Here is a 144,179-nt window from a genome sequence, read left to right as displayed (position 1 = left end):
ACAAGGGCCACATCTAACTCCCTCTTAAATATAGCCAATGAACTGGCCTCAACTACCTTCTGTGACAGAGAATTCCAGAGATTCACCACTCTCTGTGTGAAAAATGTGAAGAAGGATTCTAAGGGGAGTAGGAGGCAACCGTGGCTGACAAGAGACGTTAGGGATAGAATAAAACTAAAAGAAAAGATGTATAACACAGCAAAGAGTAGCCGGAAGCCAGAGGATTGGGAAACTTTCATTGGACAACAGAAGGAAACAAAACGGGCAATACGGGCTGAAAAGATGAAGTACGAGGGGAAGCTGGCCAGGAATATAAAGAAGGACAGTAAAAGCTTCTTTAGATATGTCAAGAGAAAAGGATTAGTAAAGGCAAATGTGGGTCCCTTGAAGGCAGAAACAGGTGAAATTATTATGGGTAACAAGGAAATGGCAGAAGAGTTGAATAGGTACTTCGGATCTGTCTTCACTAAGGAAGACACAAACAATTTCCCAGATGCATTAGTGATAATTTTTCAAAACTCTTTAGATTCAGGAGTAGTTCCTGAGGATTGGATGGTAGCTAATGTAACCCCACTTTTTAAAAAGGGAGAGAGAAAACGTGGAATTACAGACCAGTTAGTCTAACGTCGGTAGTGGGGAAACTGCTAGAATCAGTTATTAAAGATGGGATAGCAGCACATTTGGAAAGTGGTGAAATAATTGGACAAAGTCAGCATGGATTTATGAAAGGTAAATCATGTCTGACGAATCTTATAGAATTTTTCGAGGATGTAACTAGTAGAGTGGATAAGGGAGAACAAGTGGTTGTGTTATATCTGGACTTTCAGAAGGCTTTCGACAAGGTCCCACATAAGAGATTAATATACAAACTTAAAGCACACGGTATTGGGGGTTCAGTATTGATGTGGATAGAGAACTGGCTGGCAGACAGGAAGCAAAGAGTAGGAGTAAACGGGTCCTTTTCACAATGGCAGGCAGTGACTAGTGGGGTACCGCAAGGCTCAGTGCTGGGACCCCAGCTATTTACAATATATATTAATGATTTGGACGAGGGAATTGAATGCAATATCTCCAAGTTTGCAGATGACACAAAGCTGGGGGGCAGTGTTAGCTGTGAGGAGGATGCTAGGAGACTGCAAGGTGACTTGGATAGGCTGGGTGAGTGGGCAAATGTATGGCAGATGCAGTATAATGTGGATAAATGTGAGGTTATCCACTTTGGTGGCAAAAACAGGAAAGTAGACTATTATCTAAATGGTGGCCGATTAAGAAAAGAGGAGATGCAACGAGACCTGGGTGTCATGGTATACCAGTCATTGAAAGTAGGCATGCAGGTGCAGCAGGCAGTGAAGAAAGCAAATGGTATGTTAGCATTCATAGCAAAAGGATTTGAGTATAAGAGCAGGGAGGTTCTACTGCAGTTGTACAGGGTCTTGGTGAGACCACACCTGGAGTATTGCATACAGTTTTGGTCTCCTAATCTGAGGAAAGACATAGAGGGAGTACAGAGAAGGTTCACCAGACTGATTCCTGGGATGCCAGGACTTTCATATGAAGAAAGACTGGATAGACTTGGCTTGTACTCGCTAGAATTTAGAAGATTGAGGGGGGATCTTATAGAAACTTACAACATTCTTAAGGGGTTGGACAGGCTAGATGCAGGAAGATTGTTCCTGATGTTGGGGAAGTCCAGGACAAGAGGTCACAGTTTAAGGATAAGAGGGAAGTAGAGAAAACCACGTTTTCTCTCTCCCTTTTAGGACCGAGATGAGAAAATAATTTTTGCACAGTGGTGAATCTCTGGAATTCTCTGCCACAGAAGGTAGTTGAGGCCAGTTCATTGGATATATTTAAGAGGGAGTTAGATGTGGCCCTTGTGGCTAAAGGGATCAGGAGAGAAGGCAGGGATGGGATACTGAGTTGGATGATCAGCCATGATCATATCGAATGGCGGTGCAGGCTCGAAGGGCCGGATGGCCTACTCCTGCACCTATTTTCTATGTTTCTATGTTTCTATGTACTGGAGGACAGATGATCTTGGGAGACAGAGGAACTGAAAGAAATTTGCATTAGGCGAGAAATAGTATTGGGTAGACTGATGGGACTGAAGGCTGATTCTCAGGGCCTGATGGTCTGCATCTCAGGGTACTGAAGGAGGTGGCTCTAGAAATAGTGGATGCATTGGTGATAATTTTCCAACATTCTATAGATTCAAGATCAGTTCCTGTGGATTGGAAGGTGGCTAATGTTATCCCACTTTTAAGAAAGGCGGGAGAGAGAAAACGGGGAATTTTACTTCGGAGTCACGTGAGTGACTACGTGAAAAACCCGTCCAGCACGCATGCGCGACATAGCGTTCCCGCAGTGCAACAGCGATGAACGGGAGTACAGGCGCTCCCGCTACAGCTTTAAAAAGATGGACCGTCAGGCACGTACTTACTCTGAGGCCGTAATTGGAAAACTTAGTTCCGCTTCGTGCTCTCCAGGTTGAAAAAAAAATGGAAAAAATGAGCAAAGCACGACAAGGAAAAAAGACCGCCCCCCGTTCGACTCCAACAGAACAGGAGCGTTCCATGAGTGGGGGGCGAGAGGCGGCACCTGGACAGCACATGCTGCGGTCCACAATCAGTGATACCGAGCCGAGCCCAGTACCGCTAGCGCAGCCTGACCAACAGCAGTGGACTGGAGGCAAATCAAAACGGAAAACTAACCGGCCGGTAATCTCTGATGACTCCGACCAGGAAGACTCTCCACCCGAGAGCGGCAGAGGCAGCCGCCTGAGCCGCATGGAGCTGCTCATGGAGCAAATGCTCCAGCGAGACTTGCTTCGGGAGCTGGAGCAGTCTCGCCAAGGGAGTTCAGGCACTCCCACACCAGTGCCCTACAATGCACTGGCCATCGCTTCCCCCTCAGCAGAGGGGAAGGTTGGCGACCAGGACTGGGCTGGTCAAGAAGAGGGGTCACTGGCCGAAGATGTCGGGAGTACGCATGGGGTACAGGATCAGGAAGAGCTGCTGGGTGTGGTGAATCGCTACGTGGCTACACCACGAGCAGGGCGGCCATTAGAGCCAAAACTGGCAGCCAGCATTGACTACCTGTCCTTCAAACCCCTACAAGAGCAGGTAGTCAATGAGGCACCAGAACTGTATTTGCCTCCGGAGGACTGCATTTCGCTCAACGTACCGGCCGTCAACAGCCAAATCTGGGGGTACGTTGGGCAGAGTATCTGAAACCAGGAACTGAAATTGCAGCGTATCCTCAAGCTCCTGACGTCAGCCATCACATCCTATGCTCGTTCCGTGATGGGGTGGACATGACCACAAACCAGCAAGACACTCTAGCTCTGCTGTGTAACACCCAATACGAAATAAACAACCTCCGCAAGGACCTGCCCTCAACCGCAAATTTGCAGGACTGTGCAAAACACCGGACTCAGAGCCACAGATCCTGCTATTTGGAAAGGACTTGTCAAAACAAGTAAAAGACCTAGAGGCCTCATGAGGGCAGGCCCCGGAACGAGCAGACCCACACAACCCAGACGGCAGTACCCCACCGCGTCCACCAGTCGACGTCAACCTCATGGGACTGGTGAAAGCTCAGGGTCCGTATACCATCCCCGAAAGCCTTTTTTAGGCCAGGGCCCAGAGCGGACCCCATGGAAAATGCGCCACCCCCAACCAGCAGTACATCCAGCAGCACAACTACGGATGAAGAAACCGAAGAAAGGCACACACCCATAACTATGGAGGTAGGTGGGTCTGGTTCCTACCAGCATATGAAAAGTGGGGGAACTGTACTAACAGGGGGGAGATTACACCTGTTCATGGAAGCATGGAGGTCTATCACAAATGATAGTTATATACTTAACAGTATTCGTGGATACAAAATAGAATTCATCCAAGAAAACATGCCACCAGTTCAGCATGCACCCCAAAGGGTCTTTACCCTCTCAGTCAAAGAAAAACTAGAGGGTCAAGCAGAACTGGTGAGGTTACTTACAAAGGGTATCATTGAGAAATCCAAACATGAACCTTTGGAATTTGTCTCAAATATATTCACTAAAACCAAAAAAGATGGTGGGTGTCGCATCATCATTGACTTAACCTCACTAAATACCTTTGTTAAGTATATACATTTCAAAATGGAAACATTTGTAACTGCCAAACAACTGATTTCCAAAGGATACTTTATGGCAAGCATCGATTTAAAAGATGCCTACTATTCAGTACCCATTCAAAAGGATCATCGCAGATACCTGAAATTTACCTGGATGGGGCAACTATGGCAGTTTAAAGCGTTGCCTATAAATTAACATCAGCCCCAAGACTATTTACCAAGATATTAAAACCAGCCTTGGCAACATTAAGAAAACAGAGACATCTTGTCATGGCATATCTTGATGACATTCTAATAGTAGGCAAAACCATGGAATTGGCTAAATCAGCAGTATTAGCTACCAAACAATTGTTTGAAACCCTGGGATTTGTCTTACATCCAGATAAATCTAAGTTGACGCCATCCACAACCATGGACTATCTGGGATTCACTATTAACTCAGTCCACATGTCTGTAACGTTGCCAAAAGAGAAATCAGCAGAATTGGCACAAACGTGTAACAATTTAATGGTTAGCGATCAACCAACCATCCGACAAGTGGCAAGAGTAATTGGCAAAATAGTAGCAGCATTTCCAGCTACACAATTTGGACCTCTGCATTATCAAAACCTACAAAGAGTAAAAGTGCAGGCGTTAAAACGACATGTAGGTCACTTTGACCGAACCATGAAATTGCCCATTGAAGCAATATCAGAGTTACAATGGTGGATAGCGAACATTTGGCATAGTTCCAGTCCCATCATTATCAATAACCCAACGTTAACTATACAAACAGATGCCAGTGCTCAAAGCTGGGGAGCAACCAATACCATATCCAGCACAGGTGGTAGATGGACTAACCTAGAATCATCTTTACTACAGACACTGGGCATAAATTATTTGGAAATGTTGGGTGCGTTTTATGGTTTAAAAACATATTCTACGAATATGCACCATTTGCATGTTCGTTTACAGATTGATAATACCACGGTGGTGGCCTATATTAACCATATGGGCGGAATAAAATCGATATCATGTGACAATTTGGTCAACATAATCTGGCAATGGTGTGTCGACAAACATATTTGGCTATCAGCAACTTACCTACCAGGTAAACTAAATACAGTGGCAGACACCAGGTCACGCAAGTTTAATGATAACACCGAATGGATGTTAAATCCCAAAGCATTTGCTAAAATTAAAGCAATATGGCACGCCAGATATCGATCTATTTGCATCCAGCCTAAATCATCAGGTTCCAATGTATGTCGCTTGGGAACCAGACCCTGAGGCAGCAGCGATAGATGCGTTCGCGCTGGACTGGGGAAACTATTTATTTTATGCTTTTCCCCCCTTCTGCCTCATCAGTTGGGTACTACGCAAAATACAGATGGACTCTGCTTCAGGTATTTTGATAGTACCCGACTGGCCTACACAGCCATGGTTCCCAGTGGTCCTCGACATGGTCATCGAAACCCCAATGACCTTTCCCAGTAGCCCAGACCTATTGACTCACCCGGTATCAGGCATAAGTCGTCCATGCCATGACAGGATTAATCTACTGGGTTGCAGATTCTGTAAAGACCATTGCTGGGCCTGGGATTATGTGACAGGATCATCAACACGATGACAGCGTCCCACCGTATGTCCACCAGGAAACAATACCTATCGAGCAGCAGGAAGTGGGAAAGATACTGCTCGAATACTGGGACAACATACTCATCTACAACCATAACCAATGTACTGGAGTTCCTGGCAGGCCTTCACCATAATGAAGGACTGAGCTACAGTGCCATCAATAGCGCCAGAAGTGCTCTGTCAGCCTACTTAAAACAGGCACCAGGACAACAGGCCATAGGGTCTCACCCGCTGGTAATCAAACTTATGAGGGATATTCAACTCCAACCCCCCTAGACCTAGGTACACCCAAATCTGGGATGTCAGTGTGGCCCTGACATACCTAAGGGGATGGTCACCAGCCAGGTCTCTCACCCTGGAACAGCTAACCCTGAAAACGGTCATGCTGATGGCACTAGTCTCAGCACAAAGGGTCCAGTCCCTCCACTTACTGTGATTGGACAACATGGTTTTCACACCAGATAGTGTCTCATTCACCATTCATGAGCTGGTAAAGCCAGGAACATCAGACCTAGTTATGGATTTCCGGGCATACCCACCTGAACCACGGTTACGTGTCATGACCCACTTACTAAATTACATCAACACAACAAGAGATCCCCGAGGGAGAGAAAAAGCCTTATGGGTCAGCCACAAGAAACCTCATGGTCGGGTGTCGAGCCAAACTATCTCAAGATGGCTCAAGCAGGTACTGGGAGCTGCTGGAGTAAATACTGACGTATATACATCTCACTCCACCAGGGCAGCATCCACATCGGCGGCTAAGCACCCTGGCTACAGCGGGGTGGTCCATGGAGAAAACGTTCCAAACGTTCTACAATAAGCTGCTGGCAGAACCTGTATTGTTTGCAGAAAGAGTTTTAGAATCTGCAAATATATAATTTAAGCCTGGGGGAGCATTTTTATTTTTGTTATTGTTTTTGTTATTATACCATTATTATTTTACAAACAGATTCATGTTTGATTACGATAACATACTTCCTCCCTCGAATGACTTTGGCAGCGAGTGAAGTATGGACTGTTACACGGTTTGAAATCACAGAGCTTTAAAATCTTCACATAGTCACTCACGTGACTTCGAAGTAAAATAGTAAGATTAAACGAGAGCTTACCAGTTTGACGTTTGATCTGTATTTTACGAGGAGTTACGATGAGGGATTACGTGCCCTCCGCTCCCACCCTCAATTATAGAGATCTACTGGTATCTTAGTTCTCCTTGTCTTTACTATGTATATTTCAATTATTGTGTTTTCCTGTGATTCCACACCACTGCTTTGAAGTATGTTCACGTAACCCCTCATCGTAACTCCTCATAAAATACAGATCAAACTTCAAACTGGTAAGTTCTCGTTTAATCTTACTATTATAGATCAGTTAGCCTGACTTTGGTGGTGGGAAAGATGCTGGAGTCAATTATTAAAGAGGTAATAATGGGGCATTTGGATAGCAGTAAAAGGATTAGTCCAAGTCAGCATGGATTTATGAAAGGGAAATCATGCTTGACTAATCTTCTGGAATTTTTTGAGGATGTGACAAGTAAAATGGATGAAGGGGTGCCAGTGGATGTAGTGTATCTAGACTTTCAGAAAGCCTTTGATAAGGTCCCGCACGGGAGACTGGTGACTAAAATTAGAGCGCATGGTATTGGGGGTACGGTGTTGACATGGATAGAAAATTGGTTGGCAGACCGGAAACAAAGAGTATGAATAAACGGGTCCCTGTCAGAATGCAAATATTTACAATATATATTAATGATTTAGATGTAAAAGTAACATTAGCAAATTTGCAGATGACACAAAGCTGGGTGGCTGTGTGAACTGCGAAGAGGATGCTAGGAGGTTGCAGGGTGACCTGAGCAGGTTGGGTGAGTGGGCAGATGCGTGGCAGATGCAGTGTAATGCAGATAAATGTGAGGTTATCCACTTTGGTGGCAAGAACAGGGGGGCAGATTATTATCTCAATGGTGTCAGATTCGGAAAAAGGGAAGTCCAACGAGAACTGGGTGTCCTTGTACACCGGTCACTGAAAGTAAACATGCAGGTACAGCAGGCAGTGAAGAAAGCTGATGGCATGTTGGCTTTCATAACAATAGGATTTGAGTATAGGTGTAAAGAGGTCCTTCTGCAGTTGTACAGGACCCTGGTGAGACCACACCTGGAGTATTGTGTTCAAGAAGGAACTGCAGATGCTGGAAAATCGAAGGTACACAAAAATGCTGGAGAAACTTCGATTTTCCAGCATCTGCAGTTCCTTCGAGTTTCTCCAGCATTTTTGTGTACCCTGGAGTATTGTGTACAGTTTTGGTCTCCTAATTTGAGGAAGGACATCCTTGTGATCGAGGCAGTGCAGCGTAGGTTCACGAGATTGATCCCTGGGATGGCGGGACTGTCATATGAGGAAAGATTGAAAAGACAGGGCTTGTATATGGACGGATGAGTGGGATCTTATAGAAATGTATAAAATTATAAAAGGACGAGACAAGCTATATGCAGGAAAAAATGTTCCCAATGTTGGGGGAGTCCAGAACCAGGGGCCACAGTCTTAGAATAAAGGGGAGGTCATTTAAAGCCGAGATGAGAAAAAAACAGAGAATTTGTGAAATTCTCTGCCACAGATGACAGTAGAGGCCAATTCACTGGATGAATTTAAAAGAGAGTTAGATCGAGCTCTATGGGACTAGCAGAAGCAAGGGATATGGGGAGAAGGCAGGCACGGGGTTACTGATTGTGGATGATCACAATGAATAGCGGTGTTGGCTCGAAGGGCCGAATGGCTTCCTCCTGCACCTATTTTCTATGTCTATGTCTATACATGTTCTCCAGAGATGCTGCCTGACCCGCTGAGTTACTCCAACACTCCGTGAAACGTCACCTATCCATGTTCTCCACAGATGCTGCCTGACCCGCTGAGTTACTCCAGCACTCTGTGTTTATCCTTTGACACACTTGTTGGCCACAACAGGATGAGCTAGTGTCACAGAGTGAAGGCAAAATGTCGTGCAGAATCAAACTCTTGAACCCACTGTGTCTGCACTGGTCATCAGTCACGCATTTTACACTCATCCTATGTTAAGACCCCCTTTCCTTCTTCCCACATTCTCTTCACCTTCCCCCACATTTCACAACTCACTGATACAATCAGTTCAATTTTCTGTGACCAATTAACCTGCACAGGTCCTGCACAAGGAGGTGTGGGCGCTGCAAGTCGGCTGCCCTGCCAGCAGCATGTTCGTTATTTTGACTTTTCTTTGTTTTTTTGGTGTGGTTAATGTTAGTTTAGGTGTCTCTTGGTGTGTCTTGTGTGGAGGGTGGTGGGGGGGGGGGGGGGAGGGGGAAAGGGGGGAACCGCTTTCAGTCGCCTCCTCGATAGAGAGGCGACTTTTTCCATGTCACTTCCCTCGTGGCCGAACAGCTTGGATCGGAGCGGCCTTTCCCGGAGTCGGGCCCGGAGCTTCAGCAGCGGGCACAGCGTAGACTTTTCCATCGCGGAGCGGGGGTGAACCATTGCTGGAGGTTGCCAGAGAGGAGTGCTCCGATCGCTGGCCTGGTGACTTTGACATCGTGGGGCTGTGGTCTGTGGAGCTTCTAGCCACGGGCGTGGTATGGACTTACCATCCGGAGTCTGGGCTCCAACCGCTGGCCCACGGCCTATACCATCCTGAAGCTGCGGCCTCCGGTAGGAAAGTGCCGATTCAGGCGCTCCAAGCCGAAGAATGTGTTCGACCGTCCCAACATCGGAGTTTGGATCATCCCGACGAGAGGGCCTGTATATCGCCCGTCCGTAGCGGCGACTACAGAGGGTTTATGGCCCCGACCACGGGTGAACAAAGGAGGACTGACTGTACTTTGTGCCTTCCAGCACAGTGAAGAATGCTGGGGTGGGTGTTTGTGTTAAATTCTATTGTGTATTGTGTGTTGTTTTCAAGTGTATCGCTGCTGGCAAATTCATTTCACTGCACCTTCGGGTGTATGTGACGAATAAAACTGACTTGGGCTTTGAGTTTGGAGCACCATGAACAAGTCGGTGTATTCGCAGGGAGAATGTGGAATCCCATCCACACAACGCCCAAGGTCAGGATTGAACTGGGGCTCTGGTGAGAGTGGCCCTACTAGATGCACCAATGTGCCACCTGGTGGAACAGCAGGGTGTGCTGGAACCTGTGGTATTTTGACCAGGGTTTAAGAAAGAACTGCAGATGCTGGAAAAATCGAAGGTGGACAAAGATGCTGGAGTAATGCTGGAGGCAGCACCTATGATGCGAAGGAATAGGTGACGTTTCGGGTCGTGACCCTTCTTCAGACTGATGAAGGGTTTATACCTATTCCTATTTTGACTAGGGGTTGTGCATGGTGCCTGTAACTGTATTTCCTGCATCTATCATTCATCACATCCTTCATCTTACCAGAAGCTGCAGAACACAGAGTGGAAAGCACTGTCTTTGAAATTCAATCTTGTCATAAAATGGATGTCTTTGGGTTGCAGGAACCTGGTGGCTTAACTGTTCTGAGTAGGAAGTAAATATCCAGGCACACTGTTGGCCCCCCCTTCCAGAGGACGTGCCTTATATTTTAAAAGCTGACTTTACTATTGAATTTTGAATACTCTTAAGGGGTTGGACAGGCTAGATGCAGGAAGATTGTTCCAGATGTTGGGGAAGTCCAGAACAAGGGGTCACAGTTTAAGGATAAGGGGGAAATCTTTTAGGACCGAGATGAGGAAAACATTTTTCACACAGAGAGTGGTGAATCTGTGGACTTCTCTGCCACAGAAGGTAGTTGAGGCCGGTTCATTGGCTGTATTTAAGAGGGAGTTAGATGTGGCCCTTGTGGCTAAAGGGATCAGGGGGTATGGAGAGAAGGCAGGTACAGGATACTGAGTTGGATGATCAGCCATGATCATATTGAATGGCGGTGCAGGCTCGAAGGGCCGAATGGCCTACACCTGCACCTATTTCCTATGTTTCTATGAATTAATTTTCAATAATGGCGTGAATCAACTCCAGTCAGAGAAATGTCCTGGTCCTGCTTCAGTTTGCCCATCGCCATAACCGATCAACTACAGATGGCAGTGCACGTCATCTAACTTTCAGAAAGCCTTTGATAAGGTGCCACACGTGAGGCTGCCTAGGAAGATGAGAGCCCACGGTGTCAAAGGGCAGATACTAGCATGGATAGCAGGTTGGCTGGATGGCAGAAGGCAGAGTGGCAATAAAGGGGGCGTTTGCTGGTTGGCTGCCAGTGACTAATGGAGTTCCACAGGGGTCGGTGCTGGGGCCGCTACTCTTCATGTTGTATATTAATGATTTGGACGAGGGGATTGAAGGCTTGGTGGCCAAGTTTGTGGATGAATAAAACTAGGTGGAGGGGCAGGTAGTGTAGAGAACGCAGGGACTCTGCAGAAGGACTTGGACAGGTTGGGAGAGGGAGCAGAGAAGTGGCAGATGGAATATAGTGTAGCAAAGTGTGGAGTCATTTTGGCAGTAGGAATAAAGGCGTAGATTATTTTCTAAATGGGGAGAGATCTAGTGTCTTACAATCTTATAATAGGAAAGATTGTGAGATTTTACTGAATTGTGTGCAAAAAAGGTACACATGACAATAATGTACCATTGGACCATAGAGTCTAATGTGCCTATCTGCTGCTGGAAGCAAGATTTTCACTGTATTTTGACCCAAGTGCATATATAACAATAAACGGCCTGATCTGACCACCAGTCCTGTTTTGAAGACTGTCCTGGCATCCAACCTACAATGTGATTGACCCAGCAACTCGTGGAGCTAATACACATCTAAATAACCCTTTCGCAACCAGTGCCCACGCCGGCACATCGACATAGCCCAGCGGTTGTGCAGAGGAAGCAGACAACTCGACAACTTGGACACGATCGGCTCATGTCACCAACAACAAGCAAAGTTGCAGCACTTGAGGTGAACATTTCCATCACAAAAGTCAGTTGCAGTTTGACTTCGACAACTTGTGGGACAATGTGTGGGTCTGTCACTTGTTGTGGCCTCAGTGGACAATGCTGGGGCTCATGTTAACCCCAGTATTAACCCCCTGTGGCCACAACCTGCCCGAGGGTCCAGTCCCGACCCCGGCTCCAGTATTAACATTGAGGGTCGTCCTTATGCCCGCGGGTCGGGTCTGGACTCACCTGTGTCCGGGGCGCCGGGCAAGGGCGAGGGCGAGGGGGCAGCGGCGGCAGCAGCGGGTCGGGGTCCGGGCAGAGGCCGGCAGAGGACGAGCAGCAGCGGGACGACGAGGATCGGCAGCTCCATCGCGGCTCCGGGTCCGGGTCGAGCGGCGGCGGAGAACGAGTGAGGAGCCCGGAGTCCGTCCCAGACCCAGACCCAGACCCTCCCCCGGTCCCGGTCCCGGTCCCTCCCCAACCCGGGACCCTCCCCTCCCCGCCCTCGCAGTGAGGGAGGGAGCTGTGTGGCTGGGTGGGTGAGGTTCTGACCTGCCCCTTTGTCCCCCTCCCTCTCTCCTCTCCCCCCTCTCTCCTCTCCCTCCCCCCCCCCCCCCTCTCCCCTCTCTCTCTCCCCCTCCCTCTCATCTCCCCCTCTCTCCTCTCCCCCTCTCCCTCCCCCGTCTCCCTCCCCCCTCTCCTCTCCCCCCTCTCTCCTCTCCCCCTCTCCCCCCCCCTCTCCTCTCCCCCCTCTCTCTTCTCCTCCCCTCTCTCCTCTCCCCCTCTCCCTCCCCCCCTCTCCTCTCCCCCTCTCCCTCCCCCCCTCTCCTCTCCCCCTCTCTCCTCTCCCCCTCTCCCTCCCCCCTCTCTCTCTCCCCCTCCCTCTCATCTCCCCCTCTCTCAGCTCCCCCTAAAACTACAGGGACTATCCCATCGTTTAAGAAACAGGTACATGGATAGGACAGGTTTGGAGGAATATGGACCAAACGCAGGCAAAGGGGACAAGCATGGGCAATTTGGGCCGAATGGCCTGTGTGTGTGCTGTGTGTGCAATGAGACGGGATAAAAGCTGCTCATTAATACATTGTGTGTTGCAGTGAGGCTGATGCGATGGTGATGTCCAGTGTGGGACAACCACGGGGCTGGGAGCGGAGAGACTACGATGTGGGCACAGGGTTCAGAGATGTGGCTGGAGATGTCACAGCAGAGATTTACTGAGCTGTTCCAGAACAAACACAGCTGGCAAGAACGAACCACTGGGGGAGGAACCAACTGGAAAATAAAAGATGGTATCAAACTTGAAAACACATCAAAAGGGCCGGTCCCACTTTGCAATTTTTCCGGCGACTGCGAACGTTAGTGACTGATGCCCTAAAACACGTCACGTTGTACAACACTCCACGTCACTCACACGTCACCCACACGTCAAACTACAACACTCCACGTCACCCACAACACAAGGTTACACTGAAGTACAACAATCACATTGGAAATGAACTTATCCACAATAAATCTAAGGACCAATAGCTTTTGAATGGATACGTCTTTGGGTTGAAGGAACCAGGGAGGCAGCTTCTAAAACATGCAGCTTTAGTGTTTGTCTACATCTGTCCTCGCCTGCCGTGGGAGCTTGATATCCCCGCGTCACCGGGCATCACCCGCAGGGCAGCGTACGTCAGCGTATGTGTGACTGGGTGCACGACATGATGAGACACCCAGATGTCACCTGAAGATTTTGAACATTACAAAATCCAGGGGCGACAGGGAGACACTACATGCGTTACTACACGCGTCACGCCCCGCGTCACGCCCCGCGTCACGCCCCGCGTCACGCCCCGCGTCACGTCCCGCATCACGCCCCGCGTCACGCCCCGCGTCACGCCCCGCGTCACGCCCCGCGTCACGCCCCAACAACCTCTTTTCAGGCTGTTGCCGATAATGTTGCCCAAGTGGGATAGGCCCTTCATGCAGGTGAGGAAAGCTGGGAAGAATGTAGAAACAGCAACAGTATGGATTCAAGCATCGATATTTGAGCAGAGATGAGGCTGGCCAGAAATATGCCACACAGCAGGCGCCTCCTCAATGGACAATGCTGGGGCTGGTGTTAACCAGCGTATTACAGACATCTGGAAAGGAGTGAGAGTGAGACTGGGGATGAATGGTGGACCATCAGGGGGTGCGGGACTAAACCACGGCACCAGCTGTGAAGATTTATAAGGATGTTGCCGGAACCAGAGGGTGTGAGCTGTAGGGAGAGGTTGCTGGGTCTCTATTCCTTGGAGCGCAGGAGGATGAGTGGAGATCTTATAGAGCTGTATAAAATCATGAGAGGAATAGATTGGGTAGATGCACAGAGTCTCTTGCCCTGGAGGGAGGGGAAGGGGGGAGGCACTGAGGGTGGGGGAGGGGAACAGGGGCAGCACTGAGAGAGGGGGAAGGGAGGGGGGCACAAATGGTAGGGCTCAGTGTTCACCACTCACTGACAGTGACAGACAGGTGCGGTCCGCTGCTGGCCTATGGTTAATACAAACCCGTTGTCCCTGTGATACTGATCCAGAAGATGTGGCTACAAGCGATCGACGGTGACGCTCCTTAGGATTTGTGCTGATTGAACATATTGGACGTCATTGGGAATGGAGGGATATGGATCATGTCCACAGGAGATGAGTTTAACTTGGCATCATGTTCGGTCCAGACATGGTGGGCTGAAGGGCCTGTTTCTGTGCCGTACTCTGTAGTACATGATGGCATCAAGGATTGTCTGTGTTGGGGTGAGGAAGCTGGCCTGTGGTCCATGGCTCCCACAGCAGGCGAGGACAGATGTAGACCAACACAAAGCTGTTTGGTTTCAAACCCTTTCCCTGGTTCCTTGTTCCCCTCATGGAACTGAAGCAATTACATAGAGCTTGCCAGCAAGCAAAAACCCCCAGCCAAGAGGTTACTGTGTGAGCCAAGGCTTGTGGCTTCAGCTGCAGCCTATGGGATGATGCCTGGCTTCAATAACTCAGCTCCTGGCACCAAGCCCACAGATTGTTGTCCTGCAGTGTGTAGCAGTAGCCTGGGGCACCTCGCTCTGACATGGGGGGGTTCAGTTTTGGTCTCAACGATGAAGGAAAGATGCCATCAAGCTGCAAAGAATAACAAGGGTGTTGCCAGGATTCGACGGCCTGAGCTATAGGGAGACGTTGAGCAAGCTGGGTCTATTCCTTGGAGCACAGGAGGACGAGGAGTGATCTTATAGAGGTGTTCAGATCATGAGGGGAAATAGATTGGGTGAATGCAGTCTCCTCTGCAAAATCTGCACAGGGTGATATTGTGTGAGTAAAACGATAGAATATGGGAAGTGTGGGATTATTCCCTTGCACAGGAATAGAAGAAACAATTATTTAGATGGTGTCAGATTAAAGAATGGTAATGTACACGAAACAGGGAGTTAATAATCTTACCTGGGCATTTGAATTCCGTACACCACCTGACACCAGATTCAGAGCCCTACAGTATGGAAACAGGCTCTTCAGCCCAACATATTCATGCTGTACCTGTACTGTTCTACATTATCTGTTCATGGTCAGCTGCGATGCCTCATCTAAGCTAGTCATGGTCTAAGACAATAGGCAATAGGTGCAGGAGTAGAGGCCATTTGGCCATTCGGCCCTTCGAGCCAGCACCACCATTCAATGTGATCATGGCTGATCATCCCCAATCAGTACCCCGTTCCTCCCTTTTCCCCATATCCCCTGACTCCGCTATCTTTAAGAGCCCTATCTATCTCTCTCTTGAAAGCATCCAGAGAACCTGCCTCCACCGCCCTCTGAGGTAGAGAATTCCACAGACTCGCCACTCTCTGTGAGAAAAAGTGTTTCCTCGTCTCCGTTCTAAATGGCTTACTCCATGGCGGTGCTGGCTCGAAGGGCTGAATAGCCTACTCCTGCACCTATTGTCTATTGATATGATTGATGCAAGTACTTGATCTGTATGCTGATGAAATATGGAAATCAATGACAACTCAGGTATTTATTCCCCATTGTTCATAGTCCCTGCACTGAGGAGGCAACCTCCTTGCTTCACCACAAATCCGTTTGTCCAGACTGGGTCAGGAGTAAACCACAATCTGGTAGCTTCATGCTCCCCATGAATTGCACCTCACTCTATGACCACAGTTTACATTTCTCAGCTGCAATGATGGGATTGGGGAACTGAACTTCTGTCTGCAAATCAGTGGCTCAGGACCAATAAAGAGAAGGTTGCATGGACTAGGAAAGTTTTCTCCGAAACAGCATTTGAGCGTTTGTTGGCACTGGGCCTGTACTCACAGAAGTTTAGAAGGATGAGGGGTGAACTCTGGGAGGAGGTACCACAGCATGAAGAGCGGGACAACCAGGTTCTGCAACAGCTTCATCCCCCAGGCCATAAGATTACTGAACAATCAACAAAACCGAGGCTAGAACTTTTTAAATATCGACACTTTTTAAAAAACTTTTTATATATATTTATTTTACAGAACCATGCACATGAGGCATTTTTATGGACGCACCTAGCACTTTTACTTTTACTATTTACCTGATTGGAGAGTCAAATGCAACGAAATTTCGTTCAAGGTGCACTGTGTCTAGGTGTATATCTGAATGACAATAAAGTTTTCATTCATTCATTCATTCATTCATTCATTGAGGGGAGACCTGATTGAACTATATAAAATTAGGCGAGGTATAGATGGGATAGAGTCAGAACCTTTTTCCCAGGATGAAAATGCCAAAATTCCAAGGGCATAGCTATCAGCTGAGAGGGGCAACGTTTAAAGGTGTACATGGCAAGTATTTTCACACTAAGTGGTGGGGGCCAGGGGTGGTGGTGGAGGCAGGTACAATAATGGCATTGAAGGGGCTTTTGTTTAGGCACATGGATATGCAGGGAATGGAGGGATGTGAGTCGTGCAGGCAGAGATGAGTTTACATTCAGCACAGACATTGTGGGCTGAAGGGCCGCTTCTGGCATCTTACATGATTATACCACTATTGAACTGGGTCTAAGTATTGCAAAAAGACCTCTGTTGTTCAGTGTGTAAACTGTACAGGGCTTCGATGAGCACTTACTTGGGAGTATAAGTCTCTGGGCTCCGATGCTGACGGCCAATACTGTTATCTTGGAGGCAATATTGCAGAGGTTCACCAGATTTTTTGCTTGGATAAGGCGGTCACAGTGGCGCAGCGGTAGAATGCAGCGCCAGAGACCCGGGTTCCATCCCGACTACGGCTGCTGTTCTCCCCGTGACCTGCGTGGGTTTTCTCCGAGATCTTCGGTTTCCTCCCACACTCCAACGTACAGGTTTGTAGGTTAATTGGCTTGGGTAAATGTAAACATTGTCCCTAGTGTGTGTGTAGGATAGTGTTAATGTGCGGGGATCGCTGGTCGACCCGGACTCGGATTGCCGAGACGTCTATATCCATACTGTACCTCTAAACCAAACTAAACCATGTTCAGCAATACTTTTTCAACGTTCTGTTCCTGTAAAGGTGGCAATAGACAATAGGTGCAGGAGTAGGCCATTCGGCCCTTCGAGCCAGCACCGCCATTCAATGTGATCATGGCTGATCATCCCCAATCAGTACCCCGTTCCTGCCTTCTTCCCATATCCCCTGACTCCGCTATTTTTAAGAGCCCTATCTAGCTCTCTCTTGAAACCATCCAGAGAACCGGCCTCCACCGCCCTCTGAGGCAGAGAATTCCACAGACTCGCCACTCTCTTTGTGAAAAAGTGTTTCCTCGTCTCCGTTCTAAATGACTTACTCCTTATTCTTAAACTGTGGCCCCTGGTTCTGGACTCCCCCAACATCGGGAACATGTCCTGCCCCTCTCGTTTCCAAGCCCTTACCAATCTTATATGTTTCAATGAGATCCCTCTCATCCTTCTAAACTCCAGAGTGTACAAGCCCAGCTGCTCCATTCTCTCAGCATATGGCAGCGGCAATTTGGATACAAAGTATTCTCTTTTGGAAACTTGCGTAAGAAAATGCATCGTATTTACTTTTGGTCATGGGAAAAATATAGCAATCTTACTCATCACAACCAGCATTCTACATTTGTTGTGTGAAGTGGTTAAAAGTGTCCAGCCTGGCTGAGAGCAGATGCATGGACTCAGCATTACTGTGGTATGGGAATGACTGAGGAAATACTTCTCACTTTACTCTACCCTAGGCTTCTGCCAAATATAATCTTGCAATAATTCTGAATCAGCAACTCACGGTTCAAAGAGCAGTGCAGGATTTGTACAATCATTTGTTATCTGTGGAATGAAGCCAATGTCAGATTAGCAGTGCCTGATAATAATGTCTCGAGTGGACATAGGAGAGGTTGCTTTACAGAACAATGAAAGGTCCATTTTTGGCTTTCTTTGTGAACAGCAACAATAAAAATGAGCTTCATCAGGGAAATCTCATTTGCAACAATGTAGAAACAATGAATTACAGATACTGGTTTACAAAAGAAGCAGGTCAGGCTGCATCTCTGGAGATCACCGAAATGCTGCCTGACCCGCTGAGTTAGCACTTTATGCCACAGCATGGAATGACCCATACAACAGCACTGGAGCCTCTCCCCATTGTCCACAGCATAGAACAGTAAAGCACGGGAACAGGCCCTTCGGCCCACTATGTCCATGTTGAACATGATACTGAGTTAAACCAATCTCCACATTTAGCTTAGAGATACAGAGTGTAACACGCCCTTCAGCCCATTGAATCAGCGATCACCCTGTACACTAATCCTATCCTACACACAAGGGACAATTTACAGAAACCAATTAACCTGGGCGTCTTTGGAATGTGGGAGGAAACCTGAGCACCCGGAGAAAACCCACATGGTCATGGGGAGAACGTGCAAACTCCATGCAGACAGCAGCACTCATAGTCGGCATGGAAGCAGGGTTTCTGACGCAGTGAGGCAGCAACTCTAACGCTGCGCCTCCCTTGATGTTGTATTTGTAGGATCCGTTTTCTTTTGGGTTTGTATTTTGGAAATGGCACGGGCTGTGATCCCTGGTTTTGTTCATTCCAACCCCTACTCGTCTCAGGCAGTTGTTGACCGTAGCTGTACTATTAAAGCCAGATGAGCTGGAAGGGGAACAGACTTGTCGATTGCAGTTTTTTTGAATAACTGGTTAAGACTACCAACAAGAGTTCTTAACCCTTTATGGCCATAGTCATGCTCATTTCCCTAGAGTACTGTATGCAGTTTTGGTCCCCAGTTGCAGGAAGGATTGTCGTTGAGTTAGAAAGTGTGCAGAAGAGTAGACACAAGAATAGACATAAAATGCTGGAGTAACTCAGCGCGGACAGGCAGCATCTCTGGAGATAAAGAATGGGTGACGTTTCAGTCTGAAGAAGGGTCTCGACCCGAAACGTCACCCATTCCTTCTCCCCAGAGATGGTGCCTGTCCCGCTGAGTTACTCCAGCATTTTGTGTCCATCTTTAATTTAAACCAGCATCTGAAGTTCTTTACTACATGGAGACACAAGAAACTGTAGATGCTGCAATCTTGAGCAAAAAAAAGACAAAATACTGCAGGACATGTTCCCGAAGTTTGGGGAGTCCAGAACCAGGGGCCACAGTTTAAGAATAAGGAGTAAGCCATTTAGAACGGAGATGAGGAAACACTTTTCCACACAGAGAGCGGTGAGTCTGTGGAATTCCCTGCCTCAGAGGGCGGTGGAGGCCGGTTCTCTGGATACTTTCAAGAGAGAGAGCTAGATGGGGCTCTTGAAGATAGCGGAGTCAGGGGATATGGGGAGAAGGCAGGAACGGGGTACTGAATGTGGATGATCAGCCATGATCATATTGAATGGTGGTGCTGGCTTGAAGGTCCGCATGGCCTACTCCTGCACCTATTGTCTATTGACATGGATAGGCAACGTTTTGGGTCAACACCCTTCCTCAGACTGATGTCAGTAAGAGGTAGAATACTGAATGGTGCAGAAAGGATTTGCCTCAATGTTACCAGGGCTGGGTTACAGGGAGAGGTTATATAGGCTGGGACTGTTTTCTCTGGAGCTGGGGAGTCTGAGGGGTGAGCTTATTGAGGTGTACAAGATCATCAGGGGCACAGATAAAGTGAACGCTCACAGTCTTTTCCCCAGGGTAGAGGATTCTAAAACTGAGGGCCCAGGTTTAATGTGTGAGATCTAAGAGGGTCCTCAGAGGCAAGCTTTTCACTCAGAGAGATTTGTCACTCAGAGGGTAGTCTGTACCTGAAATGAGATGCTCGATGAAGCAATAGAAATGGATACAATTTCAACTTTTAAAAGACATTTGGACAGATACTTGGAAGATAAACACAAAATTCTGGAGTAACTCAGCAGAACAGGCAGCATCTCTCCGGAGAGAAGGAATGGATGACGTTTCGGGTCGGGACCCTTCTTCAGCCTGATACATGGATTGATTGATTGAAAGATACAGCAAGAAAATAGGCCCTTCGGCCCATAGATACCGACCATTTATTATCCATTTTCACCTAGTTGTGTTATCCCACTTTCTCATCCACTGGGGACAATTTACAGAGGTCAATTAACCCACAATCCATCTTTGGGATGTGGGAAGAAATGGGAACTCCCAGTGGAAACCCGTGTGGTCACAGCGAGAACGTGCAGAGTTCACATAGACAACACCCAAGGTCAGTTGTTATTGGGCAAGTCCACATCTTATACAAGGTGCTCACATAAAGGCCAATTGATCTCAGTTCAGGACTGGCATGTTCCAGTAAAGAGGAGGCATAGTGATGACCAAGTATGGGAACCTTGGATGACCAAAGAGATTGTAAATTTGGTTAAAAAGAAAGATTTAAGATGATGAATTCAGCAAATGCCTTGAAGAAACTAAGGAGAAAATCCTGTGGCTTTTTACACCTGCATGAAATACATGAGGGTTACCAGGGAGGTAGCACAAAGAGCAAACTTGGGCTTGGAATCAAGGGATGACAGGATGTAGGCAAGGTACTAAACAAGTACTTTGCATCTATTTTCACTAAGGAGGCCATGGAGAGTGGATCATACTGTCCCTTTGTTTAAGGGAAGTGGAGAGAATCCAGGGAATTGTAGGCCATTGAGCCTCACATCAGTGGGAGGGAAGCTATTGGAGAGGATTTCTTGGGATGGGATTTAAACCCATTTGGAAGAGAATGGTTAATTAGAGGCAGCATGGCTTTGTACACGGCAGGGCATGTCTTACTAACAATCGAGATGTTGAGGTGGCAAATGTGATCAATGAGGGTGGGGCAGTGGATGTTGTGCACATGGATTCTAGTAAAGCATTTCATAAAGACCACTTGATAAACTTATCCAGAAGACTGGGAACTATAGGCCAGTGAGCTTAACATCTGCAGTTGGAAAGTTACTGGAGGGTATTCTAAGGGATAGGATATACAGGCATTTAGATGGGCAAGATCTGATTAGGGACAGTCAGCATGGTTTTGTACGTGGGAGGTCGTGTCTCACAAATCTGATTGATTTTTTGAAGACGTTACCATAAGATTGATGAGGTGAGAGCTGTAGATGTTGTGTACATGGACTTCAGTAAGGCGTTCGACAAGGTGCCACATGATAGGCTGCTCGGAAGCTTAGATCGCATGGGATCCAAGGAGAGATGGCTGAAAGGATAGCAAATTGGCTCCATGGAAGGAAGCAGAGGGTGATGGTGGAAGGTTGCTTCTCGGACTGGAGGCCTGTGACTAGTGGTGTGCCTCAGGGTTCGGTGCTGGGACCGTTACTGTTTATCATCTACATCAATGATTTGGATGAGAATATACAGGGCAAGATTAGCAAGTTTGCTGATGATACAAAAGTGGGTGGTTTTGCAGTTAGTGAAGATGGTTGTGAACGATTGCAGCAGGATCTGGATCGATTGGCCAGGTGGGCGGAGGAATGGCGGATGGAATTTAATACAGAGAAGTGTGAGGTGTTGCATTTTGGGATGTCGAACAAGGGCAGGATCTACACAGTAAATGGTGGGCCTCTGGGTAGTGTTGTAGAGCAGAGGGATCTAGGAAAGTGGAGTCGCAGGTAGATTGGGTGGTCAAAAAGGCTTTTGGTACATTGGCCTTCATCAGTCAGTGTATTGAGTATTGAAGTTGGGAGATCATGTTGCAGTTGTAGAAGACGTTAGTGAGACCGCATTTAGAATATTGTGTTCAGTTCTGGGCATCGTGTTATAGGAAAGATGTGGTCAAGCTGGAAAGAGTACAGAGAAGATTTATGAGGATGTTGCCAGGACTAGAGGGTGTGAGCTATAGGCAAAGGTTGAGTCGGCTGGGACACTGGGAGTGCAGAGCATGAGGATTGATCTTATTGAGGTGTATAAGATCATGAGGACTAGATCAGGTAGATGCACAGAGTCTCTTGCCCAGGTGAATAGACCAGAGGACATAGGTTTAAGGTGAAGGGGAAAAGAGTAAATAGGAATCTGAGGGGTATCTTTTTCACACAAAGGGCGGTGTATGTATGGAAGAAGCTGCCAGAGGAGGTAGTTGATGCAAGGACTATCCTAACATTTAAGAAGCAGTTAAACAGGCATATGGATAGGACAGGTTTGGAGGGATAGGGACCAAATGCTGACAGGTGTAGCTGGGATGTTGGCCAGTATGGGCAAGTTGGGCCAAAGGGCCTCTTACCACACTGTATCACTCTATGACTCATCTTAAACCTCTGTCCACTGGTTCTTGATTCCTTAACCGTCATTCACTCTAACTTCCCCTCATGATTTTAAACACCTTGGACAGACGTGGCTTATTTTCTCTATAACACCAGAGGTTGAGAGGAGACCTGATAAAATATATACAATTACGAGAGGAATAGATTAGGTTGACATTAAGAATCTTTTTAACAGGATGGAAGGCCAGAAGCTTCAAAATGTAAACAGGGCCAAAATGTAAAGTAAACATGCAGGTACAGCAGGCAGTGAAGAAAGCGAATGGCATGTCGGCCTTGATAACAAGAGGAATCGAATATAGGAGCAAAGAGGTCCTTCTGCGGTTGTACAGAGCCCTAGTGAGACCACACCTGGAGTATCGTGCGCAGTTTTGGGTCCTTAATTTGAGGAAGGATATTCTTGCTATTGAGGGAGTGCAGCGTAGGTTTACAAGGTTAATTCCCGGGATAGCGGGACTGTCATATGCCGAGAGAATGGAGCAGCTGGGCTTGTACACTCTGGAGTTTAGAAGGATGAGAGGGTATCTCATTGAAACATATAAGATTGTTAAGGGCTTGGACACGCTAGAGGCAGGAAACATGTTCCCGATGTTGGGGGAGTCCAGAACCAGGGGCCACAGTTTAAGAATAAGGAGTAAGCCATTTAGAACGGACACGAGGAAACACAGAGTGGTGAGTGTGGAATTCTCTGCCTCAGAGGGCGGTGGAGGCAGATTATCTGGATGCTTTCAAGAGAGAGCTAGATAGGGCTCTTAAAAATAGCAGTCGGGGGATATGGGGATAAGGTAGGAACGGGGTACTGATTGGGGATGATCATGATCAGATTGAATGGCCGAATGGCCTACTCCTGCACCTATTGTCTATTGTAAAGGCCATGTGTGAGGCTTTTTTTTACACGGAGGATGGTGGGTGCCTGGATGGCGCTGCCAGGGGTGGTGGTCGAAGCAGATACGATAATGGCATTTAAGAGACTTGGATAGTTTATTATTATTGTTGTCACGTGTACCTAGGTACAGTGAAAAGCTTTTGTTTGCATGCCCTCCAGTCTAAGAAAAGACAAAAAGTGTAGGAAAGAACTGCATTTGCTGGTTTAAATCGAAGATAGGCACAAAATACTGGAGTATCTCAGCAGGATAGGCAGCATCTATGGGGAGAAGGAATGGGTGATGTTTGGGTCGAGACCCTTCAGACTGATGTCAGGGGAATGTGAGGTAGATAGATAAGGAAGTGTTAAGGTGTGAAAACAGGACAAAGGAAATGGAGTTCAAGGAAAATGTAGATAAGGATACCGTTCCCTCCGCAACTCCCTGGTCAACTCGTCCCTTCCCACCCAAACCACCCCCTCCCCAGGTACTTTCCCCTGCAACCACAGGGGATGCAACACCTGTCCCTATACCACCCCCCCCCCCTCGACTCCGTCCAAAGAGGTCACACTTTAAGGATAAGGGGGAAATCTTTTAGGACCAAGATGAGGAAAACATTTTTCACACAGAGAGTGGTGAATCTCTGGAATTCTCTGCCACAGAGGGTAGTTGAGGCCAGTTCATTGGCTATATTTAGGAGGGAGTTAGATGTGGCCCTTGTGTCTAAAGGGATCAGGGGGTATGGAGAGAAGGCAGGTACAGGATACTGAGTTGGATGATCAGCCATGATCATATTGAATGGCGGTGCAGGCTCGAAGGGCCGAATGGCCTACTCCTGCACCTATTTTCTATGTTTCTATGTAAGACTCCGACAGTCTTTCCAGGTGAGGCAGAGGTTCACTTGCACCTCCTCCAACCTCATCTACTGTATCCGTTGTTCCAGGTGTGGACTCCTGTACATCGGCGAGACCAAGCGCGGGCTCGGCGATCGTTTTGCTGAACACCTCCGCTCAGTCCGCCTAAACCTACCTGATCTCCTGGTTGGTCAGCACTTTAACTCCCCTCCCATTCCCACACTTTCTGTCCTGGGCCTCCTCCATTGTCAGACAGAGGCCCAGCGCAAATTGGAGGAACAGCATCTCATATTTCACTTGGGCAGCTTACACCCCAGCGGTATGAACATTGACTTCTCTAACTTCAAGTAGCCATTGTCTTCCCTCTCTCCATCCCCTCCCCTTCCCAGTTCTCCGAGCAGTCTTACTGTCTCCAACTACATTCTATCTGTTTGCTTTGTTGTCACCTTCTCCCAGCCAACAATGATCAAGAACCAATACATGGTCCTTGATCTCCATTCCCTTTGTCATGTTTTCACACCTTATAATTCCTTATCTCTATATATCCCTCTCCCTTGACATCAGACTGAAGGGTCTCGACACAAAACGTCACCCATTCCTTCTCTCCAGAGATGTTGCCCGTCCCGCAGAGTTACTCCAGCATTTTGTGTCTATCTTCGACTATAGAAGGATATGTATTCTGTTCAAGCAGATAAGAGGTTGTCTTGGCATCATGTAGAGCACAGACATTGAGTTGTAATGTTCTCCCTCCTCTCTGGTGCTCTGAGGCAGCAGTTCTATCAGCTGCTTCACTGTGTCACACATATAGGCTTAGAGGGACATGGGACAAAGGCAGACCAAAGTGTCTCACAGCTACCCTCTACTACTGGAGAATTCATAGATTTCAAGTGACTTTGTACGATAACTGCATTTACAAGTAAACCAGATTTTCTTTTCAAATGTTGAGTATATTACATTGAAGTTTGCAAGGGACAATACCCACCAAAGGTAGGCAGCAAATATTTATGGACAAACACAATGCATAGACTTGCACGGGATAAAACAACCGGAATGAATAGAATACAGATAGTAGCGGCATATCCGTTTCTGTGCCACACATGGGATATGCATGCAAAATTGACCTATTGTGTTTATGTATTGGTGAGAAGGAAAGATTTTATTCATTGTTATGAGAGCATTAATTCCATAGTTATAATGTGGTGCAAGATTTGTTAAGTAAATATCCACATGAAGTATGTTTTACCCAGATTCGTCTAAAATTGGTGGAAAAGGTTAAGCTAAAGCACTCTTTGGATGAGTTTACGACCTTTACATTGGATCCTTTGTGTGGGCTGATAATTTCAGGTTTTCCAGGTCACTGCTCAAAACAAGTTGCTAGCTGAAAATGCAAGCAGAGATCGCAGCCTCATCAATGCTCAAACCGCAGTTCAGCTCAAAACAATGCAATATATATAAACCCTTCAACAGTTATACAGTACAGTGTGCAGATTCTAATCATTCTGATGCAATAAGTAACTTCTAAGTACAGGAAATACTTGGCAAGGTCTTTTGGAAACGACAACATCCGAGTCCTAATGTGTATCTAAAAATGTACACATACATGTGCCACTTTCTTGGAAGCAGCATAAAGGCAAGAAATCTGTGCCCTACTATTTTGCATGGGAGCGGGAATATATCAGTAAGCAGCAACTTATTTTGTTCTTTCATACTTACCACATAGACCATTTGGCTGTCAAGTCTATGCTAGCTCTCAAGACATTCTCATTCCACCAGATTTCCCTGTAACCCCCCACCCCGTACCTCCCACATATACCCATTCATCCATCTGATCCTCCTCACGTCCACCTACACTGGGATCAAATTTACAGTGCTCCATTCATCTTCTAACACTTCAGTGTGATGTTGGAGCAAACTGGAGCACCCAGGGGAAACCCACAAGGTCACTGAGAAAAACATGCAAACACCACAGAAACAGCACTGAAGATCCTGTTTAAACACAGATCTCAGGACTATGAGGAAACTATGAGTTAACTGCAGGCAAAATCATGTTATTAAGATTAATGAAATACTAATGGCTACAGAGAGTGTATTTAAGCTTACAACCCTCAAGTAGTGGTTCCCAACCTGCAGTTCATTTAAGATTACAAAGGCATTAATAAGAAGTTTATTAGAAAATTCACGAGTGAAGTCCAAAGAAATAAAAAATATACTCATCATGCAGGCAGGCAGGCCCTGGATGGAATTCAAAGTTTTATATGAAGTAGCCTCAGCAGTTTGTGTTTGTGGGAGTGGGTGGATGTGGGGCCTTCATTCAAAAAGGATAGGAAACGGAAGCAAACTGCACAAAGAGTGAGATGTACAGTGACAAATCAGTGGCCATTTAAACAGACAGACAGCAGAGCACAGAGAATAAGAAAGGGTCAGGGATAGTGTTGTATTTGAGTGAAAGCTTACAGTTGATGAGAAGAACGTGCATGCACTAGTGCTGTGTACAAACAATTCAGCCTGCAGTGGAGACTGCAGCAGTTTCACACCTCTCTACTGGATCACATTGAAATCCAGGTGGAAGTAATCCCACTGTTTTAACAAAAGCAAACGATTGGAAACTGTGGAGGAGCAAACAATGTGCACGAGCGAGCGGACATACTGGTGATTTAAACTTATTCTGCGTATCAAAATGGAACATGGAGCCTTTACTCAACAGGTTGAGAAGCCCCAAGGCAGATGTAATGATCCAGGTGCACACACAGCCTGTCACAAGCAACGTGCTGCCTGCTTGCCATTGCCCTGCACCTAACTGCCCTGTGAAGGCAGTCATCGGCCTGCTGCCACTGCGGTTTCAGTGATGGACTGCAGATCATGGCTACCTGTTGCATGAGAAGATTTCTCTCCTCACACCACCCTTAGTTTAGCAACAAAATAGCCACATTTGTCAGGCCAGCAAAAATGGAATCAATGTCTTCAGAGTCAAAGTAGAACAAGTTCCAAGTGTGGAAGAAACAGGTGAATGGGAATAACTTGAATGAAGTACAAAACATGCACAGAGCAGGATGGCCAAATAACGCTTCTGTGGCGCACTCTGCTATAAAAGGCTGAACATGCTGAGGTGACATGAAGAATTACCCCGAAGCCACACGAACATTGTGGTATTCTCAGAGTAGTCCTGTGTTATATAAAAGGGAGGCTTTGAGGTTATTGTGGTTCCCAACATTGTTTAATGCACAGTGGATCCTACAGAGGGATAAATATCTTTTATTTCTGACCGTTAGTTTTGAAGTTGTTATAAATCAATTTATTTTACTTAACATGTCAGTTTATTTATTTACAAAATGTGAAAACCAGCAATGGGTCCATGAGGCACTGAAAGGGTTTAATTAAACAAGATCAATTCCAAAGTCTCCTCTAAAACCAGTTATTGTCATACATATTGGCCTTGCCTTTCAGGTTCTAGTGCAATGAGATACGGAAACATTAGTCTGCTATCGGTGGGAGAATGAGCAGAGCCCCGTTAAACCCAACACTCAGCTGCTGAATGCGTCAACAGCCTGCGGCACCTTTTTTAGTTGGATATACTGGAACTCGGCAATTTTCAATTTTACAGACTAGAATTTTGATAAGAAAGCCATTAATTATAAAATGTCCATCTTCCGATGGAAGTTAAAATTGGGATTTTCTATTTGAAAATAGAATCTGGGAGGGCCTTGCTGGGTGGAGGGAGGGAGTAGTGGGCCAAGTCTTGGGTCAACAGGAGACCATATCACAGGGAATAACGTTAAAAACTGGCTGGTGTCCAGTGATACCTGCATGGACTATACCTGCTGCCTCTTTGTTGAATACTGCTCCTCCATGGGATACTAAACATACATAAGATTCCTTATTCATATTTGTTTATCAGAACTAATGGTTTCACAGTGGTGGAATCTTTAGCAGTCTCTCCACACACTGGTTGGCTATTGTAATGCTAACTTTGTCCGCGTTGCGCTTATTTTATGCCCATGTAAAATTTGTAGGTCGAGTTTGTCTCTGATTAATACTTAGGGTTTAACCAGAACTATCAATTATTGAAATAATGAAATATTTAATCACATTGAATCCCTTGACACAGTATTTAACTTTTATACAGGATGACAGCTGCACAAACGTTAATATTGCTCAGCCATTATCAAAACAATAAGGGAAGACCAACCAGTAAAGGGGTGACTACCCTGCCCTTTGCCAGTGCTATCATTATACTGCTCCCACAAATAACCAGTTTGTACATACTGCTTATACATATTGGCTATGAGGTTAGTCCTCAGCTCCTGGTACAGTGTTGCTGCCATTTCTTGATATGGTCCAGTTTGGGTGGAATAGTAATATAGTGCTCGAACTACAAGGTAGTTCAAATTAATCCAAATGGGTCCCCGCCAGTAAGGCGGATCATATTCAGTGTTGCGTTTCAAGTAGAGAGGGCTAGATTTTGAGAGAGAGCGGAGGCCATAAGGGGTCCAGAGCTTTTCATCATCCTTCATATCCTTTAAGATATATTCAAGTTTTGGAGAATCAGGTTTGAGGATTTGAAGTATGAATGGGAATAGACTCACATAGCCAAATGCGTTGACATACTGAAGCTTTGGCTGTTTGCGAACCGAGCGGACAAGCCTGGCTGCTTGACCATGCTGGCGAGGCTGTCCCGGGGGAACATAGATCTTCTCTCGCTCCAGAAAGATGGACTGAGAGTGATTCCCATAATCGCTGAATGCTTTCTGATCTTCAGACCAGTGCAGTTCTCCAAGCAGAGAGTTGTCACTTAGCGTTTCATACATCTTCTGATAGTCTTGATGAGGTAACCCAAGGATTTTTGCGATATCTGTCATGACCTTGGATGCCAACGTCATCCAGCAGCGAAGGTCCACGTGACGTTCATCCTCAGAAGGGTGAGATGCTCGGGGGTAATCATCGAGTCCAGAGGTGAGAGTTTTTGGATTGAGGAACAGGTTGGTGTCAGTGTCGCGGCCTCGCCAACGATAAGTTGATGGCAGGGGTCCAGCCTGGGTCGAATTATACCAATCATACCAAGTCTTCAAACGCGGAAAGAGCTTCTTCAGGTAGGACTTGTCATCTTCAGTCAACTGCCCATGTAAATCTTCTATTAGTGTCTGTAGTGACAGGAAGAGTGTAGGAGGATTGGCATTTTTATTCCTCTGTACAATGAACTCTGCTGGCACTTTACTGCGTGCTTCATTGTCCAGAATCTGCTCTCTGGGGATCCAACCTTCCACATTCATCAAATCTAACCAGTGACCAATCACTTCCTTACTAATCGAAGGATCCCATTTACTAATCAGGAGTTGATGGAATCCTTCATCCCAGAGAAATCCTCGGGGGAAAAATGAACGGGATGGAACTGCAGTGTAGAGTGGGCCCTCCATGTACGGCAGTGGGTACTCATTGTATTTGGACTGAACATATGACTGACCATAAAAATATCCCATTCCTCCAATGGTATTACTGAAAATTGCCTTAGCAAATTTAATCTGTGGTGGAGGAAAGCCCTTATTTGACAAATGGAAAATGTTGTCAAATCTCTCATCAAATGACTGCTTCCACCTTTCCAGCTCATTTGTCAAAACCTCACCAGAAAAATGATTTGGTCGTTGTGTGAAACTTCCCGATTCAAACAGGACTTCGACCTGAAAGGGAACCTGCACAGTCACCTGATGAACCAGGAGGTTGTTTGGTGTGGTGCCCTCATCTTGTTTTGGGGACGGTCTGTAACTGTCCACACCAATGTAGTAGCGCCTGTGTGTAGAAGCTGCACTGTACACAAAGCGGCCATTCAAGCTACTTTTCACAATGTCTGTCACCATCTCCAGACTTGGGCAAGGAGCCTCGAGGTGGTTGTAACTGTTCAAGGGGAAAGAAAAGCAGAGTGATGAGAAACAAAGCAGAACTTCAGAAACGCAGATACTATTTGCAGCTTTCCCAAATTATTTTCATAGTCATACCAAATGGAAAAAAAGGCCAACGGCTCACCGTACCCATGCCGAACAAGATGTCCCATCCTCCATGCGTTTGGCCCATATCCTTACAAACCTTTCCTATCCATGTACCTGTCCAAATGTCTTTCAAATGTTGTGACAGTACCCGCCTCAAACTACGTTCTCTGGCAGCTCGTTCCATACCCCCACCATCCCCTTGTTCTGGACTGGCATCATATATCAGTCCCGCCATCCCGGGAATTAACCTGGTGAACTTAAGCTGCACTCCCTCAATAGCAATAATGTCCTTCCTCAAATTAGGAGACCAAAATTGCACACAATACTCCAGATGAGGTCTCACCAGGGCCCTTTCAACTGCAGTAGGACCTCTTTGCTCCTAAACTCAAATCCTCTCGCAATGATGGCCAACATGCCATTAGCTTTCTTCACTACCTGCTGTACCTGCATGATTACTTTCAACCTTCCCTGGACCCTCTCCAGAGCCAGCACATCCTTCCTCAGATATGGTGCCCAAAATTGTTCATAATACTCAAAATGCGGCCTGACCAGCGCCTTATAGAGCCTCAACATTACATCTGTGGAATCCTTTGCCACAGAAGGCTGTGGAAGCCAGGTCAGTGGATATATTTAAGGCCGAGATAGATAGATTCTTGATTAGTGCAGGTGTCAGAGGTTATGGGGAGAAGGCAGGAGAATGAGGTTAGGAGGGAGAGATAGATTAGCTATGATTGAATGGCGCAGTAGACTTGATGGGCTGAATGGCCTAATTCTACTCCTATCACTTATGATCCCTGTTTTTGTATACAAGCCCTCATGAAATAAATGCTAGCATTGAGTTTGCTTTCTTTACTACCGAATCGACTTGCAGATGAACGTTTTGGGAATCCTGCACCAGCATTCCCAAGTCCCTTTGCACCTCCGATTTCTGGATTTTATCCCATAGAAACATGGAAACATAGAAAAAAGTGCAGGAGGAGGCCATTCGGCCCTTCAAGCCGGCACCGCTATTCATTCGATCATGGCTGATTGTTCCCCATCAATAACCCGTGCCTGCCTTCTCTCCATATCCCTTGACTCCACTAGCCCCTAGAGCTCTATCTAACTCTCTCTTAAATCCATCCAGTGACTTGGCCTCCACTGCCCTCTGTTATGCCCATAAATTCACAACTCTCTGGCTGAAAAAGTTTTTTCACACCTCAGTCTTAATTGACCTCCCCTTTATTCTAAGACTGTGGCCCCTGGTTCTGGACTCGCCCAACATTGGGAACATTTTTCCTGCATCTAGCTTGTCCAGTCCTTTTATAATGTTATATGTTTCTATAAGATCCTCCCCTCATCCTTCTAAACTCCAGTGAATACAAGCCTAGTCTTTTCAATCTTTCCTCATATGACAGTCCCGCCATCCCAGGGATCAATCTCGTGAACCTACGCTGCACTGCCTCAAATCACAAGGATGTCCTTCCTCAAATTAGGAGACCAAAACTGTACACAATACTCCAGATGTGGTCTCACCAGAGCCCTATACAACTGCAGAAGAACCCCTACACTGAAATCATCTTGTTATGAAGGCCAATATTCCTTTTGTTTTCTTCACTGCCTGCTGTACCTGCACGCCAACTTTCAATGACCGGTGTACAAGGACACCCAGGTCTCGCTGTACCTCCCCCTTACCTAACCTAACCCCATTGAGATAATAATCTGCCCCCTTGTTTTCACTGCCAAAGTGGATAACCTCACATTTATCGAAATTATACTGCATCTGCCACGCAACTGCCCACTCACTCAACCTGTCCAGGTCACCCTGCAACCTCCTAACATCCTCTTCACAGTTCACACTGCCACCCAGCTTTGTGTCATCCACAAACTTGCTAGTGTTGCTCCTAATTCCCTCTTCCAAATCATTAATATATGGTAAACAGTTGCAGCCCCAAACACCGAGCCTTGCGGCACTCCACTCGCCACTGCCTGCCATTGTGAAAAGGACCCGTTCACTCCTACTCTTTGCTTCCTGTCTGCCAACCAATTTTCTATCCATTTTACTTGACACATCCTCACAAAATTCCAGAAGATTAGAAACATAGAAAATAGGTGCAGGAGTAGACAATTCGGCCCTTCGAGCCACCACCGCCATTCAATATGATCATGGCTGATCATCCAACTCAGAATCCTGTACCTGCCTTCTCTCCATACCCCCTGATCCCCTTAGCCACAAGGGCCACATATAACTCCCTCTTAAATATAGCCAATGAACTGGCCTCAACTACCTTCTGTGGCAGGGTTCCAGAGATTCACCACTCTCTGTGTGAAAAATGTTTTTCTCATCTCGGTCCTAAAGGATTTCCCCTTTATCCTTAAACTGTGGCCCTTGTGGCTAAAGTTCTTAAATTAAGAATTTTGTAAGTTTCTATAAGATCCCCCCTCAATCTTCTAAATTCTAGCGAGTACAAGCCGAGTCTATCCAGTCTTTCTTCATATGAAAGTCCTGACATCCCAGGAATCAGTCTGGTGAACCTTCTCTGTACTCCCTCTATGGCAAGAATGTCTTTCCTCAGATTTGGAGACAATGCATCCACTATTTCTGGGGCTACTTCCTTAAGTACTCTGGGATGCAGTCTATCTGGCCCTGGGGATTTATCGGCCTTTAATTCATTCAAATTACCTAACACCATTTCCCGACCAACCTGGATTTCACTCAGTTCCCCCATCTCATTTGACCCGCGGTTCCCTGCTATTTCCGGCAGATTATATATGTCTTCCTTAGTGAAGACGGAACCAAAGTAGTTATTCAATTGGTCTACCATGTCCTTGTTCCCCATGATCAATTCACCTGCTTCTGACTGCAAGGGACCCACATTTGTTTTAACTAATCTTTTTCTCTTCACATATCCATTAAAACTTTTGCAGTCAGTTTTTATGTTCCCTGCCAGTTTTCTTTCATAATCTATTTTCCCTTTCCTAATTAAGCCCTTTGTCTCCCAGTCCTCTGGTAAGCTATTTTTTCTGGCTAATTTGTATGCTTCATCTTTTGTTTTGATACTATCCCTGTTTTCCCTTGTTATCCACGGATGCACTACCTTCCCTGATTTATTCTTTTGCCAAACTGGGATGAACAATTGTTGGAGTTCATCCATGCAGTCTTTAAATGCCTTCCATTGCATATCCATCATCAACCCATTAAGAATCAATTGCCAGTCAATCTTAGCCAATTCACGTCTCATACCCTAAAAGTTACCTTTATTTAAGTTCAGAACCCTTGTTAAGTATTAGTCAAACTTGATTTTCCTTTCATAAATCCATGCTGACTTGGACTAATGCTTTTACTGCTATCCAAATGCCCCATTATTACCTCTTTAATAATTGACTCCAGCATCTTTCCCACCACCGAAGTCAGGCTAACTGGTCTGTAATTCCCCGTTTTCTCTCTCGTTCCTTTCTTGAAAAGTGGGATAACATTAGCTTTCCTCCAATCCACAGGAACTGATCCTGAATCTATTGAACATTGGAAAATGATCACCAATGGGTCCACTATTTCTAGAGCCACCTACCTGAGGACCCTGGGATGCAGACCATCAGGTCCAGGTTGTTATGAAGGCCAACATGCCATTAGCATGGGGAAGGGGGGGGGGGGAAGTTTAAACAATATAATATGTGGCAATTTTTTTTAATACAGAGTTCGCCTGAAACGCAATGCCAGGGGAAGTTGTGAAAGCTGATTTGATGGCAGTGGCAGGCACATGAGCAGGCAGGGAACAGAGAGATAAAGTTCACATGCAGGCATAAAGATTGGCAAGGCATGGTAGGCTGAAGGGCCCGTTCCCTTACAATACTGTTCTACATTCAACACAAATTGACCTCACCGTAAAACCTAAAGATAGGGAAAGAAAATAGCTTCAAAATATCCAAAAATGTCATACCATAAATATGCAAATGCAGATGAATCTAACAGCTTGTTGAATATATACGGACTTCCACCCTGTGTACAGGCTGGTTGATCACGAGAGGCAACCTCACCTGGCATATTTGCCGTTTCTGGATTTAAGATCAGTTGGTGGCAGGAAAGTGATTTTAAATGTTCCCAAGTCTTCTGATGAGCCTGACACAGCGACCAACTTCTTCTTCTCCTCAATGTGTGGCAGCAGGTCTCCCTGTCCATCAGTTGCAACGTAAAATAACAGGGATATCACTGGGTTCTCTGGAGCAGAGCTCTGAGAAAATGAAGGCACCCATTAAATTCACATTGCCTTACTGTGGTACATTTATAATTTCACATGCCCAGTATAGCGGAGTCAAGGGATACGGGACAAAGGCAGGAACGGCGTACTGATTAGGGATGATCATCCATGATCACACTGAAAGGCGGTGCTGGCTCGAAGGACCAAATGGCCTACTCCTGCACCTATTATTCATGGTTGTGCTTAAAAAACAAAATAGCTAGTCACTCCAAACCATGCAAAAGTCATACCTATTAGGGACATACGCCAAATCATCATTTATAAATATCCGTCAGAGTATCAAGACTGTTTAATTGTCAGATGCACTGGGATTGGAACAATGACACCTTTGTTAACAACTAGAGGGCAGGCCATCCTAGACTGGGTATTGTGTAATGAGGAAGGATTAGTTAGCAATCTTGTTGTGCAAAGCCCCTTGGGCAACAGTAATATGGTGGACTTCTGCATCAGGATGGAGAGTGACACGGTTAATTCAGAGACTAGGGTCCTGAACTTAAAAAAAGGAGACTTTGATGGTATGAGACGGGAATTGGCAAGGATAGACTGGCAAATTATACTTAAAGGGTTGACGGTGGATATGGAATGGCAAAGATTTAAAGACCACATGGATGAATTATCCCTGCCTGGGGTAAAAATATAACAGGGAGGGCGGCTCAACCGGGGCTAATGAGGGAAATTAGGGATAGTGTTAAATCCAAGAACGAGGCACATAAATTGGCCAGAGGAAGCAGCAAACCAGAGGACTGGGAGAAATTTAGAATTCAACAAAGGATGACAAAGGGGTTAATTAAGAGGAGCAAAAAAGCTTGCAGGGAAGATAAAAAATGACAGTAAAAGCTTCTTTAGATATGTGAAGAGGAAAAGTTTAATAAAGACAAATGTGGGTCCCTTACAGTCAGAAACAGGTGAATTTATAATTGGGAAACAAGGAAATGGCAGACCAGTTAGACAAGTACTTTGGTTCTGTCTTCACTAAGGAAGACACAAACAATCTCCCAGAAATATTAGGGGACCGAGGATCTAGCGTGACGGAGGAACTGAAGGAAATTCACATTAGTCAATTAGGGCTAATGGAATCAAGGGAAAGCAGGAACAAGGTACTGATTCTGGATCAGCCATAATCATATTGCAGGCTTGAAGTACTTATTTTCTATGTATCTACATCAACTGAGCAATCTTAAAAAATACAAAGCAGCACCAAAATGGGCTGTAATGGGCAAAGCTGTCCCTGGAGATGGCTGATCTGCAAATGAATGCCAGAGCCATTGGTATTTCACTTGGTTTCAATCGTTTCTGGCCTCTGCATCATTGGGTGACCGTTACCTTCAGCTCTGCTATCATTTTTGGCAGTGGGGTGGGAAAGAGGCAGAATAGGCTATTGTGTGAAAAACTTATTCATTTACAAAGCTGTTCCAAATGCGAATGCACTTATTGAACTGAGCCATGCCTGCTCACTTATTTGACCTAAAAGGGATTAGCAGGATTAGTTTGCAGTCGGATTATCAATCAGGATACCTGCAGCTGATGGCCCAAGGGATGCATTTGGAGAAATTGTGAGAAGAGGACAACTGCTGCAAAGATGAGGATTGTGGTACTAAACAATCATCATTGACTTCTGAAGAGATGAAGTGCTTTTATATCGCTTGGAAAAACATGTTCAAAGAAGACACGGGCGTGGAGCTTCTCGATACAAAGCTTCAGTGCTGATTGATGGCGACAGCAACATACCTGTGGCTTGGCAGTGATTCTCCACGTCCAGTCTCCACCATGCCGCCCACCATGACGTTTCACAAACTCAGTTGTTAAAGTGAAATCGTTCTCCGTAACTTCCTGCTCTCCAAAGTTGATGCCGTCGTGCATGAGCCATCCATAGCTGGGCAGCCGATCACCCTGCTCACATGTATGGCGCAGGTTCACCTCTGCTTTGAACTGCTGCAGCCACATCAACCCTACATTTAAAAATTAATTCAAACAGATCAGTAGAAAATTTGTAAAGGCAGACGGTTTTGAAATAATAAGATCAAGAAAAGTATTTCTGTTTAGCAGGATCTGGGTATCCTTACACACACACATCACAGAAAATTAACATGTAAGTACATGGTCATTAACTAGGCCAGCAGTACGTCACAGAACTGTACAGATGGACACAGGCTCTTTGGCCATCTTGTCCACGCCAAGTTGCCTGCATTGGGCCCATATCCCTCTAAACCTTCCTATGTACTGGGCCTGCAATCCAGGTGAGATGATGGCCCCAGCCAGCTAGTGGCCAGAGGAATAATGAGGGTTGGAGCCATTGGTCGCGGCCTGCTGGTGTGCATGTAAGGGTTGGCGATGGCCGTAACGGTGGCAGGCACACCTTGGAAGTGACCGTAACGGTGGCAGGCACACCTTGGAAGTGGCCCAGGCACATGCCGTCAGAGTAGGCAAGGTAGGCACTGCCTACCCTGACTAAAATTATAAAATGGTAATTATTAAATATAAATAGTAAAGGCATGGGAGAATTATGCCTATCTAAGAGATCGATCTCTTCGGTAGGCATAATTCTCCGTGCCTTTCATCCGCAGCGCTTGTAACACGTGAAGGTCTGTGCAGCCCACGTGCCGTCAGCGCTGCTTCAGGCCGTCAATGACAGGCGGGGCTGAAGGCAGCTGAAATTCTTCCTTTGCAGTACTGCGCATGCGCAGCAGCCTTCTGCGCATGCGCAGGGCAAGCTCCTTGGCGGGGATTTCAAATATGGATAGTCATTATTTTAAGAGTATCTTAGGAAACAAAGAGAGAAGAATCGTGAACCAATGATGTGGTAGGAAAATTTCTTGGTGCTATGTTTTTAAATACCGTATTTCCCGGGGTGTGGGGGGGGGGAGAGAGCTCCTTGGGATGGGAGTGGTGCAGACCGAGGGTGGCGTTGGCCTTCTGGTGAGGGTCTGTAGATCGGTCCGCTATAACTACAATCTGTTACATAGAGGTCGGGAATAACAAGGGATTGCTGTGCTCGAGAGACAGATTGGACAGCTGACAAGCACCAACTGTAGAGGCTGCAGAAGGGCTCAAAGATTGCCTATCCATGTCCTCCAGATGCAGAGTTACTCTTTGTGTTTTCCTTTAGAAGCACTGTTTGCTTTGACTGCCCCCTACTGGCACAATCAGTGTTTGACATGCAAGTCATCGGTGACATGTTTGCTGAAGAAGCCTTGCAACACTTTGGTTTTACAACCAATGCCAGCGAGCCTGTGGTCCTGCAGCATTCTACTCCAGCTCTGCGACATACCCTTCCATCACATAGTCCTTTTGCCCCTCAGGTTCGTGTTAAATATTTCCCCTCACGTTAAACCTACATTCTCTAGTTCTTAGGTAGACAAAAATGCTGGAGAAACATAGAAAATAGGTGCAGGAGTAGGCCATTCAGCCCTTCGAGCCTGCACCGCCATTCAATATGATCATGGCTGATCATCCAACTCTCTGTGTAAAAATTTTTTTTCTCATCTCAGTCCTAAAAGATTTCCCCTTTATCCTTAAACTGTGACCCCTTGTTCTGGACTTCCCCAACATCGGGAACAATCTTCCTGCATCTAGCCTATTCAACCCCTTAAGAATTTTGTACGTTTCTATAAGATCCCCCCTCAATCTTCTAAATTCTAGCGAGTACAAGCTGAGTCTATCCAGTCTTTCTTCATATGAAAGTCCTGTCATCCCAGGAATCAGTCTGGTGAACCTTCTCTGTACTCCCAGTATGGCAAGAATGTCCTTCCTCAGATGAGGAGACCAAAACTGTACGCAATACTCCAGGTGTGGTCTCACTAAGACCCTGTACAACTGTAAACCAACATGTAGAGGAACCAACGAGAGAGCAGGCTTTTCGCATATTATTTCTGCTTCAAATAAAGTCAAAAACTAAACATATTCACCAATCAAGACATGATTTATACCACAATGACATGCAGCAAAATTATAATACAGTATCTCATCTCTTTTTACACGTTGCAATGAATGCAATTTCTATTATCTCTTTCCACTTCCAAATAAAATTCTGGTTGGATTATTCAGCATATGATCAACCTCGGTGAGACCAAGCGTAGGCTTGGCGATTGCTTTGCCCAACACCTCCGCTCGGTTCGCAATAACCAACCTGATCTCCCGATGGCTCAGCACTTCAACTCCCCATCCATTCCGAGTCCGACCTTTCTGTCCTGAGCCTCCTCCATGGCCAGAGTGAGGCCCACTGTAAATTGGAGGAACAGCACCTCATATTTTGCTTGGGCAGTTTACACCCTTGCAGTATGAAAATTGACCTCAAATTTCAGGTAGTCCCTGCTTTCTCCTCCGTTTCCCAGCTCTCCCTCAGCCCACTGTCTCCGCCTCTTCCTTTCTTCTTCCCACCGCGCCGCACCCTCACATCAGTCTGAAGAAGGGTCTCGACACAAAACGTCACCTATTTCCTTCACTCCATAGATGCTGCCTCACCCGCTGAGTTTCTCCAGCATTTTTGTCTACCCATTCACAAAAGTTCTGTTATCCCACTTTCCTCACCCACTCCCTGCACATTAGGGGCAATTTTACAGAGACAAGTTAACCTACAAAGCCAATGCATCTTTGGGATGTGGGAGGAAATCTACATGCTTGCAGGGAGAATGTGCAAATTCAACACAGACAGTGCCTGAGGACAGGATCGAACACAGATCCCTGGCGTGTGAGGCAGCATGTCCACAAGCTGTGCCATTATATTTTATTTTCCAACACACAAAAAATTATACATTGATAACTTTGGTTACTATAAAAAAAAGAAACTATCCATTTTCAGTCTAAAATCTCTACGTGACGCTATGTTCCCCATTACAGCTACTGTATGTTTTAATTCAGTTCAAGACTATGGGATAGTACATTGGCCATAAAGTTGCTGCCTAAAATTGCCAGGGACCCGGAATTGATCCTGAATATGGGTGCTGTCCTCCTTTTCCCTTTGTTTGCATGGGTTTTCTCCGGGTGCTCGTTTCCTTCCACATTCCAAAGGTGTGCAGGAACCTTTTTCAGACCCAACCCAAAACATAATATTTCCCTTTTGTCCAGAGATTCTGTCTGACCTGTTGAGTTACTCCAGCTTTTTGTGTCTATCTTCAGTTTAAACCAGCATCTGCAGTTCCTTCCTACACGATACTATACGATAGAACTTTATTAATCCCAGGAGGGAAATTATGTGTGTGTGTGTGTGTATAGTTATATATTCATATATAAATATACACCGTTTTGTTATTTCGTTTATAACATTGTTTACAGAGTACTATGTTTACATATTCTGTTATGCTGCTGCAAGTAAGGATTTTATCGTTTTGACTGGGACGTGAGAGAATAAAACACTCTTGACTCACGTCGCTAATGTGTGGGATAGAACTAGTGTACGGGTGATCGGTGGTCGGCGTGGACTCGGTGGGCCGAAGGGTCTGTTTCCACGCTGTATCTTTAAATTAAACTAAAACACTAAAACCAGAGGAAATCTAAAGGGTCTCTACCCGAAACATCACCCAATTTCTTCTATCCAGAGATGCTGGCTGCTCCATGGAGTTCCCCCGCACCATTAAAGCATGGAATAGTCTTCACACTACTATAGGTACCCAACTAGAAGCAATTAGATTTCAGGTAGCTCTTTTTTTCCCCAAGAACCCTTTTTTGCTTAAGACCAAGTCAAGAGTCAAGAGAGTTTTATTGTCATGTGTCCCAGATAGGACGATGAAATTCTTGCTTGCTGTAGCACAACAGAATATGTAAACATAATACAGAACAGGAGATAAAAGTTCAGTGTGTCTATATACCATAGACCATATATATATGCACAATAAATAAGCAGATAAAATGCAATAGGCTGTTATTTTTCAGAGTTTGGAGTTTGGTGGTGGTGGGTCCACTCCTGTTTAAATTCCATTTGAAATATTTTTGGAGGACCAGGTAACCAAGAAGCAAGAGTTACTCCAGCTCCAGCGAGTGATTCTGCGTTGGTTTTCAGCGGTCGTGGCGAGCGGACAGCAATGGTGGCCAGATCTCCCACAATGCAAAGGGATGGAGAAAGTGGCCGATGCCGACCAGTTGCAGTGCGCAGGGCGGAACCACGGCTGATGATGTGCTGGCCAAAGATCCTCGCTATAGGATCTGGCTGTGGCAGTATGCATGTGCAGGGGGGAGGATGTGCAGGCCATGGCAGTGCGCAGGTGTAAGGCGGCCGGCCGTGCCGGCGAATGAGGAGCGGGCGGAGAACTGAGACCCGGACACAGATGGCGGGCGGAGACGGAGAGTGACAGAGAGAGAGAAAGATAGAAGGGGAGGGGGGCACAGAATTAAGCGATTGGTGTCCCGGATGCTTGCCAAGCCAGGCAAAATGGCATGGCTTTTAGGTTGTCCGGCGGGACTGTAGGTGAGCCATATTTGGAATAGTGTGTTTGGCTTTGGTCACCCTGTTTTATGAAAGATGTTGCTACGCTGGAAAGGAAACAGAGAAAACATACAAGGATCTTGTCAGAACTCGAGGACCTGAGCTATAGGGAGAGGTTGTCCAGGCTAGGTCTTTATTCTTCTATAGATGTGCCGTATAAACCATTTTAGACAATAGACAATAGGTGCAGGAGTAGGCCATTCAGCCCTTCGAGCCAGCACCAGCATTCAATGTGATCATAGCTGATCATCCCCAATCAGTACCCCGTTCCTGCCTTCTCCCCATACCCCCTGACTCCGCTATTTTTAAGAGCCCTATCTAGCTCTCCCTTGAAAGCATCCAGAGAACCGGCCTCCACCGCCCTCTGAGGCAGAGAATTCCACAGACTCACCACTCTCTGTGAGAAAAAGTGTTTCCTCGTCTACGTTCTAAATGGCTTACCCCTTATTCTTAAACTGTGGCCACTGGTTCTGGACTCCCCCAACATCGGGAACATGTTTCCTGCCTCTAGCGTGTCCAAGCCCTTAACAATCTTATATGTTTCAATGAGATTCCCTCTCATCCTTCTAAACTAGCGTGTACAAGCCCAGCCGCTCCATTCTCTCAGCATATGACAGTCCCGCCATCCCGGGAATTAACCTTGTAAACCTACGCTGCACTCCCTCAATAGCAAGAATATCCTTCCTCAAATTTGGAGACCAAAACTGCACACAATACTCCAGGTGTGGTCTCACTGGGGCCCATTACAACTGCAGAAGGACCTCTTTGCTCCTATACTCGACTCCTTTTGTTATAAAGGCCAACATGCCATTTGCTTTCTTCACCGCCTGCTGTACCTGCATGCTTACTTTCATAGACTGATGAACAAGGACCCCCAGATCCCGTTGTACTTCCCCTTTTCCCAACTTGACGCCATTAAGATAGTAATCTGACTTCCTGTTTTTATTACCGAAGTGGGTAACCTCACATTTATCCACATTAAACTTCATCTGCCAAGCATCTGCCCACTCCCTCAACCTGTCCAAGTCATCATAGGTTAACCTACTCATTCCTGAGATCATTCTTGTAAACCTCCCCATGGACTCTCTCCAGAGCCAGCACATCCTTCCTCAGATATGGGGCCCAAAATTGCTCACAATATTCCAAATGCGGCCTGACCAGCACCTTATAGAGCCTCAACATTACATCCCTGTTTTTGTATTCATGCCCTCTCGAAATAAATGCTGGTATTGGGTTTGCTTTCTTTACTATCGATTTGATCTGCAGATTAACGTTTTGGGAATCCTGCACCAGCACTCCCAAGTCCCTTTGCACTTCCGATTTCTCTCTCCATCTAGAAAATAATCTACGCCTTTATTCCTACTACCGAAATGCATGACTCCACACTTTGCTACACTATATTCCATCTGCTACTTCTCTGCCCACTCTCCCAACCTGTCCAAGTCCTTCTGCAGAGTCCCTGTTTTCCCTACTCTACCTGCCCCTCCACCTATTTTCGTATCATCCACAACCTTGGTCACTTCAATCCTCTCATCCAAATGATTAATCTACATTAATATGTCTCAATGAGGTCCTGAAGAAGCTGCAGCTGAACATGCTTTCTGCACAGTGGTCAGGGGCACAGGAACCCCCGACTGCCAACATCCTGCAGGTGGAGCATTCCAATATTCCCCCAGCCATCTCAACGACACTCAACCTTAGAAGAGTTATGTAGGAAAAGGCCGCAGATTAACCAACCGTTACCCTCTCCTCTGCCCTCCTCGCCAAAGCTTCAGTCCTACACTTAGCCTCAACAGAGCACTTCCTCTCTCCCAACGTGGCCACTCTTAGAAACATTGTCTTCCTTTTATTGCCCACTCTGTCTCTTCGTCTGCTAATCAAATGCCTGCTTCTTTAAATGTCCTGCCTTCTCAAATCAAAAACTTTAGTCAATCAAAAAAAGTTTAGATTTGAAATTTTCTAGGGCAGGGAATCTAGTTTTATATTCCCCTGCCCTGGAAAAAAAGACTATTACTATCTACCGTATCTATGCCCCTTATGATTTTATAAATTACTAGACCAAGTGGGACCCGTTGGGTCCCGTCCCTGTTTGGGGGGGGGGGGGGGGGGCGGCCTGCGACGTCACACACACTAACCAGCCCCCACACACAAACACTAACCACCTCCCTTGATATTATATTATTATTCATTCACTCCTTTTACCCCATCCCCCGCCCTATCCACTCACGCATAGCCCCCAACTCGCAAGCGCGGCTAGAGAGGGAGAGAGTGCAGGGGCAGAGAGAGGGCGGGGGCAGAGTGAGGGCGGGGGCAGAGAGAGGGCGGGGGCAGAGTGAGGGCGGGGGCAGAGGGAGGGCAGAGCAGAGACAGAGGGCAGAGGCAGAGGCATGTAGGGTGGGGGGGGGGGGGCTTGCGGCATCACAGGGGATGGCTGGTTCCCGAACGCAATACTCCCTTGCTCCAACTCCAGGCTCTGTTTCTGCCCAGGTCCAGTCGCCGGGCTCGGTCTGCAGCAGCAACCTCCCCACCATGCGCCAACCCATGTTGAGTACAGGGGCCGACTTGCTCGTTCTTTTCGATAACCAGGCGGGGGGGGGGGGGTGACGTCACTCGCAGCGCGTGGAAGACGGCACGGGGAGCAGTTCCATTGTGACGTCACCAGCAAAAGACAGTTCAAAGTTTGGTCAGATTTTTTAACTTTTTCATTAATAACAAGAAATAAAGCATGAAATTTTCAGATAAGGCGATTTTGGACTCCACGGGAATAATCTACTGGAATATGTAAAACATTTACCATTACCGTGTCGTTTTTTTCATTAAGATGTGATTACACACAAATAAATACACATCCAAGATCACAGTTTTAGAAGTATAGAGATAATATTACACCTCAGGGCTCTTTGTTCCAGGAAAAACAGAGCCAGCCTCCTTTAATCTGAAGAAGTGTCTCGACCCAAAACGTCACCCATTCCTTCTTTCCAGAGATGCTGCCTGTCCCGCTGAGTTATTCCAGCTTTGTGTCTATCTTATATTTTCAATTAGCCAGCCCTTCCTGAATTCCATGCGATCTAACCATCCTGACCAGCCTACCATGAACCTTGTCAAATGCTTTCCTAAAGTCCACGTAGATAACATCAACCAGCCTGCCCTAATTAATCCTCTTGGTTACCTCCTTAAAACTAACAGATTTATGAGGCATGATTAGTTTCCTATGTACAGCAATGCTGAATCTCCTCAAGCAGACCAGCTCTTTCTCAATGCTGGTATATCGTGCTTTGTTCAAACATTTGGGAGATGTTAGATATATTGTTTGTTTTAGACCATAGATATTCTAATCATGCTCTGCTTTACACTATTCAATTTTCCAGTTGTTGCAACATACCTGCAATTGTGAAACCTTGGCCATTGATTTCTGAGTGTATTTTGCAATTATAATTGCAGGTAGACACAAAATGCTGGAGTAACTCAGCGGGCCAGGTAGCATCCCTGGAGAGAAGGAATGGGTGACATTTCTGGTAGAGACCCTTCTTCAGATCTGTTAAAATTCTTTCCTTGCAATTATAATTGCTCTCGCACCTGCCTGACTTTTTTAAACTCCCAGCAGGTTAGTTAAACATGCCCAGCTTTTCCTCAATTCAGAATTTCCCCCAAAACAAGCAACAATTTTGCAGAATTTTTTTTTATTATTGGTTTTTGAGAACTGAATAAAAGTTATGTTATGAAAAATCTATAAAGGTTTTTGCACCTATAAATCTGATGTTTCAGTACATCATGTAAATGCTAGCGATAAACTACACTTAGCTAAATGAAAGAGTCATTTGCAAACACAGGAATGGAAAAAGCATTTGCCACCGACAACAGATTAACTTTACCTGTTACAATTGATTTCTGACTCCGTGTTTTCATTCCAAAGTACACCTGCGGGCGGTACGATCCCCAGTATTTTTCTGGTGACAAGGCATGACTGGAGCTGTTGCTGTTCAATATCCTTAACGAAGGGTGAGGTGTTATGATTCTGTTCGCAAACCAGGATCTCATGTAAATAGCATAGCAAAACCAGACACAGCTCACAGTACACAAGACTATTGCAATGTTGATGAAAAAGTTCCCCAAATTGGACTTCTTCTTCTTTTCTTTGGGTGGCACCTTCTTGTGAATTCCTGCATTCTTTCCATTTTTCCCATCCACTTTTGAATCGAGCAACCTTTCTTTCTTCAGCCTCTGCCGAGCCATGCTTTATTCTGGGGAGAAAAGAAGATATTTCAAACCTTTCATCAATTCAACCTGTCAATTCTTCAAACAGATTACAAGGAATATTAGGATCTCTTAGAAACTAAATTAAAAAAATAAACAAAGTCAAATGAAAATGCTGATCTCTTCACAGCTGGAGTTGCGCAGCTTACAAACTGGCCCTTCAGCATTCGCCATGGACAACAGATTCACTTGATGTCTGGGAAAAATATCCACATGCCCATGCAGACTATCAAGTATCTATCTATATGTAAGAGGAAAGTACGCGGGTGTGACTGGACCCTTAGGATCATTGATGTACAGAGGGATCTTAGGGTGCAAATCCATAGGGTGCAAATCCTAAATGAGGCAACACAAATAGACATAGAATGATAAAGGAGGAATTTGCCAGGCGTTCCATGCACCCTCCGCACATCTACTGTAAGTCTATAACAACGTGGCAACACAAATGTGTAGGTTGGTTAAGAAGCCATCCAACCTGCTTGCCTTCATCATTATGAGCATTGAGTAAAGCATTTGGCAACTGATGGTGCAGCTGTATAACATTTTAGTTTGGTCATATTTGAGGTATTGTGCAGTTCTGGTAACCACACTATAACCATATAACCATATAACAATTATAGCACGGAAACAGGCCATCTCGACCCTTCTAGTCCGTGCCGAACACATAATCTCCCCTAGTCCCATATACCTGCGCTCAGACCATAACCCTCCATTCCTTTCCCATCCATATAACTATCCAATTTATTTTTAAATGATAAAAACGAACCTGCCTCCACCACCTTCACTGGAAGCTCATTCCACACAGCTACCACTCTCTGAGTAAAGAAGTTCCCCCTCATGTTACCCCTAAACTTCAGTCCCTTAATTCTCAAGTCATGTCCCCTTGTTTGAATCTTCCCTACTCTCAGTGGGAAAAGCTTTTCCACGTCAACTCTGTCTATCCCTCTCATCATTTTAAAAACCTCTATCAAGTCCCCCCTTAACCTTCTGCGCTCCAAAGAATAAAGCCCTAACTTGTTCAACCTTTCTCTGTAACTTAGTTGCTGAAACCCAGGCAACATTCTAGTAAATCTCCTCTGTACTCTCTCCATTTTGTTGACATCCTTCCTATAATTAGGCGACCAAAATTGTACACCATACTCCAGAATTGGCCTCACCAATGCCTTGTACAATTTTAACATTACATCCCAACTTCTATACTCAATGCTCTGATTTATAAAGGCCAGCACACCAAAAGCTTTCTTTACCACCCTATCTACATGAGATTCCACTTTCAGGGAACTGTGCACAGTTATTCCCAGATCCCTCTGTTCACCTACATTCTTCAATTCCCTACCATTTACCATGTACGTCCTATTTTGATTTGTCCTGCCAAGATGTAGCACCTCACACTTATCAGCATTAAACTCCATCTGCCATCTTTCAGCCCACTCTTCCAACTGGCATAAATCTCTCTGTAGACTTTGAAACTCTACTTCATTACCCGCAACCCCACCTATCTTAGTATCATCTGCATACTTACTAATCCAATTTACCACACCATCGTCCAGATCATTGATGTACATGACAAACAACAGTGGACCCAACACAGATCCCTGTGGCACCCCACTCGTCACTGGCCTCCAACCTGACAAACAACCATCCACCATTACTCTCTGGCATCTCCCATTCAGCCACTGTTGAATCCATCTTGCTACTCCACCATTAATACCCAACCATTGAACCTTCTTAACCAACCTTCCATGAGGAACCTTGTCAAAGGCCTTACTGAAGTCCATATACACAACACATAATCCTCCGCCATTTCCGCCACCTCCAACGTGACCCCACCACTCGCCACATCTTCCCATCTCCCCCCATGTCTGCCTTCCGCAAAGACCGCTCCCTCCGCAACTCCCTCGTCAATTCTTCCCTTCCCTCCCGCACCACCCCCTCCCCGGGCACTTTCCGTTGCAACCGCAAGAAATGCAACACCTGTCCCTTCACCTCCCCCCTCGACTCCATTCAAGGTCCCAAGCAGTCGTTCCAGGTGCGACAAAGGTTCACCTGTATCTCCTCCAACCTCATCTACTGCATCCGCTGCTCTAGATGTCAGCTAATTTACATCGGTGAGACCAAGCGTAGGTTGGGCGACCGTTTCGCCGAACACCTCCGCTCAGTCCGCCTTAACCTACATGACCTCCCGGTGGCTCAGCACTTCAACTCCCCCTCCCATTCCCAATCCGACCTCTCTGTCCTGGGTCTCCTCCATTGCCAGAGTGAGCAACAGCGGAAATTGGAGGAACAGCACCTCATATTCCGTCTGGGGTCCTTGCGCCCTTATGGCATCAACATTGAATTCCCCCAATTTGGCTAGCCTGTGCTGTCCCCTCCCCTTCCTTCACCCTCTAGCTGTCTCCTCCCACCCTCCCATCCGCCCGCCCTCGGGCTCCTCCTCCTCCCTTTTTCCTTCTTTCTTTCCCCACCCCCCATCAGTCTGAAGAAGGGTTTCGACCCGAAACGTCGCCTATTTCCTTCGCTCCATAGATGCTGCTGCACCCGCTGAGTTCCTCCAGCAATTTTGTGTACCTTCCATATACACAACATCCACTGCTTTACCCTCATCAATTTCCCGAGTAACATCTTCAAAAAATTCAAGGAGATTAGTTAAACATGACCTTCCAGGCACAAATCCATGTTGACTGTTCCTAATCAGACCCTGTTTATCCAGATGCTTATATATATTATCTCTAAGTATTCTTTCCATTAATTTGCCCACCACTGACGTCAAACTAACAGGTCTATAATTGCTAGGGTTACTCTTAGACCCCTTTTTAAACAATGGAACAACATGCGCAGTACGCCAATCCTCCGGCACTATTCCCGTTTCTAATGACATTTGAAATATTTCTGCCATAGCCCCTGCTATTTCTACACTAACTTCCCTCAATGTCCTAGGGAATATCCTGTCCTTTTGAGAGACTGCAGAAGAGGTTCACGTGGAGGGTATGAGCTATGAGGAGGATGGACAAACTTGGACTGATTTCTCTGCAGGGGAGGCTGAGGGGCCAAGGGGCGATCTGATAGAAATATATAAAATAATGAAAGGTGGTGATCAGGTAGACATGGAATGCAGAAAAGTGGAGCAGAGGAGCAGGCTCCATGGCTCACAACATGTGACACATTGAAGTAGAGATGGTTGAAAGCTTTGAGTTTCTAGAGTAAATATCACCAGCAACTTGTCTGCGACATCATCTTGAAGCAATGGCCAAGAAAGCATACCAACGCCTCTACTTCCTTATTGGGCTTAGGAAGTTTAATGATTTTCACCAACTGCTACAGATGTGCTTTATCAGGATGCATCACAGCATGGGAACAACTCCATCCAAGATTTCAAGAAATTGCAGAGAATTGTGGACACAGCCCAGACCATCACACAAACCAACCTCCCTTGCATTGACACCATTTATATCTCATGCTCACAGCAATGCCAGCAGCATAATCCCAGACTCCCTCTTCTCCCCTGTCCCATCAGGCAAGAGGAAAAATGTATAGCTCCAGATTCAGGAACAGTTTCTTCCCAGCTGTTATCACAAGGTAGCGGAGCGGTAGAGTTGCTGCCTCACAGCGCCTGAGACCCGGGTTCCATCCTGCTGACTGTGCTGGAGTTTGCACGTTCTTCCTGTGACCTGCGTGGGTTTTCTCCGGGTGCTCCGGTTTCCTCCCACACTCCAAAGATGTACAGGTTTGTAGGTTAATTTGCTTGGTAAAATTGTAAATTGTCCCTAGTGTGTGTAGGATAGGAGGATACTGAGTTGGATGATCACCCATGATCATATTGAATGGCGGTGCCGACTCGAAGGGCCGAATGGCCTAGTCCTGCACCTAATTTCTATGTTTCTATTAGTGTGCAGGGATCACTGGTCAGTGTGGACTCGGTGAGCTGAAGGGAGCCACTGAACACATGTAAGAAAGGACAAAGTCTGCCCTCACCAATACAATCCCTTATCAGCAAACTGGTTTAGTGATTCCTATTCCATCTGGGACCCTTTATGTTCAAGCCCATGGAGCATAGAACAACTGTGGAGCTGAAGAACGGGTCTTTCAGCCCACTATGTGCCCAACATGATGCCTAGCTGAACAGGTATTATCTGACAGCACATGATCCAAATATTCCACACACTAACTTGTGCCTATCTAAAAGCCTCTTACACGCCGCTATCATATCTGCCTCCACCACCATTCCAGGCACCCACCAACCTCTGTGTAAAACATTTCCCCGGCACATCTCGACTCAGAGAGTGGTAGCTGTGTGGAATGAGCTCTTTACTCAGAGAGTGGTAGCTGTGTGGAATGAGCTTCCAGTGAAGGTGGTGGAGGCAGGTTCGTTTTTATCATTTAAAAATAAATTGGATAGTTATATGGATGGGAAAGGAATGGAAGGTTATGGTCTGAGCGCAGGTATATGGGACTAGGGGAGATTATGTGTTCGGCACGGACTAGAGGGGTCGAGATGGCCTGTTTCCGTGCTGTAATTGTTATATATATATCTCCATTATACCTTTCCCCTCTTACCTTGTAGCTATGGGCTCTAGTGTTGAACTTTTCCACCCTGGGGTAAAAGTTCTGACTGTCTACACTATCTACGCCCCGCATCATTTTATACACTTCTATCATCTCCCCTCAACCTCTGATGTTCCAGAGAAAACAATCCAAGTCTATTCAACTTCTCCCTGTAGCTGAAACCCTCTAATCCCGGCAACATTCAAGTAAACCTCCTCCACCCTCTCCAAAGCCTCCACATCTTTCCCACAATGGGGCGACCAGACTTGCACGCAACACTCCAAATACGACACAACCAAAGTCTTATACAGCTGTCCCATCACTTCATGACTCTTATATTTGGGGTCAATGAAAGAGTGTTCACGTTGCGGCCCTGTTTCCACCAATCTTTCCACCACCACGCATAAGAAGCGACAAGACAGACACCATTGTATGCAAATGCCGGGAAGTGTGTTCAGCTCTGGCTGAACAACTTTTAATCTTGTGTGTGGACTCGACAAGAAGAAGAAGAAATAACTCCTATATTCCATGCCCCCAGCAATGAAGGCAAGCATACCACATGCCTTCTTAACCACCATATGTACTTTGATTGCTACCTTCAGTGAGCTATGAACTTGGACTCCCAAGATCCCTCTGCATATCAATGCTATTAAGGATCTTGCCATCAACTGCATACTCTCTCCCCTTGCATTCAGCTTCCATAAGTGCAACACCTCACACTTGCTGAAGTTAAAATCCATCGGCAATCCCGCTGTATGTTCCGATAGCTTTCCTCACTGTCTGCAACTCCTCGACACTAATCCCATCTACCTGCGTTTGGCCCATATCCTAAACCAGGGGTGGGCAACCTTGTTCTGCATAGGGGCCAGGACGCATGTCTGTGAGCGGATGGCGGGCCACATTTATCACGTGTACACATGGATCCCGCCCCATATGGCAGGTATCAAATCACGTGTTCACAGGTAGACAAAAATGCTGGAGAAACTCAGCGGGTGAGGCAGCCTCATGCAATCCTTGCATGTCTCACCCGCTGAGTTTCTCCAGCATTTTTGTCTACCTTCGATTTTTCCAGCATCTGCAGTTCTTTCTTAAACGTGTTCACAGAAAGTTGCGCGGCTGTGCCGGCGGCTTTGTGCAGGATACAGTACACCTAGAGCTTGGCCGCTGCTCGGGGCGCTCGGCGGGCCGGATGATTACTGGAAAAAAAATCCGCCTGCCAATGATTTCGGGTTACGGGCCGCATTCGGCCCTGGGGGCATAGGTTCTGACCCGTCCTAAATCTTTCCTAAGTACCTGTCCAAAGGTTTTTTTAAATGTTGTGAAAGTACCTGCCTCAACTACCTTCTGTGGCAGCTTATTCTATATACCTACCGCCCCTCAGTTTCCTATTCAATCTTTCCCCACTCACCTTAAACCTACATCCTCTGGTTTGTGATTCCTCTACTCTGGATAAAAGATTCTGTGCATCTACCCTATCTATTCCTCTCAGGATCTTATACACTTCTATAAGATCACCCTTTATTCTCCTGCACTCCAAGGAATAATGTCCTAGCCTTCTCAACCTCAGTCTGTAGATCAGGTCCTCCTGGCAACATCCTCGTAAACCTTCTCTGCACGCTTAATAACATCATTTCTATAAAAGGGTGCATAACACTGAACACAATATTGTAAATTATGGCCTTACCTATGTCTTGTCCAATTGTAACATGATCTCTCAACTTCTATACTCAGTACACTGACTGATGAAGGCCAATGTGCTGAAAGCCTTTTTGACCACCCTATCTACCTGTGATGCCACTTTCATGGAACTATGTACCTGCACCTCTAGATCCCTCTGCTCTACAACACTCCCCAGAGCCCTGCCATTCACTGTGTAGCTCCTGCCCATGTTAGACTTACCAAAATGCAACACCTCACATTTCTCTGTATTAAATTCCATCAACTATTACTCAGCCCCCTGCCTAACCGATCAAGATCTTACTGCAATTTTTGACAACCATCTTCACTATCCACAATACCACCCACTCTAGTGGCATCTGTAAACTTGCTAATCATGCCTTGAACATTTTCATGCAAATCATTGATATAGATGACAATCTACAGGCTGTGAAGAAAGCGAATGGTATGTTAGCATTCATAGCAAAATGATTTGAGTATAGGAGCAGGGAGGTTCTACTGCAGCTGTACAGGGTCTTGGTGAGACCACACCTGGAGTATTGCGTACAGTTTTGGTCTCCTAATCTGAAGAAGGACATTCTTGCCATAGAGGGAGCACAGAGAAGGTTCACCAGACAATTCCTGGGATGTCAGGACTTCCATATGAAGAAAGACTGGATAGACTCGGCTTGTACTCGCTAGAATTTAGAAGATTGAGGAGGGATCTTATAGAAACTTACAAAATTCTTAAGGGGTTGGACAGGCTAGATGCAGGAAGATTGTTCCCAATGTTGGGGAAGTCCAGAACAAGGGGTCACAGTTTAATGATAAGGGGGAAATCGTTTAGGACCGAGATGAGAAAAACATTTTTCACACAGAGAGTGGTGAATCTCTGGAATTCTCTGCCACAGAATGTAGTTGAGGCCAGTTCATTGGCTATATTTAAGAGGGAGTTAGATGTTGCCCTTGTGGCTAAAGGGATCAGGGGGTATGGAGAGAAGGCAGGTACAGGATACTGAGTTGGATGATCAGCCATGATCATATTGAATGGCGGTGCAGGCTCGAAGGGCCGAATGGCCTACTTCTGCACCTATTTTCTATGTTTCTATGTAAACAGTAATGGGCCCAGCAAACCCAGAAGCACACCACTGGTCACAGGCCTCCAGTACGAGAAGCAATCTTCCATCACCCTCTGCTTCCTTCCATGAAGCCAATTTTCTATCCCAAGCTCCTCTTGAATGCCATGGGATCTGACCTTCTAGAGCAGCCGACCCTGCGGAACCTAGTCAAATGCTTTGCTGAAATCCATATACACAATGTCTACAGCTCTGCCCTCATCAACCGTTTTGGTTACATCTTCCAAAAAACAATCAGATTCATGAGTCGCAATCTCCTATGTACAATACCATGCTGACTATCCCTAATCAGCCCCTGTCCATCTAAATGCATGTATATCTTATCCCACAGAATACTCTACAGTAACTTTCCGACCACAGATGTTAGACTCATTGGCCCGTAGCTCCCAGGCGTTTCCATGCAGCCCTTCTTACATTGGAGGTACAACCTTTGTCACCCTCCAGTCTTCTGGCACCTCACCCGTATTTAATGACATAAATCTCAGCCAGGGCACCTGCAATTTAGTTTAGTTTAGAGATAGTGTGGAAACAGGCCCTTTGGCTCACCGAGTCCATGCTGACCAGCAATCCCCGTACACTAGCACTATCCTACACACTGGTGACAATTTCACAATTTTACCAAAGCCAATTAACTTACATCTTTAGGATGTGGGAGGAACCCAGAGAAAATCCACGTGGTCACGGGGAGAATGTACAAACTCTGAACAGACAGCACCCGTTGTCAGTATCGAACCCAGGTCTCTGGCGCTGTGAGGCAAAAACTCTATCACAGCACCATCCTCTCTAGTTTCCCCACAGAGTCCTCGGATAGATCTGATCAGCCCCGGGATATTTGTCTAGATTTATACATGTTAGGACCTTCAGCACCCCCTCGACCATAACACTGACTGCCCTTAAGACACTTCCATTGACTGCCCAGGTTTCCTGGGCTTGTAGTACAATCCCATTAGAGTGCTTGTACCTTTCTTGTTTCGAAGCTGCAGCCACTCCGCCTCAATGGATGAACCATCCAGTATGTCCTCTCTTGAGTGCCGTCGTGATAGTCTCCATGATCAGTAATGTAACTACATCACCTCTTTACCTCGCTCTCCATCACGTGTGAAACATGGAAACTCCACAACATTGAGCTGCCACTCTTGTCCATCTCACAACCATGTTTCCCAATGGCCACAACATCATAGTCCCAAACACTGATCCAGGCTCCAAGCTCAACAACTCAACACAATACTCCTTGCATTGAACACAGCACACTTCACTCATTAGTGTCACCATATTCCTCCTTGCCTGTCTTTCATTTGAGTCTTACTGACCCTAACCTCCACCTTCCCATCACTCCTTCCAATTTGTGAGCTACTGCTATGCTTCCCTCACGGGTACACCTCAATAAGGTCACACCTCAGACTCCAATAGTTCAAAGAAAAAACGCCCTACTAATAACACCTCAATACCAACCCCATCTTCCTGCCTTCTCCCTGTAACCTTTCATAATCAAGAACCTATCAATCTCTGTCTTAAAAACACCCAATGCCTTGGCCTCCACAGCTGTCTGGGGCCATGAATTCCACAAATTCACCACCTTTATCCATCCTCATCATATCTCAAGCCCACAAAGCAATGTAACATCCTGGAGAATCTCTTCTGCACCTTTTGTAACTTAATGTGATTAGTTAGTTTGTCATTATGACCAATGCAGTCAAGGTGGGTTGAAAGACCTGTTCTTGTGTTACATTATTCAATGTTCCAGCTGTGGAACAAACGCACCCTTCAGATTGCTCTCAAATTTCTCAATCCATATTTGCCATTCCCTGCATGCCCGTGTGCTTCTCCTAAAGCCTCTTAAATGTAAGAATGAATCTACCACTTCTCCCGACAGTGTGCTCCAGGCACACACAACACTCTGTAAAAAAACCTGCCCCTCTTACAGGCCGCCAATGTCTGTGCTGAACATGATGCCATGACCATCACTTATTTACATGCACATTATCCTGACCCTTCCTCTTCCTGCCTATCTAAAAATCTCTAAAATGCCACTATCGTTATCTGCCTCAACCACCATCCCTGGCAGCGAGTGCCGTGAAGCTGCCAGGCTCTGTGTAATAAATGTACCCCACACTTTGCCCTGCTGACACATACGTCCCGCATTGTTCATCAGTGTTCAACAGCATCATGTAAACTCATCAACAGAGCACAGGAGCACATCGAGGTAGTATGCTCAGCCCCTGGTCTACTGACAGGAGCACCTCAAGGTAGTGTACTCAGCCCCCTGGTCTACTCACTCTATACCAATGACTGCATAGCCAGACACAGTTCCAACTAATTTCATTATTCAGTCTTGACTGTTACCGCATTTGATTTTTCCATCCTTGGAAAAAGGTTCCACCTATCAATGCCTCTCATAATATGTGGTCTCCACAGAACTTCTGACATTCTCCAGAAAACAATCCAAGTCCGTCCAATCTCACCCTGTAACTAATACCTCCAAATCCAGCAGACTATCATGGGGGACTTTATCAAAGTATCCAACCTCTCTCTGTAAATTGAGTTTTTAAGTAACCAAGAATGTTTACAAGGGCAAGGCCGTAAAGGTTGTCTATATGGACCAGCGAGGTATTTGACAAGGTACACAAAAATGCTGGAGAAACTCAGCGGGTGCAGCAGCATCTATGGAGCGAAGGAAATCGGTGACGTTTCGGGCCGAAACCCTTCTTCAGGCTAAGATTGCTCTGGAAGGTTAGATTGTATGGTATCCAGGGAGAGATCGCTAACTGGATACGGAATTGCCTTCATGGAAGGAAGAAAAGGGTGGTGATAGGTTATTTTTCAAACGGAGGGCTGTGATTAGTAGTGGGCCTGAAGGATTGATGCTGGACACTGCAATTTGTGATTTATATTAATGGGTTGGATGAGAATGTACAAGGCATGATTAGTAAATTTGCAGATGACATTAAAGTAGGTAGTATTGTGGACTGAAGGTGGTTATCAAAACTTACAACAGGCGAAATCTTGATCAGCAGGCGAAGTGGACAAGGGAATGGCTAATGGAGGTTAATGCAGATAAGTGCGAGGTGTTGCATTTTGGAATCAAACCAGGACAGGATCTACGTAGTGAATGGCAGGTGCCTGAGGGTGTGTTGTAGAACAGAGGGATCTAGGAGGGCAGGGACATAGTTCTCTGAAAGTGGCTAGAGAAGGCTTTCGGTACATTGGCCTTCATCAGTCAGGATATTGAATATAAATGTTATGTTCCAGTTGTACAAGTCGTTGGTGAGGCCGTGTCTGGAGAATTGCGTTCAGGTTTGGTCACTCTGCTGTGAAAAGGATGTCATTAAGCTAGAAGGTGCAGAGAAGATTTACAAGGATGTTGCCAGAACTAGAGGCGCTGAGCTATAGGGAGAAAGATAATGCTAAGACGTTTCTTCCTACGAGTGAAATCATTGGACAAAGTCAGCATGGATTTATGAAAGGTAAATCATGTCTGACGAATCTTATAGAATTTTTCGAGGATGTAACTAGTAGAGTGGATAAGGGAGAACCAGTGGATGTGTTATATCTGGACTTCCAGAAGGCTTTTGACAAGGTCCCACATAAGAGATTAGTATACAAACTTAAAGCACACGGTATTGGGGGTTCAGTATTGATGTGGATAGAGAACTGGCTGGCAGACAGGAAGCAAAGAGTAGGAGTAAACGGGTCCTTTTCACAATGGCAGGCAGTGACTAGTGGGGTACCGCAAGGCTCAGTGCTGGGACCCCAGCTATTTACAATATATATTAATGATTTGGACGAGGGAATTGAATGCAACATCTCCAAGTTTGCGGATGACATGAAGCTGGGGGGCAGTGTTAGCTGTGAGGAGGATGCTAGGAGGCTGCAAGGTGACTTGGATAGGCTGGGTGAGTGGGCAAATGCATGGCAGATGCAGTATAATGTGGATAAATGTGAGGTTATCCACTTTGGTGGCAAAAACAGGAAAGTAGACTCATATCTGAATGGTGGCCGATTAGGAAAAAGGGAGATGCAACGAGACCTGGGTGTCATGGTACACCAGTCATTAAAAGTAGGCATGCAGGTGCAGCAGGCAGTGAAGAAAGCGAATGGTATGTTAGCATTCATAGCAAAAGGATTTGAGTATAGGAGCAGGGAGGTTCTACTGCAGTTGTACAGGGTCTTGGTGAGACCACACCTGGAGTATTGCGTACAGTTTTGGTCTCCTAATCTGAGGAAAGACATTCTTGCCATAGAGGGAGTACAGAGAAGGTTCACCAGACTGATCCCTGGGATGTCATGACTTTCATATGAAGAAAGACTGGATAGACTCGGCTTGTACTCGCTAGAATTTAGAAGATTGAGGGGGGATCTCATAGAAACTTACAAAATTCTTAAGCGGTTGGACAGGCTAGATGCAGGAAGGTTGTTCCCGATGTTGGGGAAGTCCAGAACAAGGGGTCACAGTTTAAGGATAAGAGGGAAATATTTTAGGACCGAGATGAGGAAAACATTTTTCACACAGAGAGTGGTGAATCTGTGGAATTCTCTGCCACAGAAGGTAGTTGAGGCCAGTTCATTGGCTATATTTAAGAGGGAGTTAGATGTGGCCCTTGTGGCTAAAGGGATCATCAGGGGGTATGGAGAGAAGGCAGGTACAGGATACTGAGTTGGATGATCAGCCATGATCATATTGAATGGCGGTGCAGGCTCGAAGGGCCGAATAGCCTACTCCTGCACCTATTTTCTATGTTTCCATGAGTGCAGGAGGCTGAGGGGTGATCTTAAAGAGGTGTAAAAAATTATGAGGGGAATAGATAGGGTGAATGCAGAGTCTTTTATCTAGGGTAAGGGAATCAAGAACCATAGGACATGGGTTTAAGGTGAGGGGCAACTTTTTTACTCAGAAGGTGGTGATTATATGGAATGAGCTGCTAGAGGAGGTAGTTGAGACAAGCAATTTAATAGAAACAGAGAAAAAAGGTGCAGGAGTTGGCCAATCGGCCCTTCGAGCCAGCACCGCCATTCAATATGATCATGGCTGATCATCCAAAATCAGTACCTTTTGCCCAAAATTAGTACTGCTTTTCCCCCATATCCCTTGATTATGTTAGCCCCAAGAGCTAAATTTAACTCTCTCTTGAAAACATCCAATGAATTGGCCTCCACTGCCTTCTGTGTCAGAGAATTCCACAGATTTACAACTCTGGGTAAAAAAGTCATGAAAATGGTGAGCTACCTGTCTGACTTGTACTACCTGTCTGACTTGTAACCTCCATGGTGAGCTGACTAGCGTTGTATATGATCTGTGTACATAGGTCAGGTGTGGTTGTGTTGTTCCACGTTACTCAATGTCCTGCTATTGGCCCTGGATTCTCTAGTTGCGTGGCACTTCCTCAAATGCATGATCGATCTCATCATGCTTTGGGCTGAATCTCTTTGCCCTATGTTTGCCTCACTGACCAGACCATGATCATTTACTTGACAGGCTACTTGGACAGTTTATATACCATCTGCAAACTACTTTGTCATGCGCCCTGCAATATGAAAATCTCCAAATGCATCGCAAAATAGGCAGGCAAATAACTGCAGACTGATGGCTGCTAGTGGCCGCTCGGGCACAGACCCCTTCATTAGTTATAACAAGTCTTCTGCAACTGCTGAGCTTAAAAGAGAGCAAACGATCGGACAAGAAATACACGTATGTTTGACAATCCACCTACGGTCTATCTTCGTAGTAGCTTTCTCAACAACCGGGTGAGTGAGTGAGTGCGTGCTGTGGGAATGCGAGGGCCGTGTGTGTGTGGCGCTCTGACCGACTGACCGGCTCCTGCTCTCGCTCCCCCGGCACCCGCGTCTCCCGGCCCGGTCCGCAGGCCGCCTCCGCCCCGCTGCCAACCACAATGCCGCCCTGCCGTCACACTCACTCACTGTGTGCAAGAGGCAACGCCGGCACGCCTCAAACTCCCACAGCAGCGCCGCGCCCAGCGGCAGCGCACACACACACACAGGGACAGGGAGGGAGCAAAGATACTAGAGCAAGGCATGGGGAGTGGGCAGGTAGAGGAGGAACACGGGGGATGGGGAGGGAGGGGTGCAGTCTTTGTTCTCCAGAGATCTGCACCACAATATTGGCCGATCAAAAGAAGTAATGCACAGACATTTGGCTAGTACGATAGTAAAACATAATAGGCGCAGGAGTAGACCATTCGAGCCAGCACCGCCATTCAATGTGATCATGGCTGATCATCCCAAATCAGTACCCCGTTCCTGCCTTCTCCCCATATCCCCTGACTCCGCTATTTTTAAGATCCCTATCTTAAAAGTATCCAGAGAACCTGCCTCCACCGTCCTCTCAAGCAGAAAATTCCACAGACTCGCCACTCTCTGTGAGAAAAAGTGTTTCCTCGTCTCCGTTCTAAATGGCTTACTCCTTATTCTCAAACTGTGGCCCCTGGTTCTGGACTCCCCCAACATCGGGAACATGTTTCCTGCCTCTAGTGTGTCCAAGCCCTTAACAATCTTATATGTTACAATGAGATACCCTCTCATCCTTCTAAACTCTTGTGCATTGAATGGCAACTTACCTCAAACTTTTCTAGACGACAGTAGCTATTGTTGCTCTTGAAACAGATCTACGCCACTTCTTGCATATGAATAATGTCAAGATTCCATTCACGATAAGCAGAAGCAGGATGAGTACCAGCAGTATTACAAGCCAAAGTGGAGTTCCTTGGCAAAGAGGAGAACAAGAGCAAAGCACAATATAAGCAAAGGTGGACAGAAATAAGGCAACAATTAATCAGCCATGACTTCTACAGAACTTAAGGGAAATATTCAGCAGATCAGGCAAGATCAATGGATACAGAAACACCAGTAACAGTGTTGTTTCCCCAAGGCCTTTCATCAGAAACAGTTAGAAATGAAACAGAACAGTACAGCACACCATGTCTGTGACAAAACTAATGGCAAGACCGACCCTTATCTACCGGCACATAATCCATATAAAGAAAGAAGGCAAGAACTCAAGCAGGCAATTACAAGGGCTAAAAGGGTCTGGCTTCAGGAAAAGAATAAGCAAGTTCGGTATTCCGACTGCGCATGCCCAGGTCATAGGTCACTCGCAATAAATATTCTCGGCAGCTGTGCTGCTGCATCTATACAGACTTGCATTTCATCCGTAGTCAGGTTCGAACCCGGGTCTCCGGCGTTGCAAGCGCTGTTGAATTGCTAGTGGACCGTTCCAGTCCCAGCCAGAGTGTCCCATCCCTGTCCAGGGGCGGCCGGAGATGTCCGGGGTGACCCTGGACTGACGGGACACTGGCCTGGAGCAGTGGTCGCTCAGGCTTACAGCCAGCATGGAGAAGAAACGCTAACTCCAGCTCAACTCTGCCTGTCCCGCCGTATTAACCGACAGCCCTGGACTGACAGGATACCGGCCCGGAGCAGCGGCAGCCCCAGGCTTACTCCATAGCTCCGGGCCAGTGTCCCGTCAGTTCAGGGTCACAGCGGACATCTTCGGCCACCCCGGACAGGGATGGGACACTCGGGAGGGGACAGTCCAGTAGCAATTCAACAGCGCTGGAGACCCGGGTTCGATTCTGATTACGGATGAAAAGCATGTCTGTATCCATGCAGCAGCACAGCTGCCGGGAATGTTTATCGCGAGTGACCTTTGACAAATCCTATGATTCCTTGCGTTTTTCGGAATACTGAACTCGCTTATTATAGGCCAGTGAGCCTCACGTCAGTGGTAGAGAAACTATTGGAGAAGATATTTTGGGATAAGATTTACTCCCATTTGGAGGAGAATGGGTTAATTAGGGACAGTCAGCATGCCTTTGTACATGGCAGGTCGTGTCGAAGTTGCTCGAGATTTTTGATGAGGTGATAAAGGTGATCAATGAGGGTGGGGCAGGAGTCTGTGGTTCCCACGCTTGTCCTTGCTGTCCTTCTTAAATAATGGTACAACATTTGCCCCCATCCAGCATTCCGGAACTGAACCCCCCTGGCTTGAGTTTCAGTTTAGTTTAACTTTTCAAGATCATGTGATAGGAGCAGAATTAGGCCATTTGACCCATCAAGTCTACGCCATTCAATGATGGCTGATCGATCTCTCCCTTCTAACCCCATTCTCCTGCCTTCTCCCTGTAATCTCTGACACCCGCACTAATGAAGAATCTATTTATTTCTGCCTTAAAAATATCCCGACTTGGCCTCCACAGCCTTTTGTGGCTAAGAATTCCACAGATTCACCACCCTCTGACTAAAGAAATTCCTCCTCATCTCCTTTTTTGGGGAAGGACATCCTTGCTATTGAGGGAATGCAGTGTAGGTCACGAGGTTAATCCCTGGGATGGCGGGACTGATATATGAGGAAAGATTGGAAAGACTGGGCTTGTATTCACTGGAGTTTAAAAGGGGGTCTTATAACCATATAACCATATAGAAACATAAAAATTAGGTGCAGGAGTAGGCCATTCGGCCCTTCGAGCCTGCACCGCCATTCAATATGATCATGGCTGATCATCCAACTCAGCATCCCGTACCTGCCTTCTCTCCATACCCTCTGATCCCCTTAGCCACAAGGGCCACATCTAACTCCCTCTTAAATATAGCCAATGAACTGGCCTCGACTACCCTCTGTGGCAGGGAGTTCCAGAGATTCACCACTCTCTGTGTGAAAAAAGTTCTTCTCATCTCGGTTTTAAAGGATTTCCCCCTTATCCTTAAGCTGTGACCCCTTGTCCTGGACTTCCCCAACATCGGGAGCAATCTTCCTGCATCTAGCCTGTCCAACCCCTTAAGAATTTTGTAAGTTTCTATAAAATCCCCTCTCAATCTCCTAAATTCTAGAGAGTATATAACAATTACAGCACGGAAACAGGCCAACTCGACCCTTCTAGTCCGTGCCGAACACGTATTCTCCCCTAGTCCCATATACCTGCGCTCAGACCATAACCCTCCATTCCTTTCCCGTCCATATAACTATCCAATTTATTTTTAAATGATAAAATCAAACCTGCCTCCACCACCTTCACTGGAAGCTCATTCCACACAGCCACCACTCTCTGAGTAAAGAAGTTCCCCCTCATGTTACCCCTAAACTTCTGTCCCTTAATTCTCAAGTCATGTCCCCTTGTTTGAATCTTCCCTACTCTCAGTGGGAAAAGCTTATCCACGTCAACTCTGTCTATCCCTCTCATCATTTTAAAGACCTCTATCAAGTCCCCCCTTAACCTTCTGCGCTCCAAAGAATAAAGCCCTAACTTGTTCAACCTTTCTCTGTAACTTAGTTGCTGAAACACAGGCAACATTCTAGTAAATCTCCTCTGTACTCTCTCTATTTTGTTGACATCCTTCCTATAATTAGGCGACCAAAATTGTACACCATACTCCAGAATTGGCCTCACCAATGCCTTGTACAATTTTAACATTACATCCCAACTTCTATACTCAATGCTCTGATTTATAAAGGCCAGCACACCAAAAGCTTTATTTACCACCCTATCTACATGAGATTCCACTTTCAGGGAACTGTGCACAGTTATTCCCAGATCCCTCTGTTCACCTACATTCTTCAATTCCCTACCGTTTACCATGTGCGTCCTATTTTGATTTGTCCTGCCAAGATGCAGCACCTCACACTTATCAGCATTAAACTCCATCTGCCATCTTTTAGCCCACTCTTCCAACTGGCATAAATCTCTCTGTGGACTTTGAAAATCTACTTCATTATCCACAACCCCACCTATCTTAGTATCATCTGCATACTTACTAATCCAATTTACCACCCCATCATCCAGATCATTGATGTACATGACAAACAACAGTGGACCCAACACAGATCCCTGTGGCACCCCACCAGTCACTGGCCTCCAACCTGACAAACAACCATCCACCATTACTCTCTGGCATCTACAATTCAGCCACTGTTGAATCCATCTTGCTACTCCACCATTAATACCCAACAATTGAACCTTCTTAACCAACCTTCCGTGAGGAACCTTGTCAAAGGCCTTACTGAAGTCCATATATACAACATCCACTGCTTTACCCTCATCAATTTCCCGAGTAACCTCTTCAGAAAATTCAAGAAGATTAGTCAAACATGACCTTCCAGGCACAAATCCATGTTGACTGTTCCTAATCAGACCCTGTTTATCCAGATGCTTATATATATTATCTCTAAGTACCCTTTCCATTAATTTGCCCACCGCTGACGTCAAACTAACAGGTCTATAATTGCTAAGTTTACTCTTAGACCCCTTTTTAAACAATGGAACAACATGCGCAGTACGCCAATCCTCCGGCACTATTCCCGTTTCTAATGACATTTGAAATATTTCTGTCAAAGCCCCTGCTATTTCTACACTAACTTCCCTCAATGTCCTAGGAAATATCCTGTCCAGACCTGGAGACTTATCCACTTTTATATTTCTCAAAAGTGTCAGTACTTCCTCTTCTTTGAATCTCATAGTTTCCATAGCTACTCTACTTGTTTCCCTTACCTCACATAATTTAATATCCTTCTCCTTGGTGAATACCGAAGAAAAGAAATTGTTCAATATCTCCCCCATCTCTTTTGGTTCTGCAGATAGCTGTCCACTCTGACTCTCTAATGGACCAATTTTATCCCTCGTTATCGTTTTGCTATTAATATAGCTGTAGAAACCCTTTGGATTTACTTTCACCTTACTTGCCAAAGCAACCTAATATCTTCTTTTAGCTTTTCTAATTTCTTTCTTAAGATTCTTTTTACATTCTTTATACTCCTCATGCACCTCATTTACTCCATGCTGCCTATAATTATTGTAGAACTCTCTTTTTCCGAACCAAGTGTCCAATTTCCCTTGAAAACCATGGCTCTTTCCAATTTTTACTATTTCCTTTCAACCGAACAGGGACATAAAGATTCTGTACTCTTAAAATTTCACCTTTAAATGTCCTCCATTTCTCTTCCACATCTTTCCCATAAAACAAACTGTCCCAATTTACTCCTTTTAAATCCTTTCGCATCTCCTCAAAGTTAGCCTTTCTCCAATCAAAAATCACAACCCTAGGTCCAGTTCTGACCCTCTCCATAATTATATTGAAACTAATGGTATTGTGATCACTGGTCCCGAACTGTTCCCCAACGCATACCTCTGCCACCTGACCCGTTTCATTTCCTAACAGGAAGTCCAGCACCGCCCCTTCTCTAGTAGGTATTTCTATGTATTGCTGCAAAAAACTATCCTGCACACATTTTACAAACTCCAACCCATCCAGCCCATTTACAGAATTTGTTTCCCAGTCTATGTGTGGAAAATTGAATCCTCCCACAATCACTACCTTGTGCTTACTACTAATATCTGCTATCTCCTTACATATTTGCTCTTCCAATTCTCGCTCCCCATTTGGCGGTCTATAATATACCCCTATAAATGTTGCTACCCCTTTCCCATTTCTCAGTTCCACCCAAATAGCCTCTCTAGACGAGCCCTCTAATTTATCCTGCCAAAGCACTGCTGTAATATCTTCCCTGATAAGCTATGCAACACCTCCACCTCTTGCCCCTCCAATTCTATCACACCTGAAGCAATGAAATCCTGGAATATTTAGTTTCCAATCACAGCCCTCCTGCAACCATGTTTCACTGATCGCCACAACATCATACTTCCAGGTGTCAATCCAGGCTCTAAGTTCATCCACCTTTCTTACAATGCTCCTAGCATTAAAATATATACATTTAAGAAACCCACCCTCTCTTATTCTCTGTTTATTTTCTTTTTCTTCTCTCTCCCCTATATTTTGGAGCAGAGTGCTACCATTCTCTGCCTCCTGCCTCACACACTGACTGCTAGCTTTCCCAATTTGAGTCCCTCCCCCCAACCATACTAGTTTAAAGTCTCCCCAGTAGCCTTTGCAAATCTCCCCGCCAGGATATTGGTCCCCCTCGAGTTCAAGTGCAACCCGTCCCTTCTGTACAGGTCGCACCTTCCCCAAAAGAGGTCCCAATGATCCAGAAACTTGAATCCATACCCACTGCACCAGTCTCTCATCCACTCATTTATCCTCCACCTCGCTCCATTCCTACTCTCACTGTCGCGTGGCACAGGCAGTAATCAGTAATTATAGAAACATATAAAATTATAAAAGGACAGGACATGCTAGATGCAGGAAAAAAGTTCCCAAATGTTGGGGGCGTCCAGAACCAGGGGCCACAGTCTAAGAATAAAGAGGAGGCCATTTAAAACTGAGATGATTTTCCCCCAGAGAGTTGTGAATTTGTGGAATTCGCTGCCACAGAGGGCAGTGGAGGCCAATTCACTGGATGAATTTAAAAGAGAGTTAGATAGAGCTCTTGGGGCTAGCATAATCAAGGGGTGCGGGGAGAAGGCAGGCACAGGTTACTGATTGTGGATGTTCAGCCATGATCACAATGAATGGCGGTCCTGGCTTGAAGGGTCGAATGGCCTCCTCCTGCACCTATTTTCTATGTTTCTATGTTAAAAGAACATCCTTTAATTCTTAGTCTATGACCTCTGGTCCTAGACTCCCACTAGTGGAAACATCCTCTGCACATCATAATAAATTGGATAGGCATATGGATGAGTAGGGAATGGAGGGTTATGGTATGAGTGCAGGCAGGTGGGAGTAAGGGAAAATAATTGTTCGGCACGGACTTGTAGGGCCGAGATGGCCTGTTTCCATGCTGTAATTGTTATATGGTTATATGGTTATATCCACTCTATCCAAGTCTTTCACTATTTCTGTACGTTTCAATGAGGTCCCCCCCCTCATTCTTATAAACTCCAGCGAGTACAGGCCCAGTGCCGTCAACAGCTCATTCTCAGATTCTACTCATTCCTAGGACTTTAGTTTATTGCCACGTGTATCGAGGTACAGTGAAAAGCTTTTGTTGTGTGTGAACTAGTAAGCAGAAAGACAATACATGATTACAATGGAGTCGTCCACAGTGTACAGATACATGATAAAGCGAAGAACGTGAATAATGTTTAGGACAAGATAAACAGAGTAAAGTCTGATCAAAGATAGTTTGAGACCCTTCCCACAGGGTCCAAGGATGCACCTAGTCAGGCCTGGGGATCTATCCACCTCATTGCATTATAAAACCTCCTCTTTAGCAATTGTTATATTATCTAAGACATCACAATTCCAGAAATTGAGGCACACTCTGCCTCAATTCCTGAGCTTCCATGAAGTTCTCAGTCAAAACAGATGAGTACTTGATTAATTACATTAATATCTCTGCCTTCTTGATAAGAAGGTTATCAAAATTGCAGCAGGATCTTGGTCAGGTGGGCTGAGGAATGGTTTTTAATGCATAAAAGTGTGAGATTGCATTTTGGGAAGTCTAACATGGGCAGGACCTACACAGTGAATTGTAGGGCTCTGGGTAGTGTTGTGGAGCAGAGGGATCTAGAGCAGCTTCATGGTTCCTTGAAGGTGGAGTCGCAGGTAGATCAGGTGGTCAAAGAAGGCTTTTTGGCACATTGGCCGTTATCAGTAGTGAGTGTAGAAGTTGGGAGGTTGTGTTACAGTTGTACAAGACATTGGTGAGGCCACATCTGGGGTATTGTGTTCAGTTTTGGGCACCATGTCATAGGAAATGTTAGGCTAGAAAGGTTCCATTGAAGATTTATGAGGATGTTGCCAGGACTTGAGGCAGAATGAAAGTGTCCAGCAACTCGGAGATCAGGTAGGTTCAGGCGGACTGAGCGAAGGTGTTCAGCAAAATGATCGCCCAGTCTGCGTTTGGTCTCGCTGATGTATGAGTCCCCATCTTGCACAACGGATACAGTGGATGAGGTTGGAGGAGGTGCAAGTGAACCTCTGCCTAACCTGCAAGGACTGTCTGGACAGAGTCGAGGGAGGAGGTATAGGGACAGGTGTTGCATCTTCTGTGGTTGCAGGGGAAGATACCTGGGAAGGGAAGGGATGTTAACCAGGGAGTTGCGGAGGGAACGCTTTCTGCGGAAGGCAGAAAGGGGTGGAGATGGGAAGATGTGACTAGTGTTGGGATTCCATTGGAGGTGGCGAAAACTGCGGAAGGATTATGTCTTGTCTGCAACGACTGATGGGGTGAGTACAGCAACAAATAGAGAACATGATGTTAAGACAACAAGCTCTCCTTCAATGTCAGCAAGATGAATGGGCTGGTCCTCAGCTTCAGGAAACTAAAGGTGTAGACTATTTTTAAATGGGGAGAGAATTCAGAAATCACAGGTGCAAAGGGACTTGGGAGCGCTGGTGCAGGATTCCCCAAAAGTTGATTTGTATGTTGAATCGGTAATACGGAAGGCAAACGCATTTATTTGGAGAGGACTAGCATACAAAAACAGGGATGTAATGCTGAATTTCTACAAGGCGCTGATCAGACTGCCTTTGGAATATTGTGAGCCGTTTTGGGCCTCAAATCTGAGGAAGGATGTGATGGCATTGGAGAGGGTCCAGAGGAGGTTTACGAAAATGATCCCAGGAATGATTGGGTTAACATATGATGGGCGTTTGATGGTACTGGGCCTGTACTCGCTGGAGTTTAGGATGAAACGTACCAAATAGTGAAAGGCCTGGATGGAGTGGATGTGGGGTTAACATATTTAGGACGACAGATGGCACAATGGGCTAAGTGTTCGGCTGGCGACCGGAAGGTAGCCAGTTCGAATCCCGCTTGGAGTGCATACTGTCGTTGTGTCCTTGGGCAAGACACTTCACCCACCTTTGCCTGTGTGTGAATGTGTGTGAGTGATTGGTGGTGGTCGGAGGGGCCGTAGGCGCAGATTGGCAGCCACGCTTCCATCAGTCTGCCCCAGGGCAGCTGTGGCTACAGAAGTAGCTTACCACCACCGATTGTGACTGAGAAGTGAATGAATAATGCGATGTAAAGCGCCTTGAGTATTAGAAAGGTGCTATATAAATCCCATCCATTATTATTATTATTATTATTAACATATGATGGGCGTTTGACGGCACTCTTGCCTCTTTCTTACTCTTTATATACTGTTTGCTATCCTCTTTTATATTATTGGCTGGCTTATCTTCGTATTTCAAGTCAAGTCACGTTTATTTGTCACACATACACATACAAGATGTGCAATTAAATGAAAGTTGCAATGCCTGCGGATTGTGCAAAAACTACAGAACAGAATAGAACAGAATCAGTATTTACATATTAGAAAAAAACAGCAATTTTGAAAAGACACAACACAACAGTAAATTGGTATGGCAAGTTAGTCCCTGGTGAGATAAGAGTTTACAGTCCTGATGGCCTGTGGGAAGAAACTCCGTCTCATCCTCTCTGTTTTCACAGTGTGACAGCGGAGGCGTTTGCCTGACCTGTAGCAGCTGGAACAGTCTGTTGCTGGGGTGGAAGGGGTCTCCCATTATGTTGCTGGCTCTGGATCTGCACCTTTTGATGTATAGTTCCTGCAGGGGGGCGAGTGTAGTTCCCATAGTGCGTTTGGTCAAACGCACTACTCTCTGCAGAGCCTTCTTGTCCTCCGCAGAGCAGTTCCCAAACCAAATTGTGATGTTGCCGGACAAGATGCTTTCTACAGCCCATGAGTAGAAGCACTGAAGGATCCTCAGAGAGATTCTGAATTTCCTCAGCTGCCTGAGGTGGTAAAGGCGCTACCTTGCCTTACTCACCAGTGCGGCAGTGTGTGATGTCCATGTCAGATCCTCTGTGATGTGGACTCCCAGGTATTTAAAACAGCTCACCCTATCCACAGTATCCCCATTTATCTCCAGTGGCGTGTACGTCCTCGGATGTTGTGCCTTCTAAAGTCCACAATCATCTCCTTAGTTTTTATGGCATTCAAGAGGAGGCTGTTGTCCTGACACCAGAGTGCCAGATCAGCCAATTCCTCCCGGTAGGCCTTCTCATCGTTATCGGAGATCAGGCCCAACACCACAGTATCATCAGCAAACTTGATTATAGAGTTGGAGCTGAACCTAGCCACACAGTCATGTGTGTACAGGGAGTACAGTAGGGGGCTGAGGACGCAACCCTGGGGGGATCCTGGGTTCAGGGTGAGGGTGTTCGATGTATTTCCTCCCATCTTGACTACCTGGGGCCTGGTGGTGAGAAAGTCCAGGACCCAGGCACACGGGGGTGTTTAGCCCCAGTTCCAATAGCTTCTCAGCAAGTCTGGTGGGGACTATCGTATTGAAGGTTGCTTTTTTAGTTACCTTCTGTTGTTCTTTAAAACTTCCCTATTCTCTGGCTTCCCATTAATCTTTCCTATGTTATACGCCTTCTCTTTTAGTTTTTACTGTTCTTGACTTCCCATGTCAGCCACGGTCGCCTCTTTCTCCCCCTAGAATCTTTCTTCCTCTTTGTGAAAAGATCCTGCATCTTCTGGATTAGAAACATAGAAAATAGGTGCAGGAGGAGGCCATTTGGCCCTTCGAGCCAGCACCGCTATTCATTGTGATCATGGCTGATCATCCACAATCAGTAACCCATGCCTGCCTTCTCCCCATATCCCTTGATTCCGCTAGCCCCTAGAGCTCCATCTAATTCTCTTTTTAATTCATCTACTGCCTTCTGTGGCAGAGAATTCCACAAATTCACAACTCTCTGGGTGAAAAAGTTTTGTCTCATCTCAGTTTTAATGGCCTCCCCTTTATTCTTAGACTGGGGCCCCTGGTTCTGGACTCACCAAAACATTGGGGCCATTTTTTCCTGCATCTAGCTTGTCCAGTCCTTTTATAATTTTATATGTTTTTATAAGATACCCTCTCATCCTTCTAAATACAAGCCTAGTCTTTCCAATCTTTCCTCATATGACAGTCCCGCCATCCCGGGGATTAACCCCGTGAATCTACGCTGCACTGCCTCAATCACAAGGATGTCCTTCCTCCTACCCATAAATTCCTGCCATTGCTGTTCCACCTTTCCAGCTCCACCCTCATGCCTCTGTATCCACTTTGCCCGGCCGCAATACCGACACATCCAATTTCACCTTCTCCATCTCAAATTACAGATTAAAACATCATGTTGTGGTCGCTACGTTCTCATGGTTGCTTTACCTTGAGTTCCCTTATCAAATCTGGTTCAATACATTATAGTGAGACGTGTTGTAAAACAAAGTGATCTTTATTGTGTTAAACAGAGAATCAGTTCACATGCGACTGGGAGGGTTCTTCACATATATATATCAAGGCACGCCCCTAAGCCATGTGACGACCTCTTCCCGCCAAACACAGTCACATGACGCTGCCAGTCCTAGGGCCGAGGGTTCGCCCAGTAAGTGGCCAAACCCCCAGGTGGCGCCACAACATAACACTAAATCCAGAATAGCCTAGAATTAGGCCATTCGGCCCATCGAGTCTACTCCGCCATTCAATCATGGCTGATCTCTGCCATGATTGAATGCTGGGGTGTACTTAAGTGTACTTGTTCCGGTAAGTTTCAATGAGGTCCCCCCCTCATCCTAAACTCCAGCGATGTTCACAGGAATTTAGAAAGATGAGATGATTTTATAGAAACAATTCTTAAAGGTTTTAAAAAAGTTACTTTTATAACTACTAAACCAGGTTCGCTTCTTAATAAACAGACACCACACAACTGTTTGGTAGACCAGTTCAAAACTTTACTTAACATCGGCCGATGGAAGGGAGCGAGAATTCCAGCTAAGTGACCAATATAGACACTCGACTGTCCTCGGTCCCCTTCTCTGAACAACAGAATTACATCGCATTATATAGTGTTTCTTTGTCACCTTAGCACATTCCACAGACATTAATCATGGTCAGAGGTACAGGAAAAGGCATCACATCAAAGGCCCTTTGTTTACATGGTAGAAGATATACTAAAAACATTGGCCATTTGCTTTTAGGTCATTTTATCTTCAAAGAGATCACCCTAGCTCTTTCGCTGTTTCCTCTCTGTCACTTGGTCCTTCATAAACATAGGCCATTTGTTTTATGGCATCTTATCTTTCCACTTCCCTGGATCCTCTCTCGTCACTTGGTCCTTCATAAACATAGGCCATTTGGTTTATGGCATCTTATCTTTCCACTTCCCTGGATCCTCTCTCATCACTTCGCCCCTCCTAAACATTGGTCATTTGGTTTACGGCATCTTACTTCAAAGATGTGACTAGCTGTTTCTTTCTCTGTCACTTCCTCACTTGGGAGACAATGTTATGGTACTTATTATCCCACACACTGCAACCTGAGGCAAGCCTAATTTGACACTAAATATAAGCTGTAAGCTAGCCCAGAAACCTATTTTAATTTCTTCTTATTTTTGTAACTTTATTCGGCTTCATCATTTTGAGACGCAGTGAAAATGTTCCCGATGTTGGGGGAGTGCAGAACCAGGGGCCACAGTTTAAGAATAAGGGGTAGGCCATTTAGGACTGAGTTGAGGAAAAACCTTTTCACGCAGAGAGTAGTGAATCTCAAGAGTCAAGAGTGTTTTATTGTCATATATCCCAGATAGAACAATGAAATTCTTACTTGCTGCAGCACAACACAATAGCTCCTGTATCTTCTTCCCGGTGGCAATGGTGAAATGAGTGCGTGGCCAGGGTGGTGTGGAGAATCATGGAATTCTCTGCCAAAGAAGGCAGTGGATGCCAATTCACTAGTATTCAAGAGAGAATTGGATATAGCTCTTAGGGCTAACGGAATGATGGGATGTGGGGAGAAAGCAGGAGCAGGGTACTGATTCTGGATGATCAGCCTCGATCATATTGAATGGTAGTGGTGGCTCGAAGGGCTGAATGGCTTACTCCTGCACCTATTTTCTATGTTTCTATGAGTACAGGCCCAGTACAGTCAACCACTTATCATATGTTAGGACCTACTCATTCCTGGGATCAATATTGTAAACCTCCCCTGGACCCTCTCCAGAGCCAGCACATCCTTCCTCAGATATGGTGCCCAAAATTGCGCACAACATTACAAATACAGCCTGACCAGCGCCTTATAGAGCCTCAACATTACATCCCCGTGTTTGTATTCTAGCCCTCTTGAAATAAATGCTAGCATTGAGTTTGCTTTCTTTATTACCGATTCGACTTACAGATTAAATTTGTGGGAATCCTGTACCAGCTCTCCCAAGTCCCTTCGTGCCTCCAATTTTGGATTCTCTCCTCATTTAGAAAATAATCTATGCCTTTATTCCTACTACCAAAATGCATGACTCCACACTTTGCTACACTATATTCCATCTACCAACCTGTCCAAGTCCTTCTTGAGTCCCCCGCTTTCTCTACACTACCTGCCCCTTCACCTATTTTCGTATCATTCGCAAACTTGGCCACAAAGCTTTCAATCCCCTCGTCCAAATCATTAATATACAATGTGAAGAGTAGTGGCCCCAGCACCGACCCCTGTGGAACTCCACTAGTCACTGGCAGCCAACCAGAAAAAGCCCCCTTTATTGCCACTCTTTGTCTTCTGCCATCCAGCCAACCTGCTATCCATGCTAGTATCTGCACTTTGATACCGTGGGCTCTCATCTTCCTTAGCAGCCTCACGTGTGGCACCTTATCAAAGGCTTTTTGAAAATCTAGGTAAACAACATCCACCGCCTGTCCTGCTATTTACTCTTTCAAAGAATTCCAGCACAATCATCAAGCAAGATCTCCTCTTCACAAAGCCATACTGAATTCGGCATATTTTATCGTGAACTTCTAAGTACTCCATAGCCTCATCTTTTACAATGGACTCTAAAATCTTACCAACCGATGTCAGATTAACAAGTTCACAAGTTATAGGGGTAGAATGAGGCCATTCGGCCCATCGAGTCTACTCCGCCATTCAATCATGGCTGATTTCTACTTCCTAATCCCATTTTTCTCATAATCCCCTTCTCATAATCCTTGTTACTCGTTCGAATCAAGAATTCGCTAATTTCTGCCTTAAAAATATCCACTATTTCGGCCTCCACAGCCCTCTGTAGAAATGATTTCCACAGATTACCTACCCTCTGACTAAAGAAGTTCTTCCTCAGCTCCTTTCTAAAAGAATGCCCTTTAATTGAGGATGCAACTAGGAAAATGGACAAGGGAGAGCCAGTGGATGTAATGTACCTAGACTTAAGAAAGCATTTGATAAAGTCCCACATAGGAGATTAGTGGGCAAAATTAGAGCACTTGGTATTGGGGATAGGGTACTGACATGGATAGAAAATTGGTTGACAGACAGGAAACAAAGAGTAGGGATTAACAGGTCCCTTTCAGAATGGCAGGCAGTGACTAGTGGGGTACCAGAAGGCTCGGTGCTGGGGCCACAGCTATTTACAATATACATTAATGATTTAGATGAAGGAATTAAAAGTAACATTAGCAAATTTGCAGATGGCACAAAGTTGGGTGGCTGTGTGAACTGTGAGGAGGATGCTATGAGGATGCAGGGTGACAGGTTGGGTGAGTGGGCAGATGCATGGCAGATGCAGTTTAATGTGAGGTTATCCACTTCGGTGGCAAAAACAGGAAGGCAGATTATTATCTGAATGGTGTCAAGTTGGGAAAAGGGAAAGTACAACGAGATCTGGGGGTCCTTGTTCATCAGTGACCGAAAGCAAGCATGCAGGTACAGCAGGCAGTGAAGAAAGCGAATGGCATGTTGGCCTTAATAACAAGAGTGGTTGAGTATAGGAGCAAAGAGGTCCTTCTGCAGTTGTACAGGGCACTAGTGAGACCACACCTAGAGTATTGTGTGCAGTTTTGGTCTCCAAATTTATCGAAGGACATTCTTGCTATTGAGGGAGTGCAGTGTAGGTTCACGAGGTTAATATCCGGGATGGCGGGACTGTCAAATGTTGATAGAATGGAGCGGCTGGGCTTGTACACTCTGGAATTTTGAAGGATGAGAGGATATCTTATTGAAACATATAAGATTATTAAGGTTTTGGACACACTAGAGGCAGGAAACATGTTCCCGATGTTGGGAGAGTCCAGAACCAGGGTCCACAGTTTAAGAATAAGTGGTAAGCCATTTAGAACGGAGATGAGGAAAACTTTTTTCACACAGAGATTTGTGAATCTGTGGAATACTCTGCCTCGGAAAGCAGTGGGGCCAATTCTCTGGATGCTTTCAAGAGAGAGTTAGATAAAGTTCTTAAAGATAGCTGAGTCAGGGGATATGGGGAGATGGCAGGAACAGGGTACCGCCTCTGGATGATCAGCCATGATCACAGTGGATGGCGGTGCTGGCTCGAAGGGCTGAATGGCCTACTCCTGCACCTATTGTCTAATTCTGAGGCTATGACATCTGGTCCTAGACTCTCCCACCAGTGGAAACATCCTTTCCACATCCACTCTATCTATGCATTTCATTATTCTGTAAGCTTCAATGAGGTTCCCCCTCAACCTTCTAAACTCCAGCGAGTACAGGCCCAGTGCCGTGAAACACTCAGCATATGCTAACCCATTGATTCTTGTAAACCTCCTCTGGACCCTCTCCAGAGCCAGCACATCCTTCCTCAGATATGGGGCCCGAAATTGCTCACGGTACTCCAAATGCAGCCTGAGCTTCCATATTACATCTCTGTTTTTGTATTCCAGTTCTCTTGATATAAATGCTAGCATTGAATTTGCCTTCCTTACTGCTGATTCGACTTGCAAATTAACTTTTTGGGAATCCTACACCAGCACTTCCAAGTCCCTTTGCACCTCCGATTTCTGGATTCTCTCTCCATTTAGAAAATAATCTACGCTTTTATTCTTACAGGGCTGGCAACTCACGCATTGAGCGTGAGTCTCACGCATTTCAGAATAGAATAGAATAGAATGCCTTTAATTGTCATTCAAACAGATTGATTTGAACGAAATTGCATTTTCTACAGTCTTACAATTACAAAAAAACTCAAGACACACACTTAACACAATTTATACAAACATCCATCACAGTGAATCGTCTGGAACCACTCCTGACACGTCATTCCTGAAATATCGCTACTAATGCCACAATCTCAATCAATCAATCAGTTTTATTCATCACATACACATATAAGTGCAGTGAAATAAATTTGCCAGCAGCGATGCAATCAAAAAGAACACACAATAAAATGAAACACAAACATCCACCATAGCCATATGGAGGAAAAGTACATCTTGCGGCTTTGGTGGATAAAGTTATCTGGACCAGATGGACTGCACCCTAAGGTTCTGATAGAGGCGACTTCATGAGATGTCGGTGGTGGCTCTGCGAGACGGCTGTCCTGCCAGCACAGTGGTGGAAGGCACAAAGTACAGTCAGTCCTCCTCCATTGTTCACCCGTGGTCGGGGCCATAAACCTCCACAGTCGCCGCTACGGACGGGCGATATACAGGCCCTCTCGTCGGGATGGTTGAAACTCCGACGTCGGGTCGGTCGAACACACTTCGCGGCTTGTAAGTCCCGAATCGGCACTTTCGTACCGGAGGCCGCGGCTTCAGGATGTTGTAGGCCGCAGGCCGGCGGTCGGAGCTCTGCTCCGGCTATCCCCGGGAACACCAGGCTCCAGATGTTAAGTCCACGCCACGCCTAGAAGCTCCAGGACAAGGGGTCACATTTTAAGGATAAGGGGGAAATTCTTTAGGACCGAGATGAGAAAAACATTTTTCACACAGAGAGTGGTGAATCTCTGGAACTCCCTGCCACAGAAGGTAGTTGAGGCCAGTTCATTGGCTATATTTAAGAGAGATGTGGCTAAAGGGATCAGGGGGTATGGAGAGAAGGCAGGTACAGGATACAGAGTTGGTAAATGATCAGCCATGATCATATTGAATGGCGGTGCAGGCTCGAAGGGCCGAATGGCCTACTCCTGCACATATTTTCTATGTTTCTAAGCTCCGCATACTGCGGCTTCAGGATGTTACCAGCCACGAGCCCGACTCCGGGAAAGGTCGCTTCAATCCATGGTGTTAGGCCGTGATGGAGACGACATGGAAAAAGTCGCCTTTCCATGGAGGCGACTGAAAGCAGTTCCCCCCTTACCCCCAACTCACTAACCCCCATACAAGATACACCAAGAGACATTAAAACACACATTTGGACACACTAAAAAACAAAAAAAGTAGAAATGACGAACATGCTGCTGGCAGGACAGCAGTCTCGCAGCGCCCACAACGACAATCTCTGGAGCCGCCTCTTTCAGAACCCTAGGGTACAGTCCATCTGGTCCAGATGACTTTATCCACCAAAGCCTCAGGATGTACTTTTCCTCAACATGGCCGCTCCCCTCAACATGGCCGCTCCGCTGGTACTTGCTTCCCTTTTATTTGCTCCAAACACTTTCTAGCTAGGCCCCCACGCCTGCTGCACGCTAATGTCCCGCCTCCACAGTTAGCAACTCTGAAAAAGCAACTCTGTAACTTCTTCCCGCTGATTTTCAAAAACATTTATTATTTAAAAAAACAGATTCTTACTTGCTGCAAGATGCCTCATCTCCCTCTGCCGTCAGTTTTTTCAGCACAAAGCCTTAGAAAACATAGAAACATAGAAAATAGGTGCAGGAGGAGGCCATTCGGCCCTTCGAGCCAGCACCGCCATTCAATGTGATCATGGCTGACAGCGGCTGACTGGCCAGGGTGTCAGCTTGCCCAATGGCAAGTGGGCCCCTGATGAAGTGGGCCCCCTTTGTCTCCTGGCAACCAATATTTTTAGACCCAGTCCGCCTCTGATGGCTGATCGCCCCTATCAATAACCCGTGCCTGCCTTCTCCCCATATCCCTTGATACCACTAGCCCCTAGTCTCTCTGGGTGAAAAGGTTTTTTCTCACCTCAGTCTTAAATGACCTCCCCTTTATTCTAAGACTGTGGCCCCTGGTTCTGGACTCGCCCAACATTGGGAACATTTTTCCTGCATCTAGCTTGACCAGTCCTTTTATAATTTTATATGTTTCTATAAGATCTCCCCTCATCCTAATCTCCAGTGAATACAAGCCTAGTTTTTTCAATCTTTCCTCATATGACATTCTCGCCATCCCAGGGATCAATTTCGTGAACCTACGCTGTACTGCCTCAATCACAACAATGTCCTTCCTCAAATTAGGAGACCAAAACCGTACACAATACTCCAGATGTGGTCTCACCAGAGCCCTATACAACTGCAGAAGAACCTCCTTACTCCTGTACTGAAATCCTCTTGTTATGAAGGCCAACATTCCATTAGCTTTCTTCACTGCCTGCTGTACCTGTAAGCCAACTTTCAAGGACGCCCAGGTCTCGCTGCACTTCCCCCTTACCTAACCTAACCCCATTGAGATAATAATCTGCCCCCTTGTTTTTGCTGCCAAAGTGGATAACCTCTCATTTACCTATATTATACTGCATCTGCATTTGAAGTATAAATACAGCGCGGGGTTTGCTTCTACAGAGGCCAGGGGAGCCGTTGGTGAGAGGAGGACTTACCTGCAGCTGTAAGTATAAATACAGCGCGGGGTTTGCTTCTACAGAGGCCAGGGGAGCCGTTGGTGAGAGGAGGACTTACCTGCAGCTGTAAGTGTACCCAAATCTGTAACGTTCCATCTCACTTCCAGAGAAGGATTCTGGTGGAAGCCTCTGATTGGTGGATCAGAGGAAGCAGCTGATTGGCTTGTATCCCGGGTAAGGCTCTTCTAATTCGGATAAAGGGGGAGAATGAGGGCCAGGGCAGTTTACTGTTCTGGATGTCAGATGTGGGAGGTCATGGAGTCTGAGTGCTCTCCAGACGTCCACATCTGCGCCAGGTGCGTCGAGATGGGGCTCCTAAGGGACCGTGTTAGGAACCTGGAGCAGCAACTCGATGACCTCTGTCTGCTCAGGGAGAGCGAGGAGGTCATAGATAGGAGTTACAGGGAGGTGGTCACTCCAAGACCACGGGAGACAGAAAACTGGGTCACAGTTAGGAAGGGCAATGGGCAGAGGCAGGGACTGGTGAGTACCCCGGTGGCTGTACACCTTGAAAATAAGTACTCATGTTTGAGTAAGGGTGGGGGAGACAGCCTACCTGGGGGCAGCGACAGCGGCCGGGCCTCTGGCACAAAGACCGGTCCTGTTGCTCAGAAGGGTAAGGAAAAGAAGAGGAGGGCAATTGTAATAGGGGACTCTATAGTCAGGGGGTCGGATAGGCGATTCTGTGGACGCAGACAGGAGTCCCGGATGGTAGTTTGCCTCCCTGGTGCCAGGGTCAGGGATGTGTCTGAACGTGTCCAAGAAATCCTGAAATGGGAGGGAGAGGAGCCTGAGGTTGTGGTGCATATAGGTACCAACGACATAGGTAAAAAAAGAGAAGAGGTCCTGAAAGAAGAATTTAGGGAGTTAGGTAGAGAGTTAAGGAGAAGGACTGGAAAGGTAACAATCTCAGGATTACTGCCTGTGCCACGCGACAGTGAGAGTAGGAATGGAGCGAGGTGGAGGATAAATGCGTGGATGAGAGACTGGTGCAGTGGGTATGGATTCAAGTTTCTGGATCATTGGGACCTCTTTTGGGGAAGGTGCGACCTGTACAGAAAGGACGGGTTGCACTTGAACTCAAGGGGGACCAATATCCTGGCGGGGAGATTTGCAAAGGCTACTGGGGAGACTTTAAACTAGTATGGTTGGGGGGAGGGACTCAAATTGGGAAAGCTAGCAGTCAGTGTGTGAAGCAGGGGGCAGAGAATGGTAGCACTCTGACCCAAAATGTAGGGGAGAGAGAAGAAAAAGAAAATAATCAGAGAATAAGAGAGGGTGGGTTTCTTAAATGTGTATATTTTAATGCTAGGAGCATTGTAAGAAAAGTGGATGAACTTAGAGCCTGGATTGACACCTGGAAGTATGATGTTGTGGCGATCAGTGAAACATGGTTGCAGGAGGGCTGTGATTGGAAACTAAATATTCCAGGATTTCATTGCTTCAGGTGTGATAGAATTGGAGGGGCAAGAGGTGGAGGTGTTGCATTGCTTATCAGGGAAGATATTACAGCAGTGCTTTGGCAGGATAGATTAGAGGGCTCGTCTAGGGAGGCTATTTGGGTGGAACTGAAAAATGGGAAAGGGGTAGCAACACTTATAGGGGTGTATTATAGACCGCCAAATGGGGAGCGAGAATTGGAAGAGCAAATATGTAAGGAGATTGCAGATATTAGTAGTAAGCACAAGGTAGTGATTGTGGGAGATTTCAATTTTCCACACATAGACTGGGAAACACATTCTGTAAATGGGCTGGATGGGTTGGAGTTTGTAAAATGTGTGGAGGATAGTTTTTTGCAACAATACATAGAAGTACCTACTAGAGAAGGGGCGGTACTGGACCTCCTGTTAGGAAATGAGATGGGTCAGGTGGCAGAGGTATGCGTTGGGGAACAGTTCGGGTCCAGTGATCACAATACCATTAGTTTCAATATAATTATGGAGAGGGACAAAACTGGACCTAGGGTTGAGATTTTTGATTGGAGAAAAGCTAACTTTGAGGAGATGCGAAAGGATTTAAAAGGAGTAAATTGGGACAGTTTGTTTTATGGGAAAGATGTGGAAGAGAAATGGAGTACATTTAAAGGTGAAATTTTAAGAGTACAGAATCTTTATGTCCCTGTTCGGTTGAAAGGAAATCGTAAAAATTGTAAAGAGCCATGGTTTTCAAGGGAAATTGGACACTTGGTTCGGAAAAAGAGGGAGATCTACAATAGTTATAGGCAGCATGGAGTAAATGAGGTGCTTGAGGAGTATAAAGAATGTAAAAAGAATCTTAAGAAAGAAATTAGAAAAGCTAAAAGAAGATATGAGGTTGCTTTGGCAAGTAAGGTAAAAGTAAATCCGAAGGGTTTCTACCGCTATATTAATAGCAAAAGGATAACGAGGGATAAAATTGGTCCATTAGAGAGTCAGAGTGGCCAACTATCTGCAGAGCCAAAAGAGATGGGGGAGATATTGAACAGTTTCTTTTCTTCGGTATTCACCAAGGAGAAGGATATTGAATTATGTGAGGTAAGGGAAACAAGTAGAGTAGCTATGGAAACTATGAGGATCAAAGAAGAGGAAGTACTGACACTTTTGAGAAATATAAAAGTGGATAAGTCTCCAGGTCTGGACAGGATATTCCCTAGGACATTGAGGGAAGTTAGTGTAGAAATAGCAGGGGCTATGGCAGAAATATTTCAAATGTCATTAGAAACGGGAATAGTGCCGGAGGATTGGCGTACTGCGCATGTTGTTCCATTGTTTAAAAAGGGGTCTAAGAGTAAACCTAGCAATTATAGACCTGTTAGTTTGACGTCAGTGGTGGGCAAATTAATGGAAAGAATACTTAGAGATAATATATATAAGCATCTGGATAAACAGGGTCTGATTAGGAACAGTCAACATGGATTTGTGCCTGGAAGGTCATGTTTAACTAATCTTCTTGAATTTTTTGAAGATGTTACTCGGGAAATTGATGAGGGTAAAGCAGTGGATGTTGTGTATATGGACTTCAGTAAGGCCTTTGACAAGGTTCCTCATGGAAGGTTGGTTAAGAAGGTTCAATGGTTGGGTATTAATGGTGGAGTAGCAAGATGGATTCAACAGTGGCTGAATGGGAGATGCCAGAGAGTAATGGTGGATGGTTGTTTGTCAGGTTGGAGGCCAGTGACGAGTGGGGTGCCACAGGGATCTGTGTTGGGTCCACTGTTGTTTGTCATGTACATCAATGATCTGGACGATGGTGTGGTAAATTGGATTAGTAAGTATGCAGATGATACTAAGATAGGTGGGGTTGCGGGTAATGAAGTAGAGTTTCAAAGTCTACAGAGAGATTTATGCCAGTTGGAAGAGTGGGCTGAAAGATGGCAGATGGAGTTTAATGCTGATAAGTGTGAGGTGCTACATCTTGGCAGGACAAATCAAAATAGGACGTACATGGTAAATGGTAGGGAATTGAAGAATGTAGGTGAACAGAGGGATCTGGGAATAACTGTGCACAGTTCCATGAAAGTGGAATCTCATGTAGATAGGGTGGTAAAGAAAGCTTTTGGTGTGCTGGCCTTTATAAATCAGAGCATTGAGTATAGAAGTTGGGATGTAATGTTAAAATTGTACAAGGCATTGGTGAGGCCAATTCTGGAGTATGGTGTACAATTTTGGTCGCCTAATTATAGGAAGGATGTCAACAAAATAGAGAGAGTACAGAGGAGATTTACTAGAATGTTGCCTGGGTTTCAGCAACTAAGTTACAGAGAAAGGTTGAACAAGTTAGGGCTTTATTCTTTGGAGCGCAGAAGGTTAAGGGGGGACTTGATAGAGGTTTTTAAAATGATGAGAGGGATAGACAGAGTTGACGTGGAAAAGCTTTTCCCACTGAGAGTAGGGAAGATTCAAACAAGGGGACATGACTTGAGAATTAAGGGACTGAAGTTTAGGGGTAACATGAGGGGGAACTTCTTTACTCAGAGAGTGGTAGCTGTGTGGAATGAGCTTCCAGTGAAGGTGGTGGAGGCAGGTTCGTTTTTATCATTTAAAAATAAATTGGATAGTTATATGGATGGGAAAGGAATGGAGGGTTATGGTCTGAGCGCAGGTATATGGGACTAGGGGAGATTATGTGTTCGGCACGGACTAGAGGGGTCGAGATGGCCTGTTTCCGTGCTGTAATTGTTATATGGTTATATGGTTATCTGCCACGCATCTGCCCACTCACTCAACCTGTCCAGGTTACCCTGCAACCTCCTAACATCCTCTTCACAATTCACACTGCCACCCAGCTTTGTGACATCCACAAACTTGATAGTGTTGCTCCTAATTCTCTCTTCCAAATCATTAATATATATGGTAAACAGTTGCGGCCCCAACACCGTGCCTTGCGGCACTCCACTCGCCACTGTCTGCCATTCTGAAAAGGACCCGTTCACTCCTACTCTTTGCTACTAATTCTTTTACTGCTATCCAAATGCCCCATTATTACCTCTTTAATAATTGACTCCAGCATCTTTCCCACCACTGAAGTCAGGCTAACTGGTCTGTAATTCCCCTTTTTCTCTCTCGCTCCTTTCTTGAAAAGTGGGATAACATTAGCTATCCTCCAATCCACAGGAACTGATCCTGAATCTATTGAACTTTGGAAAATGATCTCCAATGCGTTCACTATTTTTAGAGCCACCTCCCTGAGGACCCTGGGATGCAGACCATCAGGCCCTTATCATGTATCCATACACTGTAAATGGCTCGATTGTAATCATGTATTGTCTTTCTGCTGACTGGATAGCACGCAACAAAAGCTTCTCACTGTACCTCGGTGCGGTGACAATAAACTAAACTTGTTTTACATGGCAAAAATGAATTGGTGTGTTGTCTTACCTGGTGCGCAAGTGGATGTTAAACTGATTGGATTTCCTTTAATGCCTGTTATTGTAAAGGGAAAAAGTATTACAGGCTCGGGTTAATAGACATTAATTGGCTCTCATAGAATGATAGCATTACACAGAACAAGACAAGCTATTTGACTTGCTGTGCCTGTGTTTGCACTTCAAATATGTTATCAGTTGCCTTTTCATCTGTTACCCCACACTTCTGCAAATATTTTCTCTTATGTCTGAATCCATATTGTCAGAGTCATACAACGAAACAGCACGTAATATGACGAGTTGGACCCATTGACACCTTAACATGGGTACACGTGACAATAAATTAAACTATTTTTGCTGAGTTAATGCACAATGAAGGTCGTTTCCCTATTTCAAGTAACCGTTACCTCCAACGTTCCCATTACCCTCTTCTTGTATATGGTAGGGCCCTGGGGAGTGTTGTAGAGCAGAGAGACTGAGGGGTACAGATACATAGTTCCATGAAAATAGCAATATAATTAGATAGGGTGGTGAAGAAGCTGTATGGCACGTTTATCTTCATTTGGCAGCGAGTGATACAGGATGTGTAGCCAGGAACTATAGGTGCTGGTTTAAACTGAAGAAAGACACAAAGAGTTGGGTCAGGCAGCATCTCTGGAGAAAAGGAATAGGTGACGTTTTGGACCGAGAGTCAGGGGAAAGGGGACAAATGAATGGAAGATATGCAGAAAGCAACATAAATCAGGGAAAGGTGAACTCCACAATGGCTATTGTTGGCTGTGGGTCCGGTGATAACATGTTGTACGGACAGTGAAACTCAACAGGACGACAGTGAAACTAATACGATGACCCTAGTTGAGTGCAGACTCAGCCATCGTTTTGCTGAACACCTTCGCTCAGTCTGCCTCGGCCTATGTGATTTCCCAGTTGTCAACCACTTCCCACATTGACCTTTCTGTCCTGGGCCTCCTCCGTTGTCAGAGTGAGGCCACACGCATATTGGAGGAACAGCACCTCATATTTTGCTTGGGCAGCTTACACCCCAGCGATGTAAACATTGATTTCTCTAACTTCAACTAACCCTTGCTTTACCTCTCTCCATCCCTCCGCCACCCCAGTCATTGTACTAGTTTTACTGTCGTCCCGTTGAGTTCTACTCCGTATAACCCGCGTGTTTGAGGCACTCACAACCCTCTGTGTAAAAACCAGTGGGAGAGTCGAGGACTAGAGTTCATAGCGACAGAATTAAAGGACTTTCTTTTCAAACGGAAACAAGGAGAAATTTCTTTAGTCAGATGGTGGTGAATCTGTAGAATTATTTGCCACAGAAGGCTGTGGAGGCCAAGTCAGTGGATATTTTTAAGGCAGAGATAGATAGATTCTTGATTAGTGTGGGTGTTAGAGGTTATGGGGAGAAGGCAGGAGAATGGGGTTAGAAGGGAGAGATAGATCAAACATGATTGAATGACAATAGACAATAGGTGCAGGAGTAGGCCATTCGGCCCTTCGAGGCAACACCGCCATTCAATGTGATCATGGCTGATCATCCCCAATCAGTACAGAGTAGACGATGGGCCGAATGGCGTAATTCTGCTCCTATCACATGAATTTGCCCAGCAAATATTCTTTAAGTTATGAAAAGTGGCTGGATCGGCTGGCTCTCTTTTCCTTGGTGCATATTGACCTTATAGAGATTCATAAAATCACAAAGGGAATAGGTAAGGTGAATAGCCAGTCTTTTTCCCCCAGGGTGGGCGAGTCTAAAAAAAGGTTTGAGGTGAGAGATTTAACAGGAAACTGAGGGGCAAATTTATCAGAGGATGATGCATATACGGAACAAGCTGCCAAAAAACGTGTTGAGGTCGATACAATTATATATTCAAACGTCATAGAGGCAGAATTAGGTCATTCAGCCCATTGAGTCTACTTCACCATTCAATCATAGCTGACCAATCTTTCCCTTTCAACTCCATTCTCCTGCCTTCTTCCTGTACCCTTTGACACCCTTACTAATCAGGAGTCAGTCAATCACCACTTTAAAAATACCGAATGATTGATTTGGCCTCCACAGCCGTCTGTGGCAAGGAATTCCACAAACTCATCACCCTATGACTAAAGAAATTCCTAATTTTCTTTCTAAAGATGCGTTCTTTTGTTGTGAAGCTGGGTGCTCTGGTCCTGGACTCTCCCACTAGTGGAAATATCCTCTCCACATCCACTTAATCCAGGCCTTTCACTATTTGGTAAGTTTCAATGAGGTTCTAAACTCGTAGAACAAGTACAGGCCCAGTGCCATCAAACGCTCATCATATGTAAACCCATTCATCCCTGGGGTCATTCTCGCAAACCTCCTCTGGACCCTCTCCAACTCCAGCACATCCTTCCTCAGATATGAGGCCCAAAACTGCAGTCTGACCAGCACCTTATCACACCTCAGCCCTGTTTTTATATTCTAGTCCTCTTGAAATAAATGCTGTCATTGCATTTGCCTTCCTTACTACCGATTTAACTTTTAATTTAATCTCTTGAGAATCCTGCACCAGCACTCCCAAGTCCCTTTGCACCACTGATTTCTGAATTCTTTCCACATTTAGAAAATAGTCTACTCCTTTATTCCTACTACCTAAACGCATGACTCCACTCTTCACTATATTCCATCTGCCTCTTCTCTGTCCACTCTTCCAACCTGTCCAAGTCCTTCTGCAGAGTCCCTTCTTTCTCTACACTACCTGCCCCTCCACCTATCTTCGTAGCATCTGCAAATTGGCCAAAAACGTGAAGAGTAGTGGCCCCAACATTGACCCCTGTGGAACTGACAGCTAACCAGAAAAAACTCCCTTTATTGCCACTCTTTGCTTTATGCCATTCAGCCAACCTGCTATCCCTGCTAGTATCTGCCCTCCAATACCATGGGCTCTCATTTTGTTTAGCAGGCTCAGGTGCAGCACCTTATTAAAGGTCTTCTGAATATCCTTGTAAACCACCCACATCCACTGACTCTCCTTTGTCTATCCTGCTATTTACTTTTTCAAAGAATTCCAACAGATTTGTCAGGCAAGAACTCCTCTTCATGAAACCACGCTGACTCCAGCCTATTTTATCATGTGCGTGAGAACTCAGAAACCTCATCCTTAACACTGGACTCTAAAAATCTTACCAACCATGGAAGTCAGGTTAACCTCTATGGCCTCGCTCCCTTCTTGAACAATGAAGTAATATTGGCAATTTTCCTATTATCTGGAACCATTCCTGACTCTAGTAATTCTTGAAAGATCACAACTAATGCCTCCACAATCTCTGAAGCCACCTCTTTCAGAAGCCTAGGGTGCAGTCCATCCGGTCCTGGTGGCATCCACCCACAGCCCTCTCAGCTTCCCAAGCACCTTCTCCTTTGTAATAGCCTCTGCATTAACTTCCATCCACTGATTTTCTGACACATTACTGCTGTCTTCAGCTGTGATGTTTGATGCACCAAACCTATTCAATTTCTCCACCATTTCTTTATTCAGTATTTGCATCATGGTGTCAGGACAACGGCCACCCCCTCAATGCCAAAACAAAGGAGCTGCTAATTGACTTCATGAAATGAGGTGGACTACACGGTGTGCATCAATGCTGCTGAAGGGGAGGTGGTTCATTTATCTGGTTTAAATATCACCAACAACTTATCCAAGTTAAACAACTTTGAAGCTATGGCCAAGAAAGCAAGTGAACACCTCCACTTCGTCAGAAGGCTAATTAAATTAGGTATGTCTCCAAGGACTCTTACCAGATTCTAAAGAAGCATCATAGAAAGCATAGCAGCTTGATATCCCTGTCCCACGGTACGAGTTCATTCCAAGAGCTCTCCCGAGTTTAAAAAAATCAAACTCGTGGTAAGCACGGACAATGAACCTAGCGGGTACGTCGGAGCTCGGGAACGTCACTTAGATAGATAGATATAATTTATTGCCACACAACCAGGGTTGGTGGAAATTTGGGTTGTCAGCAGCAGTACAATAATAAAGAACACACAATAAAACTGTAACACAAACATCCACCACAGCATTCATCACTGTGGTGGAAGGCACAAAATTTGGCCAGTCCTCCTCCATTTCCCCCCCGTGTACAGGACCAGAGTCCAGTCAGTCCAGGATCGGCTCTTCCTCACCGGAGACCGCGGCTTTAGATTGATGTAGGCCGCAGGCCGGCGGTCGAGATTTAAAGTCCCCGCCGCAGCCAGAAGCACCGTAGACTGCAGGGCCGGCGGTCGAAGCTCCCCTCCAGGGGTGATGGTATGTCCATGCCGCACCCGCGGTAGAAGTTGGCCACGGGCCGGCAGTGATGGCTTCTTCTTCCCCCGGGTCCCCCACGAGGGATCCCGGGCTGTAGACGCCGCACCAGCTGGAGCTCTGCCGCCAGGCTGCCGGCTGCCCCGGGCCAGCGAAACGGAGCGCTCCCCTCCAGCGAGGGCTCACCCGCTCCACGCCGAGAGTCCACGCTGCGCCCGCCGCTGAAGCCCCGGGCCTGTGTCTCCGGGAAAGGCCGCGTCGATCCTTGATGTTAGGCCACGGGGGAGGCGACCTGGAAAAAGTCGCCTCTCCATGGAGGAGGCGACCGAAGCGGTTTCCCCCTCACCCCCCCACACCACCCCCCACACAAAACACACGAAGAAACACAAAATACATACTTTAAAACATACTAAAAAATTTTAAAAAGCTGGAAAAACTGACGCGCTGCTGACATGGCTGCACACAGAGGAGCGCCCCCTACAGAGCGCTCGTAACGCGAACGGCAGGTACTCGGGAAGACTCGCTAACGGCAGGTAAGTACGGGGAGACTCGTGAAGATTTTTCAACATGTTGAAAAATGTCCACGAGACTCGGGTACCGACGAGTGGCCATTACCGTAAATCTCCGAGTACGAATCAGGGCAAATTCAGGAGAGCTCTTGCAATGATCTCGTACCATGGGACAGGGCTTTTATTTGGCAACAACTCTTCCCAAGACCACAGGAAACTGCAGAGTTGTGAAAGCAGCCCAGTCAATCACTCAAACCACCGTCACCCACCATCGAGCCTACATACAATGCACGCTGCCCTGAGAAAGCAGCCAACATAATCAAGGACCGTTTTCTCCCCAGTCATCCTCTTTTCTACACTCTCCTGTTGGGTAGAAGATACAGAAGCTGGAAAGCATGTTCCACCAGATTCAAGGACAGCTTCTTCCCCGCTGTTATCAGACTCTCATATGCGAAGGATGAGTTGCTGATCTTCCAATCTACCTCACTGCAGCTTTTGCACTTTATTTCTCTGCTCTTTCTCTGTAGGTGTAACACCATAGAAACATAGAAAATAGGTGCAGGAGTAAGTCATTCGGCCCTTCAAGCCAGCACCACCATTTAATATGATCATGGCTGATCATCCACAATCAGTACCCCATTCCTTTTTCCCCCATATCCCTTGATTCCGTTAGCCCCAAGAGCTCTATTTAGCTCTCTCTTGAATACATCCAGTGAATTTGCCTCCACTGCCTTCTATGGCAGAGAATTCCACAGATTCACAATTCTCTGGGTGAAAAGGTTTTTCCTCATCTCAGTCCTAAATGACCCTCCTCCTTATTCTTAAACTGGCACCCCTGGTTCTGGACTCCCTAACATCGGGAACATTTTTCCTCCATCTGGCCTGTCCAATCCCACAAGAATGTTATATGTTTCCATAAGTTCCCCTCTCATCCTTCTAAATTCCAGTGAATATAAGCCCAGTCGATCCATTCTTTCATCACATGCGAGTCCTGCCATCTCGGGAATTAAGCTGGTGAACCTACGCTGCCACTCCCTCAAGAGCAAGAATGTCCTTCCTTGAATTAGGATCTGCAGTAGGACCTCCTTGCTCCTAAACTCAAATCATCTCGCAAGTCCTTCCTCAAATTAGGAGGCCAAAACAGCACACAATACTCCAGATGTGGTCTCACCAGCGCCCTGTACAACTGCAGAAGAACCTCTTTACTCCTATACTCAACTCCTCTCGTTTTGAAGGCCAACGTGCCATTCACTTTCTTCACTGCCTGCTGTACCTGCATGCTTACTTTCAGTGACTGATGTACAAGCCCACCCAGGTCTCGTTGCACCTCCCCATTTCCTAATTTGACACCATTCACATAATAATCTGTCTTCCTGTTCTTGCCACCAAAGTGAATAACCTCGCATTTATCCACATTATACTGCATCTGTCATGCATCTGCCCACTCACCTAGCCTATCCAAGTCACCCTGCAGCCTCATAGCATCCTCCTCGCAGCTCACACTGCCACCCAGCTTTGTGTCATCCGCAAACTTGGGGATGTCACGTTTGCATACTCTGCAATCTGTTTATTTTCACTTGTGCACTATATGATGTACTCTAATATTATATGATCAGCTTGGATAGCATACACACACAAAAGTTTTCATTGCAGTACAGCACAAGTGACATGATAATATATCTCTCATAATTTTATAAATTTATATTATATCTTCCCTCAGGCTCCAGAGAGCCAAATCCAAGTTTGTCCAACCTTGTGTTATAGCTAATATCCTAAAATCTAGGCATAATTCTGGTCAAACTCTTCTGCACCCTCTCTAAGGTCTCCAGATCATTCCTAAAGGAGCAAACAGTATTGTACACAATAACAGTTGAATCCCAAAGTCTCTATGTTCACAAACACCCAGCATGGTCCAATCCGCCATTGTGTGTGCAAACCCTACCCTAGTTTAACATCATAACATTCATATTTTTGCCTTTGTCTGTTAAATTCCATCTGCCATTCCCTTGTCTGTTTCCACACTTGATCTAGACCTTACGGTATTCTTAGACAACCTTCTTTAATAGGCTGAAGAAGGGTTTTGGACCGAAACGTTGCCTATTTCCTTCGTTCCATAGATGCTGCATTTTTATCTACCTTCTTTAATAGACCACCAGTTTTGTGTCTAATCATGCCATCTGGAGCCTACCAGAGAGAAGGCAATTCTGGATTTAGTGTTGTCTAATGAACCAGATTTAATAAGGGAACTCAATGTAAAGGAACCGCTAGGACTGGGTTCCCAACCTTTTTCGTCACGTTTTACCCCAGGCAACTTTAATAGCACATAACAATGTTATTTAACTTATTTATGAACAACTAATGAAGAACAGATACCGTTATACCAGAACCAAACACAGTCAATGAGACAAAATATGTACAAATCCAGAATCAACAAATTTACCCCAGGTTGGGAACCCTTGTGCTAGGAGATAGTGAAAATAATATGATAAGTTTTACTCTGCATTTTGAGAGGGAGAAGGTTAAATCAGAAGTGTCAGTGTTGCAGTAGAACAAAGGGACTATGAAGGCATGAGAAAGGAGGCATGGCCAAGGTCGATTGGAAAAGGATCCTAGCAGGAATGACGGTGGAACAGCAATGGCAGGAATTTCTGGGCATAATCCAGAAGATGCAGGATCATTTCATTCCAAAGAGGAAGAAAGAGTCTAAGGGGAGTAAGAGGCAACCGTGGCTGACAAGGGAAGTTAGGGATGGAATAAAACTAAAATAAAAGGTTTAGAACATAGCAAAGAGTAGAAGGAAGCCAGAGGATTGGGAAACTTTCAAAAGACAACAGAAGGTAACAAAAAGGGCAATAAGGGGTGAAAAGATGAATACGAGGGTAAACTGGCCAAAAATATAAAGGGTAGTAAAAGCTTCTTTAGGTATGAGAAGAGAAATAGATTAGTAAAGACAAATGTGGGTCCCTTGAAGGCAGAAACAGGTGAAATTATTATGGGGAGCAAAGAATTGGCAGAAGAGCTGAACAGGCACTTTGGTTCTGTCTTCACTAAGGAAGACACAAACAATCTCCCAGATGTATTAGAGGTCAGAAGATCTAGGGAAACTGAGGAACTAAAAGAAATTTGCATTTGGCAAGAAATAGTATTGGGTAGACTGATGCGACTGAAGGCTGATAAATCCTCACGGCCTGATGGTCTGCATCTCAGGGTACTGAAGGAGGTGGCTCTAGAAATCGTGGATGCATTGGTGATCATTTTCCAACATTCTATAGATTTAGGATCAGTTCCTGTGGATTGGAGGGTAGCTAATGTTATCCCACTTTTCAAGAAAGGAGTGAGAGAGAAAACGGGGAATTATCGACCAGTTAGCCTAACATCGGTGGTGGGAAAGATGCTGGAGTCATTTATTAATGAAATAATAATGGCACATTTGAATCGCATTAAAAGGATTGGTCCAAGTCAGCATGGATTTATGAAAGAGAAATCCTGCTTGACTAATCTTCTGGAATTTTTTGAGGATGTGACAAGTAAAATGGATGAAGGAGAGTCAGTGGATGTAGTGTATCTGGACTTACAGAAAGCCTTTGATAAGGTCCCACACAGGGGATTAGTGGGCAAAATTAGAGCACATGGTATTGGGGGTCGGGTATTGACATGGATAGAGAATTGGTTGGCAGATAGGAAGCAAAGGTAGGAATAAACGGGTCCCTGTCGGAATGGCAGGCAGTGGCGAGTGGAGTGTGGCAAGGCTCGGTGTTGGGGCCGCAACTATTTACAATATATATTAATGATTTTGATGGGAATAAAAGTAACACGAGAAAATTTGCAGATGACACAAAGCTGGGTGGCAGTGTGAAGAGGATGCTAGGAGGTTGCAGGGTGACCTGGACAGGTTGAGTGAGTGGGCAGATGCGTGGCAGATGCAGTATAATATAGATAAATGTGAGTTTATCCACTTTGGTGGCAAGAACAAGGAGGCAAATTATCTCAATGGTGTAAGAAAGAATTGCAGATGCTGGCAAAATCAAAGGTAGACACAAAATGCTGGAGTAACTCAGCAGGTGAGGCAGCATCTATGGATAGAAGGAATGGGCGACATTTCGGGTCGAGACCCTTCTTCAGACTCAGACTCAGGAGTCTGAAAAAGGGTCTCGACCCGAAACGTCGCCCATTCATCTCTCCATAGATGCTGCCTCAACTGTTGAGTTACTCCATTATCTCAATGGTGTCAGATTAGGAAAAAAGGAAGTACGACGAGACCTGGGTATCCTTGTACACCAGTCACTGAAAGTAAACATGCAGATACAGAAGGCAGTGAAGAAAGCTAAAGTTGGCCTTCAAACGAGAGGATTTGAGTATTGGAGTAAAGAGGTCCTTCTGCAGTTGTATAGGGCTCTGGTGAGACCAAATCTGGAGTATTGTGTGCAGTTTTGGTTCTCCTAATTTGAGGAAGGACATCCTTGCTATTGAGGCACTGCAGCGTAGGTTCACGAGGCTAATCCCCAGGATGGCGGGACTGTCACATGAGGAAAGATTGGAAAGACTGGGCTTGTATTCACTGGAATTTAGAAGGATGAGAGGGAATCTTATAGAAACATATACAATTATAAAAGGACTGGACAAGCTAGATGCAGGAAAAATGTTCCCAATGTTGGGAGAGTCCAGAACCAGGGGCCACAGTCTAAGAATAAGGGGTAGTCCATTTAAAACTGAGATGAGAAAAAACTTTTTCACCCAGAGAGTTGTGAATCTGTGGAATTCTCTGCCACAGAAGGCAGTGGAGGCCGATTCAGTGGATGAATTAAGTTAGATAGAGCTGTTGGGGCTAGCGGAATCATGGGATATGGGGAGAAGGCAGGCACGGGTTACTGAGTGTGGATGATCATCCATGATCATAATGAATGGCGGTGCTGGCTCGAAGGGCCAAATGGCCTCCTCCTGCACCTATTGTCTTTGTATCTATCTACATTGTCATGTAACTCACGAATATAAATGAAGAATGAATAAATGAATTAATTAATTAATGTTTATTCATATGAATGAATAAGTTTAAAAGCCCAAACTCTGCAGCACACCACTAGTCACAGGCTGCCAATGTGCAGCCTCCACCATTTTGCTGGACCAACTGAGGTCACGTAATAATGAAACAACAATACCAAGTTCTCTGACCTCTCATACTCCCCAAGTAGCCATGGGCACTCATATGGCCCCCAGTTAAACCAGCCTTATTGTTGGTTATGTCAAACAGTACTTGTTTCACGTACGTGTACACTGGCCCTATCCCCCAACTCTTTCTCCGCTACACTGACGACTGAACGCGTGGATTTCATTAACTTCACCACTAACTTCCACCCTGCCCTCAAATTTAACTGGATCATCTCTGACACCTCACTCTCTTTCTTGATCTCTCTGTCTCCATCACCAGAGACAGGTTATTGAGTCTACCACAAAGCTGCCTCCCCCCCCTCCCTGCCTCTTGCAAAAACGCTATCCCTCTCAATCCGAGACTTGCAAAAGACTCTCAATTACAATATACATCAATGATTTGGATGAAGGGATTCAAAGTGACATTAGCAAATTTGCAGATGACACAAAGCTGGGTGGCAGTGTGAACTGTGAGAAGGATGCTATTAGAATGCAGGGTGACTTGGACAGGTTGGGGAGTGGGCAGATGCATGGCAGATGAAGTTTAATGCGGGAAAATGTGAGGTAATCCACTTTGGTAGCAAAAACAGCAAGGCAGATTACTATCTAAATGGCGTCAAGTTGGGAAAAGGTGAAGTACAACGGGATCTGGGGGTCCTTGTACATCAGTCTATGAAAGTAAGCATGCAGGTACAGCAGGCAGTGAAGAAGGCAAATGGCATGTTGGCCTTTATAACAAGATGAATCAAATATAGGAGCAAAGAGGTACTTCTGCAGTTATACAGAGCCCTAGTGAGACCGCACCTGGAGTATTGTGTGCAGTTTTGGTCCCCTAATTTGAGGAAGGACATTCGTGCTATTGAGGGAGTGCAGCGTAGGTTTACAAGGTTAATTCCCGGAATGGCGGGACTGTCATATGTTGAGAGAATGGAGCAGCTGGGCTTGTGCACTCTGGAGTTTAGAAGGATGAGAGGGTTTCTCATTGAAACATATAAGATTGTTAAGGGTTTGGACACGCTAGAGGCAGGAAACATGTTCAGAACCAGGGGCCACAGTTTAAGAATAAGGAGGAAGCCATTTAGAACGGGGACGAGGAAACACTTACTCTCACAGAGAGTGGTGAGTCTGTGGAATTCTCTGCCTCAGAGGGTGGTGGAGGCAGGTTCTCTGGATGCTTTCAAGAGAGAGTCTAGATGGGGCTCTTAAAAATAGCGGAGTCAGGGGATATGGGAGAAGGCAGGAACGGGGTACTGATTGTGGATGATCAGCCATGATCACATTGAATGGCGCTACTGGCTCGAAGGGCCGAATGGCCTACTCCTGCACCTATTGGTCAAAGTGACTTCCAACTGACACATCAACTACTTGCCCAGTCTCATTTACCGAGAGTGTTGGCTCCTCTCTAGTAGCAGTCTTCTCTAACATTGCTCTATGCCCAGTCTGTTCACAGAAAAGAGTTGTCCCGCTGTGTATTGACACATTTAAATTTTTGATTCACAAACTAAATATAATTGTTTTTATCATGAATCCTTGAAGCTCCCCCATTGAGACATGGTTCTTATCGACTTCATTCCCCAGATCCCGGGAATCGAGTGCTGCTATCTGCCATTCCACCAAGCAAGTTTATCCGTACACATTTCAGGAATACCTCTTTATCCTTCTTCCCAATGACCCATGGAACAACTGCACCACTTCTCACACTGTAAATGAACTAGGCTTAATTTACTCATTAATTCATCTCAAAATTGCTACACAAAGGCTATAGATTATTCCTTTTTACCTGTTTGTGCCCGAAATCCATTTTGGTAAGGGTGAAGATCAGGGAACAACCGAGTTCCTGGGAATTCCTTTGTTATTCTTTTTGGATCTGACACACCTTTAAACACTTTCTTTTGGTTTATAAATGGAGCATCAACAGCTGTCTCTTTAGTTAGAGGTGATGAAATTGCAATATGGGACCAAATCCCTAAAATCACAATTACACCTCTAATCAACATTTGAAACTGTTACGAGAACCTGAAACTGTCTGAATCTTCTCAGGCAACTACTTTCTCTCCTTGCAGTTTCCTGTTTTCCAGTTGTTTTTTAGCTGTCACCCTGCCTTGATTCCACTTTGCTCTTTTGCAGTGTGTTCATATTTTCTCATCTGCTGGTTCAGTTTCACCTGAGTCCTTCGTCAATACCCCTATCTATCACTTTCCTCCTTACGACCTGCTGCATAGTATTTAACTCAAACACAGCCCGATTAATCTGTCTCCCTCACCCTTTACCTCTTTCTATCCTCTTCCAACTTGGATGCCCTTGCTTTACCCTCAGGCCATTCCCTCACTCTGCCTCCCTCCCTCCCTCACACTTCCCTTTGGCTCTGTTACATTATTTCTCCCGGTCTGCCCCTGTCTTTTATTTGTATTGCTTCTCTTTATTGATCTTTCTCACTCCCCTTATCTCACTCCCTAGCCCGTTAACTGCTTTTCTTCTTCCCCATATCCAGCAACCCTGCTACCTATCCTCTTCCCCCATCTCCACCTCTCTCTTTAACCCTCTCCCCCCCACACATGCCTCCTCTCTATCGTCTTCCTCGCTACCTTCTGTTCTACCACACTCACTATAATAATAACCTCCAGCCACTAATTTTCTCTCCCCACTCCAGCTCACCTTCTCGGACAAATGGCAATTTATTTCTATCTAGTTAACCCTGTCTCCATCCAAATGTCCCTCTAAAACCATGCTCCTTCCTATAAATGTCTCTCTCCACTATTCCCTCTATGCTTTCCCCTTATCCCACTGCCTCCCTCTCTCTCGTTCTCTCCCTCTCTCCACCAGACTCCCAGCTTTCTCTCTCTCCCCTCCCTCACTGTCTCCTTCTCTCACTCCCGTCTCTCCTCGTCTTCGTCTCTCTCTCCCGCAGTCCTTCTCTTCCCCGTTTCTCCCTCCTCCCCCCACCCGTGCCCCTCTCCCTCCTTCTCCCCGCGTGTGTGTGTGTGTGTGTGCGTCTCTCTCTCTCTCTCTCCTTCCCTCTCTCTCTCCTTCCCTCTCTCCAATAACGGCCGCGCCTCGCACGTTGCTGTTTGAATTGGCTTTACCGCCGGGATCGGCCCGCCCGCCCTCGCGCCGCCTGCGTCACACACCGGTAGATCACGTGACCAGCCCCGCCCCTCTCACAGACCCAGACCCCGCCCCCTCTCACACACCCGCCCCCCTCACAAACCCCGCCCCCCTCACAAACCCCGCCCCTCTCACACCCCCGCCCCTCTCACAGACCCCGCCCTTCCCACCAAAGTTTGCTTCCCACAGCCCTGCCCCCTCACAAACCCCGCCCCCCTCACAAACCCGTCCCTCTCACAGACCCCGCCCCCCTCACAAACCCCGCCCCTCACAAACCCCGCCCCTCTCACAAACCCCGCCCCTTTCACACCCCCGCCCCTCTCACAAACCCCGCCCCTCACAAACCCCGCCCCTCTCACAGACCCCGCCCTTCCCACCAAAGTTTGCTTCCCACAGCCCCGCCCCTCTCACACCCCCGCCCCCCTCACACACCCGCCCCCCTCACAAACCCCGCCCCTCTCACAAACCCCGCCCCTCTCACAAACCCCGCCCCTCTCACAAACCCCGCCCCTTTCACACCCCCGCCCCCTCACAAACCCCGCCCCTCTCACAAACCCCGCCCCTCTCACAAACCCCACCCCACAGCCCCGCCCGCTCCAACAGCCCCACCCCACAGCCCCGCCCGCTCCGACAGCCCCACCCCACAGCCCCGCCCCCTCCAACAGCCCCACCCCACAGCCCCGCCCCCTCCAACAGCCCCACCCCACAGCCCCGCCCCCTCTCACAACCCCGCCCCTCACATCTCTGTCTCCTCCCCTTCCTTAACCCTTGAGCTGTCTCCTCCCATCCCCCCCGCCCTCGGGCTCCTCCTCCTCCCCTTTTTCCTTCCTTCTCCCCCCCCCACCCCCCATCAGTCTGAAGAAGGGTTTCGGCCCGAAACGTCACCTATTTCCTTCGGTCCATAGATGCTGCTGCACCCGCTGAGTTTCCCCAGCATTTTTGTCTACCTTTGCTTCCCACAACCCGCTCCTTCCCACAACCCGCCCCCCCCCCTCTCAGCCCCGCCCCCTCCAACAGCCCCACCCACAGCCCCGCCCCCTCCAACAGCCCCTCCCCCTCTCACCCCCACATCAACGCCTCACAGACCCCGCCCTTCCCACAAACCCCGCCCCTCCCCACAGCCCCGCCCATCTTTGGCCCTGACCAAAGATCAGAGCGGAGCAAGATACTCCACTCCTGCGTTATCCAATGCGCTGAGGTGCAGTACGTAACGGCGCGTAACTGCCGCCATCTTGGAATGCTCAACGCGGTGTACAACGCTCTCGCAGTGTAATCAGTGTTGTAGGGGAACAGTATGTGTGTGATATAGGGGGGTCGCACATAAGCTCATCGGGTCAAAGAACGTGACGCACTGAGCAGCTCAATCCTTCTGGAGGACATGGCAGCCTCCCGCATACACTGTCAACACACAAAACGTGTACTTTCTTACCTGTTTAAAACCATCAAAATGGTAAATTATTGTACTGTAAAGAACCAAATGCTCTAGTATCTTTGCTCTGAACCCGAACACCAAGGTGTAAGCGACCGAAGTAGCGCATCCTTCGGGATAGAGGGGCGCTGTCCTGTGCATGGCTGCCCAGCCAGCAGCTGTCTGTCTCTTCATCTTTTTATTTTAGTTAGTTAAGTGTTTTGTTTGGAGGTCTAGACTTTTTTATGTGGGGGGGGGGGGGGAGGGGGAAACTACCTTTCAGGGTCCCTACCTGGTCGGAGAGGCAGCTTTTCTCCGGGCTGCAGCTTCGACCCGTCCTCGCGGCCTACCAGCGGGCCTGGAGCAGCATTTCCTGTCGGGGACCGCCCAGAACCTCGGCTTCGGCGGCGCCACAGCGCTGGAGCGCTATCGCGGAGCAGGCGATGCCTTGCCCGGGTCACCGTGCTGGAGCTCCGGTGAGCTGAGGATCGCTGGGGAAAACATCGCGGAGCTGCGGGACTGTGGAGCGAGCAGCTGCGGGCGGCGGCGCTGAACTTTACACCGGGAGCCTGGGATCTCTAGATTAGATCGCCAGTTGTGGAGCTCCAACTTGTGCGGCCTTGTTGGCTTCGGAAGCCGCGGCCTCCAGTGCGGAAACGGCCGTTCCAGTGTTCCCAGGCCGCTGGGAGGACTCCACCGATGCCGGAGCAACATCACCCGGCGAGAACGGCCTGGAACATTGGGCCTCCGTAGAGGCAACTGTGGAGGACTCAATGGGCCCGACTATGGGTGAACTGGGGTTGGGGACTGGACTTTGTGCCTTCCCTCATGGTGGGAGCCATTGTGGGCGATGTTCTTTGTGTTTAAGACTCTTATTGGTGTTATGTCTGTATTCTTTTTTTTGTGTGCTGCAAAATGGCAAAAAGCATTTCACTTCACTACACCTGGGTGTATGTGAATGTGACTAATAAAATACCTTTGATACCTTTGACCTTTGACAGCACCTACTCTCCCCCCGGGGCCAGTGCTGTCCGGCCACGGCTGCCCTCTGCCCCGTCTCCCCATGGGCCACACTGTCACGGGCTGTGGGTCGGCAGCGCACACACACGTGGTCGGGTGGAGCGGGGCCACGGCTCCAGGCAGCGGACACACGGGAATGACCAACCCCACTCCCACCGACCACCCCCCCCCCCCACCCCCCACTCCCACCGACCACCACCCCCCCCGCTACCTGGCAACGTCCCCATCAGCTGCAGCAGAGTTGGGGATAGTCTGGTCCCTCCGCGCACCCAGAGCCACTGACCCCCGACTCCCCCGGACGCGGGGACAGACGAGTGTGGAACCAGTCAGCGTGGAGTCCGGATGCTGGGACAGAAGACGGGCCCACCGTGTGTACTCCAGAAGGCGCTGAGTGGGTCGTGACCTCGACTGCCGTGCAACCTCTCTATAGCTCATCTATCAATTCACATATTTTATTAAATGTTTCTATTAAACGCTTTATGATCTTTGGCACTGACCCTACTCACAGACCCCTCCCCTCTCCAATGCCCTGCATCCTCAGAACCCGCCCCTCTCCCACAGCCCCACCCTTTCTCACAGGCCCCGCCCCTCCCTACAGACCCACCCATCCCCACAGACCCTGCCCCTGCCCACAGCCCCACCCCTCTTACACCCACGCCCCTCCACCACCTCCCCTCCACCTCCACAAAAATAGTATTACAAAATCATGAGAAACTGAAAAAACAATAACGGGAATATTTTATTTAAATCAAATAACAATAACCAATCTATTCTATCTGATATATTAAAACGCAGGGTTGGATATTTAAATAATTTATACACAAATAAGCAGAATGACTGAAAACATACATGCACTAAATCATACATGGTAAGGATCGTTCCTATTCACTGCAGAATGTATTGACGTAGTGTGGGAATGTGCTCAGCAGGCACAGCGGTGGCAAATTTAAGACGGCTGAAAGATGTGGGTCAGGCCAGAGGGACAGACATGGTGGCATGAATGTTCTCATCCCCAGGCAGCTCTTCACTGCTGCTGTGAGTTCTGGTGGCAATGTCTGGTACAGAGTCATCAAGGCTAAGATGAGGATTCAAAAAATCTGCAGGCGAATAAGAAACTTAGTAAGTTACACAAAGCACAGGACCGTAACAATCTAAATCATCCCCATTGGCACATGATTTTATATTCTTCTGGTCAGACTGTTCATGAGCCTGCGGATAAGCCTCGTAAACGCCACTATCGTATCTGCTTCCATCACCACCACAGGCAGCATGTTCCAGGCACCACCCCTGCTCCACACATCTCTAAATTGACTTGGGTGGTCATTCTCACCTTAAAGCTCAGCTAAAGCTATACTGTCTAATCTTTGACGTTTCAACCTTGGGAAAATTGTTCTGACTGTCTACCCTATTTGCAACTCTCATAATTTTATATATTTCTATCAAATCTCCTAGCAAACACCAGCCTTCCGGAGAAAATAATCCAAGTCTGTTCAACCTCTCCCAGTAGCTAATACCCTCTAATCCAGGTAGCCTTCTGGTAAATCTCCTCCGTACCCTCTCCCAAGACTCCGCCTCGTTCTTCCAGTAATGGGGAGACCAGAATTGCACACCATGCTCTAAATATGGCCTAATTAAAGTCCCATAAAGCTGCAGCATGACTTGCCAACTTTTATACTTAATGCCCTGTGACATCAAAGTGTGTGGTATCTAAGAGTCTGTATAGGAGGTGTGCGGACGTCACCTGTATGTGCATTACAGGTGGAAACTGGGGAGATGCCGTTGAGACTGCGCTGCAGACAATTAATGGCTAATTACTGGCTAAGCCTTAAGGGTCATGGAGAGAACCACCCAACAAAACAGGTAGTACAGGAGTGCTGGGAGAGAGGGGTGGCTCAGTCTGGAAGCTTCGGCTGGGTTGGAGGAGTTGTGGCAAGGGACATGGGAGTAGAGGACAAAGAGTTCTGCCCTGCAGTATTGTGGCCATCTGTGCCAATATGGTTACTGAATATCCCAAAGTTGATCTGGAGATATGGGAGGCAAAAAGGAGGAACAAAAATTCAGACCTAAAGACAGAATATCATAGCCATATAGATAATAGATACAGGGAACACCTCTTAATTTTCACAGATGGATCAAAGGATCCAGTAGCTGAAACAACAGGGGCGGCTGTGGTAGTCCAGGGGATGAATGTGGAGCTTTACAAAAGAACAAACAACTATTTGACAGTATATACAGTGGAACTGTACACTATTTTGATGGCAGTTCGGTGGATGGAACAGGTGCAACCATGTAAAGTAGTAATATGTAGCGACTCATTATCTGCAATCCAGAGTATTGGGTCTGGTGCATCCAATAGGCGGCCTGACTTAGTTTATGAAATCCTGCTACTATTAAGCCAAGTGACAAGGAGGGGCAGTGACGTGACTTTGTTGTGGGTCCCAGCACACATTGGTGTTCTAGGGAATGAAAAGGTGGATAAATTGGCAAAGGAGGCTGTAAAAAAAAGAAACATAGAGGTAAACTTACAACTATCCAAATCTGAAGGAATTGTGTGGAAGAAAATAAATCAGGAATGGCAACAATACTGGGAACAGGAGACAAAGGGGAGACACCTCTATTCGCTACAAAACAGAGTGGGCATTACAGCAAGAAGAGGGGGGAACAGGAGAGAACAGGTAGTATTAACAAGATTGAGGATAGGACACACTCACCTGAACAGCACATTAAAAATGTTGGGAAAACACCCTACTGGGATGTGTGAGGAATGCCATCAACCAGAAACAGTTCAGCATGCCCTAGTTGTATGTAGGAGATATGAGACAGAAAGAGGATTTATGATCATTGAAATGAGGAAAATTGGATTGACAGAAATATCAGTAAAGAACATTCTAGAGTGTGGAGGGAAAGGAAAAGGAATAAAGTTGTTGTTTGATTTCTTGAGGGCCTCTGGGCTTATAAAAAGGATATAATATAAAGACATTAGTACTGTGGAATGAAGCCAGAAGGTGGCAGCAATGCAACATGCGGATGCCGGCTGCCGTAAAACTCCAAAGAAGAAGAAGAAGAAGTGTGTGGTATTGTAGATAGTGAAGATGGCTATCAAACATGGCAACCGCATCTTGATCAGTTGGCCAGGTGGGCGGAGGAATGGTTGATGGAACTTAAGACAGAGAAATGGAGGTGTTGGATTTTAGGAAGTCTAACAAGGGCAGGGAGAGATTAAGCAGGCCGGGACTTTATTCTTTCGAGTATGGTGGGTGATATTATAGAGGTGTATAAGATGTTGAGGAGGATAGTTAGGGTAAATGCACAGTCTTATACTGAGCGACAAATTATGATAGGCATTTGGAAGGATCTGCTAGAGGGCCGAGTTGAGGCAGGTACTATCACAATGTTTTAAAAACATTTCGTCAGGTGCCTGGATAGGACAGGTTTGGAGGGATATGGGCCAAATGCAGGCAGGTGGGGCCAGTGTAGATGTTGGTTGGCATGGGCAAGTAGTGACGAAGGGCCTGTTTCCAAGCTGTATGACACTATGACCTCACACAATGCATGGAGTCATGCATTTTGGTAGTAGGAATAAAGGCGTAGACTATTTTCTCAATGGGGAGAGAATTCAGAAAGCGGAGGTGCAAAGGAACTTGTGAATGCTGGTGCAGGATTCCCAAATAGTTAATTTGCAAGTCGAATGGGTAGTAAGGAAGCCAAACACAATGCTAGTATTTATTTTGAGAGGAGAATACAAACACAGGGATGTAATGCTGAGATATTATCAGACCGCATTTGGAGTATTGGAAGCAATTTCAGGCCCCATATCTGAGGATGTGCTGGCTCTGGAGATGGTCCAGAGAAGGTTTACAAGAGTTATCCCAGGAATGATTGGGTTAACTTTTGATGACATTTGACGGCACTGGGCCTGTACTCGCTGGTGTTTAAAAGGATGAGGGGCGTACTCATTGAAACTTAACGGATATTGGAAGGCCAGGATAGAGTGGATGTGGAGAGGATGTTTCCACAGGTGGGAGAGTCTAGGACTGTAGGACATAGCCTGTTCATTGTCTGTCTAAATGCCTTTTAAATTATTGCTATTGAATGTGCATTCACCACTTCCCCAGGCAATGCGTTCCAGGCATCCACCACTCTCTGTGTAAAATACATGCCTCGCATATCTCCTTTACTTTTGCCCTTTTCACCTTAAAGCTATGCCCATTAGTCTTTGACATTTCCACCCTCGGTAAAAGGTTCTGACTGTCTACCCTATCTCTGTCTCTCATCATTTTATAAAGTTCTATCAGGTTTCCTTTCAACCTCTGCCGTTCCAGAGGAAACAATCCAAGTCTGGCGAACCTCAATTTATAGCAAATATCCCCTAATTCAGACATAATTCTGGTAAACCTCCTCTGCACCTTCTCCAAAGCCTCCACATCCTCCCCGTAATGGGGCAACCAGAACTGCACACAATACTCTAAATTCGGCCTAACCAAAGTGCTCAGTGGTTTAATAGTACAGTACATTTATTGTCACATGTGTGACCAACTTGTCATATGTGGCAATAAAGTATTCATTCATTCATTCATTCATTCATTCATTCATTCATTCATTCATTCATTCATTCATTCATTCGTATGCGAGTGGCACCATGCTTTGTCACCATTTTCTATGTCCCCTCCGCGCTTTATTTCTTATGGGTGGTGCCCGATCCAGACAACCTGCTGACTGCTGCGGGCCTCCAGCCATCGCCTTCCTTGGAAGTGATGTCCCTCCTCACCCGTTCAGTTTTCACTGTACCTCACTACACGTGACCATAATAAACCTAAACCTTCCTTGAACAACAGAGTGTTTCTTATTTTAAGGAAAAATCAAGATGATTTTCCATATCATCATCTGCAATTATTTGCCATCTCTCTAGACCTGCGATCTATAATTTAGACCACATCCCTGCTATAGTTTGTTGACATGAACTGCACACAGTACTAGAAGTGTGGTCTGCGGCTCCTTATGTCTACTGTGGATTAAGAAGTGTTTTGTAAAATTGCAATATATCCTCCCAATGTTTGTATTTTATGCTCCAACTAAGGCTGGCAAGCATGCGCCTTTTCATCACCAAATACACCTGTAAATTGCCACTTTCAGCGAACTCTAGATTGACTGTAAGGGTTCTCTGTACTATACCCTACTGAAGCCTTGTTAATATAAATCACAGGCAACAAGGGTCCAGGACACAAAGAAACATAGAAAAATAGGTGCTGTAGGCCATTCGGCCCTTCAAGCCAGCACCGCCATTCAATATGATCATGGCTGCTCATCTAAAATCACTACCCCGTTCCTGCTTTTTCCCCATATGCCTTGAATCCTTTACCCCTTAAGAGCTAAATCTAACTCTATCTTGAAACCATCCAGTGAATTGGCCTCCACTGCCTTCTGTGGCAGAGAATTCCACAGATTCACAACTCTCTGGGTGAAAAAGTTTTTTCTCATCTCAATCCTAAATGACCTCCCCTTATACTTAAACTATGACCCCTGGTTCTGGACTCCCCCAACATTGGGAACATTTTTCCTGCATCTAGCCTGTCCAATCATTTAAGAATGTTATATGTTTCTATGAGATCTCCTCTCATCCTAATAAATTTCAGTGAATACAAGCCCAGTCGACCCATTCTTTCATCATAGGGCAGTCCCGCCATCCCGGGAATTAACCTGGTGAACCTATGCTGCACTCCCTCAATAGCAATAATGTCCTTCCTCAAATTAGGACACCAAAATTGCACACAATACTCCAGGTGTGGTCTCACCAGGGCCCTGTACAACTGCAGTATGACCTTCTTGCTCCTATACTCAAATCCTCTCGCAATGAAGGCCAACTTAATTAGCTTTCTTCACTGCCTGCTGTACTTGCATGCTTACTTTCAGTGATTTATGTAGAAGCACACCCAGTCTCGTTGCACCACCCCTTTTCCTAATCTGACACCATTCAGATAATAATCTGCCTTCCTGTTCTTGCCACCAAAGTGGATAACCTCACATTTATCCACATTATACTGCATCTGCCATGCATCAACCCACTCACCCAACCTGTCCAAGTCACCCTGCAGCCTCATAGCATCCTCCTCGCAGCTCACACTGCCACCCAGCTTTGTGTCTTCCGCAAACTTGGAGATGTTACATTTAATTCCCTTGTCTAAATCGTTAATATATATTGTAAATAACTGGGGTCGCACCACCGAGCCTTACGGTATCCCACTAGTCACTGCTACTACTAGTACACCACTGGTCACTGCTACTACTGGTACACCACTGGTCACTGCTTCTACTAGTACACCACTGGTCACTACTACTACTAGTACACCACTGGTCACTACTACTACTAGTACACCACTGGTCACTGCTACTACTGGTACACCACTGGTCACTGCTACTACTAGTACACCACTGGTCACTACTACTACTAGTACACCACTGGTCACTGCTACTACTGGTACACCACTGGTCACTGCTACTACTAGTACACCACTGGTCACTACTACTAGTACACCACTGGTCACTGCTACTAGTACACCACTGGTCACTACTACTAGTACACCACTGGTCACTACTACTACTAGTACACCACTGGTCACTGCTACTACTGGTACACCACTGGTCACTGCTTCTACTAGTACACCACTGGTCACTGCTACTAGTACACCACTGGTCACTGCTACTAGTACACCACTGGTCACTGCTACTAGTACACCACTAGTCACCGCTACACATCGGATGGAAGCTGCATACCAAATCTCGTTGCACTAATGTGCAATGACAATTAAATATTTTATTATTGTTATTATTATTATTAGTACCACCGGTCACTGCTACTACCAGTACACCACTGGCACTACTACTAGTATACCACTGGTCACTATTAGTACACCACTGGTCACGACTACTAGTATACCACTGGTCACTACTACTAGTACACCACTGGTCACTGCTACTAGTACACCACTGGTCACTACTACTAGTACACCACTGGTCACTGCTACTAGTACACCACTGGTCACTACTACTAGTACACCACTGGTCACTGCTACTAGTACACCACTGGTCACTACTACTAGTGCACCACTGGTCACTGCTACTAGTACACCACTGGTCACTACTACTAGTACACCACTGGTCACTGCTACTAGTACACCACTGGTCACTACTACTAGTACACCACTGGCCACTGTTTCTACTAGTACACCACTGGTCACTGCTACTACTAGTACACCACTGGTCACTGCTACTACTAGTACATCACTGGTCACTGCTTCTACTAGTACACCACTGGTCACTGCTTCTACTAGTACACCACTGGTCACTGCTTCTACTAGTACACCACTGGTCACTGCTACTACTAGTACACCACTGGTCACTGCTTCTACTAGCACACCACTGGTCACTGCTTCTACTAGTACACCACTGGTCACTGCTTCTACTAGTACACCACTGGTCACTGCTACTACTAGTACACCACTGGTCACTGCTTCTACTAGTACACCACTGGTCACTGCTACTACTAGTACACCACTGGTCACTGCTTCTACTAGCACACCACTGGTCACTGCTTCTACTAGTACACCACTGGTCACTGCTACTACTAGTACACCACTGGTCACTGCTTCTACTAGTACACCACTGGTCACTACTACTAGTACACCACTGGTCACTGCTTCTACTAGTACACCACTGGTCACTGCTTCTACTAGTACACCACTGGTCACTGCTACTACTAGTACACCACTGGTCACTACTACTACTAGTACACCACTGGTCACTGCTACTACTAGTACACCACTGGTCACTGCTACTACTAGTACACCACTGGTCACTGCTTCTACTAGTACACCACTGGTCACTGCTTCTACTAGTACACCACTGGTCACTGCTACTACTAGTACACCACTGGTCACTGCTACTACTAGTACACCACTGGTCACTGCTACTACTAGTACACCACTGGTCACTGCTACTACTAGTACACCACTGGTCACTGCTTCTACTAGTACACCACTGGTCACTACTACTACTAGTACACCACTGGTCACTGCTTCTACTAGTACACCACTGGTCACTGCTACTAGTACACCACTGGTCACTGCTACTACTAGTACACCACTGGTCACTGCTACTAGTACACCACTGGTCACTGCTTCTACTAGTACACCACTGGTCACTGCTACTACTAGTACACCACTGGTCACTGCTACTACTAGCACACCACTGGTCACTGCTACTACTAGTACACCACTGGTCACTGCTACTACTAGTACACCACTGGTCACTGCTACTACTAGTACACCACTGGTCACTGCTACTACTAGTACACCACTGGTCACTGCTTCTACTAGTACACCACTGGTCACTGCTACTACTAGTACACCACTGGTCACTGCTTCTACTAGTACACCACTGGTCACTGCTACTACTAGTACACCACTGGTCACTGCTACTACTAGTACACCACTGGTCACTGCTACTACTAGTACACCACTGGTCACTACTACTACTAGTACACCACTGGTCACTGCTACTACTAGTACACCACTGGTCACTGCTACTACTAGTACACCACTGGTCACTGCTACTACTAGTACACCACTGGTCACTACTACTACTAGTACACCACTGGTCACTACTACTACTAGTACACCACTGGTCACTACTACTCACAATTTCAGATGACTCTGTAATTGTGAGCTGCATCAGTGAGGGGAGGGAAGTTGAATACAGAAGCGTAGTCAATGACTTTGTTGAGTGGTGTGGGCTGAATCGCCTGCCCCCAAGACTAAGGAGTTAGTGGTGGACGTTAGGAGGAGAGCAACACCCTGTCCCCTGTCTCCATCAATGGTGTGGATGTGCAGTTTACCAGGGAGTACAAATAACTTGGATTGTACCTGGACAGTAAACTGGACTGGTCCAGGAATGCTGAGGCCCTGTACAAGAAGGGACAGAGCCGACTGTACTTTTTGAGAAGGCTCCGCTCCTTCAACATCTGCAGTGAGATGCTGCAGATGTTTTACCAATCGGTTGTATCCAGTGCTATCTTCTTTGCTGCCGTGTGCTGGGGCAGCAGGGCGAAGGCTGCGGACGCCAATAGGATCAACAAACTCTTCAGGAAGGCTGGCTCCATCCTGGGGGCGGAGTTGGATTCACGGGAGGTGGTCTTGGAGGGGAGGATGATCCTTAAACTGTGGAGCATCCTGGATCAATACTCCCTCCATGACACACTGGTCAACCTGAGGAGCACCTTCAGCAACAGACTGGTTCAACCAAGATGCAGCACAGAACGCCACAGGAGATCCTTCTTCCCTGTGGTTATCAAACTGTACAACCCCCCTTCTGTCGTGGGGTAGACTGAGACTGACTCCCCCCCACCCCCCCAATCTTTGCACATCGCCCAATCCTTTCCATTCATCACTTTAATTTCATGTGTCATGTATTTTGTGATTTTATGACTGTTGGCAGATCAATTTCCCTCCTGGGAAAAATAAAGTTCTATCGTATTGTTATCTCCTCACAAAATTCAAATTACTGCACAAAGCCATGCTGACCAACCCTCGTTAGCCCCTACATTTCCAATGTATATAAATCCTACCCCTTAGGATTTCCGTTAATTTTCCTAACAATGATGCAACGCTCATCAGTCTGTAGTGACCTAGTTTATGACTAGAAACAAGGAACTGCAGGCACTGGTTTACATAAAAAAGACACAAATGCTGGAGTAAACTAGGCAGGTCAGACAGCATCTTTGGAGAGCATTGATAGGTGATGTTTCAAGGCTGGGACCCTTTTTCAGATTGATTGTTGGGGGGGGGGGGGGGGGGGGGGGGGGGGGGGGGGAGGAGTGCAGGCTGAGGACTGGACAAAGCCTGCAGGTAATAGGTGGATAAAGGTGAGAGGGTGTTTGATAGGCAGATAGATAGTTGTACAAAGGCCAGAGATGAAAAGATACTGGGTCTGGCAGGGCAGTGGTGCTTGTGGATTTTGGATAGAAACAGGCAGTGTGGGTTTGGGGAATTATAAGGTTGGAGGCTGTGGAGGCTCTGGAGTTGATCAGATCAGTGAGGGCTTGGGAAAAGTAGACCTGATGTGTCGGTTGAGGTATGAGAAGTTGTCCAACAGCTGACGCCTGGCCATAACAGGGTAGAGGTCATCCTGCCAGGCTACAACAGCACCTCACTCACAAGTGGAAGATGCAGAAGAGTTGGCTGCCTGCTGCCCGCACTAGAAAGTTGGGTTGGATAAACTTTGATTGTTTTTGTTAGGGTGTCAGAGGCTGAGGGTAAACCTGACAATTGATAGAATTATGAGAGGCATAAATAGAGAATGTGGTCATGGTCATTTACCCAGTGTGAAAATTGCAAATATTGGAGGCATACAGTAGTTTTAATGTGAGATGAAAAACAATTAAAGAAATGTGCGGAGCAAGCGGGTGGCAGCAGGCAGGTGGTAAACACTTGCCGGAGAGGTGGGTGAGGCAGATACGAAAGCAACATTTAAAAGGCATTGAGACAAGCACATGAACACACAGGGTATGGGGAGGGTGAAGGCAGAGGAGAATAGTTTAAAGTGGCATAATTGTTTGGCACTGACAGGGTGGGCCAAAGGCCTGTTCCTGTGCTGTATTTCTATATGTCAAAACCCCCCAAAATCCCATGGCTCTTGGTAACTGTTGGCCCCTCATCTCTGGCGATATCATAAATCCTGCCTGTTTTTAGACAATAGACAATAGATGCAGGAGTAGGCCATTCAGCCCTACGAGCTATTCAATGTAATCATGACTGATCATCCACAATCAGTACCCCGTTCCTGCCTTCTCCCCATATCCCCTGACTCTGCTATTTTTAAGAGCCCTATCTAGCTCTCTCTTGAAAGCATCCAGAGAACCTGCCTCCACTGTCCTCTGAGGCAGAGAATTCCACACTCACCACTCTCTGTGAGAAAAAGTGTTTCCTCATCTCCGTTCTAAATGGCTTACTCCTTATTCTTAAACTGTGGCCACTGGTTCTGGACTCCCCCAACATCAGGAAAATGTTTCCTGCCTCTAGTGTGTCCAAGCCCTTAACAATCTTATATGTTTCAATGAGAATGCCTCTCATCCTTCTAAACTCCAGAGTGTACAAGCCCAGCTGCTCCATTCTCTCAGCATATGACAGTCCCGCCATCCCGGGAATTAACCTTGTAAACCTATGCTGCACTCCCTCAATAGCAAGAATGTCCTTCCTCAAATTAGGGGACCAAAACTGCACACAATACTCCAGGTGTGGTCTCACTAGGGCTCTGTACAACTGCAGAAGGACCTCTTTGCTCCTATATTCGATTCCTCTTGTTATAAAGGTTTTTATATTGGTTCTGAGTTGAATACCAAAACGTATGCAAATGGAACGAGCCTTTGTGATGGTGTGCCATCTCCCACGCTGTCTGAGACTGAGGAGAGCTCACTGCGGGGCGGTGCGGAGCTGAGCCACCGTGCCCTTGAATGTGATGATTGAGACATACCCTGTAGATTAGGCTTCACTGAGTGGTGCACATGGCCAAGCGTCTTCCCACTGGACTCACATCACTGGTGCTGCAGTCCTATGTACTCGACTGGCTAGATGGGGCATCGGAGTCCCTTGTGGAAAGGGAGATATACATGGAGCTGTGGGAACTAAACAGTGGGAAGGAAAATCAATTTTACACCAGTCAAAAGGATTATCGACAAGGACAATTGACATGTGCACAGTAAATGAGACAGTAAGCTCCATTATAAGGGGCTAAAGGAAAGGTAACAGCATTTGACAGTAAGAAGGTAAACAATGTAAGTATAAATGAGGAAGAGCTATTTAGCTTATGCTTCTAAATGGAATATCAGAGTCATTGTTTCCAATCAACCATCAGAATCTCTCGTCAAGTAAAGCAGCAGCATGATTGCTGCAGGGGTCTGGAATCAATGGCAATAGGACTTCTCTGCCACTCTCTGCAGATCTGTTCCCTGAGCCACATCTCCATCTGTGCAAAGGCATGTCTACACATGGAGAGGCAGAGAAAGGGCATGTCCATACACTGACGGAGTAGAGACACGAGAGGCTGCAGATGCAAAAACACAAAGTGCTGGAGGAAGCACAAAGATCAGCACATCTTGTGTAGAACAGACAATGCTGGAGGAATTCAGGCAGCATCTGACGGGGATATTGGACAGGTGATGTTTCTTGCTAGCTCTTGCCTCACCCCCCTCACCTCTTTGTACTGGCTATCTCCCCTCCATGCTTTCAGTCCAGGTGATGTCTCAATTTGAAATGCCAACTGACCATTGCCCTCCGCAGACGCTGTCCCTGTCCCTCCAACATTTGTTTTTTTTTGCACTGAGTAAATAGAATCTGCAGTTATGGCATTTCAGTACCGCGAGGACTTTGGAATATAACTTTAGGAAAGATCACACATCTATACTCAGAGGGATGTAAATCTTGACATCATCTGGGTACAGACACGTTCCCTAAGCCCAGGTTTCTCTACCACTTTCTACATAGATACATCCCCTCAGCTCAGATGATACACCTCTCCCACACACTCTGCCGTTTGTCATTGTCCAGCTACATCGCTTTCCTTCCATAAGTTTTAATGTTATTCAACAGGGTGTCACTCTATTAAATAGCTTTGGGCCTTCAATTACATCGTTTCTTTGCATCGGGATGGTTTCTTACCAGAGAAATTCTGCATTTAGTGTAAAGAAACCACTAGGAGGTAGTGAGCACAATATAATGTGCTCACCTGCAGGTGAAATTGGATGTGTCGGTATTACAGCTGAGCAAAGGGGACTACAGAGGCATGAGTGAGGAACCGGCCAAAGTTGACTAGATAGGGACCCTAGCAGGAATGACGGTGGAACAGCAATGGCAGGAAAGTCTGGAAATCATGGCAAAGAATTCCACAGATTCACCACCCTCTGACTAAAGAAATTCCACATCATCTCCTTCCTAAAGGAAAGTCCTTTAATTCTGAGGCTGTGACCTCTGGTCCTAGACTCTCCCACTAGTGAAAACATCCTCTCCACATCCACTCTATCCAAGCTTTTCACTATTTGGTACCTTTCAATGAGTAACCAGTCCGGCCTCATTCTTCTAAACTGAGTACAGGCCCAGTGCCGTCAAACGCTCATCATATGTTAACCCACTCATTCTTGGGATCATTCTTGTAAACCTCCTCTGGACCTTCTCCTGGGCCAGCACACCATTCTTCTGATGGGGTGCTCACAATACTCAATTGCTCAGAATAATTCAGAAGATGCAGGATCTTTTCATTCCAAAGAGTAAGAAAGATTCCAGGGGGAGAATGAGGCGACCATGGCTGACAAGGGAAGGCAAGGACAGCATAAAACCCAAAGAGAAGGCGTATAACATGGCAAAGATTAGTGGGAAGCTTTTATAAAACAACAGAAGGTAACTAAAAAGGCAAGACGGGGAGAGAAGAAGAAATATGAAGGTAAGCTAGCCAATAATATAACACAAAGCAAAAGTTTTTCAGAAGTATAAAGAGCACGAAAGAGGCAAGAGCTGGAGAATGATGCTAGGGAAGTGATAAAGAGGAATAAAGAAATGGCAGAGGAGTTGAATAACTTTTTTGCATCAGTCTTCAGAGTCGAAGACACCAGCAATGTGCCTGGTCAGGGGGTGGAAGTTAGTGTCGTGGCTATTACTAAGGAGAAGACCCCTTAGGAAGTTCAGCATGTTCTCTACAACTCTCACCAACGTCTACAGATGCACCATAGAAAGCATTTATCGGGATGCATCACAGCAGGGTTTGGGAAACAGCTCCATCCAGGACCGCAAGAAATCACAGCAAATTGTGGACGCAGCCCAGACCATCACACAAACCAACCTCCCTTCCATTGACTCCATCTACACCTCATGCTGCCTTGGCAAGGCCAGCAGCATAATCAAGGACGAGTCACATCCTGGCCATTCCCTCTGTTCCCCTCACCCATTGGGCAAAAGGTACAGAAGTACGAAAACGTACACCTCCAGATTCAGGGACAGTTTCTTCCCAGCTGTTATCAGGCAACTGAATCATCCTACCACAATTAGAGAGCAGTCCTGAACTACTATTTCCTCGGTGATCACATTAGATCTCATGGGATCCAAGGAGAGATAGCTGAATAGATGGAAAATTGGCTTCATGGAAGGAAGCAGAGGGCGATGGTGGAAGGTTGCTTCTTGGACTGGATGCCTGTGACTAGTGGTGGGCCTCAGGGTCCGGTGCTGGGCCCATTACTGTTAGTCATCTATATCAATGAATTGGATGAGAACATACAGGGCAAGATTAGCAAGTTTGCTGATGATACAAAAGTGAGTGGTTTTACAGATAGTGAAGATGGCTGTGAACAATTGCAGCAGGATCTGGATCGATTGGCCAGGTGGGCGGAAGAATGGTTGATGGAATTTAATACAGAGAAGTGTGAGGTATTGCATTTTGGGATGTCAAACAAGGGCAGGATCTACACAGCAAATGGTCGGCCTCTGGGAGTATTGTAGTGCAGATGGATCTAGGAGTACAGGTGCATGGTTCCTTGAAGGTTGAGTCGCAGGTAGATAAGGTGGTCAAAAAGGCTTTTTGCACTTTGGCCTTCATTAGTCGGAGTATTCAGTATACAAGTTGGGAGGTCATGTTGCAGTTGTATAAGACGCTGGTATAAGGCCGCATTTAGAATATTGTGTTCAGTTCAGGGCACCATGTTATAGGAAAGATATTGTCAGCTGGAAAGGGTTCAGAGAAGATTTACGAGGATGTTGCCAGGACTAGAGGGTGTGAGCTATAGGGAGAGGTTGAGTAGGCTGGGTCTCTATTCCATGGAGCGCAGGAGGATGAGGGGTGATCTTATAGAGGTGTACAAAATCATAAGAGAAGTAGATCGGGTAGATGCACAAAGTCTCTTGCCCAGAGTAGGGGAATCGAGGACCAGAGGACATAGGTTTAAGTTGAAGGGTAAAAGATTTAATAGGAATCTAAGGCGTAACTTTTTCACACAAAGGGTGGTGGGTGTATGGAACAAGCTGCCACAGGAAGTAGTTGAGGCTGGGACTATCCCAACGTTTAAGAAACAGTTAGACAGGTACATGGATAGGACAGGTTTGGAGGGATATGAATCAAATGCGGGCAGGTGGGACTAGTGTAGCTGGGATATGTTGGCCGGTATGGGCAAGTTGGGCCGAAGCAAGAACGGAACTCAATATCAAAACATGGAGGGGACGGGGGACACAATATTTTAGCGGCCACGTGCGCAGGCGCACGCTCACACACACGCGCGAGGCTTCGGAGGCTCAATCCAGCGCTAAAAACGGCGATTTTAAAATCGGGATCACAAAAACTTGGGTGGGATGTCCCCCACCTCTCAAAACATGGGAGGGACGTGTCCCCTCTGGTCCCCCCGGGTTTTCCGCCCCTGGGCCGAAGGGCCTGTTTCCACACTCTATCACTCTATGACTCATTGGTGACCCTCTGTCCATCTTTGATTGGATTTTGCTGGCTTTACCTTGCACTAATCGTTAATCCCTTTTCATGTATCTGTACATTGAATTGAATTGAATTGAATTGAATCCTTTATTTGTCATTCAGACCTTTCGGTCTGAACGAAATGGTGGATGGTGGATGGCTCGATTGTAATCATGTTTCCGCTGACTCGATAGCACGCAAGAAATGCTTTTCACTGTACATCGGTACAAGTGACAATAAACTAAACTAAACTGAGACAAAAATGCTGGAGAAACTCAGCGGGTGAGGCAGCATCTATGGAGCGAAGGAATTGGTGACTTTACGGGTCGAGACCCTTCTTCAGACTGATGTCGTGTGGCGGGAAAAAGAAAGGAAGAGGCGGAGACAGTGGGCTTGTGGGAGAGCTGGGAAGGGGAGGGGAAGGAGGGAGAAAGCAGAGACTACCAGAAATTGGACGTCAATGTTCATATCGCTGGGGTGTAAAATACCCAAGCGAAATATGAGGTGCTGCTCCTCCAATTTGCGCTGGGCCTCACTCTGGCAATGGCAGAGGCCCAGGACAGAAAGGTCAGTGTGGGAATAGGAGGGGTTGAAGTGCTGAGCCACTGGGAGATCAGGTTGGTTATTGCGAACTGAGCGGAGGTGTTGGGCGAAGCGATCGCCAAGCCTACCCTAGATCTCACCGATGTAGAGAAGTTGACACCTGGAACAGCGGATGCAATAGATGAGGTTGGAGGAGGTGCAGGTGAACCTCTGCCTCACCTGGAAAGACGGCTTGGGTCCTTGGATGGAGTCAAGGGGGGAGGTAAAGCGACAAGTGTAGCATTTCCTGAGGTTGCAAAGGAAAGTACCAGGAGAGGGGGTGGTTTGGGAGGGAAGGAACGAAAGGGACGAAAGTTACGGAGGGAACGATCTCTGCGGGCAAGCAGAAAGAGGAGAAGATGTGGCCAGTGGTAGGATCCCGTTGGAGGTGGCGAAAATGTCGGAGGATTATCTGTTCTATGTGACAGCTGGTAGGGTGGAAGTGCAGGACAAGGGGGACTCTGTCCTTGTTACAGGTAGGGGGATGGGGAGTGAGAGCGTAGCTACGGAATATAGAGGAGACCCTGGTGATAGCCTCATCTATAATAGGTGAGGGTCTCATCTATTATGGATGAGAGCTGTACTACAAACCCACTGACTCCCATGCCTATCTGGACTACACTTCATCCCACCCTGCTTCCTGTAAGGACTCTATCCCCTATTCCCAATTCCTCCGTCTGCGCCGCATCTGCACCCAGGATGAGGTGTTCCACACCAGAGTCAGCCCGACCGTGAGCAGAAAAGCAGACAGGCCCGCGAGAGAAGCGGAGAGAAGCCGAGAAGCCTGGTCGCAGGGGACAGCCGAGAGCGGGGAAAGCCCGGACATGAAAGGAAGTCCGGCCCGAGCGAAGAGTGGGTCCGCGCGAGAGAAGCGGGACACAGCACTCAAGCACTTCAGCCCGGTCGGGGGAGAAAGCTGAGAAAGCCCAGTCGCGGGAGACGGCCGAAAGTGGAGAAAGCTGAGAAAGCTGAGAGGCACAGTCCCGACGCTTGGAGCAGCGGGGACCAGCAGCAGAAAGGCAACAGCAACGGCTGAGCCAGCAGCAGAATCGGAGGTCCGGTGAATCCGAGACAGAGTTTAAAAGTAACAGTGAAGCCCGGGGGGGAGCCAGCTAAAGCAGCAGTGGAGGTCGAGGATGAACCAGAGTCCACAGGCCGCAAGCTGGAGCAGTGAAATCCTTCACAATAGAACTGTAATGCATTGTCACAGTAAAAGCAGGAATGTTGGATGTGTAATGCATTGGTCACATAATGTAATGTATTAGGAATATGTTTAAAACGTTGTAGTTTGCCTATTAACAGGAAATGTTGGTTAATAGTATAAATCTATTATGTTAGGTATGTAATGGAAAGGGTGTTACCTGCCTCCAAGTTAAAGGGGGAGGAGTGTTAGGTATGTGATATTTAGCATATGTGATTAGTGTCTTGTGATATCTTGTGCAAGTACGCATGTGCAGTGGGAGACTCAAGGTGGCGTCCTGCAGTAAAGAAGCTTGTAAGATTACTCCCGTGTCCGAGCCTTATTCAAGTCAGTTCAAAGCATCCAAATACACAACAGAAAATATGTTTGGTTTGAAGTAAACAGGCACTGCATGCAAATGGTTGTTTTGGGGGTTTGGGTTGCAGTGAAAAGGCACTGCATGCAAATGGTTGTTTGGTTTGAAGTAAACAGGCACTGCATGCAAATGGTTGTTTTGGGGGTTTAGGTTGAAGTAAAAAGGCACTGCATGCAATGGTTGTTTGGGGGGTTTGGGTTGTAGTGAAAAGGCACTGCCTGCAAATGGTTGTTTGGGGGGTTTGGGTTGTAGTGAAAAGGCACTGCATGCAAATGGCTGTTTGTCTAAACTTGACAACTTCCTGTTTGCACTATATTGATTTTAGATAAAACGCTACCACTTACGGCTGTGATTTTTGGACATCTTACTCAGTCCCCCTCTGCTCATCAGGTGCAGAGGATTCTTCCCATCAATGAAAAACAAAAGTGTTATAAAAAATGTTGGGAATCTCTCGCCTGTCAATCACGCCATGAAGGCCACACCTTTTCCGGTGGGAGGGGGAGGGATTATAAAACCCAGAAGTGTGGGTGTGGCTCAGTCTCTGCATGATGGGGGAGGGAGAGGTCACGACTGTCTGAGCTGTGAATCAACTGAACACACTGAATGTCTACTGAACTGTGTTTTGTATGGTTTTTATGGTGGTTTCACCCTGCTTGAAATAGTATGAAACTGCATTTGAATGTGGTGGCCTTGCACAAAATGGTATGAAACTGCATTTGAATGTGGTGTCGTTGCACCCTGCATGAAATGGTATGAAACTGCATTTGAATTTGGTGGCCTTGCACCCTCCTTGAAATGGGATGAAACTGCACTTGAATTTGGTGGCCTTGCACCCGGCTTGAAGTGGTATGAAACTGCACTTGAATTTGGTGGCATTGCACCCTGCTTGAAGTGGTTGGAAACTGCATTTGAATTCGGTGGCCTTGCACCCTGCTTGAAATGGTAGGAAAATGGATTTGAATTTGGTGGCCTTGCGCTCTGCTTGAAATGGAATTTCAAGGAATAGCCGTGAGTCAACTGCCAGCCCACCAGCCGTGAGTGAGCTGCCAGCACATCAGGCTTGAGGGACTGAGCTGCCACCCCAAGAATCCATTTGGCCCACAATGTCCATACTAGCCCTCTGGAGACCAGTAGTCCCTGCAGCCAACAACACCCATACCAGCGCTCCAGAAAGCCCCCACTGGCCACCAATATTGGAATTGGTGGCGAGGTGGAATATTGCGTCGGGGGACCAGCCCTCCTATGTGAACATGGGACCCAACGGGTCCCACTTAGTCTAGTACAACATATAATCCTCCAACATTTTCGCCACCTCCAACGGGATCCCACCACTGGCTACATCTTCCCATCTCCTCCCCTTTCTGCTTTCCGCAGAGACCGTTCCCTCCGTAACTCCCTGGTCAATTCGTCCCATCCCACCCAAACCACCCCCTCCCCGGGTACTTTCCCTTGCAACACTTGTCGCTTTACCTCCCCCTTCGACTCCATCCAAGGACCCAAGCAGTCTTTCCAGGTGAGGCAGAGGTTCACCTGCACCTCCTCCAACATCTACTGCATCTGCTGTTCCAGGTGTCAACTTCTGTACATCGATGAGACCAAGTGCAGGATTGGCGATCGCTTAGTCCAACACCTCCGCTCTGTTCGCAATAACCAACCTACCAATATACTGGTAAAATCATAGCGGGAAGGGGTATTGATTGGGGATGATCAGCCAAGATCACATTGAATGGCGGTGCTCGCTTGAAGGGCCGAATGGCCTAGTCCTACACCTATTGTCTATTGACTCTAAAATCTTACCAACCACTGAAGTCAGGCTAACCGGCCTATACTTTCCGCTCTTCTGCTTTGCTCCCTTCTCGTACAGCGAACCATTCCTAACTTTAGTGATCCTTGCAACTACTACCTCCACAATCTCTGAGGCCACCTCCACCACCTCCTGTGGTGCAGTCCATCTGGTCCAGGTGACTTATCCACCCTCAGACCTTTCAATTTCATCGCACCATCTCCTTAGTACTGCCACTCCACTAACTTCCACCCCTGACTATCTAGGATTGCAGGCACACTGCTGGTGTCTTCCACTGTGAAGACTGATACAAAAAAGTTATTAAATTCCTCTGACATTTCTAGATTTCCTGTTATCACTTCTCCTGCATCATTCGCCAGTGGCCCAACATCCACTCTTGCCTCTTTTTCACACTTCATATATCCGTAGAAACTCTTGCGATCCTTTTATATTATTGGCTAGCTTACATTTGTACTTGATCTTTTCTCTCCGTATTGTCCTTTTAGTTTCCTTTTGTTGTTGTTTAAAACATCCCAATCCTCTGGCTGCCCACTAATCTTTGCAATGTTATGTAGCTTTCTCTTTTGCTATTACAAGATACAAGATCGATTTATTCATCACATGTGCCAGATGGCACAGTGAAATGAAATTCCCATACAGCCATACAATAAAAATAAACAGGACACAACACACTATAGGGTTTGACATAAAACATCCCCACACAGCAGAATCAAAGTTTCCCACTGTGTGGGAAGGCACCAAAGTCAGTTTCTTCCTCCACTGTTCCTCGTGGTCAGGGCCTCCCCAAGCCCTCCACAGTTGCCGCTACGGGTGGCCCGGTGTTCAGGACTGCTCGCCGGGGTGTTGTAAGTCCGACGTCGGGGCTGCGGGACGTCCTCAGCGGCGTGGACACAGAGTTGGCCCCCTCCTACCGGAGTCGGCGGCTTCCAAAGTCCGCAGGCCGCGCCGGGTGGAGATTGCTGCTGTAGACCCTCGGCAAGGCGCCCCAGGACTCCACGATGATGGTCAGCGCCGCCCGCGTTGGAAGCTCTCCGCACCAGAGCTCCACGATGTTGGAGCAACGGCTCAACGCTCCGGAGCTCCAAACGGCGACCCAGGTAGGCATCGCCCGCTCCGCGGTGACTCCAGCGCTGCGCCGCCGCTGTAGCAGCCCTGGTCCGGTTCCCGGTCCCCGGCAGGAAAGGCCGCTCCGATCCAGCTGGTAGGCCGCGAGGTGGGGGGACGAGGACGCGACTCGGAGAAATAGTCGCGTCCCCGCCAGGAAGAGACTGGGAGACGGTTTCCCCTTTATCCTGCCCCCCTCCCCCACATAGAAAAGTTAAAGTTTCCCCCAACACAAAACTTTAGACTAACTAAAAATAATAAAAAAGATAGAAATAACAGACAGGCTGTCGGTAGAGGCTGCTGCCTTTATGTTGTCCTTGACCTCCCTTGTCAGCTATGGTCGGTTTATTCGCCCCTGGAATCCTTCTTCCTCTTTGTAATGAAATGATCCTGTACCTTCAGAATTATCTGCGGAAGCTGACCTTACTCTCCTATCCCTTCTTAAACCTTCCGTCCTATTACTTCTGGAGACTTCAGTAGCCTCTCCTGCACTTTCCTTGTCTTTAACTTCACCCATACACTTCCACTTTCCCGCACTGCTTAGTTTACCAACCGCTCGAGGGCCCTGGTTATGCAGTTTGCCAGGACCTTGGTCCCAGCCGGGATCAAGTGGAGTCTGTCCCATTGGAACAGCTCCCTCTTTCCCCAATACTGGTGCCAATGTCAACAAATTCAAATCCACTTCTCCCACACCAATCTTCCAGCCTGACGTTCAACTCTTGCATCTTCTCAACCCAATGCCAATTTGCTCATGGCTCAAGTAGTAATGCAGAGATTATTACCTTTTTGGCTACCTTTTCGAAATATACGGTAGTGGCATTTAAAAGACTTTTAGACAGGTATATGGATATACAAGGAATGGAAGGATATAGATTATGCACAGGTAGATAAGAGATGATCTTGCCATCTGTGGAGAACATGGATAGGTGACGTTTCACAGAGTGCTGGAGTAACTTAGTGGGTCAGGCAGCATCTGTGGAGAACAATTTTCTATCCATGTCAGCACTCTACCCCCAATACCATGTGTCCTAATCTCCTATGTGGGACCTTACCAAATGTTTTCTGAAAGTCCAGATACACTACATCCACTGGCTCTCCCTTGTCCATTTACCTAGTTATATCCTTAAAAAATTCCAGATGTCAAGCATGATTTCCCCTTCTTAAATCCATGCTGACTCTGACCGATCCGGTTACTGCTATCCAAATATGTGGCTATCTCATATTTTATATTTGACTCCAGCATCTTCCCCACCACCGATGTCAGGCTAACTGGTCTATAATTCCCTGTTTTCTCTCTCCCGCCTTTCTTAAAAAGTGGGATAACATTAGCTACCCTCCAATCCACAGGAACTGATCCTGAATCTATAGAACATTATAAATGTATTACCAATGCATCCACAATTTCTAGAGCCACTTCCTTAAGTACCCTGGGATGCAGACCATCAGGCCCTGGGGATTTATCAGCCTTCAGTCCCATCAGTCTATCCAACACCATTTCCTGCCTAAAGTGGATTTCCTTCAGTTCCTCTGTCACCCCAGATCCTCTGGCCACTACTATATCAGGAAGATTGTTTGTGTCCTCAGTGAAGACGGATCCAAAGTACCTGTTCAACTCATCTGCCATTTCCTTGTTCCCCATCATAAATTCACCTTTTTCAGTCTTCAAGGGTCCAACTTTGGTCTTAACTAATCTTTTCCTACAATTCCTTAGTTCTATCCATACTGACTCCACATCTCCTGTTTCAATGTCACCCCTTGCAAGGGATTGAATTTGATTCCTCACCAACAGGGCTACCCCACCCCCTCCGTGAAACGTCACCCATCCATGTTCTCCACAGATGCTGCCTGACCCGCAGTGTTACTCCAGCACTCTGTGAAACGTCACCTATCCATGTTCTCCACAGATGCTGCCTGACCCACTGAGTTACTCCAGCACTCTGTGAAACGTCACCTATCCATGTTCTCCACAGATGCTGCCTGACCCACTGAGTTACTCCAGCACTGTGTGAAACGTCACCTATCCATGTTCTCCACAGATGCTGCCTGACCCACTGAGTTACTCCAGCACTGTGTGAAACGTCACCTATCCATGTTCTCCACAGATGCTGCCTGACCCGCTGAGTTACTCCAGCACTCTGTGAAACGTCACCTATCCATGTTCTCCACAGATGCTGCCTGACCCGCTGAGTTACTCCAGCGCTTTGTGAAACGTCACCTATCCATGTTCTCCACAGATGCTGCCTGAGCCGCTGAGTTACTCCAGCACTCTGTGAAACGTCACCTATCCATGTTCTCCACAGATGCTGCCTGACCCGCTGAGTTACTCCAGCGCTTTGTGAAACGTCATCTATCCATGTTCTCCACAGATGCTAATAATAATAATAATAATAATAATAATAATATATTTTATTGTCATTGCACATGAGCGCAACGAGATTTGGAATGCAGCTTCCAACCGATGTCATAACATAAATAACTAATAAAATTTAGATTTAGAAATCCCGAGAACATGGATTGTAAAACAGTCAAAACAGTTCAAACAGACTAAAGTGCAGATGTGTCTGTGCGACGTGACCATCCGAGGGAGACAGTCGAGGGAGACGCTGAGTTACTCCAGCACTCTATATTTCACAATAAAAATTGTAACAGACCCTCATGAAACAATTGCACCTTACCTGACACTGGGATTATTCTCACTGAGGTTGGATCTTTCTGATACTTCATCAGTGTTGTCAGTCTCTTGCATCAGGTAATACGTGAGCAGTCCGAATGCCACAAGTAGTAAGATCAGAATCAGCACCAGAAATATCATCAGCCAAATGGGTGTACCTGGAGGAAAGCAGGTGGGACGGTTCAAAGCTATTGAGTAGGAAGAAAACTGAAGTATCACTTCAATAAAGACACAAAGTATTTTGGACTGATTTAGGTAGGGTGGGGGTTAGGGGGTGGGGAAGAAAGCAAGACGACAGGAGGGGTGGGATAAAGTGTAGGCAGAACAGAGAGTAGATGAACACAGAAGACAGGGGTTTTGATAGGCAGATGGTTGAACAAAGGGCAGCGATGAGAAAACAGATGCAAGGCAAAAGGATTGGAGTTGCTAACAGTGTAGCCAGCAGAAGGAGTGTAGGACATGGGAGAGGGGAGAAATTAGTGTGAGTCCAGGTGGAGCAGAGGGGAGGGTGGGGGGGATATGAGGTGTGAGTCCAGGTCGAGCACAGGGGAGGGGGGGTGGGGGGGATATGAGGTGTGATTCCTCCAATTTATGTGTTCCCTCACTGCCAAAGGCAGAGGCCCAGGACAGAAAGGTCAGTGTGGGAATGGGAAGGGGCATTAAAATGGTGGCAACCGGGATATGTGGTAGGCCTTGGTGGATCGAGCACGTTTCCAGTGAAATGGTTGCCGAGTCTAAGCTTGGTCTCGCCGATGTACAGGATCTCAAAAGGTGAAAGGTGATGGGGAGGACATAGGTATGAACATTGAATTCTAACCTTTCTCCCTGACACCCTCCCCTGTCTTTCACCCCCCCCCCCCATCCTTCCCTGGGCTCCCTCTGGACTCAAACCTATTTCTGCCCCCCCCCCCCCCCCAACTTCCTCTCGCTTCACAATTTGCCAATCTTCAATTATGTTGTCTCACACCTTCCGTTAAAAGCTCTGCTTTTGCACCAACCATTTGCCAAAGAAAAGTCTTCTTCTCGTGTCTACATATCACCTGCCAACCTTTGTCATCAGTTCACGTTCATAAATTGCAGGAGCAGAATTAGGCTATTCAGCCCATCAAGTCTACTCTATCATCAAACACTCATCATATGATAACCCAATCATCCCTGGGATCATTCTCCTTAACCTCCATTGGACAGGTGTAGCATCTCTTGCGTGTTGCCCCCTCAACACACCTGTCACTTCACCTCCCCCCTCGACCACTTTCCATTGCAACCGCAAGAGATGCTACACCTGTCGCTTTACCTCCCCCCTAGACTCCATTCAAGGACCCAAGCAGTCGTTCCAGGTGCAACAGAGGTTCACCTGCACCTCCTCCAACCTCATCTATTGCATCCGCTGCTCTAGATGTCAGCTGATCTATATCGGTGAGACCAAGCGTAGGCTTGCGATCGTTTTGCCGAACAACTCCGCTCGGTTCACACTAACCAACCTGACCTCCCGGTGGCTCAGCACTTCAACTCTCCCTCCCATTCCGTATCCGACCTCTCTGTCCTGGGCCTCCTCCACGGTCAGAGTGAGCAACACCGGAAATTGGAGGAACAGCACCTCATATTCTGCTTGGGGAGTCTGCATCCTGGTGGTATGAACATTGATTTCTCACAATTCTGTTAACCATTGCGGTCTCTTTCCCTTCCTACCTCAGCCCTCGGGCTCCTCCTCCTCCTTTTTCCTTTCTTCTCCCCGCCTCCCCCCACCCCCTATCATTTGAAGAAGGGTTTCGGCCCGAAACGTTGCCTATCTCCTTCGCTCCATAGATGCTGCTCCACCCGCTGAGTTTCTCCTGCATTTTTGTGTGCCTGGATATAGGGTGCAAGTTGAATCAAGAATTAAAATTGGCATGTCGTAAAGTTAATGCTACGGTTGTTATGAGAGATTTCAACATGCAGGTAGACTGGAAAAATCAGGTTGGTACTGGACCACAAGAAAAAGAGTTTGTAGAGTGCCTCCGTGATGGATTCTTAGAGCAGCTTGTACTGGAGCCTACCAGAGAGAAGGCAATTCTGGATTTAGTGTTGTGTAACTTGAGGTTAAGGATCCATTTGGAGATAGTGACCATAATATGGTAAATTTTAATCTACAATTTGAGAGGGAGAAGGATAAATCGGAGGTGTCAGTGATACAATTGATCAAAGGGTAATATAGAGCCATGAGGGAGGAGTTGGCCAAAGTTGACTGGAAAGATTCCCTAGCAGGGATGACAGTGGAACAAAAATGGCAGGTATTTCTGGGAATAATACAGAAGGTGCAGGATCAGTCCAATCCAAAGAGTAAGTAAGATTCCAAGGGGAGTAAGGGGTGACCGTGGTTGACAAGGGATGACAGGAAGAGTATAAAAATAAAAGATAAGTACAACGTAGCAAAGATGAGCGGGAAGCAAGAGGATCGGGTAATGTTTAAAGAGCAACAGAAGATAACGAAAAAGACAATACGGGGAGAAAAGATGAGGTACGAAGGTAAGCTAGCCAAGAATATAAAGCAGGATAGTAAAAGCTTCTTTAGGTATGTGAAGAGGACAAAATTAGTTAAGACCAAAGTTGGACCCTTGAAGACCGAAAAATGTGAATTTATTATGGGGGAAAAAGGAAATGGCAGATGAGTTGAACAGGTACTTTGGATCTGTCTTCACTAAGGAGGACACAAACAATCTTCCTGATATAGTAGTGGCCAGAGGATCTGGGGTGCCAGAGGAACTGAAGGAAATCCGCATTAGGCAGGAAATGGTGTTGGGTAGACTGATGGGACTAAAGGCTGATAAATCCCCAGGGCCTGATGGTCTGCATCCCAGGGTACTTAAGGAAGTGGCTCTAGAAATCGTGGATGCATTGGTGATACTTTTCCAATGTTCTATAGACTCAGGATCAGTTCCTGTGGATTGGAGGGTAGCTAATGTTATCCCACTTTTTAAGAAGGGCCGGAGAGAGAAAACAGGGAATTATAGACCAGTTAGCCTGACATCGGTGGTGGGGAAGATGCTGGAGTCAATTATAAAAGATGAGATAGCAGTACATTTGGATAGCAGTAACAGGATTGGTCCGTGTCAGCATGGATTTACGAAGGGGAAATCATGCTTGGCTAATCTTCTGGAATTTTTTGAAGATGTAACTAGGAAAATGGACAAGGGAGAGCCAGTGGATGTAGTGTACCTGGACTTTTAGAAAGTATTTGATAAGGTCCCACATAGGAGATTAGTGGGCAAAATTAGGGCACATGGTATTGGGGGTAGAGTGCTGACATGGATAGAGAAGTGGTTGGCAGACAGGAAACAAAGAGTAGGGAGATGGATGGTTCGTCTAGTGAGGCTATATGGGTGGAGCTGAGGAACAAGAAAGCGATGATCACCTGGTTGGAGGAGTACTACAGACCCTCAAATAGTCAACGGGAATTAGAAGAACAGATATGACAGGAGATTGCAGACAGCTGCAGGTCAAATAAGGTTGTTATAGTAGGGGATATTAACTTTCCCAATATAGACTGGGAAAATCATAGTATGAAAGGATTAGATTGGGTGCAATCCCTCAAAAGTGTTCAGGAGAGTTTTCTTAAGCAGTATGTGGAGGCTCCCACATACTGTTTATGAGAATCCCACAGATTCACAACTCTCTGGGTGAAAAGGTTGTTCCTCATCTCAGTCCGAAATGGCCTACCCCTTATTCTTAAACTGTGACCCCTGGTTCTGGACTCCCCCAACATCGGGAACATTTTTCCTGCATCTAGAAACATAGAAACATAGAAACTAGGTGCAGGAGTAGGCCATTCGGCCCTTCGAGCCTGCACCGCCATTCGATATGATCATGGCTGATCATCCAACTCAGTATCCCATCCCTGCCTTCTCTCCATACCCCCTGATCCCTTTAGCCACAAGGGCCGCATCTAACTCCCTCTTAAATATAGCCAATGAACTGGCCTCAACTACCTTCTGTGGCAGAGAATTCCAGAGATTCACCACTCTCTGTGTTTCTATAAGATCCCCCCTCAATCTTCTAAATTCTAGCGTGGACAAGCCGAGTCTATCCAGTCTTTCTTCATATGAAAGTCCTGACATCCCAGGAATCAGTCTGGTGAACCTTCTCTGCACTCCCTCTATGGCAAGGATGTCTTTCCTCAGATTAGGAGACCAAAACTGTATGCAATTCTCCAGGTGTGGTCTCACCAAGACCCTGTACAACTGCAGTAGAACCTCCCTGCTCTTAAACTCAAATCCTTTTGCTATGAATGCTAACATACCATTTGCTTTCTTCACTGCCTCCTGCACCTGCATTCCTACTTTCAATGACTGGTGTACCATGACATCCACGTCTCGTTGCATTACCCCTTTTCCTAATCGGCCACCATTCAGATAAGTCTACTTTCCTGTTTTTGCCACCAAAGTGGATAACCTCACATTTATCCATCTCACATCTAGCCTGTCCAATCCTTTAAAAATGTTATATGTTTCTATAAGATCCCCTCTCATTCTAAATTCCAGTGAAGACAAGCCCAGTCGACTCATTATTTCATTATATGTCAGTTCACCCATCCCGGGAATTAACCTGGTGAACCTACGCTGCACTCCCTCAAAAGCAATCACAATCACAATCAATCACAATATTACTTTATTAGCCAAGTATGTTTTGCAACACACGAGGAATTTCATTTGCCAGTCATACAAATAATAAGCAACAGGACACACAAAACACATTTTAACATAAACATCCACCACAGTGACTCCTCCACATTCCTCACTGTGATGGAAGGCAAAAAAAGTTCAATCTCTTCCCTTAGTTCTCCCGCGGTCGGGGGCCCCGAGCCCTCCGTTGACGGGACGACCTTCACTCCCGTAGCCAGCGGCGTTTGGGCCCTCCACGTTGGGGCGATCAGCTCCTGCACCAGGGGGGGGATGTCAGCTTCCCCGCGCCGGGCGATCGAACCCCGCGTCGGGGCTGGTCGAGCTTCTGCGTTCGTCGGAGCTTCCAACTAGCCTCTCCCGAGACCGCAGGCCACAGTTGGAGCAAGGGATTGGCTCCGACATTAAGTCCGCGCCCTGCTGTGGGGCCCAAGGTCAGTCCAGGGAAGCCTCCAGCTCCATCGATGGTAGGCCACAGAGAGACCGGAGAGGCGACCTGGAAACATCGCATCTCCGGCAAGGTAAGAAACTGAAAAAAAAGGTTTCCCCCGCCAACTCCCCCCCCCCCCTCTCCCCCCCACATAAAACAAACCGGAGAACATTTACACAAACTTATAAAACGCACTAAAAAAAATTTAAAAGACAAAAAAACAAACAGGCTGTTGGCGGGGTTGCCAATCCTTCGGCGTCCCTGGTGGTCCTTCCTCATATTAGGAGACCAAAGTTGCACACAATACTCCAGGCGCGGTCTCACCAGGGCCCTGTACAACTGCAGTAGGACCTCCTTGCTCCTATACTCAAATCCTCTCACAATGAAGGCCAACATGCCATTAGCTTTCTTCACTGCCTGCTGTACCTGCATGCTAACTTTCAGTGACTGATGTACAAGCACACCCAGGTCTCGTTGCACTTCCCCTTTTCCTAATCTGACACCATTCAGATAATAATCTGCCTTCCTGTTCTTGCCACCAAAGTGGATAACCTCACAATCTGTCCACTCACCCAACCTATCCAAGTCACCCTGCAGCCTCATAGCATCCTCCTTGCAGCTCGCTCTGCCACCCAGCTTTGTGTCATCCGCAATCTTAGAGATGTTACATTTAATTTCCTCGTCTAAATAGCTTACCTACCTCTGATGTGAGGCTCAACAACCTATTATTCCCTGGATTTTCTCTACTTCCCTTCCAAAGGAACAACATGTTACCGATGTTCCCGATGTTGGGGGATTCGAGAACCAGGGGCCACAGTTTAAGAATAAGGGGTAAGCCATTTAGAACGGAGACGAGGAAACACTTTTTCTCACAGAGAGTGGTGAGTCTGTGGAATTCTCTGCCTCAGTGGAGGCCGGTTCTCTGGAAGCTTTCGAGAGAGAGCTAGATAGGGCTCTTAAAAATAGCGGAGTCAGGGGATATGGGGAGAAGGCAGGAACGGGGTACTGATTGGGGATGATCAGCCATGATCACATTAAATGGCGGTGCTGGCTCGAAGGGCCGAATGGCCTACTATTGTCTATTGTCTATTAGCTACTCTCCTGTCCTCTGGGATCTCACCTGTGGCTCGCGAAGATGCAGAGATCCCCAGGTCCTGGGCATTCATCTATCTTAATGCTCTTCAAGAGCCCCAAAACCTCCTCCTCCTGAATATCAAACTGCCACTGCATATTAGTGTTCTCCACACTGATCTCACAGTCCTCCTCCTTGGTCTTGTAGACTTGCATACAATCATGTGGGAAATAGATAGGATAAATACACAGAATCTTTTACACAAAGTAGGGGAATCAAGAACCGGGGGACACAGGTTTAAGATAAGTGGGGAAAGATTTACTGAGGGGCAACTTTTACACAGAGTGTGATGGATGTATGGAATGAGCTGCCAGAGGAGGTACTGCAGTGAGGCAGGTACTATTGCAGCATTTAAAAGACACGTGGACAGGCGCATGGATAGGAAAGGTTTAGAGGGAGATAGGCCAAACATGGCAAACGGGGCTAGCTTAGATGGGGCATCTTGGACAGCATGCATGAAGAAAGAACAGGTCTTTCAGCCAACAATGTCTGTGTGAACATGATGCCAAGCTGAACTGATCTCATCCATCTGCCTGTGTGAGTTGAAGCAAACACTGTTTCCGTGCTGAATCACTCTATCACTCTGAAACAATCACTGTTTCTCTTTCCACTGATGCTGCCTGACCAGTTGAGTGATTCCAGTATTTTCTATTTTATTTCAGATTTCCACAATCTATATTCCTTTTAATTTTCATGATTTTTTTCCCCTTGGCAGGGGTGCTCAGAACCAAGGGGTGACAGTACCAATATAAGTAATCTACAATGAGAGGAGAATAGCTTCCATCATCGAGAGAATGTAACATTTGGAATGCATCGCTTTGGAAGAATATTCATGGCTGAGATAAATTGATTTTTGAATGTTATTGGAATCTGGGAATAACTGCTCACGGAAGGAACGAGTGTTGCTGAGATAAAGGATCAGACCAAATCATACTGCACAGAAACAGGCCCTTTGCCCATGCAGACATCCTCTCAGAATGGCAGAGGAGGCACAGGCCAAGAATGGTCTAATCCTACTTCTCCATCTTACGTTCTTATGGAGGTAGTTGATTAGAGGAATGAGTGATTAGCTTGATTCAATTGAATCGCATTGAATGACGGTGCTTGCTGGAAGGGCCGAATGCCCTACTCCTGCACCTATCGTCTATAAGCAAAGTTAGGTGGATATTGCAGTTTCTTACCTGTGTGCGCACAAGAGACCATTATGTCTGTACTAGCAGCCTTTCGGGTATCCTCATCCTGGTCAGACCTTGATCCTGCGGGAACTGAAAAAGCACGCATTATCAATGAAGGACCATCGCAAGCAGACCATTAGAGTGGTCACTCACTACCTTTTCTGCAGAGTAGATTCTGATAGCATGAATTGTGGTAACCACCTTGTACATCTACCAACTTTTCATCCATTTCATTGAGGACAGCCAGTTATGGTCAGTGAGCTTCTGTGGAGGTTAAAGAATGATCGATGCAGTCTCGAGTTGATTACTCGGGTGCAAGTGTGTGGGTGTGCATGGCCATGAGAGGCACCATCAGTGAGTGGGCTAGCCATGTAGGAATGGTTGGAATGTGGGTAGTTTGATGCACAGGAGGGTTGGTGAGTGAGTGGGGCAATGTGTCTGTGAGACGGGGGACTCACTGTGTGTGCGCAATTGTGTGTATGCGCGCAAGTGCACGGGCATTGTGGTGCCCAGAGCAGGGATGGAGAGGGTCAAGTGACAGGATGATAAGAGAGGGAGAGGGTTATGGGTTACAAGTGGGAGGGTGGATCTGAAGGAGACATGAAAGGTCAATGGGGAGAGGACTGTGAAGCAGGAGAGATTTAGGAATTGGCAGGATCGAGAGGCTAAATTAATTCCTGTGTCATCAAGTCAGTTGGTGTATGGAGTGCACAGGTAGCAAGGTCCTGCATAGAGTTTAGTTTAGTTATTGTCACATTTACCAAGGTACAACAAAAAGCTTTTTGCTTGTGCACTACCCAGTCAACAAAAACATTATTCATGATTACAATCAAGCAGTTCACAGTATACAGATGCAGGATAAAGGGTACATAATTTAGTTCACAACTTCATAAGTCATAGGAGCAGAAGAAGGCCATTCGGCCAATTGAGTGTATTCTGCAATTCAATCATAGCTGATCTATCATTTCCACTCAACCCCTTTTTCCCGCCCTCCCATAACAATAGACAATACACATTAGGTGCAGGAGTAGGCCATTTGGCCCCTCAAGCCAGTACTGCCATTCAATGTGATCATGGCTGATCATTTAAAATCAATACCGAGTTCCTGCCTTCCCCCCCCATATCCCTTGACTCCGCTATCATTAAGAGTTCTGTCTAGCTCTCTCTTGAAATCATCCAGAGAACCTGCCCCCACCGCCCCCAGAGAATTCCACAGACTCACCACTCTGTGTGAAAAGGTTTTTCCTCATCTCCGTTCTAAATGGCTTATCCCTTATTCTTAAACTGTGGCCCCTGGTTCTGGACTCTCCCAACATTGGGAACATGTTTCCTGCCTCCAGTGTGTCCAAACCCTTAACAATCTTATATGTTTCAATAAGTCCCTCTCATCCTTCTAAATTCCAGAGTGTACAAGCCCAGCCGTTCCATTTGATCACCATATGACAGTCCCATCATTCCGGGAATGAACCTTGTGAACCTACGCTGCACTCCCTCAATAACAAGAATGTCCTTCCTCAAATTGGGAGACCAAAACTGCACACAATACTCCAGGGTAGACAAAAATGCTGGAGAAACTCAGCGGGTGAGGCAGCATCTATGGAGCGAAGGGTCTCGACCCGAAACGTCACCTATTCCATCGCTCCATAGATGCTGCCTCACCCGCTGAGTTTCTCCAGCATTTTTGTCTACCTTCGATTTTTCCAGCATCTGCAATTCCTTCTTAAACAATACTCCAGGTGTGGTCTCACTACGGCTCTGTTCAACTGCAGAAGGACCTCTTTGCTCCTATACTCAACTCCTCTTGTTATAAAGGCCAACATACCATTCGCTTTCTTCACTGCCTGCTGTACCTGCATGCTTACTTTCATTGACTGATGAACAAGGAACCCCAGATCACATTGTACTTCCCCTTTTCCCAACTTGACTCTGTTTAGATAATAATCTGCCTTCCTGTTTTTGCCACCAAAGTGGATAACCTTACATTTATCCGCATTAAACTACATCGGCCATGCATCCGCCCACTAACCCAACCTGTCCAAGTCATCCTGCATCCTCATAGCATCCTCTATCTTAACAGTTCACACTGCCACCCAGCTTCTGCAAATTTGCTAATGTTACTTGTAATCCCTTCATCGAAATCATTGATGTACATTGTAAAAAGCTGCAGTCCCAGCACCGAGCCTTGTGGTACCCCACAAGTAACTGCCTGCCATTCTGAAAGGGACCCTTTAAACCCTACTCTTTGTTTCCTGTCTGCTAACCAATTTTCTATCCATGTCAGCACTCTACCCCCAATACCATGTGCCCTAATTTTTCTCACTAATCTCCTATATGGGACCTTATCAAATGCTTTTTGACAGTCCAGGTACACTACATCCACTGGCTCTTCCTTGTCCATTTTTCTTGTTATATCCTCAAAAAATTCCAGAAGATTAGTCAAGCACGATTTCCCCTTCATAAATCCATGCTGACTCAGTCCGATCCTGTTACTGCTATCCAAATGTGCCGCTATTTCATCTTTTATGATTGACTCCAGCATCTTCCCCACCACCAATGTCAGGCTAACTGGTCTATAATTCCCTGTGTTTAAGAAGGAACTGTAGATGTTGGAAAATCGAAGGTAGACAAAAGTGCTGGAGAAACTCAGCGGGTGCAACAGCATCTTTGGAGCGAAGGAAATAGGCAACGTTTCGGGCCGAAACCCTTCTTCAGACTCCCAATATACTCCCAATTTGTCAATGTCTCCCCCGCACTATTTAGTTTAAACCCACACGTGTAGCACTAGCAAACCTGCCTGCCTGAACATCAGTCCCCCTCCAGTTAAGGTGTAACCCGTCCCTTTTGTACAGGTCACCCCTACCCCAGAAGAGATCCCAGTGGTCTATAAATCGAAATCCTTGCTCCCTGCTCCAGCCCCCCAGCCACACATTCAGATCCCCTATCACTCTGTTCCTGTCCTCACCAGCACGAGGTACCGGAAGCAATCCAGAGATAACCAGCCTAGAAGTCCTGCTTTTCAGTCTTCTTCCTAACTCTCTGAACTCATGTTGGAGACCCTCCTTCCTCTTCTTCCCGATGTCGTTTGTGCCTACGTGCACAACTACTGCCAGCTGTTCATCTTCTATCTCGAGGATGTTCTGAAGTCGGTTTGTGATATCTTGAACCCTGGCACCAGGGAGGCAACAGACCATCCTCGAGTCTCGCCTACCGCCAGAGAATCTCCTGTCCACATCTCGGACAATGGAGTCACCCACCACTATAGCTCTGCCCGACGTCGGTCACGCCAGTCGAGTCTCATCGCTAGGATTGGAGCCACCGAACTGTCTGCCGCTCGGTCTGCAAGCGTCGTCTGCCCCGACAGCTCCCAAGAGGGCGTACCTGTTTTCATTAGGCACAGCCACTGGGTCTCCTGCACACCACGGTTACTCCCCTTTCTCACAGTCACACACCTTCGCTCTTCCTGTATCCTTGGTGTGACAACCTCACTGTAGGTCCTGTCCAGGAAACTCTCGTTTTCCTGGGTGATCCTGAGGTCATCCAGCTGCTTCTCCAGTGCACCAACACGGTCCTTCAGGAGCTGAAGCTGGACTCACTTGCCACAGTTGTTCCAGCCAGAGGCTCCATCAGTGTCCCTGACCTCCCACATTCTGCAAGCATCACACTGAATCATCTTAACCGTCATGTCTTCTCCACGTCTCATTCTCTCCAACCTTTGGCGTAGTCTCCTCTCCTCAGTCTCCTCGCCGAAGACTCTCGAGCCAAAGACTTGCACTTTTCTCACAAGACACTTCCCTCAACAAGGCCGTTGCCCGACAGGAAACCTTGCTTATATTGGCTGATAAATTGCCCAATTCGCCACTTAACCAATTAACCAATTTGCAAATCAAATTCCTCAGCCAATCATCAAACTCACTTCTGCCTTGACGGTATGTGCTCCTCTTACCTGGTCGCGCCAGGTTTTAAGCTAACCGCTACTGAAAGGAAACACAATGAAACTCCCAAGAGCTTACCTTTCAGCCAATCACCAAACTCACTTCTGCCGCTCCCGAACTTCAAGGTATAACCTTTGACACCTGTACTAATCAAGAATCTATCTATCTCTGTCTTAAAATATCCATTGACTTGGCCTCCACAGACATCTGCGGCAAGGAATTCCACAGATTCACCACCCTCTGACTAAATAAATTCCTCCTCATCTCCTTTCTAAAGGAACGTCCTTTAATTCAGAGGCTATGGCCCTCAGTTCCTGAACTCTCCTACTGGTGGAAACATCCTCTTCGCATCCACTCTATCCAGGTCTTTCACTATTTGGGAAGTTTCAATGAGGTTCCCCCTCATTCTTCTAAACTCCAGCAAGTGCAGGCCCAGAGCTATCAAATGCTCCTCATACGTTCACCCAATCATCCCGGGAATCATTCTCCTCTGTAGGACAACCACTGTGTGTATCACTGAGTGTATTACAACCACTGACTGTTTATCCTCGCTGATGAGAATGTACTGCAACCATTCATGTACCTGTCACCAGAAGGACAACACAGAATTCAAGGGCCTTGTTCACCCAACTGCTCCCTTTACAATTGAGCCCCTATTTACTGCAGGTCTGCTGATCTTTGTCCTCGCTCATTGTGCAGCTGAGCTAGTCTCAGTTCCACAAACATGCCCGTTTCTTCCCATCCCAAAGAGGCTGCCCCCAAACGTATCCAACATGGTCTACCTGTTTAACAGAGGGACGGTCTCCTGCAGCACCCGCCTGTGCCCACTGATCCCTGGTGGGCACCCACTGCATTTCTACCCATTGTTTACAAGGCGACCAGCTCACTCCACATGCCATCCACAATGTCCTCAGCACCATGGATGATCTTCAGTGAGACCATCTTCAGCTCCAGATGTACAGTACATTAGTCAGGAGTTGAAGCAGGACACACAAATCACATGTGGTCACCAGGGACAAGGGAAATCTCTTTGATCCCCCACATATTGAGGAGGAACATTCCATGGGACTGGTTCTCCAGCCGTGGACACCCTTGCATTATCTTTGTACACTAAATTAAGGAAGTAAATTCCACAAGGAGTTTAATTCCACTTTAAGCACACCTGACCTTAGTGAATGAAAATATTAATGAAGGTAAAAGGACTGGCTTATTGCTACTCACCAATCTCTCCACTCACTGCAACATACACTCTCCAACGCCCCTCCTCTGGGATTTGTTGTGTGAACCCACGCTGTCGGTTCTCGGCCTCATTTGTAGCCGCTCAAAGAGCTCTTGTCCCAACAACTGAATTTAGCTGACATCAATTACAAAGGGAGGTCCCCACTTAATCTATCTTGTTACCTGAAACTGCAAGCTTTAGCTAAGTAAACAGCCTGGAGGCTTTTATTTGTCCAGATTGTTAGCTTTGACTGTTGCCTCCCTTTAGTTTCTCTTGTATCTCATCCCTTAGAGTTAAGGGCCTGTCCCACTTATGTGTCCTTGGCACGCAAATTACGCGACCTCGTAGTCGCGTTGAGGCGCACGGGCATCATATGGCCGCGCGGGGCCGGTCCCACTGAGAAACGCGGAGGGGTATGTAGTTGTGCGCGACATCGCGCGGGGCTCCGAAATTTTTGTAGCGAATGAAATCTTAGCGCGCCAACGGCCTGTCGCGGAACTGACAGCCAAAGTGGGACAGGCCCAAGACCCTGGCGCGACGCAACGTCTCATCTTCAACAGCAGCAGAAGCAGGCAAACAATCTCCGAGCTCGGCCTGGGGCTCACGGCCGTTGCGGATCCGGATCCGCACCTACTTCTACTCTCAGAGCGGGGCCAAGAAAATTGACGATAGACATAAAATGCTGGAGTAACTCAGCGGAACCGGCAGCATCTCTGGAGAGAAGCAATGGGTGACGTTTCGGGTCAAGATCCTTCTTTCAGACTGAAGAAGAGTCTCGACCCGAAACATCATCCATTCCTTCTCTCCAGAGATGATGCCGGTCCCGCTGTGTTACTCCAGCATTTTGCTTCCATCTTCAAATGACGTCACGCGCTCCAGACGGCTGTGTGGTTGCAGGAACGATCGCGGGACTGTTGCGCCTCAACGCGACCACGAGATCGCGTAATTAGCATGCCAAGGACACGTAAGTGGGACAGGCCCTTTAGACTATCACTGCTCAACTCCTCCACACAGCCAAAGTTCCTTTACCTGGAGGCATTTAACACAGATGAACGGCTCTTGGACAAAAATGGATTGGAAGCTCTGCAGCAAGACGTAACTGTCCTCTTGTAAATTAGTTCATTTTAATTTAATTATTTATCTTATTTAGTTGACATTTATTAAATTGTTGCATGAATGTAGTTAATTACGATAGATCAACTCAAACTCAGGCACTTTCTCTGCCTCGTTTGTGACGTCACACTGTGCGCGGCTCCTCCCTTGTATTTCCATGGCCACTCCGTTCCCGCTCTTTACAGCTCCCTGTGCATCACACATTCCCCCAAACTTTACATGAATTGCCTCACTGGCTCTTCTCCACTAGCCCTTTGTCACATCTCACAGACACACGTGGTCTTTATATTCACACAACAGTACAGCACAGGAACAGGTTCTTTAGATTTTTTTGATATGAGGATGAAGGGTGATCTTACAGAGGTGTATGAGATCATGAGGAGACCAGATCGGGTAGATGCACACAATCTTTTACCCAGAGTAGGGGAATCAAGAACCAGAGAACTTAGATTTCATGTGAGAGGGGAAAGATTTAAGCTGCAATTTTTTCACACAGAGGGTGGTGGATATATGGAACGAGCTGCCAGAGGAGGTAGTTGAGGCAGATACTATCATAAAATGTAAAAGATATTTGGATGGGTACATGGATAGGAAAAGTTCAGATGAATATCAGCCAAACGAGGGGTGGGTGAACTAGTGTGGATGGGGCATTTTGATCTGCATGTGCATGCTCATCCAAATGGCGTTTCCGTTCTGCATGACTAATCCATATGCCTCCATAGCCATGTGAACTATGTCAATTCATAACCATTCAGATTACACAGAATCACGGCCATCCCAACCCTTTTGAGCAGACATTGAATTGTTGCCCGGAGAACTGTTCGAGAAGAACATGGGTTATTTCAGTCTGGAAATCAATGACTTAATCTGGAATGGTTGGTAATACAAAAAAGCTGCAAATTAACAGAATATTCATGGATTCTACAAAAAGGTCAGAGCTTTTTTTCTCCACGGATGCTGCCCGACCAGCAGAAAAATCCCGATCTTCCTGTTTTCAATCTGGATTTTCAGCCTCCACAGCACATTGTTATTGTTTTGCCAAAACAGGTTACTCATTTATCAACACATTACTTACTTGAGGCACATGGGACCCATGGTGACTGGGTAGATTGGACTCAAATTGATTTAGATTCATAGTTATACAGCATGGATATAGGCCCTTCAGAGTAACATGCCTATGTTAACCAACAGGCCCCATCTATACTAATCCTACCTGTGTTTGGACCATGTCCCACCAAACATGTCCTATCAATGTACCTGTCCAAATGTTTTTTAAACCTTGTGATAGTAGCTGCCTCAACTACCTCCTCTGACATGCACCACCCTTCTGTTCCTATTAACATTTTCTCCTTCACCATAAACCTATGTCCTCTGGATCTTGACTCCCCTTCTCTGGGTAGAAGACTGCATCTACCCTATCTAAACCTATCCTGATCTTTGGGATCACCGCTCATTCGCCAGCACTCCAAGTAATAAAGTCCTACCCTGTTCAACCTCTCCCTATAGCTCAGGCCCTTGAGTCCTAGCAATATCCTCGCAAGTCTCTGCACCCTTTCCAGTTTAACAACATATTTCCTATAACAGGGTAACCAAAACTGAACACATTACTCGGAATGTTTAAGAAGGAACTACAGATGCTGAAAAATCAACGGTAGACAAACATGCTGGAGAAACTCAGCGAGTGAGGCAGCATCTATAGAGCGAAGGAAATAGGCAACGTTTCGGGTCGAAACCCTTCTTCAGTCTGAAGAAGAGTACCCGCTGAGTTTCTCCAGCATTTGTGTCTACCTACAATACTCTGAATGTGGCCTCACCAATTCCTGTACAACCATAACATGACCTCCCAAGTTCTATACTTATACTGCTGAAGGACAATGTGCCAAAAACCTTCTTAACCACCCTATCTACCTGTGACGTAATTTTCAAGGAACTATGTACCTGCACCCCTAGATCCCTCTGCTCTAAAACATTCCCCAGAGCCCTACCGTTCACTGTGTAGGTCCTGCCCTGGTCAGACTTTCCAAAATACAACACCCTACACTTTACTGTATAAAATTCCATCAACCATTCTTCAGCCCACCTGCTCAACCAATCAAACACCTGCTACAATTTTTGACAACCATCTTCACTATCTACAATACTACCCGCTTTAGTGCCATCTGCAAACTTACCAATCATGCCTTGTACGTTCTTCTCCAGCACTGAATCCTGATACCACTAGTCACTGGCTTCAAGTCCGAAAATCAACCTTCCACCATCTTCCCTCTGCTTCCTTCCATGAAGCCAAATTTTCATCCAGTTGGCAAGCTCGCAATGGATCCCATGCAATCTAACCTTCCATGCAGTACCTTGACAAAAAGCCGCTGAAATCCTTATATACAACGTCTACATCTTTTCCCACATCAAGGTCATATCTTCAAAAAACTCAATCCGATTCATGAGATACAATTTCCCACATATAAAACCACATTGACTATCCCTAATAGGCCCTTGTCCATTTAACTACGTACATGTATATCTTATCCCTCACAATGCTCTCTGGTAATTTCAGTAATACATTCAGAGCACAGATGTTAGACTGACTGGCCTATACTTCCCAGGCTTTTCCTTGGAACCCTTCTTAAATAGAGGCACAATATTCACCACCCTAAAGGCTTCGGGCACCTCACCCGTAACTCTCAACCAGGGCACCTGCAATTTTTGATTTAGTTTCCCCAGTGTCTTTGAATATATCTGAACAGGCCTGGGAGATTTCTCTACCTTCATACACGTAGGACCTTCAGCAGCACCTCCTCGACCGTAATACTGACTGCTCTCAAGACAATGCCATTAACTGTCCCAAGTTCCTTGGTCTTCATGTCTTTCTCCACGGTAAAAACAGAGGAGAAATACTGTTTGAAGATCTCACCCATCTGAAATTCAGCAGGGTGGAACAGAGTAACCTTCCAGAAATAGCCAGAATAGTCTTCTTCTAAACACAAATCGCAAAGGGAATGCGTATTGTTGTAAATGGCACCGAATCAAGAGCGGAACTCGCTATCAAAACATGGAGGGGACCGGGGGACACAATTTTTTGGCGGCCACGCGCGCATGCGCACACTCACACGCACGCACACACACACGCGTGCGAGGCTCGGGAGGCTCAATCCAGCACTAAATGCAGCTCAACTCTGCCTATCACATCGGGTTAACTACAGCCCTGTCTGGACTGATGGGACACCAGTGCTGCTTCTCCGTGCTGGCCATATTTCCCGCAAGTCCAGGAAGGGCTGTAGGCTCACCTGGCGGGACAGGCAGAGTTGAGCTGGGTTTAGCGCTGTTTCTCTGCGCTGGCTGTGGGCCTGGGGGCACTGCGCCCGTCTGACTCCCGACCAAAGATCCTATAGCAGAGGATCTTTGCTGCCGACCTCTCTGGCCACCCGATGGGGGGGGGGGCACTCGGGACAGCGCCGGAGACCCAGCCGGGATCGATCCTGGCTGCGGATGAAGTGCAGGTCTGTGCCACGTCTCCCCCCTCCAATCACCGCACTCTATCCTCAGTCCCTCCTCCCTCCTCCAATCATCGCGCTGAATCATCATGTCCCGCCCCCATTGCCTGCTGACCGACGTCTCTCTCGTCCAATCGGCACCCTCGATCATCAGTCCCACCCCCACTGTCTCGCGGAAAGCGGAGATTGCACTGGATTTTCAAATTGAATTACAAAAACTTGGAGGGGATGTCCCCCACCTCTCAAAACATGGGGGGGTGATGTGTCCCCTCTGCCCCCCCCCGGGTTATCCGCCCCTGCGCCAAATAGCTAATTATTTAAACTGTACAGACTGGTAATGACAACAATGATCAAAAAGAGTAGTGCATGTCTGTAGTTTGGTATTAAATAAACTCTTTGAAAGTTGGGAAGCTCCAACGTTGTGGAAGGTTCGACCTTCCCCGACGCGAGGTTCGATCGCCCGGCGCGGGGGAGCTGACATCCCCCCGATTGCGGGAGCAGATGGCCTCGACGCGGAGGGCTCGAACGCCGCCAGCTACGGGAGTCAAGATCTTCCCGTCAACGGGGGCTCGAGGCCCACGACCGAGGAAGAATTAAGGGAAGGACTTGAACTTTATTTCGTCTTCCATCACAGTGTGTAGGAGTCACTGTGGTGGATGTTCATGTTAAAATGTGTTTTTGACTGATCTGTTGCTTTTAATTGTATGACTGACCTGGCCATTGAAATTCCTCGTATGTTGCAAAACATACTTGGCAAATAAAGTGTGATTCTGATTCTGATTCTGAATTTGAATTCTGATCAAGACAGCCTTCACTTTGGAGCTGGAGCTTTTGAATTATTTTGCAGGATTTGTCCCTGTTGCAAGACCGTGGCCAGTTTTGTACAGCATCAAGGGCCAGTATCTGCAGACTGGCTTGATGAACCAAGATTAGTAATGAAGGAAAATGCGTGTCTGGCCACCAGCTAGGCCAGGGTCTGACAGCTCAGACTGAAAGGACGACCGGCTCTGAGGTGCAGTTACTGGTCACAATAGATATATCTGAACCTTACCTAGTTTATTGACAGAGCTGAAAGACTTGCCGTTTCCAAATTTGACTGCAGTGAAAAGTAAAAGGGATGAAAAGCATGGAGAATATGTTACAGTACATTAAAATATAAGCTCTGTAAATAGTAACTTATGTTCCCTTCCTAAAGGGAGGTACACACTTTTCAGCTCATATCATGGAAATAATCAAAAACGAAGTGCATAAATATCTGAAAATAGAACATTTAATGATAGTGATCAAGAGGAAAATAATGATTCAAATGTGTAATAGTAATGGAATATTGTCCATGGAGAAGGACGTAGAGGCTGGGATGTGAAGAGAAGGTTACACTGATATTCTAGAGCATTGTTATATCAGGAAGGAGCAAGTGTCATAAATATCTGAGGGACAAGAATGGTCTCGACCCGAAACGTCACCTATTCTATTTCTCCAGAGATGCTCCCTGATCCGCTGACTTACTCCAGCACTTTGTGACCATCTTTGGTGTAATCCGGCATCTGCAGGTCTTTGTGTAGGTGGGGCATGTCGGTTGACATGGGCAAGTTGGGCAGAATGTTTCCACGCTGAAGAACTCTATGACCTGGAGAAAACCCACGCAGTCACAAACAAAATCATGCAAACTCCACATCGACAAGGTCAGGATGGAACCCGGGTCTCGGGCGCTGACGCAGCGGCTCTAACAACTTAGTTTAGATTTAATTGATAGCTATTAAGCTGGCTGCCCATGGCAGTACATGAATTAGTTTTTGTAGGTGGGTCACCTGAATAGATGGTAAATGCAGAGAAAAGGCTGTTGATTTAAACGTGCATAAATGTAATCAGGTCTTGTCGATACAGGAGTGGACACACATATATATACATGGACTTAAGTACGGTCTTCGACAAGAACACACTTGGATGGGATGGGATCTAAGGCAAGTTGGCAAGTGAATTTCAAAGATGGCTTGGTGGAAGAGAATGGTAAGATGGATTCAAAGCCTCTGACAAATGGACACAGGAATTGATGCTGCAAGCGTGGTTGGACCGCTGGACAATGATACCGGGGATACACAAAAAAGCTGGAGAAACTCAGCGGGAGCAGCAGCATCTATGGAGCGAAGGAAATAGGCAACGTTTCGGGCCGAACCCCTTCTTCAGACCTCCAATGATACCGGGGAAGTGATAATAGGGAATAAAGAATTAGTAGAGGAATTGAATCACTTTTTGAATAACCTTTTTACATCAGTCTTCACATCAGGCATCATTGGATGACACCAGCAATGTGGCTGAAATTCAAGAGAGTCAAGGGGTGGAAGTTAGTGGAGTGGCTATAACAGCTTAAGGATAAGGGGGAAATCCTTTAAAACCGAGATGAGAAAAACTTTTTCACACAGAGTGGTGAATCTCTGGAACTCTCTGCCACAGAGGGTAGTTGAGGCCAGTTCATTGGCTATATTTAAGAGGGAGTTAGATGTGGCCCTTGTGGCTAAGGGGATCAGAGGGTATGGAGAGAAGGCAGGTATGGGATACTGAGTTGGATGATCAGCCATGATCATATTGAATGGCGGTGCAGGCTCGAAGGGCCGAATGGCCTACTCCTGCACCTAATTTCTATGTTTCTATGTTTAACTAAGGAGAAAGTGCTTGGGAAATTGAAAGGTCTGAAGGTGGATAAGTCGCCTGGACCACGTGGACTGCAACCCAGGGTTCTGAAAGCGGTGGATTTAGACAATGTGGAGGCATTAGTAGTGATATTTCAAGAATCACTAGAGTCAGGAGTGGTTCCAGACGATTGGAAAAATGCCAATATTACCCCTTTGAACAAGAAGGCAGCAAAGCAGAATAGTGTGAACTACAGGCCGGTTAGTCTGACTTCAGTGGTTAGTAATATATATTATAAAGGATGAGGTTACGGAGTACTTAGAAGTTCACGATAAAAGGCCAAAGTCAGCATGGCTTTGTGAAGGGGTGGGTCTTGCCTAACAAATTTGCTGGAATTCTTTGAAGTAAATAGCAGGACAGCCAAAGGAGAGTCAGTAGATGTTGTTTAATTAGATTTTCAGAAAGCCTTTGATAAGATGCCACACGTGAGGCTGCTAAGGAAGATGAGAGCCCACGGTATCAAAGGGCAGATACTAGCATGGATAGCAGGTTGGCTGGATGGCAGAAAGAAAAGAGTGGCAATAAAGGGGGCTTTTTCTGGTTGGCTGCCAGTGACTAGTGGAGTTCCACAGGGGTCGGTGCTGGGGTCGCTACTCTTCACGTTGTATATTAATGATTTGGACGAGGGGATTGAAGGCTTTGTGGCCAAGTCTGCAGATGATATGAAAATAGGTGGAGGGGCAGGTAGTGTAGAGAAAGCAGGGACAGATTGGGATAGTGGGCAGAGAAGTGGCAGATGAAATTCAGTATAGCAAAGTGCGGAGTCATGCATTTGAGTTTAGATACAGCGCGGAAACAGGCCCTTCGGCCCACCGGGTCCGCGCGGCCTAACGATCCCCACACATTAACACTATCCTACACCCACTAGGGACATTTTTTACATTTACCAAGCCAATGAACATACAAACATGTATGTTTTTGGAGTGTGGGAGGAAACTGAAGATCTCGGAGAAAACCCATGCAGGTCACGGGGAGAACGTACAAACTCCGTACAGATTGGACCCGGGTCTCTGGCACTGCATTTGCTGTGAGGCAGCAACTTTACCTCTGCGCCACCGTTTTGGTAATAAGAATAAAGGCGTAGAGGGAATCCAGAAATCAGAAGTGCAAAGGGACTTGGGAGAGCTGGTGCAGGATTCCCAAAAAGATAATTTGCAAGTGGAATTGATAGTAAGGAAGGCAAACACAATGCTAGCATTTATTTCAAGAGGACTAGAATACAAAAACAGGAATGTAATGCTGAGGCTCTATAAGGTGCTCATCTGGCTGCATGTGGAGTATTGTGAGCAATTTTGGGCCCCATATCTGAGGAAGATTGTGCTGGCTCTGGAGAGGGTCCAGAGGAGGTTTATGAGAATGATCACAGGAATGAGTGGGTTAACATATGATGAGTGACAGCACTGGGCCTGTACTCGCTGGAGTTTAGAAGGATGAGGGGGTCCTCATTGAAACTTACAGAATAGTGAAATACTTGGATAGAGTGGATGTGGAGAGGCTGTTTCCCCTAGTGGGAGAGTCTAGGACTAGAGGTCATAGCCTCAGAATTAAAGGTTCCTTTTGCAGATGAGGAGGAATTTCTTTAGCCAGAGGGTAGTGAATCTGTGGAATTATTTGCCGCAGAAGGCTGTGGAGGCCAAGGCAGTGGATATTTTTAAGGCAGAGATAGATAAATTCTTGATTAGTACAGGTGCCAGAGGTTATGGGGAGAAGGCAAGAGAATGGGGTTAGGAGGGAGAGATAGATCAGCCATGATTGAATGGCGCAGTAGACTTGATGGGCCGAATGGCCTCATTCTACTATTCCTTATGACCTTATAATGAGAATATAGGGAGAATAGGTTACAGGGAAAGTTTGTGGGGAATCCTATATGAAGCCCACGTGAATGGAATTGCTGTGTGAGCCAATGGAGGCTGGACGGGTGCAAATAGCTTCCCATGATGTAAGGAAATGTGAAATATATTAAATAATGAAATCTATTTGTCATTAGTGAAATAGTGAAATGTGATTGTCCAGGTGTCTATATACAAGTCTGTTAGTCTCCATCAAGTTCCGATGCTTTGTAGAGCTTCAGCTCAGAGTTGTTGAAGAAGGAAGGGTAACGTTAGCTGGGCAGTTTGATTCAGGAGATAGTTATATTCTTTTGGCTCAGCAGAAGGTTAAATGAAGAAGCGTTTGAGCTGTATAAGGGGTATATGATTAATCTTAGGAGGGAAAGTAGGAGGGCATAAAGAAGACATCAGGTAGCTTTGGCAGATAAAAAAGGAGAATCTGAAAATATTCTATGTATATTAGGAGCAACCTGGGAGAGAACAGGGTCCAGTAAGGATCAATGTTGTTGTCTATGTAAGCACAAGTGATAAGCAAGATCTTAAATGACCATTTCTCATATGTATTTACCATGAATGGAAGATAGGAATTCAGTAAAGAGTGTAGTGACATTTTTAAACATATCCACCTCACAAAAGAAGAGGCGCTCGTGGTTTTATAGCACATCAATCCAGGTTCCAGCAATGTAGCTACAATAGTTCTTTGACAGTAATGTTACAGGTAGATAGGGTGGGCCAAGTACTTAGTATAGAAGTTGGAAGGATTTGTTAGTTATATAAGATGTTGGTGAGGTTACATAGAAACATGTAGGAGTAGGCCATTTGGCCCTTCGAGCCAGTACCGCCATTCAATATGATCATGGCTGATTATCTAAAATCAGTATCCCGTTCCTGCTTTTTCCCCATATCCCTTGATTCCATTAGCCCTAAGTGCTAAATCTAACTATCTTGAAAACATCCAGTGAATTGGCCTCCACTGCCTTCTGTGGCAGAGAATTCCACAGATTCACAACTCTCTGGGTGAAAAGGTTTTTCATCATCTAAATGGCCTTATTCCCCCTTATTCTTAAACTGTGGCCCCTGGTTCTGGACTCCCCCAACATCAGGAATATGTTTCCTGCATTTAGCCTGTCCAATTTTATATGTTTCTATGAGATCTCCTCTGATCCTTCTAAATTCCAGTGAATACAAGCCCAGTCGACCCATTCTTTCATCATATGTCAGTAACACTTTCCCAGGAATTAACCAGGTGAACCTACGCTGCACTCCCTCAATATCAAGAATGTCCTTCTTTAATCCTTAAATTAGGAGACTAAGTTTGCACACAATACTCCAGGTGTGGTCTAACCAGGGCCCTGTTCAACTTCAGGACGTCCTTGCTCCTAAACTCAAATCCTCTCGCAATGAAGGCCAACATGCCATTAGCTTTCTTCACTGCCTGCTGTACCTGCATGCTTACTTTCAGTGACTGATGTACAAGCACACCCAGGTCTCGTTGCCCCTCCCCTTTTCCTAATCTGACACCATTCAGATAATAATCTGTCTTCCTGTTCTTGCCACCAAAATTGATAATCTCACATTTATCCGCATTATACTGCATCTGCCATGCATCTGCCCACTCACCCAACCTATCCAAGTCACCCTGTAGCCTCATAGCATCCTCCTCACAGCTCACTCTGCCACCCAGCTTTGTGTCATCCGCAAACTTGGGGATGTCACATTTAATTCCCTTGTCTAAATCATTAATATATATTGTAAATAACTGGTAAATAACTTTAAATACATTTAAAGTATCCTGTTCCGTTTTGGTCACCATGTTACAAGATGTTGTCCAGCTATAAAGGGTGCAGAGAAGATTTGCAAAGATATTACCAGGATCTCAAGGGCCTGGGGAGAGGTTGAGTAGGCTACAACTTTATTCCATGGAGTGCAGAATGATGAGTGGTGATCTTATTGAGGTAAGAAGAAAATATTGGGTAAATGCAGTCTTTCGTCCAGAACAGGAGAATCAGGGACGCAGGTTTAAGGAGAGGGGCGAAAGATTTAATAGGAATCCGAGGGGTAAAATTTTTTTAGACAAAGAGTGGTAGGTGTATGAAATGAGCTGCTGGGGGAGGTAGTTGAGGCAGGTACTATCGCAGCATTTAAGAAACATTTTGACAGGTACATGTATAGGATAGGTTTAGAGGGATATAGGCCAAACGCAGGCAGGTGGGACTAGTTTGGATATGGGCCATGTTGGTGGGCCTGGTCATGTTGGGCCGAAGGGTATGTTTCCACACTGTATGACTCTATGAAGGTGGATAAATCGTCAGAGTCTGACCAGGTGTGTGTCAGAACATTATGTGAAGCAAGGGAAATTAGATTGAAAAAT

General features: G+C 46.4%; 2 protein-coding genes and 2 long non-coding RNA genes across 7 annotated transcripts in view; 2 read left to right on the top strand and 2 right to left on the bottom strand.

The window, feature by feature from the left end:
• The window catches only part of dctn1 (dynactin subunit 1), an 87,285-nt gene extending 74,426 nt beyond the window's left edge, over window positions 1–12,859 (top strand). The window contains exons 18-20 of the mRNA XM_033046497.1: window positions 11,545–11,660; window positions 11,781–12,050; window positions 12,739–12,859. Coding sequence (XP_032902388.1) covers window positions 11,545–11,660; window positions 11,781–12,050; window positions 12,739–12,859 — 507 coding nt within the window. The remainder of the gene's footprint in view (window positions 1–11,544; window positions 11,661–11,780; window positions 12,051–12,738) is intronic.
• A 13,341-nt stretch (window positions 12,860–26,200) lies between these two features.
• Window positions 26,201–94,431, bottom strand: mogs (mannosyl-oligosaccharide glucosidase). 4 transcript variants are annotated; one of them, XM_033036353.1, is made up of 7 exons: window positions 93,186–94,431; window positions 81,494–81,538; window positions 58,844–58,988; window positions 44,556–44,924; window positions 35,994–36,214; window positions 34,045–34,238; window positions 26,201–29,938 (listed from the first exon to the last, which is right to left on the bottom strand). In XM_033036353.1, the coding sequence occupies exons 4-7, from the start codon at window positions 44,914–44,916 to the stop codon at window positions 28,195–28,197; spliced, it is 2,520 nt and encodes an 839-aa protein (XP_032892244.1). In that variant the 5' UTR covers window positions 44,917–44,924; window positions 58,844–58,988; window positions 81,494–81,538; window positions 93,186–94,431; the 3' UTR covers window positions 26,201–28,194. The 4 variants fall into 4 exon arrangements, with proteins under 4 accessions (XP_032892244.1, XP_032892224.1, XP_032892234.1 ...); XM_033036333.1 differs by lacking the exons at window positions 58,844–58,988; window positions 81,494–81,538; window positions 93,186–94,431 and adding an exon at window positions 58,081–58,185; XM_033036343.1 differs by lacking the exons at window positions 58,844–58,988; window positions 81,494–81,538; window positions 93,186–94,431 and adding an exon at window positions 58,073–58,183.
• LOC116982855 lies at window positions 88,746–109,831 on the top strand. Its single transcript, XR_004414548.1, has 2 exons — window positions 88,746–88,778; window positions 109,719–109,831. It is a non-coding gene; the product is annotated as an uncharacterized LOC116982855 (long non-coding RNA).
• A 10,326-nt stretch (window positions 109,832–120,157) lies between these two features.
• Window positions 120,158–138,388, bottom strand: LOC116982832. Its single transcript, XR_004414543.1, has 3 exons — window positions 138,343–138,388; window positions 127,546–127,629; window positions 120,158–120,305 (listed from the first exon to the last, which is right to left on the bottom strand). It is a non-coding gene; the product is annotated as an uncharacterized LOC116982832 (long non-coding RNA).
• Between the last annotated feature and the right edge of the window lie 5,791 nt (window positions 138,389–144,179).

This window comes from Amblyraja radiata, chromosome 1 (assembly GCF_010909765.2).
Source record: "Amblyraja radiata isolate CabotCenter1 chromosome 1, sAmbRad1.1.pri, whole genome shotgun sequence".
Classification (NCBI taxonomy): domain Eukaryota; kingdom Metazoa; phylum Chordata; class Chondrichthyes; order Rajiformes; family Rajidae; genus Amblyraja; species Amblyraja radiata.
Note: the sequence above shows the minus strand (reverse complement) of the source record. Positions and strands in the feature narration are given on the sequence as shown.

Bases quoted from the DNA above. Each gene is read 5' to 3' on its own strand.
- mogs (XM_033036353.1), bottom strand. From the start codon at position 44,916: ATGGCTCGGCAGAGGCTGAAGAAAGAAAGGTTGCTCGATTCAAAAGTG. The intron at 36,215-44,555 runs GTAAAGTTAATC...TTTTAAATGTAG, and splicing joins TCAGAAATCAATTGTAACAG to GGTTGATGTGGCTGCAGCAG. The intron at 29,939-34,044 runs GTGAGGTTGCCT...CCCCTTGAACAG, and splicing joins AGAAACGGCAAATATGCCAG to TTACAACCACCTCGAGGCTC.